The 136,438-nt window shown below is 41.6% G+C and overlaps 1 protein-coding gene across 5 annotated transcripts; it reads left to right on the top strand.

The window, feature by feature from the left end:
- The first annotated feature begins 26,726 nt into the window (after positions 1-26,726).
- MOB3B (MOB kinase activator 3B) lies at positions 26,727-130,947 on the top strand. Of its 5 annotated transcripts, none has more exons than XM_056325428.1 (6): positions 26,727-26,896; positions 29,905-29,992; positions 71,698-72,306; positions 109,115-109,317; positions 113,609-113,726; positions 129,711-130,947. In XM_056325428.1, the coding sequence occupies exons 3-5, from the start codon at positions 71,889-71,891 to the stop codon at positions 113,690-113,692; spliced, it is 705 nt and encodes a 234-aa protein (XP_056181403.1). In that variant the 5' UTR covers positions 26,727-26,896; positions 29,905-29,992; positions 71,698-71,888; the 3' UTR covers positions 113,693-113,726; positions 129,711-130,947. The 5 variants fall into 5 exon arrangements, with proteins under 5 accessions (XP_056181403.1, XP_056181406.1, XP_056181407.1 ...); XM_056325429.1 differs by lacking the exon at positions 26,727-26,896 and adding an exon at positions 27,244-27,370; XM_056325430.1 differs by lacking the exon at positions 26,727-26,896 and adding an exon at positions 27,657-27,882.
- The last annotated feature ends 5,491 nt before the right edge of the window (positions 130,948-136,438 follow it).

Here is a 136,438-nt window from a genome sequence, read left to right as displayed (position 1 = left end):
CCAGCTTCAGTTAAATATGACTAACAGTTGCCAGACTTTTGGTTTTCAGTAGAAGCAGCAACGTAAGAAATTATAGGTCAGGGAATACTGAAACAGTACTGCAGCCCATACATACAGTAATCCAATATTTCTGCCAAAATGTTCAGTACTGTAGCTGACCGATGAAGCTGCGTTCATCCACAGCGGTGCAAAGCAGTTTGTCCTTGCTGAGATTCCTGTTGGTCTCAGGCTGCCTCTTCACTGGAGATCAGTCCTGCACCGCTTTGTCTCCTGCTGACATTCCCTGCCCTGTCTCTGTGACAACAATATTTGGAAATAATTCCTAATATTCTAGATTCTGGAAGAAGCACCTTCTGGCATTTTAGGGGGGGGGTTTAGTAGCCAAGGGCAGCTGCACAGATAAACCGCGCAGAGCACAAAGGACCTGGACAATAAGTAATGACTAATTAACTTAATACCAGCTTTTGGCAGAGAACTGGGCACTTGCAGGCTGAGGAATGTTTTGGGTTCAGTCTGCTTCTTGCTTTGTTGCTGCCAAGGTCTGACATTTCTCCTTCGTGTTGGGAGACTCACGAAGCAGTTGATGCAAACTGATTAGCATGTTTGTTCATTAATGATCATACGAGAAGGAAATAGGTAGGACAGCAAAATTATCAGGGATTTAGACAATCAGATATACCAGCTTGTAATTAAACGACAATGCTGAGCATTAGGTTTGACTATGAAACTGTTAATTGTAGGTTTGAAGTCCAATGAAACATATAAACACATAATTGCAATCAAATTACAGTTCTGTTAGTGTGGAGGTGCAAATCAGTTTCCTTCCACACCAGATCTGAAGGACTCAGACCTGATGGCAGGTTGGCCAAGAATGGTCCCTCCTGCATCCCAGTGTCCTGAGGCACGCAGGTCAGCATCACTGCTGTCTGCAGGCATTCCTGCTCCTGCTGTTGAAGGATCCACCTTCCTTTTTTTTCTGCCTGATTAAATACCTTACTGCCTATTTTTCCTTATTTTAAGCTGACTTTTTTGCTACCTTGCATCTTCCTTCCCCCACAAAGCTCCTCTCAGCACCCCTGATTGTTTTTCCCCTTTTGTTCTCGTTTTGCTACATCACCCAAATTTGGTATTTCTGATACTGCCACTTAGGCAATATTGCGCACATGTGGCTTTACCAACAGTAAGGCTCAGCGTGAGTGGCTATGCACCCCAAAGTTTCCCTGCCGTTATTCACTTCAGCCTGGTTGGACTTGATTGATTCCTAGACATTATTATTCAGCCTCCATTCCCCTGCCTAGATCCTATTAAGCACAAGCAGGTTCTCTCTATAAGCACCAACTGTTTACATGCCAGGACAGCAGTAACTTGTTTTTCACACTTCTGCTCTGGGCTGTCACAGGTCCCCTGTAGGACCTTGGCTGCTGTGGGGCCACATGCCCCACCAGACCTCCAGTGTGCCAAGGCCAAGGGCGTTGTGAGCTCCGGAATGTGCAGAAAGCAAACTGAATGAAGCTGTGAGGCAACTTGCAGAGTCAGGACCTCCAGGATGGGGAAGGAGAGGCACAAGTCTCATTATAGGGTACAGAATCATGGGGTAGTGGCACAGCACCTCACAGAACAAGCTTGTGGTTATGGTTTGGGTATCCATGATGCAAGCATGTCTGGACAGCAGTGCTGTCATTGATGTTTGATTTCCTGTGACTCCATCAAATAAAGTTGTTATTTGATGCTCGTAGTTGCCATGGTGGCTCTGTAAAATGTAAACTGTAATTTAGATCCTTTCAGTGTCCCTCAAGTTCTCCACAGACAGGCAGCTATATTCCTGAATGTTTTTTTAGGATAGGCAACTATCCCACATGACTGTAGCGTCTGACTGAGCTGTATTTACAGCTATCTGTATATCACATAGATATGAAATATATACCAATAAATGTATACTATGAAGATGTGACAAAAATATAATAAAGCATTCCAGTCACCTTTCTGATAATCCATGTAAGAAAATGCGAACATGGAAAAGATTCATAGCCAATCTGCTCCATTAACTTTCAGAATGTCTCTTTCCAAACTAATCACTCCGTTTTCATTCCCATCTTTGCACATTGCAATAGATTTCTTTGTCCATTTGTGAATGAACCTACCACTCTGTCACATGTGAAAAGAAATACCTGTTTCACTGGTTATGGATGTGGTGACAATGTGAAGTCTTTAATTAGTTCCAGAGACATGCCAGCTTGTAAATGTGCTTATAACAAACAGAGTAGCCAAATCTATAGCTTTACACATTAGTGTCAGAGTGTTTCTAGTTTTTTAATTATTGAGTTGTGTTAATCAAGACTGTGTACACATAAAAAATTGTGCAGTGCTTAAGCAGATGGTTGTATTGGTGGAAGCTGCATTAAATGTTCTAGCATTTTATGTGGCTTTGTTATGCTTTCTTTGCTGGTAATTTTGAGAGTGCAAATTCACAAACTGGATACCAAAGGTGCCTTTGATTTTGCTAAAAACTTTTTTTAGTTCCCTAGTTTTTGTTAATTTCTGATGCATAATAATGACACATATTACAAAACCAGTCCATTGGGATAGATGCCAAAAGGTATATGTGTTGGATTAAGCAGGACCCTTCTACAAAGGATATTTGGAAGTGACAGCAATTTCGAAGCAAGCATTGGATAGCGAAGAGCTACCAGAGCGATGCTGAAGCCACAGGCTGCAATCAGAGGGAAACCTGACAGCAACAGTTTCAAAACAGAGCTTCAGCCCCTTTTCTGAAGGCTACAGGCTAGTCCCCATCTGTGCGAGGATATAGGTGGTCCTGGTGGTCTCAGCTGTGTGCTGAGCTTCCTACACCTGCTCTTGGTTCCAGACAAGACTATGAAATGAAATAAAAATAATAATAATAATAATAAAAAAAGATGCTGGAGCCTGGCACAGGGGAACAGAGATTAAGTTGTTTTGCAGGGGAGTGAAGAAAGAGTCCACAAGGCAACAGCTTGGTGCTCTGAGCCCCAGACCGCATGCAGCTTACCCAAGGGAGAGAAGCACAGTGGAACCCGGGTCATCTCCCACCAGCCCCTGTTATTCAAATTCTGCCTTTTACTCTATAGCTCAGTGAGGGACAGCAGAGCTTTCCTGTGGAGGCAGAAATGTCCCCATGGCCTTGCAACAGTTTAGATGGGGAAGAATTAAGTGTTTTTCACTTGAGGCCATTTGTGTGAAAACCAAAGAGCCTGATTGTGCAGACTGGAAAACATTGTTGCTTTTAAACTCAAACAGGGCTATTTCTTTTCTGAAACACAAGCCAGTGTTACCCTGCTGTGCAATGAAAGATCAGTTCTCTGGGCTGTAAAAAGGAGCCTTTTAGATAACTTGGGTGCCAGAGGTCACAAAGCCATCCTCTGCCCTGCTCAGCGCACAGAGACCTCCTGTCTATCTGTGGGCAGCTGCTGGAAACAGCTTTGCTGCAGCCATTTAGCCTGTGACCAAACAAATCGAGAAGAAGTCAGTGGGATTTCAAATGCTATGCATTTGCAAAGAGAATTCACAGATACTCTGAGGAAGAAGCTGGGGAGAACAGAGCAATGACACAGCAAAAGCAAACTGTGTGGTTATGGCTGTGCTGAAAAGGCAGCATTTACTCCAGTGCAAACAAAGGTTTTGGGTGGAAGGAAGATGACTTGGATTGGTAAGGCATTAAATTCTTCCCAAGTGGGAAAGTAAAAAAAAAAAAAAAAAAAAAATTATCCATGGAGGTCAGGGACACTGAGCCAAAGCCTATTGGAAGAGGAGGACAAGGAAAGAAAGGATGCTGGGGAGGGCAGAGCAGTGGGAGACCACCAGTAGTGTGCTGGGGGGTCAGGAGGTGCAAAGGGAGGCTAAGAATGTAAAAGCTGTGTGTGATAACCACAGGACTAAGATGAAAACCAGTGGGTGCATCCATGGGACACAGAACAGCCTTAGTGGGCGTGTGATTATTCAAACACATGCCTCTTGTTTTATTGCATCATGTTAGCACTTGGTGAAATGCTGTGGGAGTGCTTTCACAGAGCAAAACAATTGGTGCTGACCCGAAGTCTACACTGTATGTGCTTCAGCAGTTTAACTTCAGACAAGCTGAAGTCTCATCCCATAGCCTGACTGCTCACTAGCTGCTGGAGTGCCTGTTCCCATTCAGTTTAATGGAATGCAATGCATTTTATGCAATCCATTACGTTAGCCAAACCACCGTGAGGAAAGATGGACGATCAGATCAGGTGAATGATTTTGGGAGAGGATTCCTGGTGTGAACTGAAACACTGCTGCAGATGTACCCTCTGACCAGGAAGCTGATCACAAGTGATGGGTGCAAGTGTGTAAATGAAACTAAAAGGGAAGAAGGACAACAGAAAGGAGAAAATGGGAAAAGGAAATTGTTAATTATCCAGAAAGCTCTGAAAGGAGAAAAGAATACCAATAGGCCTTTATATTCAAAGGTAGCATGGCACGGGGCAAAACTTAAATTGAGATCTGTGCTTCTAGCTAGAAAAATGGTCTGTTTTTATTATAAATGCATTTGATTTTTTAGCATTAAAAAAAATAATAATCTGAAGGGCAAAACCCAAATAGATACAGGTACTAGAATGGCCGTATTTACATGCCTCTAGTTTTTTCTGCACAGCTAGTTTGGAGTACTGTATTTTTCTATTTAGTGGTAGAAGATTATTGAAATGTGTTTATCCAATTCCTTCTTCCCTTCTCCTCACTCTCAGCTAATCACTGAATGCAGACAACATTTTTGTTTCTAGCAGAAAATTAATGCAGCATGGATCGAGTAAAGCAGGCAGAAATATGCCTCAGCATATGTGCTTTATTATGAGAAGAATTTAAAAAATTATTGTAATATTCCTAAATGCTTGTAAATATGGCTTGATCAGAAGCTATTCAAGTGGACTAAAAACATCATCCATGGGACAAGCTCATGGAAAAACTTAGTATGTTTAAGTTTTTCACAATTTTTTAAAAACAGTCTACAGAAAGGAACTGATTACTCTGTTCCTTGCTGTAGGTTCCTATGTTTCCAATGCATCCTGATTTAATTCCACTTCCATGTAGTTTTACAGGGTTCCTCTCCAAGGGCTTTTTGTGCTGCAGCATCTCCAGTTCTCAGAAGTTTGGCTTCTCATTAGAAAACTTCTGCAGTACAGAAAAGCAAGCATCTTGGAGCCATCTCACACTTGCTTGTGGGCAGAATTGTGGAATGCTGCTGACTAGTCTCATGTCAAATCTTGCCAATGGCTGAAGAAAAATAAAACCCTTATTAAAACCAGCATTGTTATTTTTTTTCCAACAAAAGCAAGACCCATCTGGTTCTTATATTGTTTGAGACCATGTCTATAAGGTTAAGCAGTGCAGACTTTGCTGATTTAGGGACAGACTTCAGAATCAGGATATTTTTAGTGTTGCGTGTTTGAGATCTGCTTGGCTTGGGGCAGGGGGGAGGCTGTAGGTGAAGAGAAGAAAGAGAACCGAGGGCAAGATCTACGTGTTTCCATGATTCCTGAGTCAGGAGACAGCTAAATGCCATCTACCACAAGCTGGAAGGACATTGTTTACACTGTGATAGCATCTCAAGATTTCAGCTTGGTTCGCTGAGCGTATCTAAAAAACAGACTGTACAGTCATCTGGACAGTGTGGGTTATAGACAACTTTTTGATGCTTTGGGTTGTTAGCCTTACTTTTCATGTTAAGAGATTGCTCTGATGAGTACAAATGACTCTACAGGCAGGCAGCTGCAGAGATAAAAGGTGATAAGGTTTATACCTCATTAATCAATGTTAAGTGATTGCGGTGAGCCACTTGAAGACAGCTAAAGATGGTCCAGAACAAGAATTATTCATGGTCAGCTATGTTTTAATACTGGTTTGCTTTCATAAGTGATTTCTCTGAAGGAGACATTTTAGTTGCTGTTAAATTTTATTGGGAGTGTATTGTAACTGCTCCTAATCGTGTTCTGGTTAAAGGATGGCAGAAAAGGCTCTTGGAGATTGAAAATTTTAGTTAACAAAACAGCTCGTTTTGTCCCAAGTGCAGACCCATCCTAAAGTCAGTTTAAGCCAAGTCACTAAGAAAGCTAGGCTTTGCTCTGGAAGGCATATCTACAGCACAATATTTCATAATCTTCATGATGAAAACATGTAATTAATGATTAGCTAATGATAGGATTCTTCATTTGGACACCCAAAACCAGCAATGAAACCCTGTGGTGTTTGCTTAATGCAGATCTTTATCCAGTTAGTAGAGGCAAAAAAGACCAGCCGAAATCCTTCCCTGTCCTTGCCTCTCACAGCTAAGCCCCCCGGTTACGCAGAGCCTTACTGGCTGTGTAGCAAAAGTGCTCACACAGTTACTCTTGAATCCTTCTAATGTGAGGTGACATGTATATTTCTGATGTCCAGCTTCTGTGCTCCTTTTTTTAGTGGTTTTCAGGAGGAAGGGAAGGGGAAATGGAAGCAGAAGTAGAAGCAAAATAAAGGAGAAAGTAAATAAGGCTTTTACTGCCTACCTTCCTGGAAATTTGGCATATAACTAGTTTTCATTAAGAAACAGTGAGATGAGAACTATAACTCATTGTAATAGTTTTGTAAAAAAACTACCAGCCAAAAAACAAAAAAACCCCAAAAAATCAGCATGTGAACAAAAAGAAAACTAATACAACAGAATTCTGAGTCTTTTGAGTGATTCAGTTGCCTTTATATGCAACTAAACAAAACCAGAAAAACCAGTCTCTGCAGAGCAGGACCTGGGAGTGCAGGTGGACAGCAAGTTGCCCGTGGGCCAGCAGTGTGCCCTGGTGGCCAATAGAGCCAGTGGGATCCTGGGGGGCATTGGGAGGAACATGGCCAGCAGGTGGAGGGAGGTGATCCTCCCCTCTGCCCTGCCCTGGTGAGGCCCCATCTGGAGTGCTGTGCCCAGTGCTGGGCTCCCCAGTTCAGGAGAGACAGGGAACTGCTGGAGAGGGTCCAGTGGAGGGCTGCAAAGATGGTGAGGGGAGCAGAGCATCTCCCTTGTGAGGACAGGCTGAGAGAGCTGGGCCTGTTTAGCCTGGAGAAGAGAAGGCTGAGAGGGGATCTTGTCCATGCATACAAGTATCTAAAGGGCAGGTGTGAAGAGGATGGGGCCAGGGTTTTTTCAGTGGTGCCCAGTGACAGGACAAGGGGCAACAGGCACAAACTGCAGCACAGGGAGTTCCATCTGAGTATGAGGAAGGACATTTTTACTTTGAGGATGACAGAGCACTGGATGGAGTTCCATCTGACTATGAGGAAGAACTCTTTCACTTGGAGGGTGACAGAGCACTGGGACAGGCTGCCCAGAGAGCCTGTGGATTCTCCTTCTTTGGAGATACTTAAAACCCACCTGGACATCATCCTGTGCAACCTGCTGCAGGTGAACCTGCTTTAGCAGAGGGTTGGCCAAGATGATCTCCAGAGCTCCCTTCCAAGTCCAACCATTCTGTAATTCTGTGATTCTTTGTAAAAGCTGTTTCAGCTGAGATTACTTTGTTTGCCCCTCATTGTCAGCAAGTGCTAAACTGTGGAAGCTGTAGTGGAAATAGCTTCTCTTAAGCTTTTTCCTTTCATTTCAGAGCTTGTAAGGACATTTTTGACACTTTGTGGTATGTGTTTTTTACAAGGAACGTTAGGGCCTGTAGAAGTGGCAGTCTCACTTGATGAAGAGCCAAAGTGACAAATTGAAATGTCTTTGTTCTTTAATCTCAGAGATTCTGAATCTTTGCATGTTTCTGCATGCAGTTCACTATGCCCTTGGACCAGATACAGCAAGCACAGAACTAGTTGCACTCCAGCAGTCCTGATGGAACCATGTCACACTTCATGTAATCATGAAAGTTACTTGGTGAACATAAAATCAGAAACACCCCAGAGTGATACCACCAGGAAAAACACATCAAGAAAACTTAATCCCTGATACAATAAGAGAGAGAACTCCAACATTTTCAGAGTAGGATTCAGCTTTTCCTTTGGTTCCTTTTCTGTAGGAGGTGGAGTTGGGATTTAACAATCTGGATCCTGGTTTTTGAACGGACATCACTTTCAGGGTGTTTCAGGTACTTCATCTGTCTCTACTTTGCAAGTACCTATAAAGAATGTTTTGTCACGAATTAGGTCACCTCAAGATCTTCATTAGACAGTGAAGACCCCACTGAATTTGTGGTTTGATTGGGTTTAAAAGCCACATCTCTTTGGACCCAGCAGGTTCAGAGAGGCTCAGGGCACCCTGCATGAATCTGAAAATCATGATAGAAACTTGGTGAGCAAAACCAGTTCCATTCTGACCTCCTAGAAAATAAAACTGTGACACTGTAATCCATGATGACAGGAACAGAAACATCTTGCATCAGTTTAGTAAAAAAAGGCAATACAAGTATGTGTGATTAAAAATACATATGGAATTTATACATAAGGAGACTTTGGGACTGACACTGGTGGTTTTTCTCTTCAGTTTCAAGCCTTTTTTTTCTAAAATATGAAGTCTCTGACTCAGAGGCCACTGGGAATTTCCAGTACCAGAAAGAACCATCTTTTTTGTGTCATGTGCCTATGGATGGAAGGAATAAAAGCACTACCACATTCTCTACCTTACTGTGCATGTACTGCACTGTCAGCAAGGACAAAGCAGTGTGGATGGAGCTTTGTCAGTTAAAGTGCAAAAAGGCTCTCGGAACAGCAACTTGAGTTTTGTTGTTCACTTTCCTTTTATGTTTGAAGGATTTGAAGTCCTTCCCATTTGGCTGATGTAAAAAGCTGGCTGGCCATCTGGATACGGATAACCCGTGATTAGTTTATGTAGTCTGTGAATGCATTTACATAAACATTGGGAATTTTAGTCACCCTGGAACCAAATTAAAGTCTCTGGACAAGGCTTCATGCTCAGGTCTGTAGAATTCTGCTGGAGTTACATCAAGATTTCTGCAGGCAGGCAGGGCCCGTTTGCGCACATTTTATTTCATTTATTCAAACCTCTCTGCTTTTCCTTAGAGATTTATATTTCCTGGTCAAATTGTACCACTGCGGATAATCCACAGGGATGTCTAGACTAGCTCTGTATTTTTAAATGCATTCTCCACTCCCTTCCATTAGTCCTTTTCATCAGCTGGAATGCACAGTCTCATATTGTGATGGATTAGCCCACATTTCCATACCTCAGGGAGATGAAGAGGTCTGCTGCCACCTGCTCTTTAATGAATAAGTACATCATATTTTACCTGTGGTCATGAAATTGGTGCTCTGAGAGATGGGACTATTATTAAAGCTAGGAACTTAACTAAAAAAAGGAAGTCGTGTTTTAAGATGAGATTTTAGACCATGAATACTGCCTCTCTTATCAAGTGAATCCTTGTAGTTGTTTGAAGGAGACAGTCACCTTGGAAAACGTAAGGCTTGTGGTTTAATTGTGTTTTGGAGCTGTATTTACCCGATTCCTTTATTTTACAAGGGAGTATCTTGTGTACTTTTGAAGGCAGTACTGGGCCCTTGCCTTTCCTTCAGCTGTGGTGGTAGTGATGTAATTAAGATATAAAGAATCACTAACTGAGGCTGAAACTAAAGCAATGATTAACTCGACATATTGAATAAACTCACTAAAAATGTAGCAAGCTTTCTGAGACACCTGGGATATAGCAGTAGGCAAGAGAAGTGCAGTAACCAGAGCGTTGCATCAAAACCATATAGTACAGAGAGCAGACGAAGTTATGTAAAGAACCAAGTAGTGTGAGTGTTCCACAAGAAAGTTCAGCTGAAGTTCACCAACTTGTTGACGACTAGGGGTCTCAAGACACCCCAAGAAAGACCCCCCAGGAGTGAAGTGTGCATACACAAGTGCCTTATGCATATGTAAATAATTTTGGAGAAGTAGTTATAACAGGTATTAATTTTGGGAAATATGCTAAACATGTATATTTTGTTGTAATAAATTGAGGAATGCTGGTCAGATAGGTATGCATGATTTGACATGTTAATCTCCGTGCACTGCAATAAAAAATGCCTGCCTTCTAAACTTACAAAATGAAGTCTAGAGGGTTTTCTTTTTCCCGGTTTTTCAGTATCAGTAGGAATATCTTTGCAAAACTTCTGGGACCCAGGGGATACTGCTGTGTGTGCAATGAAGAGTTATTGTATTCTTCTGTATGTTCCTATAGATCCACTCAGTGAAACAGAGTGCAGAGAGAAAAAATTACTCTGCTCTCCTGGCCCAATGCATGTAAGGTTAGCCAACGCATCCCTGTGGAAAACTGAAATGCACAGAGGCTGTAGCCTTCAGGGTGAAAGAGAGAATCAGGTGACAGGTGAAGAATGAACTGAAACAGAACAAGGTCTTAAAAAAAAAAGATTAGTCAGAACGAGCTTGGTATAATGCTCTGGGTGATGCTCTGTTTGTGTTGAGGAAGGAATGTACTCTGAATAATCAGGAAAGGTTCCACTGAATGTGCTCTGAATAATTAGAAAAGATAAAGTGGGCACCTGAAGTAGATAAGGAGACCATCAAGTCAGGAAATCACTGAACAAAGAAAATTGAAAGGTCTGCTCCACCTAGATCCCACCTATTGTGAATGGACTGATTGGGTGTCAAAAGCAAATGAATATGTATATAAAGATGTTGTGTAACCTCTCATGGAAAAACTGTATAAAATACCTGACTTTTCACTGAAAACTTTCGAGGTAGTTTGTCCGGTGGGAATCGGCTAGCTCCCCAATGTTTCACGAAATAAATACCTTTGCTGCTTAAAGACAAAATTGGTCTCTGATCATTTGCTCTGTGCCGTTTTGGCATCAATTTGGCGAGCCAGGCAGGAGAACTCTCCACCGGTGCTGGAATCCAGGGGCCTGGGGACCATCGGAACCCCCGACTGGATCTTCTGTCGGTGAGACTCCCCTACCCCTCGGCTCCTCACACAGGTGGACAAGGACTTCTGCACAACATAAAAGGTATTTATATTTATTCTTTGGTTTGAATATTTGATTGTCTTAAGATTTGGGAAGCCGAAAACTTCCTTTAGGGTGTCTTCAGATTTGGTTTTACCCCATAAGACGAGAGACTGGAGGCTGTCTGGCAGGGCTGAGAAAAGGGACGCCTTCTGAAAAGGGTAATAGCCCTGTTCGATTGCCTTAAGAACTGGGAAGCTGAAAACTTCCTTTAGGGTGGCTTAAGATTTGGGGAATTCCTAGAATGTAGCAACTGAAATAGCGCTCCGTGTCTTGTTTGTTCCAGGTGTTGTCTTGTTACATGTCAAAATTGGAGTTATGAATGAGAAAATATTCTGGTAATTCTAGGCGAATAGTGTGAGAACTTAACACCCTGCTTAGGGCCAGAAAAAAATCAGAATCTGTTTTTTTGGCAGTTGTTCATTGAAATGCGTACTTTGTGTGATAACGCGAACTGTCAGCGTTCCTAGAGCTGTATGCAGGTGCACGGTACCGCGTAACGCACTGCCCATGCGGCTGAGGGCTGCCCGGAGAGTGCCCGGAGAGCGGGGTGCGTGTGAGACGCGGTGTCACTGCGAAGCGAGTGGGGAGTCCCGACCTGCGCGTCCGTGTTCCCCGCGAGGGGCCGGCCAGAGACGGACAGAGCGATTGAAAAATCAGTTTATGAAGTGGGGGAATGCATAATTAGAAATTAGAACGGGAAACTGTGGACAAAACCGTAGAACTAACATCATTTGGAAAAAACACGAACTAACCTCTATCTCCTCCCGAAAAACCAAACTCATTCAAACAAACAAGCAAAAAAACCCCAACAAAACCCACAAAAAACAGAGACCAAGAAATAAGGCTAAATAGAGGTCTTGTACTGTGGTGTATGTTCTCAGATAACTACGGTGCCTCCAGTAATTAATACATTGTAGACAAATATCAGACTTATTAGGAAGATGGGGGATGGACCAAGCAAATCAATAAACACCCCTGGGATGTATTTTGAAGCATTAAAAAGAATTTGGCAGAATTCCCAGTGGAAATTTGAACAAAAAGACATTTTAAAAATTTTGTCAGAATTGGTGGCCTCTGTATACATTACGTGATGGTGAAAGATGGCCACCCGAAGGAAGTCTTAATTACAACACAATTTTACAGCTTATGCTGTTTCTCCGTAGAGAACAAAAGTGGGATGAAGTAATGTGTGCAGATACATTTGTGTGGCAGAAGGAGTGTGGGATTAAACACCACTTGATCCTTTGATTATGGCTCTAGAAAAGGATGGGGGAAAACTGAGACCTAAATTAGAAAGATGTTCTTGTTGAAATTTTTGTTAAATATATGTTTGCTATATTTTGTAATTAAAGAGGTTGAGTTCCTCCTGTGGAGCAATCAGAATGAAGCACATTGTAAGATAAAAACTTGCACTAATATAGGACCTGAAACGGAGGGTTGGGAGTCAAGGACCCTATGAAAGTGTTAAAAGTACTGGAGTGACCCGCTGGAAGGTGCAGCTGAGTCCTGCTGGACCCATGGCAGGGTGTTTGTTGTTTGCCTGCAAAGGCATGATAGGTAAGAACACAGACTTAAAGCAACAAGTAGCGGATTTGCGTTCAGGGTAAGAAAGAGTTAAAGCAGAAGTGCTGTTGCAGAGGCAGGCTTGTGTAACCTGCCGAGCAGGAAGATCATCTCCTGCTCCAATCCTTCTGCTGGTGAGGAGGAGGGGGTTGCTGTTGCTGACAATTGAACAGAAGGACCTGACAATGTCACCCCAATTGCTGCAGCATTTGCAGTACAACAGGACCGGTAACGGCCCCTTCAGGGCAGGCAGTGGGTCTGAGGAGAATAAAGGTGAATCTTTGGTGGGGAAATTTAGATGCTTGGAATCTGGTTGTGAAAGACTTATCAGGATGATCTAATAGGACTAGATAAAGGTTCCAGTTGACTGTTACTTGGTAATGGTGATACAGAAAAGTTGACAGAAGGAAGAGGGAACATTGATAGAGAAGAACTGGGTGGTGCTAAACTGGCAGAGGAGGAATGTCAGGCAGAAGTGAGTGAATCCCTCTCCTGTGGGATCAGACAAGTATGCACATTGTAGGGAAAGTGGACACTGGAAGCGAGATTGCCCTAAGATAAAGAACCATCAAGGGGTTCTGGTGAACTAGGGACTAGAGAAAAAAAATGAGGTGGAATTTTTAGTGGATACAGAACCAATTTATTTGGTGTTAAACTTCAGTAAGAAAAGAATTTGTTAGGGGAGTTGTGGGAGCTGCTGGCCACCAGGAAATAAAAAAACCCAACATCCTGAAACCTTTAAAGTACAAATTAAGAAAACAAATAGGAATGCCAAATTCACCAAAATATTTGTTGGGATGAGATTTATTAGAACATCTAGACGTTTAAAGGAGGAGAAATTAAACTAAAAGTTAAATATGGTCAATTAATTGAAAATTGAGCTTCTCTTTAATTCAACAGAAAAGTGGAAAAGAGGACCTGCCTGAAGCAAAAGAAATTTTTAACCAGGTGTATCTGAAAATAAAATCCAGGAAAGGTGAAAAATGCTTTACCTGTTACAGTAAAAATGATAAGGGGGAGGCTTGCCCAGTTCATATAAAAACAATATCCCTTGGTCAGCAAGGCTGTGGGGATATTGGCAGAAAAAGTGAAATAAAATACACTCTGTAGTAGATCTACTACTGTAAATCTGTGTGTTTTGCCATGACAGTGACTTGTTATGGGATGTGCAGATGAAACTGCATTGACAACGAAGTACAAGGAATAAGGTTGGTCAGGTGCCTCCTACCACAGTCAAGGGCAACACTGGGTTGGCCTCTGTGTTTGCCACCAAGAAGAATCTTGAGCTCCGCTGTTGGCTGCAACCCAGTAGGCGTTGAGCAGTGGGAACATATGCCATGCCAGACCTTGGTGTGAGGAATGGCCCCCTCTGTTATAAGAGGGTCATCCAGGAATGAAGAACATAATAAGACCCATTGGGGCACTAACTCATGGTATAAATATTTAGTATAAATATTTAGACTGAGAAAATTGTAGGGAGAACATGAATCAAACTGGGACAATTGGAAAAGGAAATTGTCCAGGGCAACAGTGACAAACTGATTTCTCAGAACTCCCAAGAAAAGGGGGCTTTCGATACATGCTGGTCATGACAGATGTCTTTTCAGGGTGGCCTGAAGCACTCCCTTGCCCAACCAATAAAGCTAATGAAATAACCAAAGCACTATTTTAAGAAATAGTACCGAGATTTGGGGTTCCAACAGTAATCTCTTCAGACAGGGACTCACACTTTTGCACACAAATCGTACAAGCAATAAGTAAAACATTAAAAATCAATTGGCAACTGCATACACCCCACAGACCCCAAGCAAGTGGGCAAGGAGAAAAAATGAACCATCTTATTAAACAACAAATTGCCAAAATATGCCAAGAAACAAATTTATATTGGTATCGAGCTTTACCTATTGCTGTAATCAGACTGAGGGTTAAACCAAGATCAAAAGAGAAGCTGAGCCCATTTGAAATCTTGTATGGCAGACCCTATGTAATACAAGTTATAAATAGCGAAGCTCTAGATCAAATAGGTAGCCAGTACATAACTGTAGGAAAAAAAAAAAAGAATTAAATAACCTGACTATAAACTACATCTGTTTAGTCCTGGTGATTGGGTATATGTTAAGAATTTTTCAGGGAACCCTCGCAAGAAAATTGAGACGGACCCTTCCAGGTGTTACTGACTACATTCACAGCAGTATGGTCAAAAGAACAACCCAACTGGATTCACTGCTCTCGAGTCAAGAAAACTCCTGAGAAAACTCTGAGAAGCCATGGACTTCCGAATGAGGAGGAGCACCTGCTCTCAAGCCTTCTTGATGCTGATTCTTGGACTTTTGATAAGTATAACTTAATCTCAAGCTCCCATTTTAGAATGGCCATGGTCTGATGCACAAAGTATTGAATCACTTCCATGGGTTGGGACCACTCTCAGTGAGCCTAGAGCCTAACCCAGGTCTAGCCATTTGTTTTATCTAATAACAAATAATATACACAACAAGACTGGAATGAGACTTAGAATTCATTAAAAGAGCAAAAGCTACTATTGGATCCTACATATTCATTAATAGAAAGCATTCAGATAAATATCCAGACAAATATATCTTGTGTAGAACAGGACTGCCAACCCTACATACAACAAAGGCTTAAAGGACTAGGTCACACCACACTAGAACTCGGAGATATACTGGGATGGATTGGCACAGGATTAGGTGTGTTAAATACCATAGACCAAAAAGTACTAATCAACAAACCTGGGTGCTGTCACTTCTGACCTGGGAAAGCTTAAAGTTCCCTTGACATCATCTATGCTCACATTAGCAGAAACTCAATCCTTGGCAATCAGATTATTAACATTAGGAGCTAATCACACAGCTAAAGATCTCATGAAAATTATCGACTATACTGGGGGCACTAACAAAGGTTGCACTTGCCATCCAATATATCCAAACTCAGCAGTGGGTACAATCCGTAGCTGCAGGAATATTGAGGGAAGGAACATCAGGAATACTATCTCAAGAAATAAGGGAAATAATAGCCAAAACCAGCTTCACCACTCAGTTCGAAAAAGATCACCAGGCTTGATGGCAACTAGTAAACTTCACCTACAACCCACAAGATGAACAAATTGAAGCATATGTGCTCACAATTAGTGCAGCAAAAGAACAGACAATCTTTCCTGTATTGACACTAGGAGCCACACACCAAAAAGTCATCGTTAGACCCATGGACCATAATGTTTGGGCAAGTTGTGATCAGACCAAAGGCAAATGGCATTCAATTAGCATTGAGGCATTTATCCCCAGAGAACAACTGGGATACATCTGTGAAAATGCAGTAACAGAGAATGAAGATCTATGCCTAGATATTAAAAAGTACATGTACTTTTGAAATGTTTCCACATATTGAAGCCAAATCACAAGTGTTTTACATAGGAAATGGATGTGCATGTGTTAGAACTTCTTGTGTTAACATTACTATTCATACTTGTCATGAAAAAGCCAATGGTACTAATTTTTGTTTATGTAATTTTACTAGAATTGCAGGCTGTGACTTTGATAATGTTGTTCCTGTAACTACCCTGTATCATGATGTACCTGAATTACAGATAGGCATGAACATTAGTCTCTTTAAAAACAGTGCTCAGACACCCCAACATAGAAAAACTGGTCCAAGAAGTAAACAGAACAGCCCAGCGCATGCTTGGGAAGGTAAAACATGACTCTGAAAATATAAAATCCACCTTGGCCAATGCAGAACAAGTAGGAGAACATTATTGGTGGGACATCTTCGCAGGACATTCCCCTAAAGCGACACTAGTATTCCACTAATTAATACATCCCATACTAATCAAGTTGGGAGGAATGATCCTATTATCCCTCTTGAACATCTGTCCGGTATAAACTAAATACCATAGCTAAAAGAACGCAAATAATATGGACAATGATACATGTCTACCAAAGCTCTTTGTCTTTGAAACTTGATGAAAGAATTCGTAAGAAAAGGGGGGAATGAAACAGAACAAGGTCTTAAAATAAAAGATTAATCAGGATGAGTTTAGTACAATGCTCTGGGTGATGCTCTGTTTGTGTTGAGAAAGGAATATATCTGAATAATTAGGAAAGGTTCCATTGAATGTACTCTGGATAATTGGAAAAGATAAGGTGGGCACCTGAAGGAGATAAGGAGACCATCAAGTCAGGAAATCTTTGAACAAAGAAAATTGAAAGGTCTACTCCACCTAGATCCCACCTATTTGAATGGAAAGATTGGGTGTCAAAAGCAAATGAGTATGTATGTAAAGATGTTGTGTAACCTCTCATGAAAAAACTGTATGAATTAGACTTTGAAGAGGGTCCCCCCATGGAGAGTCGGCCAATTCACGACAATCACACCAATATGGCTATGTGCCGTGCTCACTTGATTAAACAAACAGGTCATATTTATAACTTACGCCAACCGCTCACCCAACTTTACACACAGGTGATTGGATGAAAGTCTGGCCACGCGGTGTCCGTGTACCTGATCGGTGAGCATGCTGCAGGCGCCTGATCAGAGTGTGCTGATGAGAGTGTGCTGATTCCGTGGTTCCCAGGGCTTGCTCTGCACCTGGCTTCTTGTTTGTGCATAGCTTGTTTTCTTTCTCACACTGCTTGTTCCAAGGACAATTTAAAGTTGCTCTGCAGCTTTAATTAACAGGCCTGGGTTGTCCAACCTGGACAATGGTAACATATGTCCTCAGTCCTTTAAAAATCCCTCTACAAGACTTTTCACTGAAAACTTTGGAGCTAGTTTGTCCGGTACGAATCGGCTAGCTCTCCAATGTTGCATGAAATACCTTTGCTGCTTAAAGACAAAATTGGTCTCTGAGCAGTTATTCTGTGCCGTTTTGGCATCAGAACTCCAATACTTCTTGCTCCCACTGCAGTATGCACGGGTCTGAGCCCTTGGGGGCATCAGCCAACTGGTCCTGGTGTCTGATGGTCAAGCAAATGCATCTATTTCACTAAGCCACCACTTGGTCCATGCTTTAGCTTGTAAGGCAACCAACCTTGCCATGGAACATGATAGTATTATCTTTAGATAAGAGAGTGAATTAAAGGTATAGTAAGTTTGGGCTTTTTTAAAGGCAAACACATGACAATCTGCTCCATGGTCTGTCTTGTTATAATAGTCAATTCAAATTCAAACGATTTAGTGTTCTGGATTTGTTGAGTCCTCGGAGAGTAAATTCCAAGAGTATATATTTTTAGGTATGTTTTACAAGACATAAACACCAGAAATGTCTTTCCAAGCTTTGAATAGTGTTCCTAATCTATAATAATGTTCAAAATAACAGCATTTCATCATCTAGGTTATTCTACCAGCTGACAACACTGCACTCAGCACCTAAAATAATTGTATGCTGCAAAGAACTTCTCCTAACCTTCCCTCTCCCAGTTGTCAGACTGGGAAATAGACTTTAGTAACATGGCTGGGAGATCAATGTGGGGAGAAACAGACCTGAATATGTATGTGCCCGTGCCACCTACTTCTCTTTTATATCAGGGCTTTTCAAAGTTGAATGCCTCTTCTGCTGATAAAATAACCCAGATCCAAAACAAAGCTTTGAAAGCTTTGAATTTTCCCTGGAGGCTTCCAGGGAGCCAGTGCAGCTGTCTGAGCAGGAGTGTAATGCTCTCTTGTCATAACGTCCCACTTATTAAGTGGGCTGCCAGACTCCAAATCAGCTTTGCTTATGAATGGTGTCATTAAATAGGAGTGATTAGGGCTAGACTGGGAATAGGCCAGCCTGAATCTGAAACAACATGAATTCACAGCCTTTCCAGTTGCATATACATCTTTCTGAAAAGTGCTGAAGTGCTATGTCAACACTCAACAGGTAAGATTTAAGTGCCAAGCAAAAATATTTATCATGTGTATGTTCATACTCAAACTGTTATGATGTGTCATTTCTAACACATGGTATCCAGAAGGTATCATGAACTTTTCTGTAACTAATATATGTTGTCAAGTTTTTAGTGACAAAGCATGGCAGACATTGGTTCATGGTGAGTCTCTCTTTGAAAGGTTGTTGACATATTCAAAAAGCAGTGAAATTTGGCACAATGTCAATGTTTTTTCTTCCTTTCCTAAGGCATTTGCCCCATAATGGCAGGCCATGCTAATACAACACAGACTTACTGGGTTTTGCATGAAACATAATTCAGAGTGTCTTCATAAAGGGGTATAACTTCTCTATTAAATGCTGGGATCACTGGCAAACTGGGCAAAGAGGGTGGTTTGCAGGCCTTTGCATATGGTCCTTTAATATGTTCTAAGCACGGGTGGCAGAGGGATCATGGTAGCTTTAAGCAGGAGCTGAGAAGTTCCACAGGGAACCTCTATCAATGGAGGGAAATAGATCAGTAGAAAACTTGGAGACAGATCTAGTAGCAGCCATACATAGGGGAAAATTTTAAGTAGCTCTTGTACACCAGGGTGGAGTCTGAATATGAGTAATGCTTCTCTTGCCTTTTTCCATAGCACTGTAGTTACATCTTTCTTCTGTCTCTTTGCCCTACGATGAACATGTCTCTTTCTCATTTCCTGCTGTGGCAAATGCTGGTGGGCCAGCTGGCCCTTAGTGGGGGCATAAGATTGCCTGATGGTTGATGTTACCTGGAGATCACCTTGCTTCCTCTCCTGTTGAAGGCTGTTGTGCATAACACTGCCAGAAAGGGCTGAAAGAGAGGGCTTCATTTTGCAGGGCTTGGGTCATTAGTTCAGCAGATGACCTGAGGTTAACCAGCATCCACCCCATCTTGTGTGGTGTGATAAAGGCTGTAATGGTTTTCACCTGTTGGAAAGATCACAGCTCTGTCCTTCAGCTATATGGGATCATTGGGGAAAGTCGGTTTTGGTTGTACCTTTTCTGTAATATGACTTCAGTTGTTGAAAACAAAATCCTGAATCAAATAGCTCTTAATAGAGCTAGAAACCGAACCAATCTGTGCTTTGTGGACTTGACAGACTGACTTCATGTTACATTAATGTTACAGCAGTCCCAGGAGGAGATACAATTTTGCCACTAGTTCTAGGAAAGCATTCTTTCTGCTGTTTACAGGGGAGAGGAACAAAGGATTAATAACAACAACAGCAAAGGAGGAGACTTGTGTCTTGTCAAAATGCAGTAAGATTAAAGTACTTTCTGAACCACACATTTTTGGAAAATAAATCCTAAATTTATGTCACAATTATAAGAGCAGACTTAAGTTCAGAGAGCAGCTTGAATACAACTATTGTTCTGAGAGAAGCCTTGAGCTGTATCTGAGTCAGATGAAACAGTAACTGGATTTTGCTGTTTACTTTTTGCTGGGTAGGAACGGCAAACAATAACCTCGAAGGGACAAAAGGCAGCGCGTTCCACTCTTGGTGGAACCTTTGTATGAGTGCATAACCTTTTCATTGCTAGAAGTGGAAGATTATCTTGGTTTATGCTCCTAGGATTGGGTAAAATTTGTTTCCATGTACTTCAAGATAAAATCTAGAAGGCATTACATAATGCCAGCAGGAAGGTTACATTTTGCATTGGAGAGTTCTAGAAAAGTTTTCTTAATGCAGAAGCAAGGCTAATAATTTGGTCACATGCTGCCTTTTCGCTCTAGGTACCAAGTTTCCTCTTTAATTTTAGCATCACTCACACTACTTGGTGAACACCAAAGAGATTGCATTACTGTAGAAGTACAGAAGTCCCTGCCTCTCCCCATCAGCTGTCAGCCACTGAAACCTGTGAGAATATCCCACAGGTGAACAGAAACAGGCAAGCAGCAGAGGTAACCAAGACGATTCTTGCAGGTCTCTTGGCCTCAGCAGTGTTTCTCTTTCACTCCTGAAACCACTAGCAAATTTATTCCACTGGTGTTCAGCTGCTCTCCAAACCAAACAGGACTCCTTCTGTGAGACAGTGCTGTGGGTTTTGACAGCAGTAACTGTATCTGAGTACCCTTCCCATGGGTTATTGCTGGCATCGGACCTCAGTTAAACATGGTTATTCTCTTCCCCCCTCCCCCTGCACCACCCCCCCCCACCACCCCACCACCCCCCCCCAAATTTTCAGCCCAGACACCATGCTTTTGAGGCAATTATGGCAGAGCTGGAGTAAAGACAGACAATCAATGGCACCTATGCACCAACATGTGCTCAGGCCTCTGGCACCACAAGGCGGCCACCAAATGTTTGTACTGATGCCATTCAGTTGCTGGAAATGAATTGTTCTATGGCCAACTATAAGTATCAGGACAATCAACAGAGAGAATAGCTGTCTTTCTGAATCACTGAACCAGAAAATAGGCTTTTGACAGGATCATCAAAATCCCTGGCCAACATCAACAGAAAAGGATTCCGGCCCTAATGAAGCTGTTGGGGGGCCATTCAATGCCTTTATTCAGAACTCTTGCACCTGCCCTTCTCCTGTTCGGCTCTTGGCAAAGCTGGGAACTGTGAACTCTGGTTGCAGGAGTTAGTGGTGGATGTTCTGTGAGCCACCTGTAAGAATGGCAAAGCTAGTCTTACAGTGCTTCTTATATCACTATATTCTCTGCTGCTGCTGCTTGCCACCATACTGCATATGCTGGAACATCTCCAAACTGCAGAAAGCCATCTTAAGTATAAAAAACCAACAAACCCAACCTTGAAAATAAGCCAATATAGGATTACCTGTCCATTTGTGATAACAGGGACACTTGAAAAACCCCCTTGTCAAACCATGTTCTTTTACCAGGCATATCAGTGGGAGTTTTCCAGGGTGTGTTGCTTCAGAATAAGTGAAAAATCAGGCCTGATGGCATGGTTCCTAAACATAACAGATTTACTGCTGTAATCTTTCAGCTTAATGCCAATAACTTCAATGTATCTTCACCATATTTAAAGAAACCCAACAAAGTAACATGTGAGTCTAGGGACTTTGGAGTACAGTATTTAGACCTATTAAGGATATTTACAGCACCTGGAAGCTTATTAGATGCATTGCCAAATAAAATATTTTTTTTAAAAAAGAAAATAAATTCTACATCTTGTGTTTTATGGGAATGAAACAGTGTCTTTTCTATTTGTAATCACGGGTGCATGTGTATGGTGGGGAGGTGTCTGTCCCACATGGGAGGGGGGTGGAGAACACACTTTTGGGTCTGAGTTGTTATGGCCATGTAAAGCAGGTGGATACGGAGTAGAAATAAATCTAGGAATGAAGGCATGGAAGAGACACATTTGTTTGCAGCAGCAGGTGCAAGCGATATAGAATCACATTTGTGGTACCTGCTCCTGAGAGAGCAGTTCTGGCCTTGCTGCATTTCAGACTCTCCCTCAGCAGTAGCAGCATCACCTTCCTTTCAGCAGGTTTCAAGACATCTCAGCAGTGCAGCCACAGCTGTTTGCAGTCTAAGCCACTGCAGACCAACCTCCTGACTGTTGTGTCCTTGCCTAGGTTGGTGAACACTCTTTATGTTACCAGCACTATTTGAGAAACAGCTACACTAGATCTGTACCATATATAGGAATTTCAAGATGTGAGAGAGGATTACTGTGTCGAATTTGTCTTCATGGCAGCAGGCCTTTGTAGTCGACAGGCTCGATATTAGATCAGACATGTGTATATATGTGGTTAATAGAAGGTCAGTCTGTTGAAATTTAGACAACATATGTAAACATCTATAATGAAAAACAAGAAAGAATTGGAAAAACAGAGGATGTTACAAACAGTTAGCAAAACATGACCCCGGGAGAAAGAATAGACAATATAAATATGTCCAGCTGGGGTATAACAAAGCTCAAGGAGAACCAAATGGTTAATGAGACCAAACAGGAAATCACTTGAACTATGTGTGTGTGAACTATCCTAACTAGCATACCAGAAAAGCCACCTCCGAATAAAGAAAGCCCCCTACTAACAAAGCCCCCTCACCACAGAATATGCACAGTTGAAAAAAAAGAGTACTGTCCCTTTAAATGGAGAAGAGGCTATTAAGAGCCAACTAGAATTAAGTGTGACTAAACATAATTGTAAGTAATTGGTCAAAGTGTACAAAATGTTTTGCCGTGCATTAAGCTTTGTGGATTTACCACCTAGCACCCATCTCTGCGCAGACATGCAATAAAAAGAAAAAATCTTGGCTCTGTGTGTGAGATTGGCTCTTCGCAAACTGAATAATGAACTCCATTTGTGAGAGAACACTTTTACTGTGCAGTAATTTGGGGTTAAGTCAGAATTTAATGCTTGGTACTGTGTAGAGCACAGTTATACTGTGAACAATGCTGTTAAAATCATGAGCTAGTCATAATGGGTACCCTACAAGGCTACCAGCTGAAAGAAGTTCAGGGAGATAAAATCCTGTAAGAAAGTATATTTAATTTTGAATGCATTGTGGCTTTAACCTATTCAGAATTTTATTGACTGAATATCTGTATATATTGACTTTTTTGTTTTCTATTTTTTTTCAGTTTTTTTTGCACAGGGGAACCAAATCATGCTGGGTATAAAAAAGAGGAAAACTCCTTTAAAGGTGACCATAGAGGAAGATCTCCCCTACAGATATGAATGCTACCCATAGTGTTCCTTCTTTCAAGATATTCTGCTGCATAGGTATGTCCAAATCAGTGAGCCAGGCATATTCTATTATGGTACTATGTGCTAAACTCCTTCCTTCCTCACATCACACACAAGGCTCGATTACCTTTGGTATTGATTTTAATAGCTGGGAAAAATAATATTCTTTTTTAAAAAAGTGTTTTTTATTTAACTTGTAAGAGAACTCTAAAACACACACCTATGATAGCAGCTTAGTTACCTGTCACTGGCTGTATGCTGAAAGTGGACTGTGCATAGTGCTGTGGTTTCAACAAAGCTCTGTAACTTAGTAGTAAGGCGAGCTCTAATATACACAGAACTGGGTGCTGGTAAACACAGAGACATCTACTTCTAAAAATGACTGAGCTGTTTAAGTCACATTTCCAAGGTTTTTTTTTAGTTGCACGATTATGAAGCTTCATAAGCTTACAGCCCATGACATGAGAGCCTGCTATAAACTACTTTGGTGCAAAATCAGCTGGTCTGATCACCACTAATGATGGTGGCTGAGCTAAATGAAGGTGCCTTTTTTTTCAGTAAAATGGATGCAGTTTTGCAGGTGTTAATCATCATTAAATGGGAGCCAATAAGCATCTGTGGACAGTAACTTTTTTAAATACCCCAACTGATTCCACCAGGCAGTATTTAGCAATGGCCTCCTTTAGCTTGGTTTAAGTTAATTCAGGGCCTTGACATAAAACTAAGTAAGAAAGTTTGATGCAGAATAGAGTAAAAATTATCTCCAAGTTTAAACTGGGTTTAACAAAGCCACAGCTTTTCTTGTAGACTCAAATCAAAGCCGTAAGTTGGCCACTTGAAAAAGGAAAGAGGATGAAACAGGTTACATGTTTCTGTTCTTCCCACTGTCCCCAGATGAAATTTGATTTTGCTAGCCAGTTTTGTAAAACTGATTGAGGGATACAAATCTCAAAGATGATCTGCTAAAGAGGCAATGTGAATTTAGTCATATCAGGTACAAATAACCCAAAACATAAAAAAACCCCAACTAAACCAGACAGAAAAGAGCCATGGGAAAATAACCCTTGTAAGCTCCACTTGCAAGATCTTGGCTCTTTCAGAGCATCCAGGCACACTGAGCACCAAAGAGAGCAACATCATAACAGGTTGTTCCTGCTAGTTTGTTTGTGCTGCTATGATCTGCCCCATCTGTGTCCTCTCCATTCTGGATTCCCAACAGTGGAAGATACTCAGCGGTCCTCAAACATTTGGTGCTGAATTAATTTGCCTTTCAGTTTGCCCGTACTGACAACAATTAATATGAAGACCTGCCTTTTTTTTTTTTTTTCTTTGTCTTTGTTTTATTGAGCTATGTATTTGTGTGGTAGGAGAAGACCCTTGACTTCAGTATCTTTGCTGTTTATGCTTAGAAAAATCAGGCAAACATGACTGAATCAATACTGGTTAAATTCTGCTGAAGTAAATCAACTGATTGGCTCCCAGTCCTGGTCTCCAGCTTCTCTCCCAGCAGCAAAGGAGCAACTTTCATCAAGTGTATGGTGAATGTGGCTGTAGTTCATCCTTTATGAGGGCTAGTCTGTCAGCAAAAATAAATTCTTCCAAGGCAAAGCTGGGGTTCTTGGTATACTTTAATGAATATGAATCACAGAGAAGAGAATGCTGTCCTCAATGACACTGTCTGTCCTTGTTTGAGTGTAAGTAACAAAATGGATCTTGTCAACCACACCTATTGCATTTTTAAAATGTCTTTCTGTGCAGCATTTAGAGGGATGCAAACATCAAACTTTTGGGGACACTGGGAAGACTATTGTTTATATAGGTTGTTCAGTTGTTTTTAATAGGGAACTTGTCTGAAAATTGTTTTACTGTGTTACTGGGTTTTGATCTGGCATTTGTCTCAATAGTATGTTTAAGTCTTTCCAAACACTTTAGGAACTTTTGAGTGTGGCATTTTATCTTTCTTACCTACTCCTTCTTAGGGGTCTGATCCCACAAACTCTCTGTATACATATTTTACTGTTTTAAATTTCCTGCATAGGAATATGGGATATAGTAATGACAATGCCAAACCAGGCTGCAGCTCAGGAAAAAAAGACTGATTCACTGCCTGAAACCAAGGAATTGGTAATGACATAAAAAGCAGTTCCACCAGTGACAAAAACCTGCTCATTCTGCTATCAGAAAGATTATTTCTACTGCTATTTGCTCACATAGCTCTGTGAGAAACACCTCATGGCTGCCAAGCTAAAACTAAAAGTTTGTTTGAAAAATCTTCACTTCTCAGGCTGTTCTTGCTGTGTTTATGAAGGTAGAAAGGTCACTTCTACTATCTTTATTTGCAAATGTTTGGAAAGAACAGTTAATCAGTCACAATACGGTATTTCCCCCAAGCAACTCAAGTCTCCCTCCCAGTCACAAACTGCCAGCACATTCTTTGTTACCCACTCACCTTTCCTTCTCTGGTTTGGCAGCCAATATTTCCTAAGCCCAGCTCTCACCTGAGATGCCATGGATTCAGCTTTTCCTTCAGTCCAGTTAAGGTTCTGCTTTGCCTCTGCCACATGGGAGCTGCTGCTGCACTCCATCTCCAGCTTGAAAAGAGACAGAAGCTGGGGTCTTCTGTGAGGGCAGTGTTGGAGTCCATAGTAGGGAAAAAGAGGACGCCTTCCTTTGCCTTTCACAGTGGGAAGGGAGGCAATGCCAATCTTCAACAAACCTTGTTGATTTGTTGCAATCTTCTGCAAACCTTTGAAGTGGGCAGCCCTCTTCCCCATGCCCTCTGAGATAGAGTTCCTTCAGAGGAGAGAGCCTGACCACTCACCAGGGTCATTTGTCGGTGCTTGCCATGCTGTTCTGTTCTCAGAAGAACACTTTCAGTTTTGCATGGTCCTTTGTCTTGCATCTGTGTTAGGCTGTATGTTTCCACATGGGTTTCTGCTGCTTGAGAAGAGGGGAGGCTGGTTTGTGTTCATTCAGTCTTCGTGAAAACATTTCCCGAACTCGGTCAGCATTGATGTTCAGTTTGAAATTTTTCCTCTTAAGAATAGTTTGGCATATAGCCATTTTATTTTGAGTTCGGTGGCACTGAAACGGGTCTCTGCTGTTACTGTGTCATGTGTCATGTCCTGTCCCCTTTTTTGCCAGTGGAAAAGGTAGGTCGAATGGGAAGGTGTAAGACCCTGAAGTCTATGTTGACAGGAAAAAGAAAGAGCTTTATGTCCAAGCTATGTATATATACACTCAGCTGGGAGAATGTGTTTTGCTGAGTATTTTTCTTCCCTACCAAAACAACTAGATCAATGTAAATACAAAGATGGATTTCGCTATACAAACAGTTGTGTGTCAGCCTACTACCATGGACCCATGTATTAGACCAGGGGTCCTCAAACTGTTTAACCAGGGGCCGGCGCGGATGCAGCGGCAGGCAGCCATCTGCGGCTGCTTGGTTTCCCCCCCACAACTCCCGGCAGGGGGGCCTGTAAATACCGGGGACCAGATTGAGGACCCCTGGATTAGATAAACCAAAGATCCCTTTAGCTGGTAAGACATTTACGAGTACAATTATGTATCTTATCCTCCAGCCCTGAGGGAAAAGCCCACGGTCTTTGACCTATGCTAACGTGGCAAACCCGTACTGTTTTGGAGGGCAAACTCCTCTGGAGCGCTGTGTAGACGCGGAGCCCTGTTGGGAAGGTCGTGGGGGCTGAGGTTTTCCTGCTGCTCGTTGCAGGCTCCCCGACAGCTCGGCGTTCCGCGTCTGTTGCCTACACTGAGGTAAGTTTTCCACCAAGCTCTGCTAAATGCGGTGTAGGGTCAGGCCTCTCCCCGGTGGCCGAGGGCAAGCAGGCTGCGCCTCGGACGGGGCGGCAGGGGAGGGGGCTGCCGTGGCGTGCGCTGGGAGGCCTCGGGGCGCCCGGGTGCTGAGGGAGCCGCTGCCGGGTGCGCGCCCCCCGCCCCGCTCCAGCCAGGCGGGGTGTTCCCCTGCGGGTGGGCACCGCCATTTCGGCCGCTGCCGCCGCTGCCCGCTCCGCGCCCGCCAGGGGGCGGCCTCCGCCCAGGGCCGCACGGCGCGTGGGGCCGCGCGGCGGGAGCCCGGAGCCGGCGGCGGGGGCGGGCCGGGCCGGGCAGCGCCTTGCCGCCGCCGGGGCTCCTGGTGGGCGGCGGAGCCGCGCCGGGCCGTCGCGTCCTTTCCCTGGCCGCCCGGCGAGGAAGGCACCTGGGCGGGCGGCGGCCCTCGGAGGGGCGGAGGTAAGGCGGGAGCGGCGGGTCGGGTCGCTGCGCGTGGGGGGAGAGGCCGGTCCCGCCGCGCCACAAACTTGCGGCTGGGACGCGCTCCGGCCGCCCGCCCGTTCCCCGTCCCGCTCAGCCCGGATGGAAGCGCCCCCGCCGGCAGCCCCAGCTCCGCCCAGCGCGGCGGGGGGGGCCACCCACACCTGCCGAACGGGGGGGCTCGGCCGATGCCTGCCCTCGCCGGGGGGGGGTCCCGCTCCCCCGCAGCCATCGCGCTTCCCCGGCCCGGGGCCTGCGCCTTGCGGGGGGTGGCGGGGGCGGCCGGAACCCCGCTCCCTGTCCCGGTCGAAACGGCAGGTGGGCACCGTGTGAGGGGATGGGGCAGGGCGGGCCGTGCCGGGGGCACTTGGCTCCCCTTGGCGCTGCGTAGGTACAGCAGCCGGCTGGCCCGGAGCCCGCGGAAAGGTGCATTTTCTTAACGGCTTTTCAAACGCACACACACAAACAGACCCCCGCTTCCCCCCCAAAAGGTAGGTCGCTGCGTGCTTTCCTCAGAGCTCCAGGGGTCTGCTCGGTCTTGCTGAGGGAGCTGCGGGCTCCGGCGACCAGCCGCGGCGCGGTGGGTGCGGAGCAGCCGGCAGGAGCGGGGCCGTGCGGCTTAGAGAGGAGGGGGCGACCAGTCGTCAGCCTCGCGTTTGGGTTGGCTCCCCCCACCCCATTTATTTAAACCCAGTATGGTGAACCCTTCCCAGCCCGCTTCTCCTGCCTTTCTGCACCGTACTCCGACGCGGGGAGGTGAGATCAGAGCCCAGCCTGTTGGTCGTGTTGTACTTGTGTTGAGCAAAGGGATGGGAACCTCGGCACCCCGGCTGGGAGTTTGTCTTTGGCATGACAAAAGCTGAGGACACAGCCTGTTAAAAACAGCAGTCTGGCTATAGTTATCTTAATGTTGGAGATGAAGTTAGTGTTTCCAGAAACCTGCCATGCAGCTGCTCTGCCAGGTCTTTCAGTTGTGCAGAGACAGGTTCAGGATGCTAGATTTTGCTTTTAGTTTGCAAGGTTGCTCAGTGAAAAATGGTTTGAGTTAGACAACTTGTTCACTAGTGAAACACAAACACAGGATTTGAAATCTCTGCAAGTCTTTGCAGCATCGTGATGTGACAACATGATAGCTGGTCTCACAGAGGCTGACACAGGGCTTGTTATGGAGAAATGAGTAATTGCCAGTGCAAGGATCAGCAAACCCTAGAGGTATCTACTGTTGGCTTAAAAGAGAACAGCTACAATGCAAGCACTGAGTGGTCCTCATTGGCAAAGGCTCCTGGAGGCTCCTGCTTGCACCTGATTGACCCTGCAGATCATCTGTCTCTTCTGACAAGACTGTTGTCAACTGTCATTTGAAGATGTAGAGGCCTTCCTGCTCCCCCTTGATGGTCATGAACTGTTCTGGGGCTGGTTGTGGGCAGTTCTTGTAAACAAACTGTTCTGATTGATGCAGGGGTGTGTCCTAAACCAAGTTAGAGCAAGAACAGTTTACCTGTATGATTATCAGGTGGATAAAGGATGGTTGAGAGTCCTTCCAACCCCTGCTTAGATTGCAGTGATTTCTTATGTAGACAACAGGATTATTTCTATTCTCCAAGCCATTTAACTGTGTTTTTACACACAGATAATATTCATATATAATGAGGGATAGTCGTGAGAAAATCTTCCAGATATTCTTCTCAGACTGAAGAGTTTATGGGCCAGATACTCTGCAGTAGGTAGATGGAGAGCCTGTTTCCCCATCTTACACCATAGCAAAGCATGTTATTCAAGATTTGCAGACTTTTCTGAGTGGACCAACTTTTGTGACAGTTTTGCTTCTCCACTCTGTGGGGTAAAGAGCTTCCCTGGCACAAAAAAAACCCCAACCAAACAAAAAACCCAAACCAAAACAAAACAAAAAAACCAAGGAGGAAACTGCTTTTTTTTGTAACAGAGAGTATGCACCTCTCAAAGAGGGGTTAGGGTAGAAAGAAGAGGAACACCAGGTACACAGGGTACAATCAAGCAATTCTGAGTTCCAGAAAGTGCTAAAGAGCAGAAGGAGATGGATGCAGAATAATGGGATGTTGTTTGGCATCAAGCAGCTTGGAATGATGATTTAATGCTGTTTGCTGCAGTGTTGGTGTAGTAGCTGGTGCTATTTAGAGCTCATTAGTGAGTGATGTGAAACTTGGGACTGGACCAAATCACTTCAGCTCCTCTGCTGATATTTTTGTCACGATAAATTGTTGTCAACTGCCAGCAAAGTACTCAGCATTGTTTGAGATCCCTGAGGAAGGTACTTACTTACTGGAACAGAAACTAAGAGAAGCAGGGAGGCGCATGTGCCCTGGGAACATGGATCACAGAGTCATTTGGAATAGCAATTGTTTACAAATGTTACTGGGAAAATGGGGTACTGTTCTTTGTTTAGTATTCAGTCTTTATCATCAGGTAAACTGAGATCTCAGATGGAATAGTTTATAGGCAAAGCACAATGTTATTTTCATTTTTGTGTTTTACAGTATTATCTTAGGATTAGATGCTTCAGTAGTACCTTTGACGGATGAGTCTTCTGAGCGTCTTCTGAGCCAAGGACTTAAGCCTGTGCAGGTAAGATGGAGACAGAAAGCTAAAATGAGTAAGATATAACAGGAATTTTAAAGCTAACTACTGTACAATTAAATTTACTTCCAGAGAAATTGCCAGTTTACTACTGCATTAAGCTCTTTTGGTGGCAGGTAATTATCACATTAGTATGCTGAAGGAAAAAGGATTATGAATGAACTGCGGGTATAGCTGAAGATCTAATAGTCAGTTGTACATGAAGTAACTGAGAGGCTCCTCTAAAGGAGTTTGGACCAAATAATAGTAACAGAATGGGAGGTTTTGCTCACTGTTCTCCTGCGATTGTTATGCAGTCTTGCTGTGACGCTCGCCTTTCTCTGTTGTGCTGGTTTTCATATGCAGTGGGTGTTCTTCCCTGCTTTATTTTAAATCTTTACCTTGAGACAGAAGTATGGATTTTGTTTTTTTGTTTTGTTTGGATAATTTTCTGTTGGTCTAGTGACCTCAGGAAAAGGTTCAAGAAGTGTTAGAGCAGGACAAGAATGTGAGATTGAAAAGTGGGAAAGGGAGGAAGAGAGGGTATAGAACTGGGTCACCCTGTCTTGTGAACTGTAACTTTAGTTTGATTTACCCCAAAAAGATAAAAAGGCTCTTAGGCTAATCAAATAGTTTCATGGGAACACATTAAGAGCAGGGGATTCTTCAGTCAAGACTTCACAAGTTCTGTTTGATTTAGGAAATCTGTGTTCAGATTTACTTCAAAGTATCTGCTGCTTTTGCTGTTGTGGGTGCTTCCTTACCACACAAGTACAATCAGAAAAAAAAATAAAAATTCTACTTTTGTGTGAAGATTGAACATATCCTCATGTTACCGAAAGATGCAGGTTTTTAATCCAGGACTGTAGTAAATTCTGTGGCTAGTAACGTGCAGTATATTTAGGTATGTGGTAGCAGAGAACCTCTCCCCTCTCAAAAGCAAGTCTTTCCCCCCTGTGGTGTATACATTGTTTTGGGATGTTTGTTTTTGTTATTTTACACTTATTCCCATTTTGGGTGTACAAAAAATAATTATAATTATGCAGCTTTGAAGTTTTAAAACAAATACTAGCAGACAGATGAGTGCAGTGGGGGCTGCTGAGCAGTGGGGAGAGCCCAGGTGAGCTCAGAGACCTCCGGCACCAGGCACCTGTATCGGGGCGGCTGACGAGGCGTGTGTGGGGCAGGGGGGCAGGGGGGCGCAGCGCTGAGGGAGGGGCATCACGCTGGCCTGGCAGAGTGGCTTGAAGTGCATGTCGTCCGACAGCCAGGAGCTGCTTTCTGGCTGCGGTGCAGGCCAGGGACCTCGTCCTGCCTGACCCTCGTGGCAGAATGGTGGGCGCACTGAGAGCCAAGGCTGCAGCTTCAGCTGGGGGTCTGCACCATATGCCTCTACCTACATGGAGCTGCTGAAGGGAGAGGCCACAGTGCAGACCTTCAGGCTTCAGGGCGTGTGTAGACCTTTCTCCTGAGGCAGGGACAGGCAGCAGGCCAGCCTGCAGAAGGTATGCCCAGGTGGAGGAGCTCCTGCAGCAGGTGGCTGAGTTGCAGGAGACGGTGAGAAGGCTGCATAGCATCAGGGAGGCCGAGAAAAAGTTAGATAGCTGCTTCTGAGCGCAGCCTGCAGTGGACCTGCAGCCACAGAGCCAAAAAGTCCCCCACCAGCGCACCAGGGGTGAGGGGTGGGAGCAATAATGCAGAAGAGTGGAAGATAGTAACAGCAAGGACCTGCAGGAGAAAGACACTGCCTCTGAAGCCTGAGGAGCCCCTGCAGAGCTGCTTTGCTGCTCTGCCAACTGAAAAGGAGAAAACTTCAGAAAACATGCTGGAGCTGAGTAAGGCACCCCAGTCTGCCTGTTGTATAACAACCAGCGCAATTAAGAAAAAATGACAGGTGACAGCAGTAGGTGATTCTTTTGAGAGGTACGGAGGAACCTATTTGCTGATCTGATGCACTGTTTAGCAAGGTGTGCTGCTGACCAGGGGCTTGTATCAGGGATGTTATGAGAGACTAACAAACTTCATACAGCCCACTGACGATTATCCAGTTGTTGTTTCACATGGGCACCAATGATGCAGTCAGGAACAGTCTGAGGAGCATCAAGAAGGGTTACAAAGCCTTGGGAGTGGCAGTAAGAGACTCTGGAGCACAGATTGTTTTTTCATCTGTCCTCCTACTCAAAGGGAAAAGGCTTGAAAGGGCCAGCCGAATCTGGCAAATCAACAATTGGCTGTGGGACTGGTGCCACAGCCAGGAGTTTGTCTGCTTAGACCATGGAACTGTCTTTGAGAAATCTGGTCTTCTGGGGGCTGATGGGGTTCATCTGACAGAGAAAGGGAAGAACATCTTTGGTCAAAGGCTTGCCAAGCTGGTGAAAGGGCTTTAACTACAGTTGCAGAAGGAGAACCTCAATCCATCCCACTCCTATCAGTTTAGTGCCAATGCCAGCAAGAGTTGCCTAGAGCCTGGAGAGGGATCAGAGGGCATCAGGAGAGTACCTGCAGAGCAGCACAAGGGATTCCAGCTGCTCCAGCCAGTAAGTCATTGTTCATTGAGGGCCAAACTTAAATGTCTGTATGCAAACACACATAGCATGAGGAATAAATGAGAGGCACTAGAGACATGTGCACGGCTGCAGAGCTACAATCTGACGGGCATCACAGAGACATGGTGGGATGACTCTTATGACTGGAATGTTGGGATGGAAGGTTACAAGCTCTCTAGGAAGGATGGGCAGGGGAAGAGAGGAGGGGGTGTCATCCTCTATGTAAGCAACCAGCTGGACTGCATGGAGCTCTGCCTGAGGATGGATGGGGAGCCAACTGAGAGTTTATGGGTCAGGTTTAAAAGGAGGACAGGGACAGGTGACATAGTGGAGGTCTGCTGCAGGCCACTTGACCAGGAAGATGGAACAGATGAAGCCCCCTGTAGGCAGATAGGAGCTGCCTCATGTTCACAAGCCCTGGTCTTCATGGGGGAGTTCAGCCACCCCAAGATCTGTTGGAGGGACAACGCAGCAGGGCATAGGTAATCCAGAAGGTTCTTGGAATGCATTGATGATAACTTCCTTTTCCAAGTGACAGAGGAGTCAATGAGGAGAGGTGCTGTGCTGGACCTTGTTCTCACCAACAAGGAAGGGACTGACGGGGAGTGTGAAGCTTAAGGGCAGCCTTGGTTGCAGTGACCACAAAATGGTGGAGCTGAAGATCCTTAGGACAGTGAGGATGACAGCAAGATTGCTGCCCTGGACTTCATGGTGTCTGCTTGGTAAAGTACTGTGGGATTGAGCCCTGGAGGGAAGATGTGCCCAAGAAAGCTGGTTAATGTTCAAGGATCACCTCCTTCAAGCTCAGGAGCAGTGAGTCTGACAAAGAAGAAGTTGGGCAAAAACTCTGGGGGACCTGCATGGTTGAACAAAGAGCTCTTGGACAATAAAACATAAAAAGGAAGCCTTCAGGGGGTGAAAGCAAGGACAGGTAGCCTGGGAAGAATACAGAGAAACCATCTGAGCAGCCAGGGAACAGGTTAGGAAAGCTAAAGCCCTGACAGACTTAAATCTGGCCAGGGACATCAAGGGCAACAAGAAAAGTCTCTATAGGTACATCAGTGATAAGAGGAAGACTAGAGAAAATGTGGGCTGTCTCTGGAAGGAAATGGGAGACCTGGTTACCTGGTACATGGAGAAGGCTGAGGTACTCAAATGACTTTTTTTGCCTTGGTGTTTGCCTGCAAATGCTCCAGCCACACTGCCTGAATCACAAAAGGCAAAGGCAGGGAGTGGGAGAGTGAAGAACCCACTGCAGGAGAAAATGAGGTTCAAGACCATCTGAGGAACATGGAGTTGCACAAGTCCGTGGGACCTAATGAGATAGGTCCGCAAGTCCTGATGGAACTGGTGGATGAAGCGGCTAAGCCACTATCCATTGTATTTGGGAAGTTGTGTCAGTCTAGTAAAGTTCCCATGGACTGGAAAAGGGGAAACATAACCCTCATTTTTAAAAAGGGAAATAAGGAAGATCTGGGGAAACTAGAGGCCAGTTAGTCTCACCTCTGAGTCCAGCAAGAAAATGGAGGAGATCCTTCTGGAAACAATGTTAAGGCACATGGAAAATAAGGAGGTGACTCGTGACAGCTCACACAGCTTCACTAAGGGCAAACTGGGCCTGACAAATCTGGTGGCCTTCTATGACAGGTTACAGTGTTGACAGATGAGGGAAGAGAGACTGATGTCATCTACCTGGACTTGTGCGAAGCTTTTGGTACTGTTCTGCACAACATCCCTGTCTATAAAGTGGAGAGACATGGATTTGATAGGTGGACCACTTGATAAATAAGGAATAGGCTGGATGGTTGCACTCAAAAGAGATGTCCAAGTGGAGACTGGTGATGAGTGGCCTTCCTCAGGTGTCCATATTGGGACCAGTGCTGTTCAGCATCTTTGTTGGTGACACGGACATTGGGATCGAGTGCACCCTTGTTTGCCGGTGACAGCAAGCTGAGTGGTGTGGTTAACATGCTGTAAGGGAAAGGATGCCATCCAGAGGGGCCTTGACAGGCCTGGCAAAGAGCCCTGTGTGAACTTCATGAAGTTCAGCAAGGCCAAGTGCAAGGTCCTGCACCTGGGCTGGGGCAGCCCCCAGAATCGATACAGGCTGGGCAGAGAATGAATTGAGAGCAGCCCTGAGGAGAAGGACTTGCGGGTGCTGGTGGACAAAAAGCTCAATATGGCCCAACAATGTACACTTGCAGCCCAGAAAGTCAACCAGATCCTGGGCTGCATCAACATAAGCGTGGCCAGCAAGTAGGTTGAGGGAGGTGATTCTCCCCCTCTACTTGGCTTTTGTGAGACCCCACCTGGAATACTGTGTGCAGCTCTGGAGACGCCAACATAAGAAGGACATGGACCTGTTGGAGCAAGTCCAGAGGAGGTCAGTGAAGATGGTCCGAGGGCTGGAGCACCTCCTGTGAGGACAGGCTGAGAGAGCTGGGATTGTTCAGCCTGGGAAAGTGAAAGCTCTGGGGAGACCTTATAGCAGCCTCCCAGTACCTAAAGGGGGCCTGCAAGAAAGCTGGAGAGGGACTTTTTACTAGGGCCTGTAGTGACGGGGTGAGGGGTAACGGTTCTAAACTAGACGACAGTAGATTTAATTAGGTATTAGGAAGAAACTCTTTACTGTGAGAGTGGTGAGGCGCTGGCACTGGTTGCCCAGAGCAGCTGTGGATGCCCCATCCCTGGCAGTGTTCAAGGCCAGGCTGGATGGGGCTCTGAGCAACCTGGTCTAGTGGAAGGTGTCCCTGCCCATGGCAGGGGCGTTGGAACTAGGTGATCTTTAAAGGTCCCTTCCAACCCAAACTATTCTATGGTTCTATGCTCCTTATTAGGAGTTAACACTGAATTCCAGACAGGAAATGTGAAAGTAATGTCTACAATAACTTCTTTTTTCTTTTATAAGATATAATTAACTTGTAAAAGCAAAGATTTTTTTGCAGAAAGCTAACATAGGCAGTTTTTAAACACCTGTTCCCTATAAAGGCTTAGCTGACACCAGTTATCAATTAAGTTCACTTGGGTACCCCAAATTATCACCTAATGAGTGTATGGCTTTACAACCCCTCTTGTTTCTCCCTTTCAGAAAAAAACACTGTATCTTGAAATGTGAGTCACAATTGATAATAAAGCATGTATGAGTTAATAGTCATTCATGAAAGTACCTCCCCAGAAGAGCAGATGAAGGAAGTGAATATTTCCACACTGTGTGGAAATGGGCTTTTGCTCATGGTGCTGTCATTATCTAACCAAAATATGCTGTGATCCCGTGAAGAATTGATATAATCTAGTAGGATCTGTAAGGCTGTGTCCAGTCATATCTGCTGAAGTCTGTGCTGACTCTTGGCTTTTCAGAAACTGAAATCCAAGTGCAGATTTTAGCAAAGAGAAGTACATCCACTGTAGGTATAGGTACGTAGATACAACCTGACATCATCTTGCATTATGCACAGGGAAACCTCAAGTTCATGGGCTTCAGCTCAGCAACTTCCTTAAGCTGGGTATGCAAAATTGGGCTATATTAATTCCCCACAGTAACTATATATTAAAAGCAGCAAATAAAAAAAAAAAAATAATTTCAGAATGAAATATGCTTGAACGTATTTTGCAGCCATCAAACATCCCAATGATGTCAATGTAGTTGCAAAGTGTTTAACAAAACAGATTGATTAATGAGGTTGTTGGGAATTTAACATAGACTATGTATGAAATTGATCTTATGTTCCCTATACAAACCAGATAAAAAGCTGAACTTTTACGCTGGTGATTGAAAGTAGACTTACATTCAGGATTCAGAAATCCATTCTTTCCTCCTCATTTCTGTAAGATAGGAGCACATGAGAGTAAAGTAGGTGGGCCTGATCTCTTTAGCTTGAAGTCTAATTTAGATGCTTAAAACTAGGCAGTTGTAAGTATCTTGGTTTTGTCAATAATAATACCATTCCATTAGGATCACAAGATGCAGAATTCATTTTTGTCGTTGTGCCCCGTCCCATCCCCCCCCTTGTATCCCCCCCAAAGTGGGAAAGAATTTTGAGATATGTATTCCATTTAAACAAAGGAAAGACGTGGGACTGAGGTGGCTGTCCAGCCCTCAAACTTCTCAGGGGAGATGTTGAGATTCTTTTATCAGGTAATGGTAGCAGCATATCGAATTTTTCCTCTTTAGAATATTCCCTTTTTCTTCCCCAGTCCTGTATAGGCACGGGAATATTTTAACTCTTTTCCTTTTACATTCCAGTTCCAGACTTTCCATTTATGATAAACATATTTTAGGAATCAGATATGCTTAGAAATCTGTGGTGGGAAAAAATCTGTGTCAGAACTCGTCCAGTCCTCTAACACATAGGGAGCAGTATGAGATCGAAGGTATTCAAGGTCACTTGGGTAGCAGTGAAACTGAGGAAGGTGATGACTTGAAGCACTGCTTGGTCACCTGTATAAGAGAGAGGAAGGTGGGAGGGGAGTAGAAGAAATTGTTAACATCTATGTCCATATGGTAAATATTTTCCAATTAATGTTATCTGCTTATGAATTTAAAGCAGATAGAACTGATACATATTGTGAACCAACAATATCCAACTGAAATCCATATTGCAGTTATTGAATATGCTGCAGTTATTAAATACACTATACAGAAAAATGGGGTTTGTGTCCCCAGATATAGATGTAAGTGTACTTGCAAAATAACAATCAAGGCTGGGAATTTACTTTCTAGCTCAGAAGGTCTACCCATCATTATTTTTAAGTTTAAAGAGGTCCAAGTCATGTTAAATTCTTGTCTGTTTTGTAAATTAAATCTTTGTAGTATATAAAACTCTAGGAAGGTCCATCTTCCTTATGCATGCCTGTACCTTCTACTTTTTTCTGCATTAGTGAAGTAATGCAAAAGTAAAATCTATGCATTATCCAAATGCAAGAATTTCAGGTCATAAAACAATTGGCATATTCCATGGAAAGACCAAAAAATGTTTTTATATAGTGCAAAGAGAGAATACAGAGGAGCAATATCCACTTGTTTCTGAAAGAGCTTACATTCTATAGAAGCAGTGAAACCAAGTGCCCCCTTCACTTGAGCTCTACATGTTTAACTTAGAGCACTGAATGCTTTTTAAAACAAGCCCCAGTTACCAATTTGAATATTATTGAAATGTGGAAATTAAAAACCTATCAAAAAGGAGAAAATTATCAGACTCCTACAAAGAATCAAAAAATAGAAGATGTTACCTATTTATGATGTGTGATTTTTCATAAGACTGTCAAAAATTATAAGGCTTGTTCTCAGTTCCATTTGGACTGCTTCCCAGGAACAGTGGCTGTATTGCTTATCTTTTAGGAAATTGGTGATTCTTTGGAAATACTTTTTCACACTGAAGGTAGTGCTTTTTAGGATCCATGTTTGAAAGGTGTTTCTTGCTTTTGATTGCTCTTCTGATAAGCATATCTCTAATTCTTCAATTTGCTGATGAATTCCATTTTGGAATATCTCAGTCTTGCTTATATTCCAAGCACCAACAGGAAGATTTTTGCTAAATAGTTGGAAGATCTGTTGGAGGAACTCATAGATGATCATTTTGACATTCTTCTGTGTGATATTGGTAATCTCCATGGGGAATCTGAACTCAGTTGTTTCGCTGAGGCATTGCTGAGAAAAACAGCCACCCATTTTGCACAAAAAGTTAATGTTGTGGTAATTCATTTTGAATCCCTGGAAAAGGCAAACTGGATGCGAGATTTGAATGTACAATGCCAATGTAACACAAACTTGTAGCAAACTTCTCTGAACCAAGATGGTCATACTGATGAAGTAGTCAGCACTACTTGCCTTGCTTTGTTGCGGATCTGTAAACTTGCAGTTTCTTGATTGTCTTCTCTGTGTTCACATGCTTCTTCATGTCTGAATTTATTTCCTCTGTATGACATGCTATGTATTACTCATTTTGTAGGAATTGCATTTTTATCAACTGCCAACGTTTGTTTATTTCAAACAGTTGCAAAGGTTTCTTATTTCTGCTTTGACTGTATTTAATTGAAAGAAGTGTGAGTGAGTCAATCTGATCAGTCAGAGGACATGGACAGAATAGCAGGTTAGAATCTGGTAAGGACATTCCATCTTCTCATATTCTTACTGGAACAGGCAGTCTTGAGATTTTATTTATATGCTTAGGTTGACAAAGACTCTGAAAAGAATCACATCCTCAGCTAACAGGTATGCACTTTAAGTAAGATGTAATTTTATTGATATAAAAACAAATGTCTTTTTCAGTAGGATGGATTGTTTTGTTTGTGGAGTGGCTTAAATTTTATTAGCAAAATAACCCTGTTGTTGACACAAGCATTGACTCACTAGGGGCATACATTGCTATCACTGTTGGCAAAAAAGGGAGTATATACAATTCTTAAGACACATGCCTTGTCTCCAAAATCTATGATAGTTTGCCACTCAGAGAGGCTTTCTTTTACTTCATCACTTGATGAATCAGCCTAAATTTTTAGAACTGTAAAGGAAAGCTTGCTTTTATGTAACAAAGAGGAATTCCTTACAGTTCAGAGTAAGTAAACTTGTGTTCTGAAGCTTCCTCCTGTGTGAAGGCAAGCTCTCAAGGAGACTGAGTTACTTGTGTTGGTAGCAAAATGTCCTGTCTTTAGGACCACCCTGATCAGTGTAATGCCAGAACATGTCTCCCAGTATCTGGCCAGTGGACTCTGAATATCACGTCTTTGGGGTAGCTTGTAGTAGGACTGCAGGTAGCTACCAGCATGTTAATTATAAGTGCCCAAAACAGTCGCAGCCTTTTGTGATGACAGTTCTGAGGTAGTGCTACATAAGCACTGTGGCTTGAAATTAGTGTGCTTGGTTGGCTCCTGAATATACATAACAAAGTGCCATGTTTCTGGGTACTGCTGGCTTCTCAGCCCTTTCAACTGGTTCCTGTAGTCACAATATGAGAACTGACTGGTGATTGAAGGCTGGGTTACAAGGCGTTCTTTTCTTGTGGGAATGTTCAAAGATTGCTAAATCTATATGTGAACAAAAGTGATTTGGTCACTGAAGTGTACAGCTTAGAAAACCAGGGGACATGCCCTTAATGTAATTCAGCCCTCATGATTACAGGGATATTTGAAAAAGAATATGGAAGATGTTGAAGCTCAGGAATGTTCGATGTAAGCAGCAAAGGAACTCTTGGATGCTCTTAAGATTAGAAACTATTTTGTTTTTAAAAAAATTCCTATTGATGCTTGGGAAGACCTGTTATAATGTGACAGACTGAAAGATTGCTATGGATAAGCAGTTTCTTTAGCAAGCAATGGGATGACTTCAGCAGTTATACAGCAGGACGTTACTAATATATTAATGCTCCTGTGATTATTATTCTTGTTTTGCTACTGCTGATGCTAATGCTATAGTAATATTGTGGTATTGTCATGGATGATCTACACACAGAGATCTTCAGAGAAGTTAATTTATGAATGAAATTGCTGGGAGAATGGTTTAATGTTTGAAAGACTGGACTGAGAATCAAGAGGTCTGTGTTAGATTTAATGCATGGATTTGCCACATATATCTTTTGGCGAGGCATTGAATTACTTCCTCTTTCAGTTCTTAGGTTTTTTTAAAGGCAGGATTATTAGGTTTCCCTGGCTTTTTGTTTGCTATATCTGTTTGTATTCCTTAACACATGTAAGTTATGTATGACTTGTAGTGTGTAAGGGGTCTAAACTTAGTTGGAGGTGTTGCCTTTGTTGTATATTTTTTATTTTTTAAAAAAAATCTGTGCTTATATCAAAATGATTTAAACTAAACTGTTATTAGCATGTAGTGTTAACATGTAGCGTTAAGAAGATCAGAATAGCTAGTTGAAATTTAGTGTAATAAAAGGTTACTGGAGCCTGTAGAAGAAGGATAACTATGAGTTCTTCTGAAGTTAAGTTTGTTACAAAAGTTCCCAGGGCATACAATGCATTTACTAGTGATTACACACAGTTTGAAGCAGCAGCAAATACATTTCTCAGACATTTTTTATATTGATACAAAGTTAGTGTTAAAAAAAGCAGTAGAACGTTTCTTTTTTAACTCAGGAGGCTGTAGTGTCATGAAATTCTGGTTTTAATAGATTAGATTGAGCAGAATAAAAATAAGTAGCAGACTGAATCAGACCCTGATGCATGGCTGGAGTGCATAGTGAGAAATTAGCAGAAATGGGTGCATTCAAGGCATCATATGAGAATGAATCACATCAGCTTCATGTCTAGGTTACAGCTAGGTAATTGCATTAATAATGTGGGTTTTTTATCAGAGAGATCAGAGTCTGTTCCAAAAGCTTCACCATTGGGAACATGGTTTTAATGTCTGGCCACGGTTCTGATAGTTTAGTCCAGAATTAAATGCTAATTTACCTCACCTTTAACTTGGCTCACTTTGCAGTAAAGATCTCAGGACAAAATTTCAATTTGGTGTACATATGCATGGTTCTGTTGCATTAAATGGAAAAACATTGATTCAAAGCAGGCGAGGACCTGTCCTTTCGTCTACTAAAGTGACATGAACAGCTTAGTGGTGCATGGCAAAGCTGGATATGATTCACTATTAAACAGTTTTATTCTGTTTGTACGCTGGAGAGCAGAGTCACATCCCCAGTCATTCCTTGTTTTCCTTCCATTATGATTTCATAAGTGATCCATGACCTATTTGGATGATGAGAAAAAATACTAAAATTTCAAGGGGAGATTAAGCAATAATTAAGAATCATTTAGCTGCTGTTGGAGAAATGGAAGAATTTTTCTTTTCTCAAAAAAAGGGAGAAAAAAAAAAGAAAAGTCAGTAAGGGAAAGGCTGCTCACAGTCACTTCTAGGTGGGATGATTGTATGTGGTGAAGGAGACAGCATCTTCATTGTGGAAGAACCTTTTGCATGATTAGGAATCAAAAGACCTGTTGGCTTTGTGCTGCTTATCTAGGGACAAGTAAGGATGATTGCTTCCCTGGGAAGCCGAGTTGTCTCTGCACAATACTGTAACTCCCCTGCTTTGAGGACATCTGCTTTACCCGAATGAAGAGTACTATCTTCTAAGTTAAAACTGTCCTTCCTTGAAAACACAGAGAGGAAGAATAGATATACATGTTCTACCTTCTGCTGCAAACCATCTTCCCTGAGACCAATCTCCTCACACTGACCCTTTCTTAATGCATTACTGACTGTTCCTGCAAAAATGGAAATACTTTCCCTGTGGGAATGAGAAGAATGGTTTGAATCAGCAGGAGGTATGAATCTATACTTTTGATTCAGTGCTTCATGTTTTTCTAAGCTTTGCATTGCATTCTTTCCTCTTTAACACCTCCTTGGAGTTTGTTCAAGGGACCTAGAATCACTGAAGAACCATTTTTTCTCTGGTGAGGTAGAATTATTTTGTTTTAAAATAATAATAATTAAAAATATAATTCCATTACAGATGTTGTCTGTAACAACAGTGAGAAGTTGTTGAAGTGAGAGCTTCAAAATATCTTCTTGTTGTACTCACACTGGCTGTTGTGCTTCAGTGAAGGCTGAAGAACGTTTCTTGGACTGTGGATCCCATTTTGTGCCAAAGCAGCTGAGGGCATGAAAATTTTGTGGCTCAGGTGGGACCCGAAAACAGAATTCTGAGGTTAAATCTGAAGCAACAGCTCTAGTACAAAGGTCTAAGAGTCAACTGGATGGAACTGAGATCCCGGATCTGAATTCACCTAGGAGATATGGGGGCTCAGTGTCTTTTCATTTTCCTGTATTTTAACTACATCATTACAAGACAGAAATACTGTTACAACGTGCCTTGGAAGTGTTACAAAGCTTTACCCAGGCTCTGTGTCAAGGTTGTCTAGTGGAAGTATTGTGACACGACTGAGGCCTGATAAATGCAAAGCAGTTCTGAATCCAGATGATCTCAGAATCTTAGATTTCTGAGAGAGACACTACTTCTGGATTGTCTTTGTTTCACTCAGTATTGCCCAGTTTGCTTGCTTAAAAAGTGATGGTGACAAAATCTGTTGGTTTAAATGATAAAATATGGTGTGCACCCCACAATGTAATGCAGAGAAACACTGGCAGGTGGGGGAGCCTGAAAAACACTAACCACAGCTGCTTCCATCACAGGTCATAGCCCAACAAACCCCCACCTCCATAAACCCAGAGGAGTGCAGGGGCACAGTGGCAAGCAGGACCCCAAATTAAAGACTAAGAGGAAGGCCCCCTTCCAGGATTGTCCTGGGGGAGCCTCACTGCCATGGCTTGGGAGAGAAACATCAAGATGAGTCAGTGCTGGACCACCTTACAAACTTCCTTGGGGTTTGTCCTGATTTCAGCAGGGATAGAGTTAATTTTCTTCTTGAGTAGCTGGTGCAGTGCTGGGTTTTGGATGTGGTGTGAGAACAGTGTTAATAACACACTGATGTCTTTAGTTGTTGCTGGGGGATGTTTATACTAAGTCAAGGACTTTTCACTTTCTCAGGCCCTGCCAGTGAGAGGGCTGGAGGGGGTACAGGAAACTGGGAGGGGACACAGCCAGGGCGGGTGACCTGAGCTGGCCAAGAGGTGTTCCATACCATGGGACATCACGCTCAGTATATAAACTGGGGGGGGGGGGCTGGCCAGGTCCTGGGATCGCTGCTGGGGGCCTGGCAGGGCATGGATCAGTGGGTGGTGAGCAGTTGGGTTGTGCATCACTTGGGCTTTATGTCTCCCTTCCCTTTGGATTTTATTCCTTTCCCTTCTTCCTTGTCATTATAATTGTTGTTGTTGTTATTATTATTATTATTTATTTTATTTTAGTTCAATTATGAAATTATTCTTACCTTAACCCTCGAGTTTTACATTCCTGTGTGATTTTCCTACCCATCTTTCTGGGGATGGGGGAGTGGGTGAGCAGCTGTGTGGTACTTAGGTACTGTCTGCAGTTAAAACACAACAGGGTTGCTGCCTAGAGGTAGGGGACACATTATGGGATGCACAGGAAAAGCATTTCAGGATTTTGTAGGACCTGTTATGGGGTGCTTAGGGGAAGAACCAAAGGCAGAGAAAAGGATGGATCTGGGCGTTTTGGGAAGGAACAAGCATCTGAAAATAGACCAATGAAGGGATAAAAAGGTCTGGTCATGTATAAACAGCAGCTGTTTATATTTCTCTGGTCTACATTTCTTTGGTCATGTCCTGTGCCTGAACATCAGTATGTCCTGTGTTCTTAATAAACTCCACTTCTAAGTATTTTCCTTGGTGAGGGACTGTATTCTGTAGAGGTGTGTGAGTATGGGGTCTAAGTATTAGCATCTAGAGTCACACCACAGGTTGGAAGACCCATGTGTCTTTGGTACCAGCAACAGGAGGGACCAGAATAAGTGAATTTAAGTGCCAGCAGCTGGACTGGGATGAGGGGTCTGAGAACTGTGTGTCTGCTGTGTCAGTGACTGCAGCAAGTGAGGGTATGTGATAGAGCATGTGAGTGCTGGAGAGTGTCAATCTAGACTATCCAGTGAGTGGATAGTGTGATCTGAGGGCCATGTCCGTCTCTGCCTCTGAGGATGACACCACAGAACGGTCTGGATATTTGGGGGAACCAAGGCAGACTTGGTCATCTGCTGTGGAGATGTTTGTGTGTGTGTGTGCACACATGTGCGAGGGGGTCTGTTCCAGCAAGTGAAGTGGTGCTGAAGACCTGGTGGCCCATAAGTCCAGGTGTCAGGATCCAGAGACAGCTACAGGGCAGATGTGTCTGAGCCCAGCTGCTGGAGGGATTCACTTTGTACATGTGTACACATATGTATCCCCACCAGCAGACCTTGCCCTGCTCAGCAAGAGAGGGTAACAGGAGGAAGCTGTTGGTATTCATGTGACTGTTCTGTGTGTCTGCCTGTGTCAATCTGGCTACGTGTGTGTGTATATACGTGCCACACGTATTTGTGTGTAGGCCTATTGGGAATGCATGCTCAGCCTCACTTCTGGCTGGAGCCGGGGGCGTGGAACTGCAGCGTTGCCTCTGCTGTGCTGCTGGATTCTGCCTACCCTAACAAATTATGGTCGTTTTCTCTCAGCCAGGGACCAGCAATCCCAGTAGGAAATCCAGAGTCTCATCTAAGTGCTTATAAAGTACCCATCTTGCCTCATTCATGTTATTGAGGGCTGTACAAGTAAAGGAGCACTTGCAGGGTTAAGAAGAAAAGATTGATCTTTACTGAGTGTCTTGCTATGGGGAGAGTGTAGAGGACAGTCTATCAGAAAAACAGGTGAAATATCCTAGAAAGGCTGTTTAGCTTTTCAAGGGAATTTCCATCTGGCTGCATTGTCAGCCTGTGTTAGATTTTTTTGACTCTAGTGTTCTCATCGGCTTGCAATCAATTGTAATAAAGTTAGACTAGCATTATTGTTCATCCATCTGTAAAAAGGTCATCTTGGCAGCCAATAAAACAGCAGTCATGAAAGCATCTCCATAGTGACAGGAGATACAAGGTTCCTGATGTTTTCTCATTTGTACTGGTCAGTGCTGGTCTTGTTAAAATTGTGTGTAGTAAAGTGAGAAACCAAAATGCCAGACTAGATTCCAGGAGAGGGACTCACTTGGGTTTCCTGCTGAGCAGCATTTCTTTCTGGAAAGAGAGCAAACATCACTACATTTCTTCTCTCAGTTGTGAAGAACCCTTAAGCCTGAATCACATAATCCAATAACCATGATAGGGAAAGCTCCACCCAGCCAACTTGTTTACTCCCAACTGCAGAGGAAATACTTCATGCGGCTTGTGTTTTTAGAGATCCTTGTCAGTCAAATTACTCTTGGGGTCAAGCCTCTAATAGGGCACAGATGATGTCAAACTTAGGGTGAAGTTCTACCAGACACATCCAAATCGATATAATAGTTAGCTCCTACCCAAAGAGCTCGTTCTGTTTCTCTCCTGTTTGGCCTTAGGACTGTTTCAGCTTGGGAAACTAATGTGATGGAAAAGCCAATCCCCTTCCCTTTGTCTAGGGAAGAACATGGCTATTAGCATGGGAACGGGACCTGCTTTCATCAGCAGGCAGCCTTCAGATCCACCTGAGAGGTATGTTTAGGCTTGGAAGATCTGATCTTGCTGATTTCCCATGGTAAGGCCTCTGAGGAAAAATAAAATTCTCAGCCTTTAGAGCTAAGATGTTGATGATTTGGATCAGATCTCTTTGCTTTCAGACCTTTTAAAAAGCAGATGTGTCACTATGAGGCTGGAAACCTGGTGTTTTAAGTTTAGGAGCCTGTGCTCTGTAGAAGGCAACCTGAAGTAGTTGTGTGGTCTTATCTTGAGATCCACAGAGGCAACTATTAGCTATATGGCAAAGTGTCTCAGCTCCTCATTTCTAGTGCTTGGCCTGTGATTGACTGCAGAATGTAGAACAGAGCAAAACCATTTGAAGCAAAACTAATAAAAAGCTAAGAACCTTATCAATTTAACCTGAGATTTCCAACTGCTGTATGTGTGCTACAGACCTCTCTCTTACAGAGTTGATGCCAGAATCAAATCAATGTGTTGTATGTTAGCCTGTATTAGAGGCTATAAACCTGGATTCATATTATTCCCTCTTACAATATATGCATACAGTGATTCTGTAGACTATCCTTTATCAGCCTCATAATAACAGATAACAGGATTTCTGGTCACTTACATCGGGTGGAGGGCAACTACTGTTCTGCTGTAATGAAAACTTCTTTGTGTTGCTGACATATCCTTTTTATTTCAGCATGGCAGTTTGCTTGTGAGAAATGTCTTGAAAAATGAATGCAGCATAACTGTAGGAAGACTGCTAACTCAGTAGTGATGCAGAATGGTCCAGATACATTGAGTAAAAGATTTAGCTATATGTGCCGGGTGTGTTTATAATTTTTAAAATTTTATTTCATGAACTAATGAAGCCTAGTTTCTGACCTTTCACTCAATTCTCTGGCTCCAGCTCATGTTCTGTCAAAGCTTTCAAAAGGTAAGTCAGAGAACATAGTGCAAGTAATTTTCAATTTCACGTTGTGCTGAGTGATTAGGTTTTTCCTTAGTGAGGTCAGTAGGCTTGTTTTCGTCCTTGTCCAGATGCTAATTTTATGAACTCTGGAGGATAGTATTTAGTCTGAGGTTTGAACTGCTTTCTCAAACATCATTGAAGCTGGATGATGATTTGGAAAGTTATTGTGGGAAGCCAAACAGACAGCTGGACTATGTAGCATCATGTTTCTAGGAAATCAGTTGAGAAGTGTGAGAGAGAGATAATTACATCTTTTCCCTTAAAAAGTTGTTAAAAGTTAATACTACATTGATAGCATATCTTTAGAATTAAGCATTATTGTCAAGTATAGTTGCAGTGGACTTGTTGTGAACATGTGAAATAAGGTAAAGACAGAGAGTGCTGACGTCAACTTGGTTTGGCAACAGGAATAATAACCGTGCCAGCTTCTGCTTGTTCTGCTTGTTGTTTTGTTTGTGTTTTGTTGTGCCCCCCCCCAAATGTTAGTGTTTCAGATTAGCTTTGTTTCCTCTGGGTAGATGGTTACATCCTGAAAATGGTCATTAGCAGCAATTCTAAGAGCTTGCCTTGTTAATGATCTTATGTTAATGTCACAGGGACACTTGTCTCTATAGCTGAAGGATTATCAACTAACAAAGTTGTTGAAGGCTCTCACAAGCCTTGGGAGGAATGTGTGGTTACATAGGCTCCTGCAGTGGGGCAGATTCCAACTTGGGAACAGTTTGTATCTCTCCATGAAAATATGACTGTATCTGTTACCTGTCTGCCATGTGCATAGGGGTGTTTGGGGTACATCCATTCTCAACTGCATAAGAAATAGTTCAGACTTCCTGCTTGAAGACTCCACATGAACAGTGACATTAAATTAATTTGTTGTGTAGATGCTGACTCCAGAGTTAAGAACTATTTGTACTGTGTGTTTTGCAACTTAGGATTTTACCAAAGTCTGTGAAAGAGCTAAGTAAGTTTCCTAAGTCCTTTCTCAGTCTTTGCTCAATAAAAGATTGTTTGGACTAAATGGGAGGAGATTGCTTCTGGAATTAGTTAGTGAACTGGCACATGTGCCTTTTAATGCAGTGCAGTTAATAAGTGGTATAGGCTTTTAGTGCCAATGCTTTTTTTTGAAATTGCTCAGCACACACAACAGGCAACTGAGCAGGCTAGCACGTGACAGATCAGTGTTTTGGGCAGCATCTCAACACAGGAACCTTTGATGTGCCAAAACTACGAACCAGTTCACCGTAATACTTATTTCAAAGTCTGTAGGAATGACAGCTTTAGAACCCTTAATAGGACGAAGAGTATAGGTTGCTGCATTTCTGTCTGGGCACTAGCATGTTAGGCAAAGAGAGGTACTATTGCAAATGGCCACAACAGGCTTCAGTGCTATAAACTTACTCATCCCAGTTCCAGTGGTTGACACTGACCAAACAGCTACATCCTCACGCCAGAGGCCTAGTAGTCACCTTCTGTGAATGTTAATTCAGATTTGCTGTATGGATTTGGGTCAGTGTTTTATTGGAGTAAAATGTTGAATGCTGCAAGCAGAAAGCAGCTATGGGCCCCAAACTCCCACCTATTTCTAACAGTGAGGTTAGCAAGTTTCTGGAGAGATTGATGATTTCCTGGAAAAACTAAAAATGGGCTCAGGGAATGAGTCCACTTTTAGTCCAGTACTCCTGTTGACTGGAAAAAATCGCCTGACCTGGAGACCCTGAGAGCTGCAAGCTTTCCTAAAGCTTCTTTCCTAAATGCCACTGTTGCCTCTGTAGAGATTTATAGCAGAATCTTAGCACTAATGGGAGGAATTCAAACCAATAACAGTATTTTGTTGTCCGATGTCAAATTAAAGGGGCTAAAAGTTTTTTATTATGAGCACACCCTTGGGCTGCTGTTTATGTAGCAGGATTTATCTGCTGTGCAACACCTCTATACTGGAAGTATGAAGCAACTGAATTATTTTTTTTGCAAGTCCCAAACCACAACGTTAAAAGGCAAACCTGTGAGATACACAACTCTTTTGGCAGGTGTGTCAGTTTTGATTACCTGTGATGGTACATCAAGTTAAAAAAATAAACTAGAAATGTCCTGTAAGAAAAGCTCTTGCAGCAGTGGCATTATAGTTTATACCATGATAGCCTAAGGACAAGGGAAGAAATTAGTTTCATTCAGCAGATAGTTGAGAAAGTCACAGACAGGCTTTCAGATAGAGAAGAACAGAAGGATCCCACACAACACTCCTTTGCTTAAAATGTAAAAATGATCCTGGTTATCCTGCATTTTTTAACTGAAACAGACTCTTCTGAAAGCCTCTTTTTGAAATAAGAGTCTTCTCTGCTACTGTGCAGTCAGTACCACACCTATTTTTTCGTTCACAATTTGGCCATTAGAAGAAGAGATGAAATGGGCTATCATTAAATTTATGAAATGGAAATTTTAACCCTTTTAATACCTGTCTGAGTTCAAAACAGGTTTCACTTTAACCTAGTACTGTATATAGCACTCTTCAAGACTGCTGAAGTGTTTTTATAACAACAGTGGAGTATAATCTTTTTTCAGACTGGATTAACCCTGGTGTAAACAGAGGAAGGTTCTGGTTTGCACTGCAGACAGGTGGTTTGGTAGGATAGCATTTGTGTAGGTCTGTAATTTAGCCACAGTCCAAAGTCCTCTTTCTTAACTCTTAGGAACGAAACTGAATAGGACCAATTTTTAAAAGACGGTTTCCACTTAAACAGTGCTATTCTGTTAGTGATGATAGGTAAGAGGACAGACCAGTAAGTACATCATCTGAGAGGGATGAGAGGTGAGAGCAGTATTTGTAGTTACCTCTCTTCTCCTTTATTTATTTCTTCCTCTGCTGTGACAGCTAAAAAGTTGCCTTTATTTTTTACCAACATTTATGTCCCAGGCAACTAGGACAGCTGTAGGCCAGACTGGCTGGTTTTGGAACTTCTGTTAAAAAAATCCTTGACTTATCAGCTTGGCCCTCCACACTCCACATCAAAGGAAAGCAAGTACTTGCATGATTCTCGTTACTAACAACACGTTTTCTGTCTACAAGCTACTTGTCTTGGCAAGGTGATGAAGAGAAGTAGCTTCCAGATAACCTGCATCAAATTTCTGTGGTGCTAAAGGAGTAAGGTTTTCCTTGGGCTATTTCCCATTTTTTTAAAATTAAACAGAATTTTGAGAAGTGAAGGGAGAGTGCTGTTCTGGCTTTATGGCTTTTTCTACCCATCTCATCTCCTTGTTTTGGGCCACCTTTACTTTGTAGAGGTGTTATTTCATCCCTAGAGTCCAGTTGTTAACTTGGTTAGAGGTTTGTGGTTTGTTTCTGTTTGTCTCCTGTAGCTTATGCAGGAGCTTCATTTAAAATGTTTCACAGGAAGGGTGTTGACAACTGTTGTGTACCAAGCAACTGATAATTATATGGTGCAGCTGTTCTCCCCAGCATGGGGTAAGAAGGAAGAGGAACTCCCAGTACTGAGTGCTTAGCACTGACATTCTTTTTTCTGAATAGAATTTGGGCTGAAGGATTAAAACTTTGCATCTCTGTAAAGAGAGCTGGGATGGATACTCACATAGACATTTGGATCTTGAGCAGAAGAGATCAATGGTAAGCTGTTTTTACAGGGTTTAATTTCTTGTAAGGAATGTCCTTGGGAGTAAATATATATAATAAATATATTTAATATATAATAATAAATATATTATATATAATAAATAAATATAATGCGTAACATTTCTAATGAAGTCTTGAACAAAGCAATTGCCTGAATTAAAGTTGGGGGGGGGGTTTCCTTAATTTTATTGTGGTTGTCAGCACCAAAACTGTTATTAGCAAGTGGAAGTCTGATTTCTTCCTTTAACATGATAGTGATAGTTCAGCTTGGAGGAGATGCATTCTGTTCCCCTGTTCCAAAGGACTCAGTTCCAGTAAACCATTCACTGTGGTAGAGTCCAAACCTACACACAGGTTGAAGGTGTATGGAAACCACTTGGGTAAGGTCAGACATACAGAGGCCTTTACTCTAGATGCCCCAAGGTAAATGAGTAACTGTTCTCTGTTAATCACAGACTGATGGACAGATGTGCTATGTTGGAAAGAGGGACAGGAATGGGAGAGAAGATGCTGAGCCTTGGAATCTTAAGGCGTTTGCATTTTCTCTCATCAAAAAAATGTGCACCTTGATACCATTTTTATTTTTCCTCCTCAGAACTTACTGTTTTCAGACAGCGACCTTAGGCAACACTGTATAAATCTCTTCAGTTTAAAACATTGCTGTTCCTTTGGAAAGTGATACAGTTTCCAGAGCTAAGAAACAAGGTAGTGAAGAAGAGGTGATTATCAAGCATGATAGGATGAAGGACTAGAGTACGTGCAGGAGACAAAAGTAAACTCATAAAGTAAATCAAATTCATCCTCTGATTTTCCATCTGTTCCCAGAAAATCTAATGAGTCATGTCCATACTTCTTCCAATAACTTGAGCTGGCTCCTTCCACTTCTACTATTTTCTGCACTGCTTGCATGTTGAACATGATAGTTTAATAATTATGACCATGCCTATTCTAGTTTAATGATGCTGAGACTTTCAAGAGCACTGCAATTTCTTAGCAGGTCACAGAAAAAACTTCCTGAGAGATAAGATGCCAAGTTTGTGTTGTCTGTGTTTCTGACAGTCACATTCTAAAGTCCACATTTGTTTCATTTCCATTGTGAAGCTATTCGACCTGGAGGACTCTGTTATCCAGTGGAAGTTGGGACATATGTTGTTTCATTGAGCAGGTTCAAGCTGAGTTAAACAAAGGTGCCAAAGTCTGCTTCAAGAGCGTGTTTAGAGTCTGGATTCATGAACAGATGGCAACTCTGAATGAGGCAACTGTGGTTTTCTTCCTTGGTCTGCTATTGGCCTGCTGTGTGACCTTGGACAAATGACTTGCTCTTACCTTTCTTGCTTTTACCTGATGTTCCCAAAGCAGCCAAGGAGACAAATATTTTACACAAGAGACAGTGGGATTTGTTTTGGTAAGAATTTTGTGGCTATATCGTACAGCAGAGAGAAGGGCCATTTGAAAATCAGGTCTTTCACTGTTATAATAAAGTAGCCTTTATAATTGGATTTCTTTTTGGTATATTAGACTGATAAAGACACCAAACATAATTTAATTACTTTAATGCCCTTTAAAGTATTATAAAGAAGGAAAATTCTTCTTAGGTTGTACAGCTCATTATCCTTGCAGGTGTAAGCTTCTTACCTCATAGCTTTTTCTAGTGCTTTGAGCTAGCAATTTACCGGTTTCTGCAGTGTCACCAAATGTGGCTGATTTCAGGGGCAGTGTGCTTCCATTGTGTATGCAGGAGTCGAAGGAGTCCTAACATGTAATGTAAAGCATGTAGAATACTGATGACATTCCACTGTAATCCCTAAAGAAAATCTTGATTTGACACTATCTTTAAGGTACCTTGTCTTGCAACAAAAATGCTTAGGCTGACAAGCTCTCTGCTAAAACATCTTGTCCCTTGTGATGGAGGAAAAGAATAGAATGAGCTGCTAAGGAACACAGTGGATCTCTGTAGTACACACCACAAGGGATGCATGTTTTAACTGCTTTAGTGTCCTGAGAGCAGAAGAATTTAGGAAAACCAAATTTATACTTGCAGAATCCTTGGAAATTTTGCATTCCATCCTGACTGCATATCTAGGCAGCTTTTCTCTCTTCTGTGAGGGATTTGGAGGAGGCAGAGCTTTGCTTCTGCTTTTTGCTTTAGACAATCTTGGGTCCTGCTGTGTGCTGCTTTACAAGATAAAATCATCCAAATGCAAGTGCCAGGTCACTTTCTTAGGCAGAATTGCAGATAAAGTTATTAATAATCCATCTTTTACCAGTAAAACTGGAGCATGAGCTGGGAAAAGCCCATGTAATCCAGCCCTCCCATTCAAACAGATAGGTTTGCTGTGGAGCCAGTCTTCAAAATTCTCATGGCTGGCTGCTTTCCATCAAGACACTCTGCAGAATCCGCGTGGGATGATGGATGAGAGTCTGCTACGATGACCTCATTAACTGATGCCCACTTTTCCAGATACTGTCTTCTGCATCATACTGTAAACTAACATGGTAACAAAACAGAATTTACTGTATAAAAAAAAGCCTGGAGAGGGAGCTGTGCCAGTCATCACTAATATAGTTTCTGCTTTTCAAAATCTGGCATAATGCTGTTCTCATCTAGGAACTACTTAGGATTAAAAATGGACCATAGCTTGAGATCTTTTAAGAGAAATTGAGGTGGGTATAAGGAGTTCATTTGTGCTGCAGTAGAAAGCTTCACAGGGTAATAGGGAGTAGATATGATTTATTAGATAGAGTTTAGCCTTGAGAATCTGAATTGAACTGGTTACAGCCTTTTAATGTAAAGCCTAGTGCCTCATGGCAAGCTATTCAATGCAATGAAAATAAAATATGGTGACTGGAAGGACACTGTATGTGTAAGGGTGTGGGGTGGAGGCCATGTAAGGCCATTTGAATTTATCTGTCATTTGCCTTGGATAGGTAAGATCAAGAATAGCTTCTGGGAAACTAGCAAGGAGGAATGGGAAAGACACGGTAATTTCTGGTGGTTTTCAGCAGGGCCCATTGTTTGATACATTGTAACAGCATTGTGTAAAAATTGTTTCGCATTCTAACCAGCATGTTTGTACTCAATGTTGAGTTTCAGGTGCTACATACTGTCACGGTCCACACAGTGGACTCGTGATGGTTCGTTAACTATGATCTCGAAGTGCAAAAATCAAGGTGACCACGCCAAGGGGGTTATGCTTCAATTAAACAGCACAATTTTATTGTTTGCCCGTAAAGCGGCTTGCAACAGGTAGAAAGACAGAAAGTGAGTAAAAGGTAAAGTAAAAAAGGAGAAGGAAAGAGTATTACAGCTACCACCATGGGTCCAAGGAATCCCTATGGTCCCAGGTCCAGGCAGCGTCCCACTGGTCCTTCCAATCATCATGATCCTTGGTGGGGAAGATCTCCAAAGTTCAGTCACTAAGGAGCCATCTCTTATGCCAAGCAACACACCTCGCTCCTCCTCTGGCCCATGGATTGTTGCCAGTCTTGGCCTTCTCGAGCCAGGTTACCAGCATGTCCAAAGAGGAGCGAGTGCCTGAGGTGTGGTTTGCCTTAGAGGCGGGTGGCTTCAGACCAGGAGGTGTGGTTTTGTATTATAATGATATTAGAGTGAAGAAAGTTCACCTGAAGTTCAAGTTTTCTGGTTCGTTGCTATGACAGTGGTTGTGATCCATCTTCTGGACAGCGGTTATGCGGCCTTATCGTATTGTTCCTTTTGGTCCCAGGTAGCAGGGAGCGGCATAGTACTCCTCGTACCGTGCAGTTCTCCTTCGCAGGGTCTTTGTGTCTTGTGTCCATGAGGACCACATTCCATCTCCAGGTCTCTGTTGGCAATGTTGAGACAATATCGTTCTCTTTGGACCAACTCTTACACATACTTAATGAAGGCCAGGAGGGCTTTCTCTCTGCCATGTTTGTGGCTAACCCACTTGCATTTCTGAACTGTTAGTTATATCTTTGTGTACTCAGTCAATGTCAATGGAATTGCCTTGTGTTTAAGAGGAGTGAGTCTGAAAAGAATAACTTTGAAGTTTCAGTGTGTGTGTATGAGGACACCAGTGGCTGCATTAAAACCATAAGGCCCCTACTGGGATTTGATAGAAAGTGTCAGGGTTTGGGTTTTTTTTTGTTTGTTCTGTAGAATTTAAGTCATGGGTGTTTAAGAATCTTAGGTCTCATAATCTGTTGCAGCAATATCACCTGCCATGGGAGGCACTTCTATACTATTGTATTAAAATTCAGTAGGCAAGTATTACTCTGTCTTTTTCATGAAGACCAATACAATATTTACATAATTATTCATTTCTGAAAACATCTTGCATCAGAGAGTCACACAACATTTTCCTTAGATGTATTAATGAAACCCTGTGTAACATAGAAGCATTACTTTGCTTCTGTTGAGACAGTAGAAGAAAAATGGGCAAAGGAGCATGCCCATTATCTAATGAAGTGCTAGTGATGCGAGTGTGAAGGGATGTTAAGGATGGGATCTGTAGCTTCTAGCTGTAAGACTTGCACATCTGGACACATTACCTTAGGCTACATTTATTTTCAGAAGAGATAGATCAACATCTATAAGTTTGATGCGTCTGATATATTTCTGATATATGTCTAGGATGAGGTGAGTCATGTCATAGAAATATGTTTCTCTTCATTAACTATAATGGGAGTCTAGACAAGAGCCAAATGTGTCAAAATCTACAACAGAAATACTTACATTTGAACAAATGATTCCCTTCACAAAGATTTTAGTTGTAACCCCTCTGTATCTTGCCACTGTCCTACATCTCATACCAGAAGAAAAATACTCCCTGAGTTTATGTACTTTGCTTTGACAATAGCCCCCACAGCTTATCTGAAGGCTTTAACTTTTGCCATGTTCTCAGTCATGGCAGAGGCAGCTGCCCTTTCTTCTGCTGGATTACTGTATGTATCTGCACTGGAGACACCAGTGTTCTGCATTATGGGAACATTGATTAGCTTGAGCTGGACCAGCATGCTGGCCAGTTTTCATGCTCTGAGGAATATAGTGTAGTAACACTTTGAGGACTGGTCTGGTCTGGTAACCACAAAGCCAGCACACTTCTGTGTTCTGAGTGTTCAGGGATGAAACATTGATGCTGGCTAGGTCAGGTGGCTTAGGTGATCAGACTGTGTTAAGAAGTATGAAATTGTCTTTCTGGCTGAAATTGTGTTGTCCCTGTAAATCATACAGGCAAAATTTGTTCAGTCCTCAGCCCTTTCCGAATTTAGCCCATTTTAGGCAATGTCAGTCCAGAGGTATAGTTGCCTTAGTCTCCCTTTTCCAGGTTTCCTACCCAGTAAGCTACTGATACATAACTCAGAGTTGCTGGTGTTGCTTCTTACGAACTTTGTTCATGCATTTATTTGATTTAATATGTGTGAGTGCTTATTATGCCATATAATCTGACATTTGGACCAGAAAGGTGGAGTTGCTGATTTGTGATTCGCAATTATTAGATTTCTAAGGCAGGGCCATTAATTGCTCTTAATACAGGCTTGTGCTCAGCAATGCGTTAAATTAAGCTGATAGATATAGCATTATTGTGTTGTTAATTTTGCCCTGTCACTTGTAGATTGTAGATTGTGGGGTTTAAATATGTCCTGATCACTCTGTTTATATTGCTGCAGTAACACTGTCATGCATTATTATTAAATTTAGCATAATCTGTTTTAGTTTAAATGATCAATGCTAAGCTTCTTTTTAGACAGGTCGATCTTGTTCTATTGGTTAAACTAAAGGAATGAATATACAATAGTCCAGTATATTTATTCTGATGTGAAAGCTGTTTTTCAAGCATGTCTGGGACTCTTAAATTTCAGGATTTATTTTCAAAAGCGCTTGATGGGAAGTATGCACAAAAAATCATATCCACTAAAAGAGTATTTTTGCTGTGATTTTTCATGTCAAGAGGCCAAATCTTTGTTGGCCCCCTAAACTACTCTTTTACCACTTGGGTAGAAGGGGACAGAATTACCATTAGTGGGCCCGTTTAGTACAGTATTATAGAAAGGAGCCAATTGTGAGCCCATTTTCTGAAATGTTAGATCATAGAATGGTTTGGGTTGGAAGGGACTAAATCCTCATGAAGAATTGGCTCTTAAAGCTTCATAATTAGGAGATCCATAACATTGCGCTGCATCTCGTGCTTGACAGGTATAGTATTTCCAGAGGTGGTTTCTTCCTTAAACAAAAATAGTTAAAAGGGACTGTTACTACTTATCTTCCGTAGGGTCATCATAGTTTTCCTCTGGAACTGATGTACTGCACTATTAGCAGATATTTGTTTCAGATCTTTAAATATCAGTGAGTGTGTGTGTGTAGGATAGCAAAGAAGGACTGACAGTCTGCCAAAACTGTCATGGAAACTGGATTTCAAATTTGAACTCAAGTGGGAACATGTTTACCCACAAAAAGATTGGTGCTTTACTTTAAGAAGGTGTTAATCACAGAATGGTTTGGGTTGGAAGGGACCTTAAAGATTATCTAGTTCCATCCCCAGCTGTTGTGGGGGTAGAATTGAATTGTTGGGTGAGTTTAACTCTTTACAGAATAGTTTTTTTGCTGTTCAGTGCTTCATTTTACCTCCATCTTGAGGAAGCAAAACATGCCTCCATTCTTATTCTCTGCTTCGAGCAACTATAACTGAAATGAGAATTTGTCTTTATACTGAAGGCTTATTTCTTCTTAAGTTCTTTTTATGTGCATGCCAGTGTTTCAGCTCAAAACAGACAGTAGGCTAGCAGGAGGGTTGTTTCGGTTTTCAGGGATACTGAAGCCTGAAACAATGAGTTGATTCCTTATATTCCCCATAGATGTCCCCTTTCCTCAGTCCTGCACAAAAAAAGAAAGTGCAGCTGAATCAACTCACTTGTTTGGATTGCTGCCTGCACTCTTGGAATCTGTTTCAGCAAAGTCTTATCTTTTAATGCTCATGTTAACAGTAGTACAGCAGCACATATCTGTACCCTAGACTAATTGTATTTGTCTGATAATGTCTTAGAAACTGAAACATTGTGAAGTCTTAACCAGACAAGGAGCATAATGCTTGACATAATGTTTCCTGCATTTTTTCAGTGAATCGATTCTGTAACATCTGCCTGATACTGGAATAAACTGTGCCATTAATCTAACAGTCCTTATGACAAAGGGATGTGACAGATCAGAAGTGAGCATATAAGGTTACCCCTTACCTTTTAGTAACCATATGTTGAAATCTCTTCTGTTCAAGGCACAGTTCAGGTACAGAGTATGCAGTTTCACAGTCTGGATACAGCGTCTCTGTGACACAGAAGAATTACAAGTCAGTATATCCAAAGACCACTGTCAACAAGCAAAAATTTTATGTGTCCAGGCTACTACAGATGATAACTGTTCTGTGAAGTTTTGCAGGGTATTATGTCATTTGGCTTAAGGGGTGTGGATAGGTACCTGTGTATTGGAAATTAAAGGTTATATTCTGCCTCCATGGGTGTGTGTCTTGGAAAACTGGAAGTGACATTAAATGTAGAAGCTTTGGAGGAAATCTACAGAATGTGAAGGGAAACTGTTGTATCTCTGCAGGCCAGAACAGCTATATTCTACATCTAGGTAACTCTCTGTAGATGTGATCTGCTTCACTAAATTACATTGGACTTTGAATATTACAGTTTGCATGGGGCCTATGCAATTTCAGAAGCACCCTTACATTTTTATGATATTCTCAAGACTTATCAATATGTTTATAATAAAGTAAATTTCAGTTAGGCCTTTAGAGAGATCTGGAGGGACTTCTGAAAGTTAACCATTATCTTGTGTTAAATTGGCATGACCATTTTACTGCTGTAAATTTAATGTAACTCCTGTTTAACTCCTGTTGAAATATATTTGAATCTGAATGTATTCTTGCATTGCAAGCTCTTTATTTTTCCATATTTGGAACATTTCAGCTTTGTCTGTTGTTTTGACTAGTTTGTTTTTTATTTTTAGTAAGTAGAGGAAATATAGCACCAGTGTTCATATTTGTTCTAAAATAAAGAGTTGGTAGCTGAAGAAAAAAATAGTAATCAAAATAGTGATGATGGTTAGCAGAACTTGGAAAATCCTGGTTTCCTGGCAGTAGTAAATTGTTCCATTGTAATTATACACACTTTTCATGCTAGTTTAAGCAGATGTATTGAAGAATGAATCACAGAATAGTGGATTTTATCTTGAATTCCTGAGTGTGCTAAATCAGTGTGGCTTTGACCTAAATGGAGCTAATCTTGTTTTATTTTAGAGCAGGCAGGTGCATAATTGGGTGATAGGCTGTGGTCTTACAGGCTGTACAGCTTTCAGTGAGTTGATCTTAACAGGAAGTGCACAAGAAGACTACTCCTCTAATTGCATGTGCTCCCACACATGCAATAATTTAATAATTGTATGTGTCTGCACGTGATGATATAAAAAGCAGGAAATGTAGAAGGTTTACACTATCTTTGTGTATTTGGCTGATTGTTTTCCACACTTGAACTTAGGGTTGGAAACTCAGTAGATGCAAAATGGGATGTAGCCAGCAGCCTTTGCTTTAAGTGCCTGATGTTGGCCTTCTAAATTGCTGTTTAGCTGACACTTTTAACCAAAGCCTCTTGCAGTTCCTGGACATGACTGTAAGAAATATTAAGTAGAAGAGTGAAGAAGGGGAGAAAGAAAAAAAAAGTGCAAGGAAAATTAAGATGATATTTTGGAACAAAGAGAGGACTAAGAGGGATAGAAATTCCATCTAGGGAAAAAACAAGAAGGGAAAATATTTCTGAATCTGTATCTGATTTTATAGCATTGCTGAGACGTGTGTTTTCAGTCTGTGAAACAGTATGGGATACTCCATCTATTAACTACCATCCAGTTTGTTGTAATTATAGTATCTACCAGATACACTGCCAGTGACTTGCACCTTGGTACTTCTTGGGTATTATTGGCCATTCCTAAAGAAATATCTATAGTCTTAAGTTTCAAGTCTTGCTGGAGCCAGAACAGTGGTCAGCAAGCCAGTGACTCCCTCAAAAAAACTGCTTGCTTAGAAACTCAGTTGTGTGGCTTGCTATCATGAGTTCTCACTCATTTTCCTAAAGGAAACTTGGACTTCTGTCCCTGCTGTATTAGGATAGGATTTCAGTTTTCTCAGTTAGTTGCATGGGTGGCATGCTTTTCAGAGAGCAGATGTATTATTATTTAGGAGTACTCTTGGGATCTGTGGTGACTGCTGCCTCAAAAATTATGATGGCATCTGCCTCTCTAATATCAGCTATTATGTGTGATACAGCTGGGTATACTCAAATAAATTGAGACGGGATCAAAAGCATAATGTATGGAATGCATGGGTGGCAAAAGATGTGACTGTAATGGGATAAAGAATAGCAAGGTATCAATGGAATTTCCTAACCATTTATTCATGTAGCAACAAGATAAAAGCATCATAAGGGGCAGTAGGTCTAAGGCTGTTTTGGCTTAATGCCAGTTTAGGAATAAATTGCAAGTGCTAAAATTTGTGTAAACATAATCAGCATTCTCGGTACTGTTAAAGATTCTGTAACATTGTAATGGATAAACTAAAATGTTAAAATAAATACAATAAAGCTGTGTAGTAGAAGTGCTAAATATGTAGTGAAAAAAAATACCTCAACATCATTATCTTCTGGATGTGTTTCTGATAGGAAGCAGAAGAAGGAAAGAGATACAGAACATGGGCATGGAGACACTCAATGACATAACAGATAGGTTTGTGTTGATTATGATGTGAGCCAGGGTATGGCATCTTGGCTATGGTCTGAATGAAAAGCATGTTGCTGATCCAGGTGCTTCCCATTGCAATTGGCTTTTAGTGAGAACTAAACTGTGCAGTGCCAGGATGTGGGGAACCACAACCACCCTAGTTCAAAGCAGTCTTTCAAATAACACCTTCCAGAGATTGTCAGCTGAGCTTTCCCTGTTTGCTGGCAAGAGGTAACCACTTGAGCTCTATCCTTGAATGTGCTGCAGGATATGTGAAGAGTTTTCAGCTGTCGTCCTGGTGAGCACAGTGCTCAGGTAATGGGGCTAATAGTTTGGAATTGGAGAGTAGGGAAGCCAAGCAGCTGGGGTCACTTTCTAAAGAAGGGAGCATTAACAAGGCAATTGGAAAAGGAATGCAAGCCTTCAGCCTCTGGAGGTGACTCCTGTCAAATGTTAAGGAAAGGTATCTCTACAAGGAGGATATTACATGTTGCCCAGGCAAGTGAACTGCAGTAGAGAAATATATCTGGTACTTGAGGGAATTGGCCATGAAAGAAATGGGTTGTTATGACCAGGACAATCCACCATCACCCACAGATCCTGATGAAGTCTTATGCACAGGACCCACGTGGCAGAAATTGGTACAGAGCGCACCATCATCGTATGCGAACTCATTGGCAACAATGGGTTGGAATTCCATTATTGGAATCCCACCCAGCAGTGAATGAAGTGGTTTGCCATGTCGAGGATATAAAGGTAGTGCCTCTACCTCCATCATCTCAGCTGTGGAGAGGCTGGTCCAACAACTTGATGAATATATATACCACTCTCCACCTGTATGGACCCACATCTCAGCTATCAGTTGTAGAGGCCCTTCTGTTGGGGAGGGAGAATATAAGAGATACCGTAGGATACCCTGTAATTTTACCTGTGGGACCACGGAGAGGATGTGAGGAGATGGGTTGGAAAACCTACCTCAACTCTGGAGGCATGGGTGTGTGAATGACAAGGAAAAACAATCACAAATAAGGAGTCTTCCAGGAAGGTTGCTACTCCAGTCTCCAGAGGGCAATTTTCCAAACAGAGTGATAGGTCTGACTTTACTCTCAATCCTGTGAAAAGGAATTCTAGTCCATTCTGGTAAGACATAAGTGAGCATCCACTTCACACCACTTGCCATCCTGTTGGGGAATCCTGCAACCAGGATTAGAGGGACCCTACCTCCAGCCAGATGGAGGACAGGGATGACCAGGCTTACTGGCCTGTGCAGATCCAATGGCCTGGCACATCAGACCCACAGGAGTATAAAGCTCTAGTAGATACAGGTGCACAGTGTACTCTAATGCCAACAAGCTGTGAAGGGGCAGAACCAATTAGTATTTCTGGAGTGACAGGGGGATCGCAACAGCTAACTGTATTGGCTGCTGAAACAAGCTTGACTGGGAATGAGTGGCAAAAACATCCCATTGTGACTGGCCCAGAGGCTCCGTGCATCCTTGGCACCCCCTATACATAACAGCAGGTCATTTCGACAAAATTATAAGGTTGAACTTGATAAAGCTGCAGGGTAGTGATGAAAATAGTTCTCCAGAGAAAAATCTCTTCCATCATCAAGTCAGTTTAGTCCTGGAAGTTAAGAACAACTTATAAATCAGCACAGCAAATGATTTATTTCTCTGAATTTTGAAAGCGCATATCATACAAGTAGACACATAAGACTGCACCATCAGCTGCAGAGGCAATGCCTTGTGACTGCATGCTGCTGAAGCACATTATGCTGTGCCAAGTTGCAGGCTACAAGTACACCAGACCATTGACCTACAAAATCATCATCTCTCTGTTCTGTGAAATCTTTTGTATTCTTCAAACGACACACATACAAATACCTTGACTATAATTATGGCTCCTCGGTACGAGTTTGAAAACATTCATAATCAACTGTAGTTGCTGCCACTCTCCCTATCTGCCATATTGAGCATTTAGATCAAAACAAAAGGAAACAAAGATTTCTTCTGTTGTTACATACGCTTAGCTTTTCTGATAACCATGCAGAGCAGTGGTTTGAAGTAAATTGATTGGGTCCTACAGCTGCTGGAACTCCATTTCAGGACAAGGTTTTAGATTTGTGATATAAATAATTGAAAGATATTTGCAGTTAAATTATCACCTTTTTTTTTCATATTCCTCTATTTGTAAAGAACTATGTGTTTTGCCTTGTCTTGATGAGCTCTACTTTATAAAAACAAGTGAATCCTGTCTCCCCTCTGTTAATAGTGGAGCTACCTTCACTGTTCTGCTGGAGTGTTTAGTACCTATAGCAGTCCTGCTCAGTTTTGAATTATTAACTGAGGGGCTGCATAGGTCAAGCTCAATTACTGACTCCCACATGATTTTAGGCAAGTTTTTGTCTCAGCAACATTGAGTTAAGGGTAATTTTTTGTAGCTGAGAATCACAATGCACATGTTGAGAGTTATCAGTGTTTGTTAGAAAGGGAGCAACACACCAGTTTGAAGATGCCATAGCCTTCTTGCAGATCCTTGCTTTGGAAAACATACCTGAAATCCTGAACTTCTTAGGACAGTTGCTGAGGCACTGTGTCAGCAACCTGTTTCTGCCCTATCCACTCTCTACAGATGAACTTAAGCTTTGGTAGGAGAAGCCAGACTAAGGCTAAAGGGTCTGAATAGATGTCAGCTGACCTTCTTAGATCTCATTTTTAGCAGCTATGCTTGCAGGAAGTCCTGTTTTCTCCGTGGGGTGTTGGTTATTTGTTCCTGCCAGCATAGTGTATGTAACATGACTCTGTATCTCTGTTCATTTGCATGCTTTCCCTGGACAAGAAAATGTGTGGTTTTAATTGAAGTGTCACTGAGATGGAACATATCATTTAGACTTTTTTCTTAAAGCAGAACACATACATGGTTTCCTAAAGCTAAGATTTAGACCAAAAATAACACTGAGTTTGACCACTGCATGCAGAGTAGGGCGTTTGAAGTTCTAGGGGATAAACTGCTGGCTTCTAGCAGATAAGGCATTATATTGCTTTGTACAGAAATACCTGCCCTCTGGTTGATTTGTACACAAAGCAGAAGAGTAAGGCCCTGACACGTGCTTTGAGACCACATTTTTGTGTGCATATTTCGCTGTTCCCTCACATGACCTGACTGGCATTTTTTCAACAGACTTCAGTGGACTTAATTTTAGGCTTGTGGATGTCCTGAGAGTACAGGAGTGAGCAAGAAATCATATTTTAACTCTCTCACAGTCTACACAATTCTGCCAGTACTTTTAAAAACCACAATGTAGATTTACAAGTGAATTAAGTTGAACAGAACAATGAGACTTGTGAAGTTCAACCACGGTTTAACAAGGAGCTCTTACTGTCTTACCAGGACAGTGTTTGGAGTGTAAAAGTAAAATTATAGCTCTGTTGAAGCATAGTCAAAATTTCATCTTTGAAACAGGTTGGAGTCAGAAATGAAACAAAATGGAAGAAATGTGTGTTATAGGGAGTCACCACGTAATTTAATTTCTATGTCCTCCTCTTCTTTAAGGCCATTAAAATTTTCTTACCCCTTTCATCTGTCCTCTGTATATTGCTTTTAAAGGAATGAAAGATAACAGTTCTGTTGCAGCAAATTCTACAATAAGCATGCTACAAAAGTGTAAGAACCATACATTTATGGAGAGGATTCCATCCACAGAGACAAAGATTTTGGCAGAGGCAGGGTTAGTGAGTTGGTTCTGTCTACTTCTACCCCAGTAAGCAGACTGATCGAACCACCCAATCCACCAGTATGGCAACAGTTTACAAGAATGGTAATTTTAACAGCAGCTGGCAAAACAAGGCACAGGGACTCATAAAGGCTTTGGTTTATTAGTGGTGGAAGGATGTAGCAGGTCACAAGGGATAGGTAACTGAAAGCAGAGGCTGTCTGTGTACTTGCAGAGAATGTGTTAGTGACTGTGTTTGCACGTATGTTAGCTACAGCTCAGACCAGTAAAAGCCTGTGAACCAGGGAGAGAACTGGAAGAACCTGGGTGTGCAACAAAAAAACAGCATTCAAAGGGACTGTCAGAACTGCATGCTTCACTGTCACCTGTCAATCCGGCAAGCTTTAGCCTTGGTAGTTGCCTGAACTAAAGGGAGTTCCCCACCTGCTTTAAAAGTTTGGGAAGCTTGAAATGCTTGTGGCAAACACTGCGATTCACTGAAGTGGCTGTGCCTGAAAAGGCATTGCCATGGGTTTCGTTTGTATTCCATCTATCTCATCCTCTGCCTTCCACACAGACCTTTCCTTATGCTGTGCTCTTTTTCCCCTGTGCTGTGTGGCCAAGCAGGGGGTCAAAGAAATTGATTGGGATGAAAAATTGGTGGTTTGTTTAATTATTGTAGTTTACATCTTGGTCTTGTACAGCTCCCTGCAGGGGGATGTATAAACCTGGGGCAGGTATCATAGGGCAGATGGCAAGAAGGCATGAACATGAAAGGGGAGGAGGTGAGGCAAGACTGACTTTTCAGAAAAAAAATCATAGGTATGCATACATACCCCTGTATCACTGTCAGTCTGTAGAGGGTCAAGACCTGAAGTTCCTGGATGATGGAAGAACAGAGGCTGAACTTCAGTGTAATCTAAACCATGCATTTTTTACAGTTTCTTTACTGTAGGTCTGAGAGATACCCATTTCAGTTCACCTTAAACTGTGTGCTACAGTAAGGCCACGTTCCCATCCAATCCATCCTAGATTGCCATGGATGCTGTCACATTATAAACTTACAGTGAAGAAATAAGAGCCAGGGTATGCTCAGGATCTTCAAGGTAGTCAGTGTACCTTCCCAGAACTTCAGATGAGGAGAGGCGAGTCCTTTGTTTAAACACAAACTATTATCCACATGTTGAAAAGCGTGCTTCGTTTGGGTTAATAAACAGCATTTACACCTAAGATTTGAGCAATCATATCTGATTCTGCTGCTGTCAAACAGCTGATATAGTTCATCATAGAAATGACTGCTGGTTTAAGTTGACTTCTAATTGTTTTGTATAAACAATCTTCCTAAAAGGAAGGAGGGACTTCTCCTTTTTGTAGACTGTGTAGAAGAGAATGTTGAAAGAAGTGGAATTAAATCGTTGTAGATAAATCATAGGGGAACAACTATAACAATATCATTAATGGCATTTGTCTAAAAAGGACTGCAAGTACCATGTTTTATCCCCTGACGCCCCCCAAGCCTTTGTTATGCAGTCACAACAAAGGGATCAATGCTGTTCTTCAGCCCTTTGTTATTTTTCAGTTTTATTTCTATGAAAAGCTATGTATTTTGGCAGAATCATAAAACATCTTTTTATTCCCTTTGTCAAATGCTGCTATAATATTAACATAGCTTAGAGATTTTCAGGCAGAAGTTGGTCCAATTAGTTACTGTTTGTCACATGTGACTCACCAATGTTCATTTTTATAGCACACGGTTTTATGGACAATTACCTGTTGTATTTTGCTTTCCCTTTTCAATCTTTTACCTTAGAAATGGGGTAGAGTTGTTATCAGTCTAAATAAGGAAAGTATCAAAGGTAATTTATATTTACTCCAATGAGCCTTGACCTTTTGATTATGAAAATAGTATTTATGCTGTTTTCTTTTACAGATTTATGTGATCTTTTACAGTTGTGGCTTTTATTCATTTCATGAAATCACTTGCTGCCATACATTTTTTTCCCCATACATGGACAAAACAAAGGCTAGTTATTGCATGTCAAAATAATGGATGTTGCTGTATGTGGGAAGTTTCTAACTATGAGAAGGATTCTTCCCAGTCAGCACTTTCTACCCGAGTACCTTGAGGCTGCAGTGCTGTTATTGTGGATATCAACAGGTTAGCTTAAGGTAAACCTAGTGGCTTTAGAGGAAAGGAAAGAACTTGGAGAAAGGAATCTTGCCTTGGGGAGGACTTTAATTCAAATTCTGATCTTTTTCCTAAAGCTTCTGGGACTTCTGCCACAATAAACAAAAGCAAATTCTTGTCTTGAGCATCAGTAAGCTTCCTTTCACTGGATGCTTTCATTTACTGTTGTTATTTTGTGTATTAATTGGCATGCTCTAGCTTTCATCCAAGTAACACAGAAACCATGGACAGATGCTGCAGCAGGACATTGTTGTCCTTAATAGTGATGGTTCTACCTGAAAGCTTTCACTGTAGAAGCTATGGAGAAGTTATCCAAGCCAGCACCTGGGAAACTGAGACTTTGTGTACACATATCTGTGCATACTTCTTCTAAGTTTCAGAGTAATAGTCAGACATCCTTATTCTGGGAGCTTAGTCCTTATGGAACTGGAAGATTGTGGAGGTTAGGATGGAATGTAGAAAAAGATGCACTGACCTTCAGAACCTTGTTCCTATGTTCCTGTATGCTGCTTTTAAGAGACATTTTCTCAGTAACCTAAATTTGCTTTGATCCTTTTTCCTTCCCTTTCAGTTCTGGCACAACCATAAGGCAAATCTTAATCTCCTTGTTTACATTATACGTTAGTAAGAGGAGGGGGTTTTGCCCCTGAAGAATGTCTTCTCATATAAAGAAGTTTTCACTATGGATACAAATCTTTTTTTCCTTGTGATTTCAGGTAAAACTTAGCTGAGCTGCACAAATTTAAGTATGTAAATAAGATACATGGAATATTATTGTTCCTATTTACTGATTTTTAGTTTGTAAATAGGAAAGATGCTTTCAGATTTCAGGACAGACCTTTCATTACCGAATAATTCTTCATACTTTAGTTGTACAGAGAACCTGTTCGTTGTATAGTATAATGCTGGCGTTCAAACAAGAGCCTGGAAGTAGAAAAAGTGCTCAATCGGAAAGGAGTATGGTATGTGTCTATGCCTCCATATAATGTGTTTCCTGCCCCAGTTGTCTGATGTAGCCATAGTAAAATGGCCTCTTGCATGGATAGTGAAGCATGAAGCCAAACATGAGAAGTCTACAAAATGTTGGACCTTAAAGGGATTTGAATCTAATGTGTGCTTTCCTACAGGCTTCTGGGTTTGGATCAGACTACGCAAGTGCTCAAAATGGAGGTTTGTATTTTGGAAGGAAAAATGTAAAAAATCAGTTGATGCAGGAGTTGGTTTTCAGACAGTGTCTCGCTGGATAGACATCTTACTGTATGATTGATGCTTGAAAAGTCATGTTGCTTCACTTTTTTGATTAATAAAATGGGAATTACACCACCTACCTTCCAAGCAGACCTCTAAAGCTTGCGTAATGCTCACTAGAGTGCTGTGATGAAAGGTATGTGTTTATAAATTGTGTCATTTAACATTCTTACTACCTGTGTTTTAATAAAAATATATATGATGAAATGATACAGTATGTTTTTAACTCAGCAGTGACGCAGACATGATGGTGGTCACAGTGTGTGGTTTGTTGAGGGTGGGTTTTTTTAGTGGTATCTGCATGGCTAGGACTGTGTTATTATTTCCTTATGTTGATTTAGTATACCTCATATTTAGACTTGAGTTGCTGTCTCTGTATGTCCATGTTTCTACCTAAGGCTAGGGACAGCATTGCCTACTGTGGTACTGATGCCGTGGATTAACTCTGTGAGGGTCTGGTTCTCTATTCTGAGATCATCTCCAAATCTGCAGTTACTGTCCTCAGCCATGGCTCTGCCAGCAAGGAAATTCACCCAAGTGCATTACTCATGCCGTGGAATAGCATGGAAATAGCAGTAAAACTGTTGGTGACTGTCACACATCTTCAGAAATATATTGCTATGAAAAGGAAGAAGAGAAGCTGAGTCGTTGGAAGGAGTTATCTGAGCTGCCATATCAGGACAGACATATATTAAGTATCTAGTTCAGAAGATCATCCAGATTATCCAAAACACTGGCTTTGTATACCATCAAACCAAACACCATGAGCCACAATGACATTCTTTATGCCTCATTGTATGGTTAGGACCTGTCATGAAAGATCAGAAGCCAGCTTCTATTGCCTTTGGTACAGGTATAAGTCAGGATCAGTTCCGCTGGCATTACTGTGACAGGAGAGGAGACTGCAAAATATCTGTTGGCAATAGTTAAAATTAATTTTACATAGAAGGAGGATGGGTGCTACTGTACCACAGATTTCAAGGTGTTATGATCCAGTCTAACCAATACCACAACATTATTCACTATGTTTCATCTCTGAAATAACTCTTCCACCACCAACTGAGATAATGAAACTGGGACCATTTCTCATTCTTATCAGATGAAAATTGTCGCGGAAGTGAAAGCGGTGGCTGGCAAGCCAAGTTACATTCTCAATGCTTTAAAAATCAGGAGGTTTTGCTCACCGTTTTTTGTTGAGGCTGTCTGATGAATTTTCCTTTCATTAGTGCTATCTGATTTTGAAGCATCGGCTTTGCTTTCCACATCCAACACTACAAAGTTTTAATTGACAGTATGTGATGTGGGATGGAATGACAAACCTCTCATCACTGATTGTTGATTCAAACACAGTGCAGCAACCTGGTGGAAATCTAATGGTGCCTAAGTTCCTGGAGTGGCTTAGTGATTCATTCCAAAGCAGGGGAGTGGCCATCCTACTATTAACTACCACCACTTTATTGCCTAAGCAGTAAAGATGCTTTTAGAGCCCACAGACTTTGGCTAGAGCTTTCCCATTAGCTTCAGTCTCTGAAGGATCCGCACCTAAAGTGTGTTTAATCTCTGCTGAAAATCAGGTGAGCCTGTTCTTTTGTCTCTTGTGAGTAAAGTCAAAGCTTCTTTATTCCAGGGAAGTAATTCTGATGTTGTTTGTAACTGTTTAGAAGAGCCTAACCAAGCTGTTGCTTGAGTTGGGGCAGCTTGAGTAAAGGGCAGCTCTGTAACCTGCAGGAAAGCAATCTGTTTCAGAAGTGAGGGGGTAAGTCTCAAAATTATTGTTTATTTCTTTGTTCAGTTCTGTTAGCTTTTGAGTGAAGACAAGGGTTAATTAGACAGCAAATACCCTCAGGAAGCAGGATGCCAAAAAATATTTGAGAGGGATGATTAATTATAGTATTTCTGTGAAAATCAGGTCACACTTCTATTTTGCGTTCTTGTACATGAAAATGCATGAGAAAGCAAGTCTATGCATCCCCTGGCTTTGCACAGTCTTCAGTCCCATTTTAAGAGAGAAAAATACCAGCTCTTAGCACAGCTAAGTCTCTAAGAGAAGTTAAACAGTGAGTTTGACTTCTACAGTCCTGCTTTGCAAAGATAGTATGTAGTTTTGTGTTGTGTAAAGTATGGAAAGATGAAAGGGAAGAGCCTGGGCTTTTATTGCAAGGTGTGGAACAGAAGACTCTCCGGACAGGAAATGTACAGGAAGTATTTGTTTATTCTGATTCTGCTTTGGTGGATTAAAGAACAGTTTCATCTGACCTCATAATAGAGTAATCTTCTGGATTAATCTTTGGGTTGAATTTGACTCTGATGTATGTGTGCTTCCACAGTCACCACATGACTCCTGGTACACAGAAGACTTGAGATGATGAGTTCTTTGCTGGATATTTTGGTTGCTTTTTCTCTCATTAATTGGTTTTTGCAGATTTACTGAATGTATGGAGAAAAAGTGGGAGAGAGTATGTATTTTGTTTGCATATTTAGTAGAAAATAGCATATAAAATACTGTGTCTTCTGTTTTACTTAGAAAGTATTTAACATCAGTGAGTACTGTGCTTCAAAATATGTCTTTTAAAGATGTTTTGTTTGGTGCTAAGCATGTTGCTTTAAATAAGAACTTCTTGCATTTTCTGGTGAATATTTACAGGTGAGGAAGGCAGTCAAAGGAGCCACATAAGAGTGCCAGGTATATTAAAGTGGGAAAAAAGTAGTTACCTCAGCTGTAAAACTCTGAAGTTAACATCGTTATTATTGCAAACTGGGACATTGGCTCCATGCCATCTCTGAGTGTGTCAATCACAAAAGCCTGTGCAGCATACTCACCTGTTCTTTGAAAGGCTTTGAAATAAACAGCTGACTTCCACAGAGCATTTGAGAGTAGAGGTTATGGGTCTTAGCAGCAAACAATAAACTAGGACAAAGCTGTCTCTTTAATGATTTCCTGTGGCAATGACACTTAAGTAAATTGTTCCAAGGTTAGTTTTGTTTAAAGTCTTCTTTCCGCAACCTTTATCAGGTTTCAGGATCTCTGTATTTGAACATTACTCCAAGGGACATGTCAGATACAGTAGTCTCCCTAGAATTCATTGTTGAACTTCTTCTATTTTGCTGCCACAGAAAGAATAACTGTTTATAAACTCATGACTGGAGTATCCCTCCATCATGCCATCAGCAAAAGGAAAAACAAACCCTTCTCTGCTGGTTTTGTTTAGCTGCTGCTTGCTGGCAAATTGGTTGGATGCTAATCTTTCAGCTGTTTGGGAGAGGATTTTTTTATGGCACATTCTATTGTGTGGGAGCAGGGTCTAGCACACCTGACTTCTCTTTTCTTAGGTATGTGTTGCTTTCTGGTGGGGCTTAAGAAAAAAGAAACATGTTTTCCTCTTCCTTTCTGCGCCTCAGCAAAGCTTTACCAACTGCCTTCAGAAGAATTCAGCGCTTTCCAGAAACAGCCTAGTAAAATTTTCATGGACATGATTTCTGTTAAGGGAAGCCATGGAGCACACATAATTCCATGATGCGAATTTATCAGCCACTGTTAGGGTAGGATTTTTGTAGTACTGTGCAAATTTAAAACATGTTGTGTTACTTATTTGAAATAACTCACAGCATGAAATATTTGTTCCCTGTCTTTAATCATAAAAACTTCAGTACTAAACCAAAGTCTAATTGAGACAGCCCCTATCTACCATATCACCTACTAATTGCCTACATTTACTGATGGTAATACTCTTCTGCACGTTCTTGTATATAAAAATAAACAAGGCTTTATTGCAGTAATTTATTTTTTTTCTCTCAAACTGGCTGTTAAAACCATTCATTGTTAACAGCGTCGTTTAGAAGAAACAATGTATGCTTTTCCTTCTGTAAGAAGGTATGCCAAGTATCCCCCTGTAGAGATGAATAGAGCTGTAAAGAAAGTGGCAGTTTCACCACTACTTTCTAATCATTCTACACAATCCAACAGAAAATTAGGACCACTACTGAATTCCTGAAAGTGGGTCAAGAAAAGTAGAGATCTCTGTGCAGTTCTGTGGGAACCAGGAATTAGTCGTGTGCAATACTGTAGTTTTCACTCTAACTAGTTTCTATGAGGTTTGCAAAATCAAATAGCTCATTAATTAAAAAAAGATAACAAATACAGAAAAGTCTTGCACAGAGATTTTTTTTTCCAATAGAAAAGAGCACTGAAGCTATGGTGAATGCTTAGAGTCACTTAAGAGCAGTTAGATAAGACTTCTAAATTGTCATATTTTGTGTACTATATTTATTTATACATTATGTATGGTATGCAACCACTGTAAAAATGCAGCAAAATGAAAAGGTTGATTTTAAAAATGATCTAACAATGGGAAGATCATACAAGATTTATTGAATTCCTGTCTTTATGATAACTTAAGAGCCTCTATTTGGGTAGATGATTAAAAAGGACACTTAAGTTAATTCCTTAATACTTTAAAAAATTAGGCACTTTTTTTTGTTTTAAATGTTCATCACGTTAGGGGTTGACCAATTTTTAAGGCTAGCTATTTGCTTTTCAGCTCACAATTAGTGGAAAATGATGGTAAAATAGTAATAAAACTGACAGGGCCAGACTAGAGTTCACCACTAACGTGTATTGTTTCCATATCCTTAGGGACATGAAGCCTTTTGGGAAGGCTTTCAAGAGGAAGAGTTAGTACACTGCTCTGAAGTTGATACGAGCTTCTCTGAGGAAAACATCAGGGCCTGAAGGATCTGTGATAGGGAGCAGTTGTTTTCAGATACCTGCATTAAATCTCAGCCTTGCTTTTCTGCCACCTGCTGCAGAACAGAAGATTAGCAGACATGTCCATAGCACTCAAGCAAGTCTTTAATAAGGATAAGACTTTCCGCCCAAAACGCAAGTTTGAACCTGGAACCCAGAGGTTTGAACTTCACAAACGAGCGCAGGCCTCTCTGAACTCAGGGGTGGACTTGAAAGCGGCCGTGCAGTTGCCCAGTGGAGAAGACCAAAATGACTGGGTGGCTGTCCATGTTGTTGACTTCTTCAATAGGATCAACCTCATTTATGGAACTGTCTGTGAGTTCTGCACAGAGAGGACCTGCCCAGTGATGTCTGGAGGCCCTAAGTATGAGTACCGATGGCAGGATGACATGAAGTACAAGAAGCCCACAGCATTGTCAGCACCCCAATATATGAATCTTCTCATGGACTGGATCGAGGTGCAGATCAACAATGAAGATATATTTCCTACCAGTGTAGGTAAGTGCAAGGAAGAAGTCCTAAAGCATAAGCTGCCTTCGATTCTGTGTACTAAGAATGGTCTTTTCCTACCATCATTTTTAGAGATTATGAAGTTTGAGCCTTTGAACAGGAGCTGGGGGAGAGGACAGTGTCTTTCAGGAATAGCCTGAAATGTATGAATTGTTAGCTGTGGCTGCTAGATGTTGTGCTTTTTGTTAGCCTAAAATGTTTTCATTCTAGCCATTTGCCCCTGGTAAACCTCTCACGTTGATCATGTCAGCATTGCATTAGTAGCTTGTTGAAAGCTAATCAAGTTTGTGTTGCTGTGCTGTTTGCCCAGCCACTTAGGCAGATACAGAATGGATGGAAAGCAAAGCCTAATTACATTGGTATCATCCTCTCAATATGTGTACATCTGTGTGCAGTGCAAGGCAGTAGAGACGAACTTAGTGAATTTTGCCCTCCCTGCCTCTTGATTTCCCATTCAAAACTGATGAATTGGGAAGTGAATTATTCTCCAAGTTTCTGTTTCTAAGACTGTATATAACTAACAAGCTTTGCTATGGTTTAACCAGACAGCCCAAATGAGAGAGCTGTTAAGTGCAGCACAATATTCCTTTTATAATACTACCAGCTTTCCTGAAGAGTGGGGCAAGTAAGTGAAATTATCTTTGCTGGTATAGTTTCTTCTGGGTAAGGACAACTTTGCAAGAGTGCATTGTGTAGTGTAGACAGCCTAAATCTTTATCTGTGGCTGCAGGTAATAAAAAAAAAAGACAGGATGTTATATCTCTGGAGATGTCAGTGTAATTATGTAATTTTTAGCAATCTTAGTTAAGGATTCCTGGTTTGATTCTTCTAGGGGGGAAGGCTGGGAGCTTGCTGGAAGAAATCTGAGGTATTATGTATAAATACTTGGTCCAGATGAGTAACAAATAAGAAGAATGCTCATACGTTACAATTACTTCAGCCCCATATTTTGCATTTTATATGCAGCTAGGGCTGGCTGATAATTAGTAGATACATCAAGAGGCTGTGTCTATCAATATTTCCTGACATTTGAAATATCTTATTCTTGGCCTTGGCAGTTATTTGTCAGGACAAACTTGTGGAGTTTTTTCCCCAGTTCCTATCAATTTCTTTTCTACTCTAACAGCTAGAAAGAAGGCATTAACCATATCTTTTAATCTGGACTTTGCCAGCACAGCAAGAAGAAGGAGAATTTCAAAGGAAGCAGTACCATGTATTTTGCGTAGTGAAAAATGGGTTTGATTTCTCAAGCTCCTGTTCTTTTATGTTTCTTCAGGGTGAATGATTTTTGGAATTGAAGGTGCAGTGAAATATGTGGGTTTTCTTCCATTGGTATGCCTGCGAGCTTTTGTTACATCAGGTTTCCGTCTTGGAGTATACCAGTATTGTTACTCTGCTCTTGCATATGCAGAAAATGTGTTCTGTCTATGAGCATGGGGAGCAGGTAACACACTGGCATGCTGATGGGCTTTACTGAACCAACAATCTGTAACACACAAGCTTTCAGCTCTAGGTATTCCCCCCTTATGTTTGTATTAAGGTATATCTGGAGGAACTTTTATCCTGAAGGCTTACCTATTGTCATCCTAAAAACGGAATCAGTAAATGCCCTCGGTCTACCAGTTTTCTCCTCCCAGCAGCTCCTGCTGTTGTACATCAAATCAAATCTGAAGAAGCTGAGGAACAGGAAAGACCTGTGATCTCTAGAATGGGGCTGGACTCTGATACAAGTCAGAACAGGAATGCTTAATGTCTGTGAAAAATCTTTCACTCTGAATTGACTTAGAGGAGGGGGAAGAGTCTGCGTGAGCCTTTATGGAGTGCTGGACTGCACGATGGTTGTATTACAGACTGGGATGTCTGGGCAGTCCTGCAGAGAGATTTTATAGATACCTTTCGGGGCATTATTCCATAGAGCAGCACTTGCATCTATATTCTGCTCTCCCCTCATCTTGAGCCTTTGTTGCAGATACGATAGTGTGCACCTGCACACTTTTCGTTATCTTCTTTTCTCACCCATTTGTGGTATGAAACTGTTAGTAAAATTGTTTGAATGGCCTTAGATTTTACAATTCAGAAACAGATGTGTACTGTGTTGGATTTGGCGTGCTGGGTACCTCTTCTTTCAGCAAGTCCTTGATTAGGCACCCAGAATGATCAAAGGGAAGTTTGTGTCTATTCTTGGGTAAGTTAGTTTTCTTTCAAGGGAATCTTTCTGATTTATTTGCACACCAATTCTCTATCCATAAAATGGAAATGATACTGCCTGCCAGCCTGTCTGAGTATTGCTCTTAAAGATGTTGAATGAAATGCAGTTACTCAGCATGTGTATTGTTACATGTTTTGCTTTTCACAGTTGATCAGAGAATCTTTGTTATTGTGTTGGGTACTGTTTGTTCTTATCTGTCTGCAGCAGCCTTTGGTTAGATGCACCATTAGTATTAATGCAAACCTCTATTTTCATTTAGAGAAATTAATGACAGTGAAAATGATGATTGTTCATTCTTCAGAGAAGTTGGAATCAGTCTTGGAAGATGATATACTCAGATGTGAAACAAAACAGACTTAGGGACGTCCTTACTAATAGTGCAAGAGTTTTGGAGCACTGAGTGGCTGTAACGTAAAGAGGATAATTTGTTGCTTTGAGTCTGTGTAGGATGTGATCTCAGAGAATTGTTCTGGAAAAAATGTATGTCCAGTGCATGGGGATTGAGGCTGACCCTTCCATTAGCAAACGCGTTTGGTGAAAAGACTGAAGACATTCCAGAGTGGGATTCATAGGCGCTGTCCACAGAAATTTGAACATTTTTCTCAGCTTAATCCTATGAAACTTGCTTTATTTCGTTTGACATATCTCATGTGAACTGTCTGAAAAGGGATTTCAAGAGCTGTGATTAAGCACAGCTTTCATTGAGAAGCTACTTTCAAGGAAAATCATTTCAGAATAGGGATAGCCAGGCTTGGTGGGCTTTTCTTGTGTGTGGTATTGTTGTTCCTCTGTGGTGTAAAAAAACCATAAATTCAATAGAGTTATAAATTGTTATGAATGTTGCATTTAACCCTCTCAATGTTTACATTGGCATGATGACCTCTGGCCACTTACCAGTGCTATCTCCTCTATGATCTACTCCAGTTATTCTGGTCTATTCATTTGCTGGTAGAGATCTCTTTTCTTCCAGCCAGTCTCCTACTAATACTGAACTGGCTGGCAGAAGAAAAGGGAGTTGATATGGGAACAGAAGAGCTGTCAAGGATTGTCTACAGGTGACAGAAAGAGGTGCTGAATACTTAGAAGCATGTCTTTGTATACCAAAGCTTTAAGGACTGCCTCTGTAAAATGGCCTCACAGCCTGCAGAGGATTTTAGACATGATGTGTCTTTGTCCTTATTTCCATTATTCTGAATTTCCTTTATCCATTTTAGTGGATTTAAGGAATGTAAGAGTCTGACAGCTCTGGAGACAAGTTCTGTATGTAACCACAGAAATACTGTGACCTGTCTCAGCCCTGACTAAGTGGGAATGCAGGAACAGAACAGAAGAGAGTTCACTCCGTTTGCCTGCTCAGGCCACTGTGGTGAAGCTATTCATATTAGCTCCCAGCATGAATTTCTGTAGTGTGCTGGAGTTTTATTTAGCTTTAGGGTAAATTCTTTTTCCTCAGTAAATAGTAGTTGCTGTTCTAGGCACCTAGTGGTCTCACTATTTAAACAGCTTTCAAGGGATGTATCTCCCAGGCTCATATGGACAACATAAATACTCCGTAGTCTCACAAGTACCTTTTCTTCCTTTTCTTTCCCTCCCCTACTTTTTTTTTTTTTTTTATCTCTCTGCTTTTTGGTAAACAGACTGAAGAAATCATGTGGAACAGGAAGCAGTGGGTCCTTGGGACAGCTGCAATTTTTGGTGAACTCCACTTGTCAGCTTTCACAGTATGTGTTTGGGTAGTGTCAAAAAAGGAGCTAAGAAAGCAAGCAGCTGTCCGCTACTGTGTTCCCTTCAGACCCTGATTCTCAAACGACAGATTCAGTTGGTTTAGGTTTTTTCTCCTCATTGCAGCTTCAAACAGGGTGTAATTCTGTCTTGTTTGGATTTTCAGTGAATTGAATGTTTTGTTCTGTTGTAAGTGTTACTGAGAAAGATATATAGATATCTAAAGGCACAGGGGATTATTTCATTTATTCTAATCTGACCTCCAGTGTAACACAGGCCAGAGAACATCACCACGTGATTTCTTCATCAGGTCCATAGTTCGAAATAAGAAGACATTTATAAGACAGAGTTCTGCTGAAATAAACTAGAACATGAACTTCCTTTCTGACTTGATGTAATGAAAAAATTTTCCCAGTAAGTTCAATAAAGCAGTTGAGAGAGGGCCCAGAGAGGTTGTGCTGTCTCCATCCTTTGGGATTTTCAAGACCAGGCTGGAAAAAGCCCTGAGCAACCTGGTCTGATGTGATAGAAGGCTGGAATGCAGGCCTCCCAAAATCTGTGCCAGCCTGAATTTTTTATCCTGTGATTCTTAATTGTAATTTCAGCACTGACAGGCTGCTTCAGGAGCAACAGCTAAATTGATTAGAAACTGCTTAAGCAGTTTAAGAAGCTACAATTCAGCATTTAATGGAAGTACAAAATCACTTCTAAGCTAACTCTTCTAACGTCTGACTAGTTACTTCTAACTTCTAATTAGAGTCTTTATAGAGGAGAATTTCAAAGGTTATTAAGTTACTGTAATCAAATAGCCTAGATATGGCCAATGAAAATGAAAACATACTTTTGAAGTGTTTAAAGCCTAGGACTTTGGCTGACACAATAATGCATATTTAGAAATACACTGCCTGGTCCATGCTTAACCAGTAAATTTTGGTAGCTGATAGCTTCAGAGTTTTTGCACAAAGCATGTGTGTGACACTACTTCCAAAGAGGAGCCCAGTATGTCACCATAATGCATCCAAAAAAGCAGACCAAGACTCTGGAGGGCTCTTGTGGATATGATTCAAAACAACCACTAAATAAATAACTACACTTTTTCAATTGTTTCTTCATAATATTGTGGCAGAATTTTTCTGGGTCTCTAGCCAGTAATAAAAGTTACCACTTGGGGCACTTTTCTGCAGGAGCAGGGGAGTAGCTGGCTGGTGGGTGTGAATAGAGACTCAACTACTTTTGCTGAGCAAAGGTCTCTTCCTGTAGAAATGCAGGAAGGATGTTTGACATCATTGACTTTGTCTTACAACTTTCCCTGTCTTATTGCTCTTCCAAAGTGTGGGGTCCATGGTGTGGGCCTCATATACTTTTTATTCACTCCTTGCAGCCATTGCAACTGTATCGTCTAGGACGCACCATTACTTCATGCACACACACCCTTCAATAAAAGTGTTAATCTCTACATCTGGTTAATTTCTTTCATTTTAAGACAAAGCTTTGCCGGGAGCTGAAGGTGGGGCTCAGATTTCTGCATGTTAACTGATCATTCAATCAGCCAGTGGTAGATGCATTTAGCTGTAGGCAACCAACTGAAAACTGTTGTAAATTCCAAACAATCCTTTCAGCTTGATCTTTACACCTGTCACACCAGTGCTGGATCTGGGCTAAAGAAGAATTTTGTTTTGTAAAGCTTATGTTCTTTTCACTGTTGCTGCCCTTCCTTGGTCCCTCTCTTCAGTATGGATGTACTTGCCAAGAGCTTTAATCTCTTGTGCAGTGAAATAGAAAGACTTTTGTATTCCTCTATTTCCACATTAAAATTTTAATTCTGTATGTACATATATATATGTTACAACAAAGTTATAGCAGCAGCACAGCTATCCTCTTCGAAAATTTGGTGTCTTTAAATATGTGTGCTTGGAAAATATCGGATAGATATTTTCAACTAGATTACAGGTCAGAGCTTCTTCCTCCTCTCCCCTTTTTCCTGTTCCTTTGGTTCAGGATCTAAACAGATGCTTCTACGTAAACTAAGCTGGCAGATGAGTTAACCCACAAACCTAGTACACTTCAAGAGTACCATCCAAGAAGATTGAAAAAAACTGTGCTGGCCCCATCTGTGTGGTGAGTGATACAGTTTACTAGATTAACTATATATCTGGCCTTTTTAGCGTTAACTTTCTTGCTGACTGATTATACTTTGGAGCAATTTGATTCCCTATTTTTGCATGGTATCTGAAATGCCTTGATTAGTCCAGACATTCTCCTTTTACAAGAATAGGGACAGAAGCTTAGGAGTTGTCTAGACAATCCTCAAGCACAATCATTGTTAACTGACAGGTGACTGCTCCCAAAGCTGTCTTCCCCAGTGCACACTCTTGATCTGATGCTAGATGTGCCATTCAAGGAATATATAGGTCTGCTTCCAGCTCAGACGTATAAATTATCCCATTCTTCACTCTAGTTCTGATAATAATAGAAAATATGTGTGATAGAAAGTAAGTGCAAATTCTTTAGTAAGTGTGAATTCTTTAGCAAATTCTTTAGTAAGTGCAATTTTTTTTGTGAGAAAGATTTGGCAGTGCTGAAGGAATGCTGGAGAATGCATATGAGAAGGCTGATGCCTGATATGCCAGGTTTTCCTTATTATGGCAATCACTGAGGGCTAAAAAGCATTTCTACAAACATGTAGAAAAGCAGGTCTCAGCTGCTTTCTTCCATTCTCCACACTACAGAAAAAAACCCAAAGAATAAGAACTTAAGCGGTAGCATTAATGGTGGAGGGAAAGCTCATGGGGAGAGGGATGTGTTAGCTGGCTCTGCAAAGGCTGAAAGGTTTCAGGATCTTTGTTCACCCTAATACCGCTTTGGGAGGAAGAAAGAAGCATGGAACACCTGCAAGAAGTGGAGTCCCAGGTGGGAACTGGAGTGGTCTATCTTGTAGCTGCTAGGTCCATTGTTCTCAAGGAATGTAGTACTCCAGCACATTGTAATGGCATAAACTGTGGGGCATAAATTAGTCTGTCAGAGAATCTACAACTCCACAATCACAGCTTCTACCCTAATTGAACTGGTGAGCTGGTTTTTTTAGCTACCATGACTGGTGTCTGTAGCTTGTTAAGTCTATGGAATACTGGGGCTGAGCTTGTGCCCAACTCAAGTGTCTGGGAAATTCAGTACCTTGAGCATGCTCTGCCATGTGAAGTGGGTTTGTGTGAACTGAGTAGTCTGCATTCCACAGTGTTGCATACATTCCTTTCCCTGATGAAAAGTAGAATAGCTCCTTTTTTGAAACCTTATAAAACAGACTTTGTCCGATATGCTGCAAGTAGAATATATGTAGGAGAAGCATTTACCGATTATAGTGACTTTGCTGGTTCATGTTTTGGAACTCAAGCGAAATAAGATACACAAGTATCAGCTTTCTTAGCGGCTACTTTTTTGCCTACGTTTATTGTATCCAATTGAAGTTTTTATTTCAGCTCAGAAATACTGTAGAAAATTTATGATAGTCCATACTCCCTTAAAGTATTTCCACCTTTAAGGTCAACCTTTTGAGGATGACAGTGGTAGTTTCAGGGCATGTGTTATGCAGAACCTACCCATGGGAAAAGACATAGGTCAATGGGGTCTTCAGCTGCTCCAGACCTTGGTGACAATCATCAGAATAAATCAGAATAAAGTGTGGTCATAGAGATATGAAAATAAGATAATTTAGTACAATCTCTGTTTAACTTCACTGTGGAATGGCTGGAGTGCTATAGTGGTATGGTTCTAAGGGAAGTTCTTGAAAGCCTAAAGCAAGGACAAGGTCTTTGCTTCAGCCAGACTTATATGCACCACCACTGTCTTTAAGTTTGGCCACCACCTGCTTTCAAATAGAATGTTTGCCTTCTAGATCCACATACTGTATGTAAACAGAGCAAACTTAGAAACCTTCACAGCGGAAATGCCTTCTATGCTTCACTGCCAAGGCCAGCCCTCTGGTTTCCCAGACCCTGGAGGCAAGAGAGGAAGTCTGGAGAAAGGAAGACTTACCCTTGATCAAGGACGATCATGTTAGAGATCACTGAAGCAAACCTGACACCCATGGATCCATGGGCCCTGATGGGAAGCACTCCCAAGGGCTGAGGGAGCTGGCAGATGTTATTGCCAAGCCACTCTCCATCATCTTTGAAAGGTCAGTGAGAACCTGAGAGGTGCCTGAGGACAGGAGGAAAGTCAATGTCACTCCACACTTCACAAAGTTCAAGAAGGACCCAGGAAACTATAGGCCAGTCAGCCTCGTCTCCATCCATGGAAAGGTGATTTAACAGCTCAGCCTGGAGGTCATCTCCAAGCATGGGGAGGAAAAGAAGGTTGTCAGGAACAGTCACATGGATTCACCAAGGGGAAGTCATGCCTGACCAGACTAATAGCCTTCTGTGGGAATGACTGGCTGGGTAGATGAGGGGAGGATGATGTCTACCTTGACCTCAGCAAACCTTTTGATGCTGTGTCCCACAACATCCTCATAGGCAAGCTCAGGCAGTGTGAGTTAGATGAGGGGACAGTGAGGTCTGAACTGAGAACTGGCTGAATGGCAGAGCTCAGAGGGTTGTGACCAGCAGCACAGAGTCTGGCTGGAGGCCAGTAGCTTGCCGTGTTCCCCAGGGGTCAGTGCTGGGTCCGGTCTTGTTCAACTTATTCATGCATGACCTGGATGAAGGGACAGAGCGCACCCCCAGCAAGTTGCTGATGATACAAAGCTGGGAGGAGTGGCTGACCGACCAGAAGGCTGCGCTGCCATCCAGCGAGACCTGGACAGGCTGGGGAGTTGGCAGAGAGGAACCTAATGAAGTTCAGGAAAGGCAAGTGTAGGGTCGTGCACGTTGGGAGGAACAACCACAATAAGCTAGTACAGAGCAACAGTATAGGCTAGGGGTTGACCTGCTGGAAGGCAGCTCTGTGGAGCAGGACCTGGGAGTGCAGGTGGACAGTGAGGTGCCCATGGGCCAGCAGTGTGCCCTGGTGGCCAATAGAGCCAGTGGGATCCCGGGGGACGTTGGGAGGAGCATGGCCAGCAGGTGGAGGGAGGTGATCCTCCCCTCTGCTCTGCCCTGGTGAGGCCCCATCTGGAGTGCTGTGCCCAGTGCTGGGCTCCCCAGTTCAGGAGGGACAGGGAACTGGTGGAGAGGGTTCAGTGGAGGGCTGCAAAGATGATGAGGGGACCGGAACATCTCCCTTAAGAGGACAGGCTGAGAGAGCTGGGCCTGTTTAGCCTGGAGAAGGGAAGGCTGAGAGGGGATCTTATCCATACATACAAATATCTAAAGGGCAGGTGTCAAGAGCTGCACCTCAAATCCTGCGTTCAGGTTTGGGCCCCTCTCTGCAAGAGGGACGTAGAGGGGCTGCAGCGTGTCCAGAGATGGGCAGCGGGGATGGGGAAGGGGCTGGGGCACAGGTCTTGTGAGCAGCGGCTGAGGGAGCTGGGGGTGTTTAGTCTGGAGAAAAGGAGTCTTGAGTAGGCCTTATACCTGGAAGGAGGTTGTAGCAAGGTGAGTGTTTGTCTATTCTCCCAAGTAGCCACAGGAGAAGAGGAAATGTCTTCAGATTGCACTATAGGAGGTTTAGATTGGGAAACAGGAAAAAAATTTACTTTTTAACAGTTATCAAGCACTAGAACAGGCTGCCCAGGGAAGTGGTTGTGTCACCATCCTTGGTGTGTCCTAGTGGTTTACTTGGCAGTGCTAGGTTAATGGTTGGAGTCTGACCTTAAGGGTCTTTTCCAACCTAAATTAGTCTATTATTCTTTATTTTTTAAATGCAAACCCAACAATTTCACATAATTTGAAACATCTCTAAGCACAGCATTCACCCTGACAATGTTGCAGAGAAACCCATCAAACTTTCTCATCACCATTATCTGTCAAGTGTGATTAAGTCACTTGTGTGCTTCCATTAAAGACAACTGTAGTAGCATATTGCTTGGAGAAAAAAAATTCAGCAGGAGATTATGGGAGGAAAATTTATTCCCAGAGAAAAGCTGTTTAACGTGGCTCCTGATAGGATTCATTTTTCTGCACCAAATTAGTTTGAGCACTGTCTTCAGCTGAACACTCACTGGTAGTGCTGCACATGACATGACTAGCTCTTGTCAACTTGGCTGCATCTTATATTTTATCTTTTCTTCATAAGTGGTTTTGCATGTGTTTACATTGGAAAAAGCCATACTAAAAAAGTGAAAGCTGGGACAATGATGGTTCCGAAGGGAGTTTATTTCAGAGTCTCAGAGTGCCTCCACTTTAACTTTGTGGTTGTTGGGTTCACCATTTCTGTGGTATGTGGGACACTCTGGTCCCTCACTCAGGGGACTGTCAATACTTGATGCCTTAGCTATTCAGTACCTTGAAGAAAACAGCTTGAAAACTTGACTGATGATCTGGAATAAGGTAGCTGTATCCCTTCTACTGTATTGATTCTTAAGATGGTAAGAGGCCTGGTACCTTGACAGGGAACAGGCATAAAGTTTTTTTGGGGTTGGTTTTTTTGGGGTTTTTTGGGTTTTTTTTTTTTGAAAATGTAAGTTGGTGCAACCTAGAACAGAAGCATATAAGGTTGTTTAGGAGGCAGAGAACAAAAAAGCGTAAGTCAGTCTTTGCATTATTCAGGAAAACATGCATTTTGTTAGAACAACTTTTCTACAATCTACTCAAACCTCCTGCTTTTTCACCAACCCTTTGTCATCACAGACTGGACCAAGGCTTATAGTTTCTTTTCCACAAAACTGTTAAGAGCCATTCAGCCATTCATTAAAATGGAACACATACAAGCCTGATTATGTTCTACATTCAAGAAAAGCTGAATTACTCTTGAAAGCGGGTTCAAGTCATCATTGGCTCAGTAATGGAGAAGAGTTTGCTAGTATCTTTTGTCATAGCTACCAAGCCACCATTGCCACATAGGATTCACAACTGGTGGTCTCTGTTCAACTGAAGCAAGCCTAGCATTAGCCTAGCAGAAAGAATGGAGATTAGTAAGGTGGGGATTGGGTCTAAAGTTGACCCTTAAATCATATGATCCTAACTTTTTTTTTTTTTTTAAACACTGGAGTGTTTTTTTTTAAAAACACCTGCAAAGACTTTGGGTTTATGTACAACTCACTAATTATTTATTAGGTATCATAATTCAGCCAGTTTGCATGCAGTGGCCTTAAAAGTAATTGATCAAACCCTGTTCTATTACATATATTACATTATACATAGGTGTGAATCTAGTATGATACGAATCAGTATGAACACCAGTTATCAGAATTCCTTCATGTTCAAGCCAATACACTTATTTTGCTTAATAGTCATGCTTAGTAGTAACATAAAGCATCCTTCTTACTTTTACTGATACTTGTGTACTGAGGGTCATAAAGGATCTTTGCTAAGAACATGTATAACAAGAGTAGACCTTACTTTACGTTGTCTCACCATCATGTAGTATACCTCATTGCTTTTCATCTAGTTAAATCAGGCATGTCCTGCTAATGCCAGCTAGCATCCAACAGTGTTAAAGCAAGAAATACTCCATTAAATGGTTTGGGAGGGTACGCTAATATTAGTTAGTGATACTGTTGTAAAACATTTTTTTTTTCATTTTGTGTTTCTGTAATGAGGAAGGCATTTTTAAATAGATAATTGTTTTCCTGTCCAAAATGGGGGGTGAGTGCAGAATTGTTCATATTAGCCAGTTGTGCTGTAATACCCCCAAAACATGTTTTCTGTACTATCCTGGCTAATGGAAGCTTCAAAAAGTAAGCAGCACAAAAGAAGTTTATGAAGTGTCTTTTTGTGTGTATAGATGCACACTGAGTGGTAGAAAATAAAGTAACCAAAAACACTTGAACAACAGGACAGAAACGGATACTGGTCAGCTTATGGCCCATGCTCCGATGGAGTGTATGTGTCCTCTAATTCTAAAAATTTAGAAGCTTTGGTAGGTCGTTCCTTTCTGTGCTTCTATGGGTGTACCCAAGCAGGGGTAAAATACTCTCTTGCACCTTTGTTAATGTCCTGGAGAATTCCAAGCAAAAGTTGTTAAGTACTTGCTGTTGACCTTCCACAGCTGCAATGCAAACAGATAAATATGTCCAACACAAGGCATGCCTGTAGCTGGTGAGTGAAGGATTTTTTTCCTTGATAATTCTAAGCTGTGTTTTTCAGTCCACTGGTGTGTGCAAGCTTGTCTTTTTATGTGACTTGCTTGCTTGCCCTAAAACAACTGTCCTGTGGCTGTACTTGTGTCATGTAAAATTTCACATGTTCATGGTTTTTAAGCACTGCAGAACTCCATCAAGTCTCCCATCTGCCCTCAAGATATCTCTATGCAGCATTGTTACCCCTGCAAAATTCTACTTAATATATGAGTTTTGGAACTGCACAGATATACAACAGAAGCTGGAATTTCATTGACGTTCTCTTTCATTATCCTCTTAACATATGTAGCCACTGGCATAATTTTTTGTCTTTTTATTCCCCATAAACTGGACAGTTTTGACTGGAACCCATCAGCCAACAAAGTCCAAGAAATGCTTGCAGTGAAACAGGAAACAAAATATGCATCCTGCATATGCCTTTTGGCATTCGAAGCCAAAAGCTGAAGGCCAGTCTTATTAGTGTAGCTGTGGCAGGACAAGCTCTTGTCCTGCAAAGAGATCTGATGAGTCACAGAAGTAATGTGAAATAGTTAAGATAACTATTAGCTACTAGTCGTGTGGACAGAACTGGATAAGCAGTCTTAATTAAAGCAACAAACTTCCCTTCTCTGCCATTGATGGTTAATGTAGCTTCCATGTACCTAAGCAGTGTACTGTGAGATGCCAGACAGCTCTTGTTGTGCTGTAACTCACATTAACAACAGGGTCCCCAGAGGAAGGCTCTGCAGCCTGACAGTCATTCTTGTGCTGAGTTGTAAGCCCTGTGTCATGAGGATGAACCACTCATACAGTAAAAATTATTTGGTTATAGTAGACCATGTGCCAAAGAACTTATAGGTGCAGCATATGGACTGTGGAAATATCAGACAACTTTCTGATACTGTTTGTGTGAGACCCAAAGTCTTGTGGTTTCACAAGGTCTAAATTGTTCCATTTTCCATGAAGACTGACTCAAGACGCTCTCCAGCAGATGATGCACCACTGTAGTTTGTGCCTCCACACGCAAATAGATACAGGAATTTCCTAAAACACAGATCTTGGTAGTGTTTCATGAGTCTCCCTTTTCAAAAATTTCACTTGGAAAATCCTCTGAGCCATGCCTTAGAGTCCTTGGAATAGGGGGTAAATGCAGGTTGTGGTACTGGGTGGGTGACTGTTTTGTATGACTGAGCAGAAAACCCCACTTACAGCAAAGTAAATTATTAGAAAAGACCTGACAAATGCTTAGAGCATCTCAGCAACACAGTATGGAGTGAAACAGGCTTTACTGACAGTGCTAACACAGAGGATTTTTTTCTTCTTTCCACCTCACAGTGAGTCACATTTGAGGAACACCACGGGGGCTGTGCCTTTTCATATGCTCGAAAATATACAGTGGAAACTTGTATTTCCTTCTCATAACATGAATCATTAGCACTTTGACTCATGAGAAACAAAAGGAAGGTTGCCGAGACATCTGGAATCAGAGATGATCAAGAAGGGAATAATCAAAGTCTGTTAATAGTTGGAAGGGGAAAGGGAGGACAAGGAACAGCTGTCTTTGAAAGACAGAACTCTCATCTGGATATGAAAAGAAATACCTTTTCTTTTAAGGAGCAGATGTTTCAGCTGCGAAACATTGTAGTTTACTAATAAATGTATACTGTCAACATTCGCATGGTGAAATAATGGGTACTGTTTGTACAGCGTCAACTCTAACCATCCTTAATAGAAAGAATTCAGCCATCTAATAGACGAATCCCTAAAGCTTGAAGCTGTAGTACTCAACAATGGGGACACTTCCAAATCACATGCTGAATGACATCAGACCTTTTAAAAAAGTGCCAGTGAATATTTGCGCATTAAAAAAATACATCTGTTTAGAATTTATGTGCTCTAAAATTAGTTGCATACCATGGCTGCCTTTCCCGTAGAGTTGTAGGGCTTGGTTTTGGTTTTTGGTTTTGGGGGGTTTTTTAAGATCTAATTGTTGACGAACCTTATAAAGTAATATTAATGAATTTTAATATTTCATTTGTCAAATAAGACACCAAAGCTCAGGTAATCGAAGTAGTCTACATAATATATGAGTACTTATTCAGATAGGAAATTGTGAGTAGAAGTGATTTTTCCTGGATTACGCAGTGGTTCATTGGTGCATCCAGAAACAGGTGATGCCAGTGATTCCGAAAACACTCTTGATCTGTTCCCAAACCCCTAGAGTTGTGTATGCATGTGGAGTGAACAAAATGAAAACTGAAAGGCTTTAGAAAGACTCCAATCCCATGCACTTCTTGCCCTCTAAGAGAATGCTTGACAGAGTTTCTGGAGGAATTCAATTGTAGATCAAACAGAGAAAGAGTTTGCCTAGTGTTTATTCAGGACCCACAAGATTACAGTCTTTTGAATATTTGATTCCAGATCCATGGCTTTTGAGCATATGATTTGCAGAAGAAAGACTGTGAAGTTCAAAGCAAGGATTCATTCAGCCCAATAGAGGATGTCTATGGGAGAAGACTGTAAGAAAAGGGGAAGGTGCTATTTCCCACCTTCCAGCAATCCACATGGTGGATATTGTCTCAGAGGTGGCAGAACATTTTTTGATCCGGGGGATTCTGGCAAGAGTGAGTATCTCACAAATGGCAGTCCCACTGTTTTATCTTCATGGTGACTCCACATTCTGCTCATTTCAGTTTCTACTGGTTTGGGCTGCATTGAGAATTTCTGCCTATAAATTTTCCCTGTGAAGAAAAGAGCAGTTGGAAAATTTGAGCTAAAAATACATCCTTCTGTTCTCTTTTGAACTGAAAATCAAGGATCTAAAACTTTATGCCCATTTTATCATTTATCGTTTACACCTGCGGTACCTTTAAATACTTTATAAATTGTCTTTGGACAGCCATATTTTAAAATCTTTATGTCACACTAGCTGTCACATGCAGACTCCAAATTTCTGAATAAAAGTCAGTTCTCATTTTAGTATTCAGGTTGTGTTATAACTTGAACTAGCTGATTACCAGTTAACTATACAGTACGTATTTTTGCTGCAGAGATTACACAAACATTTGTAACTCTCCCAAGGCACAGCAACAGATGTCAAGAAAAAAAACAACACAAACCCAACAGTAATTTCATTGCCTTCTGAGATATCAACAGCGGCAAAGGAGGGGAAGGGGGGAACCCCAGAACTGAAGCTTGTTAACACAAAGAAATTGGGGTTATTCACTCATGTGGACTTTGCCACTGGGACTGTGATAAAATTTCAGTTTTGCATAGTCCATTCCCACTGCCGACAATTGGGTTGCAGGACACTGAGGACTTAAGTTTGAACTGCAGCTGCTTGCACATGAGCTGAGAAGCTGTACAGTAAAGCAAGTGATGATGTAAATATTCAAGATGAAAAAATTGTCACATGGACAATTTAGCCTTCAGCTAAAATGAAGGATTTCCTTATTATCTCTCCTGTCATCTGCCCAAGCTTATCCTAGCATGTCTCCTATTATGAGGGCTCAGCTGTTAAGGCACACAAAACTTCTTTTTATTCTATTGAACATCTTAAGTTCTCCTTTAAATGACATCTAGAAGTCTTTGCATTCTCAGGGTAAATGCTGGTGACAATGCGACCTTCCTTGATTTTTTTGAGCAGGCTTTTCTTTATAGGAATTTTATAGGGCTACTTTACAAAAGTTATGTTTGTTGTATCAGGATCTTGTTTTGTTGGTAATGCAATTTCCCTGACATTTTTTATCATCAGGTTGGGTTTTGTAAATATGGTGGGAACAGACAAATGTCATTGACTTCCAGTCAGTTTTCTGAATCTAAAATCTGAATCTTTTATAAAGTCTTTCTAAGACAAACTGATTCTATATGGCATAGCTGGGAACATTAAGCTAATGATTTTTTGTCATTGGAAGTAGTTCAAAGTATGTAGGCCAAAACAGAGGAATAGAGAGAAAACCCCCGTTCTTCCCAGCAGCTGCAGTCTGTATTCACTGCTTAGACAAAGCTGCCCTAAAGCTCTGGGAAAGTTTCTTCAGCAGGTGGGATCCTCAGGCATGCACCACTACCACTGTAGTGCACCAGTCCCAGTTAAGGGAGGGTATAGCATGGGACAACAAAACTGAACTTTGGCTTTGAAAAAGAGGTCTGTGTCAGGCAGCTGCAGAGACCCTGCAAAAAATTAGAGCCAGCTTTGAAAGCCATTTCATCTCTTGCTTTACCCTGCAATCCAGCCCACAAAAGTCACCTAAAACAGCAACAGCTAATGAACTGTACCTGCCTTTCAGCATCATGGGGATGTGGAGCTATGGAGGCCACCCATGAAATCAGAGGTCTCATTAAAGCACTGTTCCTTCAGAATTCAGAGTGCCCATTTTTTCTAATAGTTTGACTTTTGGAGTCTTATATTTTCAAACTGAGCAACTCCTTTTCAGTCTTATTACAAGTTGCTTATTGTGATAATGTAAACTGTCACCTGCTAAGTTTCTGGCCTTAAACTACTAAATAGACAGTTACAAACTTTTCCACTGATAACTTTCACTCTTCTAGCAATGAAAAAACACTGTTCAGTGTCAGTCATATTCTGCCTTCATCAAGGTACACAAAAACCTTGCTAAGCATGTACTGAAGTTATCTGCACCCCTGAATCTGCTACCAGTCTCCAGGCTGTGCTGATGGTCTGAAGTGGAAGTGAACGTGCATTCCTTTCTTGCTGTTGGGGAAGGACTTGGTCTCTGAACCTGTCAAGATGCCAATATTCTGTTACGGTGTGACCTAGGTCTGGTACTGTAAGCTAGTCTGTCAAAGTACTTCTGCAGCAGTTGTAACTCCTCCAAGTGGGAGTTGTACAGTACAGCTCGAGGCTGGCAGATGGGAACAGGCCTCTTCACCTCCTAATGTGGTCACGTTTAAGTAGTTCCCCTAGCAGCTCCAGTGTAAAGGGGTTCCTTAAGGGCTGTGAGTGCAGCATGGTAAGACAGCGAGCACTCTGGCCTTCATCCCGGCACTTGGAGCTGTACTGGACAGAATTACAGAATCACAGAGTAATTTAGGCTGGAAGAGACTTCTTGAGATCATCTAATCCAACATCCCTGCTCAATGAAGAATCATGTAGAGCAGGTTGTCCAGTCCATGGATGGAGACTCTGCAACCTTTCTGGGCAACCTGTTGCAGTGTTTGACCACCCTTGCAGCAAAAAAGTGTTTTCTTTGGGTCAGGCAGTATTTTATGTCTTTTTATTTTGTGTCTGTTTCCTCTTGTCCTGTCAACGGACACTATGGAGAAGAATCTGCCCTCTCATCTCCACTCCCTCCCATAAGGTATGTATACACCTTCTTGTATAGTCTTCTCCATAGTGAAGAGTCCTACCTCTCAACCATTCCTCATATGAGAGATGTTCCAGTTTCTTCGTCACTTTTGTGACACTGCACTGGACTCAGTTCTGTTAAGTCTATGCCTTTATTCTACTGGGGAGCCCAGAACTGGACCTAGCACCCTAGCTGTGGCCTCACCAGGGCTAAGCAGGGGATGAATCACCTCTTTTGACCCGTTGCCAATGCTTTTCCTAATGTAGTCCCAGATACCGTTGCCCTTTTTTGCTGTTAGGGTGTATTGCTGACTTGCAGTCAGCTTGGTCTGCCAGAACCCAAAGGTCCTTCTCCGCAGAGCTGCTTTCCAGACACTCAGCCCCTGGAGTGTACTGGTGCCTGGGCTGTTCCTCCTCGGGGGCAGGACTGTTCATTTACCCTTGTTGAACTTGGTGGGATTTCTCTCTGCCTGTTTTTCCAGCCTGTAGGTTTCTCTGAACACTGGCACACACATCTGGTGTACCAGCCCCTCCTCCCAGACTTGTATGGTCTGCAAACTTCCTGAGGGTGCACTCTGACCCGCCATCCAGATCATTAATGAAAATACTGAACAGTGTTTGCCCTGGTATTGAGCCCTGAGTCATAAGTCACAGCTAGTGACTTGCTTCTGACTGGACTTTGTGCCACTGGTAACAACCCTCTGGGCCCACTAGTTCAGCCTGTTTTCAGTTCACATTATTGTCCATTTGTCTAACCCATACTTTCTCATCTTGTCTATGATGACGTTAGAAGGTATGGTGACCTCGCTGGAGTGAAGGTAAAGAACATCAGCTGCTCTCCCCATTGTCTGCCTAGCTGTTGACCTCATTATAAAGGCCATCAAGTTGGACAAGTGTCGTTTTCCTCTTGTAAATTCGTGCTGACTACTCCCAATCAGCTTCTTGTCCTTCATCTATTTGGAAATGCTGTCCAGGCAGATTTTCTCCCAGCACTTTCCCAGAACTGAGGTGAGGCAGACTGGCCTAGCGATCTCCACATCTTTCCACTTGCCCTTCATCAAAATAGGAGTGACATTTGCTTTCTCCCAGTTTCCAGGAATGTCCCCCAGTCACCATAACCTTTCAAAGGTAATCAAGAGTGGCCTTGCAGTGACAGTTCCCTCAGCATTTGTGGGTGCATCCCTTCTTTTTTTTTTTTATTTCCCTCCCCCTGCCATACTTACCCTCTTGTCTCAGGGGCCTTGAATTTCTGAAGGCCAATCTTATTAGCAAAGACTGAGCCCAGGAAGGCATTCAGTACCCTGTCCTTTTTTATATTGTTTATCACCAGTTCCTGAGCCCCATCCAGCAGCAGACCCATATGTTCCTTAGTTTTCCTTTTGCTGTTTATGTACTTGTAAAATCCTTTATTGTTGCTGTTCACATGCCTTCCCAGGTTCAACTCTAGTAAGGAGCAACTTCCTCATCCATGCAGGCCTCCTGCAACATTTGCTTGATTTCCTACTTGTCAGGTCAGACCTTTCTTGAGCTCAGAGACGGTGATCCTTGATTACCAGCCAGCCCTACTGGACCCTTCTACCCAGTCTCTGAAGAAGCTGAAATGTGCTTTTGTGTAATCTAAGGCTGTCATCTTGATTTTTGCCTGCCTATCTCTTCTTAGGATCCTGACCTCCACCACCTGATGGTCACTCCAGCCAAGGCTGCCTCTGGCTTTCACGTCCCCCACTAGTTCTTCCTCCTTCATTAACTATGAAGTCTGGCAGAGGACCTTTCCTTGCTGGCTCCTCTACTACATGTGCCAGGAGGCTGCAGTGCACTCAAGAAGTCTCCTGGATTGCTTGAGCCCTGCTGGACTGTTCTTCCAGCAGGTATTAGAGGGGTTAAAGTTCCTCTTCGGGACCAGAAGGCCTTATGTACTTTTTCCTGAGCAGGCAGTCTATAGCAGTGATGTGGTTTAACTGCAGCCAGCAACTAAGTGCCATGCAACCATGCGAACCACGTGCTCACTCCACCCCCCACCTACCCCCTCTGGTGGGATGGGGAGGAGAATTGGAAAAAGAAAAAAACAGTAGGTTGAGATAAGAATAGTTTAATACCTGAAATAAAGTAAAATATACTAATACTAATAATGATAATGATAATTATAATGAGATGGGAGATAGCAAAAAGAGAAAGAAAAAGATAAGTCAAGAAAAAAAACCAAACCTGAAGTGATACACAATACAATTGCTCAGCACCTGCTGACCAATACCCAGCCAGTCCATGAGCAGTGATCCCACCCCTCCCCTGGCCAAGTCCCCCCTGTTTATATGCTGAGCATGATGTCTGTGGTATGGAGTATCCCTTTGGCCAGTTTGGGTCAGCTGTCCTGGCTGTGTCCCCTCCCAGCTTCTTGTGCCCCTCCAGTCTTCTCACTGGCATAGCAACATGAGAAGCTGGAAAGTCCTTGACTTAGTATAAAGACTACTTAGCAACAGCCAAAAACAGTGTGTTAACACTATTCTCATACTAAATACAAAACACAGCACTGTACCAGCTACTAGGAAGAAAAAGAAACTGTCTCAGCTGAAACCAGGACAAGCAGATACCCTCCACAACAGTGCCCATGTTGGTCTGCCCCCAAATCTTGACACAGAAGCTCTTGAATGACTCCTGACCTGTCCCAAGACAGAACTCTCTGCATTCCCAGTGCTCTCACAAAGTGTGTCACTCCCCTCCTCACCTCCAGTTGTATCCACCAATGTCTATAACGTGGTCACTTAGAACAAGTATTACTGTTTCTAGTGTGTCTTTTAGATTAAGTTTTGTGGTATAATGATAGATGGCAAACTAGCCTGAAATAGACCCTGCCAAAATGTTCCTTGCTGTAACTGGTGGATGGCAGCCCAACTCTTTCAAAGCCCCTTGGGATAGCAGATGGCATAGCTGACAGATTCAGAAGTGCCTGGACCAGTGCTGGGGGACACAGGCAGGTGACTTTCTGGTGAGGGATAACAGAAGGTGTAGGAAACAAAATCAGTTTCCATAAAAACTCCCAAGAGTTATGCACTTGTTCACAAAATGTTTCTTGAATGATAAACCAGTGTCTTGTAGGCAAAGAGAAAAAGATGGGATGGAAACGTAGACTATGAATCAAGGCTGATTACAAAAAGTCTAGGATATTGAAGATCAGGCTTACTAGTTACAGATTATAATGAAAATTCATATAAAACTGTATTCTGATTTTCATAATATTTGTCTCTTCTTGAATAAAATGAACAGTATCTGTCTTGTTTGTATTTTGGCACAGTTTGGCTGCTGCATATCCCCAGCATTTTCCTCTGTAACATCTGTATTCATCTGGTCTAGATTTAATCACCCATGCAGGAGTTAAAAACTGTTAACTTCCACCATCAATCCTGTTCCCCTGGGACTGAAGTTTTGACTTATAACCTATTTGTCAGAATATGATCCCAAAAAGGCAAGTAGTTTGTCTTCTCATGTGAACTTCCAGTATCCTTTGCTGAGCAAAGTGGACACTGCTTTTTTTTTTTTTAACTTTCTATTGTTAATTCCCGGTGACTGAGACAGACAAAGAAATGAGCATGACAACTCTCAGCTGCAGGCTCCAGCTGCTAATTCAACCAACCAGCATCTGCTGGCTTTGGCAGATGGTTCTTTCTTAGCACTACATCTTTAATGGCCCACTTCCCCTTGTTGGCCAGGGACAAGCTGTAAAATTACCTAATGGTACTTAAAGACACCTATTAAACTTTCCATCTGCGTACTGCATTTGAATTCCACACACTGCCTTGTTACTAACATGTTTTTCCCAGGGGAGACATACACAGAGCTTCCGATTTATATTTCAGTTGGGTTTAAACATCATCTGCCTTTTGAATTTATTTTTTTTTTTAAGCAGAAGCGCAAAACTCTCTGAGTGTTTACTTCTAGCTTTGATGGTCTCAAAGGAAAAAGAAGAGCTTGGAGTAGATTTTTAAATCTCAGAAGTTAATGGTTGGAGCATGTCAGTTTGTGCATGCCAGAAATGACAGATTCTTTGAAGAAAAATTGCTTTCTGGATGCTTGGAATGTATAAAAGGCAGCACACAAATCAGGGCAATGGACAGTCTCTGGGTATAAGGCTATACTTAGCATTAGCTTCCAGCAGTGTGGTAAAACTTTACTGCCTGAAAGGATAAAGGGTAGTAGGAAAGCTGTAAGTTTTCTGCAATCTGGAAAGTGGGAGTAGCTGTTCCAAAAGCTTTTTACACCGAGAGCACAGATTAGTTCTCAGTGATGCAATACACCTGTGCACTAAGTTGAAATAGCAGAAGATGGTTGAACTGCCACGGTTGACTGAGTGTGAATAACTGCCAAAGGAAATCAAGCAGGCCAAGGGATTATTAATGGGTGAGCTAACAGAATAAGGAGCAACAAGCCAGAGACAGTAAGATGTACTCCAGCTTCAATGGCAACTGAAATTGGTCTTTTCTTCACAGAAAGATCTAACCATTCCTGTTAATGAGGTGTTGCTGCATGGAATGGAACAATTAACTTTCCTACTATTGCTTTACTTTAGGAATTAGGTATTCAGTGTTATCCTATGGATCTGTCTTGCTGGTGTTTTGTTTTGTCCCTTGAATCAATTAACCCAAACTTTAGTTTTTTATTGGTGAAATCCATCTCCTTCATTACTTTTCATGTCTGTATTCATCTCCCTCTCCTCACACCCTGTATTTTTTCATGTGAGCCTTTCCCAGCTGTATTATTACATTTGGACAATGATTTGGGTGACTGGTTATGATAACGTTGGTACGTTGCTGTAGCCAACAGAAAGTTTCAAAAAACAATGCCTACTTTCAGGTGACCCATCATCACACAGTCATTTTCTTTTGTACATTAGTTTATCTTCTCTGGAAAATTTGTTTCAGGGTGACTTGATTTTCTTTGACTCATTTTTGGTGCCTTGTCATATAAATTATCTCAATTCACCTCCTGTGTAGAGGTTTTTTTCTGTTTGTTTTGTTTTGTTTTTTATGAACCAACGTAATTGAAGAACACTGTATATGAAGGGTTTTCCCTGACTAGTCCTTGTTCTTTATCATTTTTTATGATTCCCTGTGAAAAAAGTGGTCTCTTGGTCATGATACAATTATGATACTTGCATACTAAAAGATACTTTGCAATGTTGAGACTGCAAGTGATAAATGAATAAAATATTGGCTAGAAAAGGAAGCAAAGGGTGAGAGCAAGTAGTCAAATTCTTCCCCTGTGGAACTGAAGAAAGTCAACAGCGGAGTTCTGCAGCCTAACATGCTGGAACTTTGATTGCTTAATATATTCATAGGTAAGCTGGAAAAAAGCATGAGCAATGAAGTGATAACATTTGCTGATCTTCTGAAGCTATTCAAGGTAGCAGGACAGGGACTGACTGAAGACTGCAGAAGGCAGTGCTGTGAGACAATAACTGAGCAATAAAAAAGCAGATACAGCTCGGTATAGAAAAGTAAGAAGTGATGCATGTGGGAAAACTGTTCGGGTTGCTGTGAAGAATTATCACCTTTGAGGAGACTGTTACCATGCGGATTAAGAAAGAGTTCAATGCCAATCAAATGTTAAAAATTACTAGGAAATAAATTGGAAGCAAAACAAAACCCATAATTATGCAATTATGTAAATCCGTGTTTCTCCCGCACCTTTTTGCAGTTCTCATTACAGAGAATATGATGTTAAAACTCTAAAAGTTTCAGAGAGGGCAACAAGGATGAGCAAAGGTACAGAAATACCTCTGCATTAGGAACAGAGGAGCTGACTTATTAGACATGTCTCCATGGAAAAGAGGTGAGGTGATGAGTAGAATATGGGGCAGATGTGGCAGACAAGGTTTGCCTGTTGACCGCGTCTTCCAACCCAAGAACTCACCAGGGAGAGTAAGGCATACAAGAAACACGGTGTTGGGCAGACTGCAGAGCACCTTGCCAAAGAAAGCTGTAACTGGAAAAACAGATGGAGTTAAGGGGTATCTGGAGAGGCAGTTTGAAGAGAGATCCTTTGCAGGCTACTGAATAGACAAGCTGCAGTAGGCACAGCAAATCACTTGAGCAGAAAGTGATCAAAGGCAAGGAGGGCATTAGGAGAAAGCACCATATATAGAATACTAGCCTGAACCAGAACAATAGTTTTCATGTTAGTTTTGAAGTAAATTGCTGAGCTTTCATTAAGTCCTTTGGACGTAATGTATTTGCCTCTGCATCTAATTTGGTTTGGACAAACACCTAGAAACGAATGGAAGGAACATACTCCAAGCAGCTGCTGTTCTGAGTGGTCCATTGTGCCCTTCTGACAGACAGTGCCTTCCCTTGCATCCTGCTAATGATCCAGTACCCCAACTGCTACACTTCTAAGCACGTTACAGTAAATCAACTCTGATTTGACTTTTAGAAGTAGATCAGACATATGTATCATAATAATAGCAAAGTATGTGGACGGAATGGCGTGACAGGTTATAATGGTAACAGCCAATTAATTTGCTTTGCCCTATTGTCTGTCTGCCTGAGCTGTAAGTTTCAGAGAAGACAGACACATTTGTGGATGTTAAGCTGAAAGTCTCCATTGACTTTTGCATTTGGCAGTGCAGTGGATCTTTTGAGTTATTGATGTAGTGCTACACTGAGCAGTGAGTGCAACAGGCTTTTTTCCCCTCCCTTCTTAGCTTTGTTTACTAATAATCAGGTTTTCAAAGAGGCTAATAGAAAAATATGAAAGTGTGTAACACTGCAGGGAGGATTCTTTGTTATATTAGGGCTTCTCATATAACTTGTACTTGTCACCTCATGTTGTGCACTGAATTATTTTAAGAAGCTTTACCACTTTCCAAAGGTGCATGTTTATCAGCTGTCATGTAGTGTAGCACCTCTTCTAGTTTTTCAGGAACAAAGCAACCAACTTGTAAGAGGTTTTTTGACTTCTTGAAGTACACCTTCCTCCTTTGAAGTATTCAATCAGGCAATACATTTTCATAGAATCATTTAGGTTGGAAAAGACCTTTGAGGTCATCAAGTCTGACTGTTAACCCAGCACTGCCAAGTCCAACACTAAATTGTGACACTAAGCACCACGTCTACATGTTTTTTAAACATCTCCAAGGATGGTGACTCAACCACCTCCCTGAGCAGCCTGTTCCAAAGCCTCGTTACCCTTTCAGTGATTTTTTTTTTTCCTAATATGCAATCTAAACCTCGCCTGGCGTAACTTGGGGCTGATTCTTCTTGCCCTGTGGCTAGTTACCTGGGAGAAGAGTCCAACCTCCACCTGCCTACAACCTCTTTTCAGGTAGCTGCAGAAAGCAATAAGGTCCCCCAAGTCTCCTTTTCTCCAGACTAAACACCCCCAGTTCCCTCAGCGGCTCCCCACAAGACCTGTGCCCCAGCCCCTTCCCCATCCCCGCTGCCCGTCTCTGGACACGCTGCAGCCCCTCTACGTCCCTCTTGCAGAGAGGGGCCCAGACCTGAACACAGGGTTCGAGGGGCGGCCTCAGCAGTGCCCAGTGCAGGGGGACGGTCACTGCCCTGGTCCTGCTGGCCACACTGCTGGGGACACCAGCCAGGGTGCTGCTGGCCGCCTGGGCCCCCTGGGCACACTGCTGGCTCCTGCCCAGCCGGCCGTCACCCAGCACCCCCAGGCCCTTTCCCACCAGGCCCTTTCCAGCCGCTCTGCCCCAGCCTGTAGCGCTGCGTGGGGCTGGTGTGACCCAAGGGCAGGACCCGGCACTGAGCCCTGCTGAACCTCACACGACTGGCCTGGGCCCATCGCTCCAGCCTGCCCAGGTCCCTCTGCAGAGCCTCCTGCCCTCAGGCAGATCAACACTCATGTCCATCTTGGTGTCATCTGCAAACTGACTGAGGGTGCACTTGAACCCCTCATCCAGATCATCAATAAAGATATTAAACAGAACTGACTCCAGTATTGAGCCCTGGGGAACACCACTTGTGACCAGCCACCAGGTGGATGTAACTCCACTTAGGACCACCCTTTGGCTTCAGCCACACATCCAGCTTCTAGAAGAGCACACCTGTCCAAGTCCTGAGCAGGCAGTGTCACCAGGAGAATTCCATGGGAGGCGGTGTCAAAAGTTTTACCAAGGTCCTGGTAGACAACATCCACAGCCTTTCCCTCATCCACTAGGTGGGCCATCTTGTCATAGAAGGAGATCAGGTTTGTCAAGCAGGACCTGCCTTTCATAAACCCTTTGCCACTATAAAGGGCCAGCAATAATAACCACAAGATTTTTTTTTAGTGTGTGTGCGTGTGTGTGTGTCTGTGTGTGTGTGTGTGTCTGTGTCTGTGTGTCTGTGTCTGTGTGTCTGTGTGTCTGTGTGTCTGTGTGTCTGTGTGTCTGTGTGTGTCTGTGTGTCTGTGTGTCTGTGTGTCTGTGTGTGTCTGTGTGTGTGTCTGTGTGTGTGTCTGTGTGTGTGTGTGTCCCAGGAACCACAGGGAGTTCTGGCCATAGTTTTCCTGGGCTTCCAGGCATACTAATTTTGTTCTTGCAGTAGAAAGAAGTGTCCTTAGGCATTTTATGCAATATCCAAAAGCGTGTCTTTGTAAATCTTTATGCAGTTAGTCTCAATGCAGAATAATTGTTCCATTTCTTTCTGGGGCTTGTATTTTTGTGGGGTACTATAGCTGTTCTTTTTTCAAATACTGGGATGGAGTGATCTTGTTTTCCTTCCCAGTTCTGAGCAGTGTGCATTTATCTATATGGACCACCCAGAAATTAAAACCCATTCATTTTCAGTATATTGTCATGGCAGTTTCAATAGGCACTGCTTACTTTTGTCTCATTGTAGGGGTTAGAAGGGTAAGAATAACCTCATGAAATTAGTTACAGTTTTGCTGATCTTCACATTCAAGTATGTTGACCAGACCCTAAAGTGTTGAAGAAAAAATACTGTTTGTTATGGAGTTTTTCTGTTGGTTGTTTTTGTTTTTGTTTTTTTTTCAGAATAAGATGTTCAGGGTTTTCTCATCATACAACAGAATAATACAAGTTGTAGGCACACAAAAATGCTAAATAAATTTACAGCTGTGAGAAAATCCACAAAAATAATCAAGTTAATGAAGAAACTTGGTAAGGCATCAAACCCAAATCAGATCGTTAGAAGAATAATTTGACCCTAGAAAGTTTTCTTTTATACAAGACAAGAACGAGAAGGGCCAGCCTTAGAGACTGGCGGAGTTAAAGAGAGCTTTGCAATCCACCAATTGCATGGAGCAATATTTTGGTGGTGGGGTTTTTTTGGTATTTGGTATATTTGAGAAAAATATAAAGGAGGTAGAGCAAAAGACAGAATGGAAAAGGAAAGAAACCACAAAGCAGGTGGGTTGTAACTGTGATTCCATAAAGCCCTACCTTATATATTTAATAAGCCTGTGCTTCATGTAATCACCCAAGAGCAAAGACGTAAAACAGGCAATGATGGTATTAGGGAATCTTGCCATCAGCTGTCCTTACATGTTTTTTATTTTTACTGACACACACCACCCCCTGAGCTTTCTGTCAACAGGTATGTAATGCTTTAATGGAATTGCATACTTAAAGGATAGTTTAGGGAAGTTACCTTCAGAGGTTGTGTTATATCCTCTTTCCCCCCAAAACTGTGGAGTTTCCAAAATGATTACAAATCAGAATGGCAGAAATTGTCCTTTGTCATGCAGCAGTTTTGTCAGAAACATTAAAGAGAAAGTTTTAATTCTATGTTCTCAGTTGAGACAGCTTAAATTTAACTGAAAACAGTATTTTAAAGGTAAGCGGATCTGGAAGGTTGATCTGTATGCCACTTCTATCTAGATTTCTACCCTCAATATAGCATGTTTGTTGCAAGAGTGTTTTGAAGACAGTCTGTAATCACTTTTCTTTGAATGTCACTGTATTTTCCAGAACAGATTCATGCTGAATCTAAGTGGTGGACCACAGAGCCTCCTCAATACTTTCTCTTTTCCTCAGTCATGTTAATTCTAAAATGTAATAGATGAACCTGCTGGATCTTAGGATGTGCACATATAACAGCTTGCCTAAAGAATACATAGTTTAAGTTCAATATTATTTGGTTAGAGTTTGTAGAAATCTACTTTTAAGGTTCAGCGAGCAGATGAAGGCACTGTGTTGCAACTGTAAACATGCAACAGCACATTGCTAGATCCCTTCCCATGGTTCCACTTCTCATGCAGTGGCCTTTTGTGGTGCACCAACATTGCATACTCTGCTGTTGTTATAAATTAAATGTTTTGCTCAGTGTTTTGCTCTTGTCCTGAAGTAACTATGTGCTCCAAGCAGAGAAAATCAAGTACTTGGTCTTTGCCAACCATCACTTTTGTTTCATTACAATTACTAGCAATGAACTCCTTGCTGTGAAAATGTATAAGTTTATTGCTATTGCTCTTTGAACACTTCCATGGCCATGCTCAGCTGTTGCTGTCAGCAGAATCACAACTGCCACTGTGTTTATCTCTGAGATAGGAGGAAAGAAAAAGGCACAATGTGTTGAACATGTGAACTCTAGAGCCTCTCTGTATCTTCTGTCACAGGTAGAGTTCTCCAGTATACCCTTAACAAATTGCACCCCATTAGACATTAGTTCCGTAACATTCAGCTTCCTGGAACATCACTAAAGGGTAAGTTGGCATGAAGCCTATTCACTCTCATGAAGATCTAATGTTTTAAGACACGCTGGACTGGAAATCCTGAAGGTGAGAGGAGTATTTAGGAGACTAGTATTAACACCATCCTCAGGATTTTAGAAATCAAAAATATAAACAGGTCTTTTGTGAGTAAGCAGGAGGAAATAAGAAATACATTTTCTCTGTGATTTACTGTTTTTTGTTCCATAGAAGAGCCAGCTTGAGCCCAGCACCTACAGATATTTTTGAAAAATGCAAAAGTGAAACCCTTTTTGAAAGTTTGTCCTTGCCTGCCAACACGCTGACCTGTCAGAAGCTGGCTAGTGACTGTGTATCAGAGAAACAGGTCTGTAGTAGTTTGAAGCTCTCCATCCAGTGTTTTGGTAGTCTTTTTTTCAGTAATGCACAGCTGAGTTCACTCCAGGTGCTAGTTGTCTTTGGCAGCACTGTCTGAGGTGTAGGTGCCTTGCATCTTACACAGTTCATCGGTGCTCAGAGGCTAAACACACAGACTCAAAGCCTGCAAGCACAGAAGAGGTGGAAACTAGCTAGCACCTGTGCTGCTGTGTGCCTTCTCTTTAAGGCTGCTTAAGGATAATTGCTGTGCCAAAACCACATCCACACATCCTCCTGCTTTACAGAGAGGAAATGTTAAGTGTCCAGATAAATAAAGCTGCCAGCTCTCAGTCAGGTTTTACACACAAGTTCTATCTGCTCTTCAGTGTCTTAGCTTTCAGGCTTTGTTAGTTACAGTGAGACCATATACATGCCTGTAAACTTAAAAGATGATTGATGTTATACACCAGTTTTTAAGACCCAAAGAAGAGTTTGTGCAGTTGAAACTGTTACAATGTAGAAATATTCTTTATATAATATTTAAAAGGTCTGTTGATAAGATGGTGTTGCTCAAGAATAGTGGGGCCTCAGGTGTTTCTTCTAAAGGTGGTGTTTGAGGCTGTCAAAAATCATTGATATTCCAAGATTTGGTGGGTGGGAATTGGGTGATAGATGCTAAGTTATGGAATGATCTAGAGTACATTAAACCTGTAAAAGATCTGTTAAAGAAAAAAATTTACTTAAGTGAAATCAGGGAGGCGCCCTGATTCTCAGGCAAGTTTGATAATACAGCAAATTGACTTACCTTTGGCTAGTTATATTTTAAAATACTCCTTTCATTTGTTCTGTTTGAAAACTTTTAATCCTGTAGTGCATTTGATTTTTATTGACTTATTTTCTTTCAAAATTTTTATTAGTAGATGAATCTTGCAAAAGTAGTTGGTTAAGGTCAAATTAATGCAACTTTTGAAAGTGTTTCTGTAATTGTCCTTGCTAGTGACATTAAAATAATATGTTGCCTATCTTCCTGATGCTTTAAAATAAAAGGATACTCTTGCTCATTGATTTCCCAGACTCATTTTAAATGAAATTATTGGTGAAGCTTTCTTTGATTTCCAGGTACCTAATGCAGCCCTAGGCATCTGAAGAGACAGATCTTACCTATTCATGACATATTGGAAGGAGTGTTTAAAAGATAGTAGCTCGTTTGCATGGGTAATCATAGGTTTTGAGTGCCGTGTAAATCCAGGCTTTGTTGGCGTGTACTTTAATAGTAAAGGTAGTCTTACAGGGGCATATGCAGCCAATACAAATCCACTTTATGTGACATTAGTTCATGTTTTGGAATTACACAGGATCCAAAACCTGTCAGTCAATGATAGCTTTTAAAAAGTGTGAGCATGTGTGGGTGTGTTTGCATGAGTGGATCTGTGTGGGTATGTCTGCATGCTTGCTGACATAACCTGAAATCCCTTGGAGCTCCTGCCATCTGTGAGCCTGATGTCCTGTGCACACTGCATCTTATTCCAGAAGGATTTGAAATAGGTTTCCTTTTATAAGATGAATATGCTACTGCAAGATGCAGGAGCACTTCCAGGAGCAGGACTTTACTCACTGGGCTACAGTCATGCTATGTCTTTTGCTGCTTTCTGACATTGCAAGTCTCTTTCTTTCAGCACAGTGGCCTCAAGATGGCATGAAGAGTGCAGTTGCCTGGATTCATAATTTTTCTGTTGATAAACATACTTTCCCGCAAAACAGGAGGAAGAGATTTGAGTGTCCTTAGCTCTGGAAATACCACCAAAAAAAATGAGTGATATATAAAAGACAAACAACGTTACCTTGTCTGGCTCTGCTCTGAAATGAAATCAGTCACTGCTGCCTTTGGTATTGAACCTGACTGCAACCAGTGTGTACCAGGCATGTGCTGAGCACTCCCCAGAGGAAAGCTGGATATCCTATCTAGTGTTTGAACATCACTTAGTGTTTACATGGTAGGGAGAGACCGACCTCTTCCAGTAAGGCAGTTCTGAGAAAACAAGGCAAGCAAAACTTCAGGTATCAGGGGAAGTCCACAGTTGTGCAAGGGCATGAATTGGCAGTTCAGGTTGCAATTATTGAAGAGTCAATCTGGCTTAGCTCTCTGATATTTGAGAGTACTTAAATGTGCTGGGAGGGTGTTGCTTGGCTTTTTGTCTTCAGCTGGTGGGTTCATTCAATTCTCAACCCTTTAACAGTTATAAAAACAGAACAGTGAAAAGCATCCGTTGTGTTACCCCCAGACCCAATGTTATAAAAGCAAAAACAATCTAACAGGTAAAAGCAGATTTGAAAGCCCTGACTTATCTTGCTTGTCAGCGTGCAGAATTCTCTCCCAGGACACTGAACTTTATTCCAGTCTGTGTGGGTTTAAATCAGGATTAATTCAGGCGAAGTCAGAGACCAGGGTTTTGTTCTTGGGTATTTTCATTCTTAGTTTTCTGGATCAGAACTTCAGGTTTTCCACTAAATTTCCCTTGCATACTACTACATAATTGTCTTTCCCTATCTCATTAAAAAGCTACATTTTATTGGAGGGAAAAATAACTTATTTAAAACTTATTAATCCCCTCTTGAAGGAACTATCAATATGCACTGGAGGTACTCTCATACACATAAAATATTCCTAAGTCAGCACAGATATCAAAGGGTCAGAAAATGACTTGCATTAGGAGACACACGGGCTGTAATCTGAGGTGTTAGAACTGCCTGAATGTTTCTTCTAGGCTCACTGAAAATGAATTTAGCACAGTAATCCTCTGAAGAACAAGTATTTCTTTTGTGCTATTAACCTTTAAACTGTAGTTGCTTGTTAATGTCATGCCATGAGTTTTGGTAGATGTAAGGCCTCTGTTTTTCAGTTAACTGCTGGAACGTTTGTTTCTTGGGGACAGTAGGCTGTTTTGTCGGGTTCTGAGTGCATCTCCAAGACCATGCTGCTTGCTGCTTCAGATAATGTTTCATACTGCTGCATCCTGCTGCATCAGCAAGCCCAAGAGGGGCCTTTAGAACACCTTTTTTTCTTCCAGTGTCTCTGTGAAATTAATGGGGAACCAGAATGTTTGTTTCCTGAAGATGTCAGATGTTAGTAACAAAAATAAAAGCCATGCTGGTCAGTGATGCACTTAGCCCAGAAAGCTGAAACCATGTCAGTATGCAGAAATTGTCAGGCCACAGTAAGTATTGTAGGAATAAAACTATTAACATACCTCTGCCAAGTGGGGAGGAAAGTTTTTCCATTGATATCTTGACCAGGCTTCAGTGTTCTTACATTCACTCATTGGATTAATAAACTCTCTTTTGCCATCCTGAGCTGTTATACGGCCAAATGGCTGCTATACTTTCCGTCCTAGGAAAGGCTGCATTTTTTTCATCTGTAGTATAGTTTCTGGTAAGGCAAGGAGAACTTTAGATTATTCTAGTGGATCTCAAGCCTATTTTAGACTATATATATATTAATGCTGTATAAAGTTTTCAAAATGCAATGCTCCAATAAATCTCATTTTGTTACTATAGTGAAGATGCATGCTTCAGGGCAGATGAGTTACACGGTCACACAACGATGACTCTACAGCTTTTTATGGCATTCAGTGTTCTCATCGCCTTGAAGACCTACGGATCTATTCTAATGGGTTCATCAGCCTGATCATTGTCTGGCGTGAAATTAGCCTTGCTTGGTATAGGCAGCTAGAGTGTTCTGCTCTCTGGCCTTGCTGTGTTTCTCTTCTGTTCATCTGCAGCAGCAGATGCAGAAGTAATAAATTGACAGGGTGGAGATCAGATTGTAGTCAGGAAAAGCCATTGTAAATTTGCTTAAAATCCAAGGGATCTGGCTTATGTAGTGTAAGGGTTTAGGTCCCTCTGTCTGATTTCAGGGACAGTCATTTCAGGTGCTTTGCATGCTTAGTTGTTTTACAGTATTTGCATTATAAGACACCTCTTCTGGCAGTGAAATTGCTAATTAAAGGGCATAATTTAGTGCCATCACCCATTTCATGATATACAGCAGCAGGGAGAGCTGTTGTGGATGTTCAAGTAGCAGAAAGCCTCAAACAGTTTTCTGATTTGCACCCTGTTCCATTTAGAGTTCTCTTCAGGACAGCATATGAGTACCTTTGTTGAAGCTCTGACAGTACACCTGCCTGCTGATTTATTTACCAAGAGTAACACTGTTAGAGGCAGTCCTGCTTAAAAAGAGAAAAGGACACCATTTTGCTTAGAAAGCCATATAGTCTCAACAGTGTTTTCCTTTCTTCTGCTGTCCCTGAGGTATAGGTACATGGAGGATATAGATACCTGGTAGTCTAGTTTATCCCTAATATTTTGCAGCTGTCTATTTATGTGAGGAACAAAGTCAGCAAAACTGACATTGTTTTCATTGGCTTTTGAGACAGACACTTCCTTGACTAACACACAGATAACATTTAACATCTGCTTGGATCGGAATAGGTGTTTTTGCAGCAAAGCTTCCAGGAATAGCTAAGGGCACCTTTTGCAAATTTTTGTACTTGGAGCAGGCATAGGAGAAGGAAAATACAGAAAGAGGAGAGAAGGAGGGTTTGGTTCAGGTGCCTTCTCCAAATTGTTTCTGGTCATACTGTTCTCTTGCTCTTTATTATAAAACTGGGAAAAAAATCTTAACTTTACCATGTTGGCATGGTTTTAATCTGTGTTTGCAATAGTATAGTGTCAATCCTTTTGCCAATGGAGAAGGGAGTCTCTTTTTTTCCCTACATGTCTATTTTTTAAAAAAGAATGCATTATAACTGTGGCCTGTAAAAGGATTTTCAAACATACAGCAAAATTTCTGTGCATGATTGCAAAGGGCTTACCATCTTCCCTTGAGTAAAGTGAGACTTTACACAAATACAGAAAGTCAAAAACGCTCATGTCTGGCATCACAGAAGATTTAACTGTGCAGTAATTTTCATTGCATGTTACAAGTGGGAATGTGAGCCAGTCCGGAACCCCATGTAACATTACAGGCAAAATGTCTGGGTTGTTCATTCTCATTCCTCAGCATAGACTTTCTGGGACCATATACTTTTTGACTTTTGCCTAGAAATAATGAATCAGGCAACAGAGACAAACTGTATCATGACTTTTCTTTTGTTTCCTCTCTAATCTGTGCAATTGACCTACTTCAGGGGAGGTAATGATACGTATGGAATAAAGAAGATTCAAGATTGTCATATATCAAATGAGACAGACTTTTGCCTCTTGTGTTTATCTCAGACCTTTAGTTACCCTCCTTCATCCCCACCTAATGTAGTTTCTTTAACTTTTGGTCTCTCTGTATTATCTTTTCAGCAAGCAAGTAGCAAGTAGCAGCTAACTCAAAAATTTCAGAGTCATCCTTGTATTTATTTGCCTTTCAATAACCATAACACAGCAATTTAATTTGGTGTTTAAAACAGTCATCTTTCTTCCTGGAATTTTTTTTCACTGTTAAAATAATCTGAAGTTTAAATAAATACTTGGATTGTTGGTGGGTTTATTTTTTGGGTTTGTTTTTGGGTTTTTTTCTTTCTCTTCCTCTCCATTTTTAACTACAGAGTTCCAGGAAAGGAATTATTAAACCTGGACTCTATGTTAAATGAAGGCTTGGATGGGGAGAGGGCAGAGGCTACTGTGGCTGAGCTGAAGGACAGAGGAACAGACTCTTTTAACAAGTTAGGGATCTAAATGTAAGCTAACCCATTTCCAAGAGCTACTCATAATGATTATGTCCTGTGGTTGATTTATTTATAACTATAGCAGTTGCTGTGGGAACAAAACATTAGGCCAAATTCTGACCTCAGAATATAAATCTAGAATGGTTTCACTCTGATTTTTTTATATTTTGATGGCATTACTTTGGATTCATTCTACTGTAACTGAGATCAAAATCTGTCCTGTTGTGTTAGGGTTTTTTTTTCCTTCGAGACTGCATTTCTACAGTCCTTTTCATCTAATTTTGAAGACAAAGAGCAGCAGAGTGTATGTTTAAACTAGTGCTGTGGCCACCTTGTATGCTCATGTGTATCTTGAGGTAGATCAGACTTTGAGTCTGGTGACCCTGTGTACTCCAGGGACAGACCGGCTGGCAGGCTCCCCATGGCTGAGGAGTCTAGCTCCCTGTACAGCTACCAGTTGCTTTCAGTGGTACAAGGAGGCACTTTTTAACTATTTAGGACACTGTGTCAGTTTGTAAACCAATTTTGCAGGAAGGGGAGAGAAGTCAGAGAGCCATTACGGATTCTGTTATACCCAGGTGATAAACCTGTGATAGTATCAATGTTTCACTGGTATATAAGAGTAAATGAAACAGAGAGACCTCTGCAAAATTGGAGTTCTGCAACAGCATACGAAGCTACACAGCCTGTCTGAAAATGTAATGCATGTGAGGAACAGTGTGAACACTACAAGTTTGTTATGCACCTTAGGCTGTTCACCAGCTCCTCCCCCCCACCCCACCCCACCCCTTCTTCCGTGTTTTATTTACGTGCCCTCAAATTGACTGCCTAACACAACTGAAAAGCTGTCAGATGAAAGTCCTCACAGCAGAAACAGTGCTCTACAGCCTTTAAACTTACTGCCTGTAACTGTTAATTGGGAATAGGGGCTGCAGAGAAGTTAAAAGGATTTGTTGGCCTGGTTTATTCAGATTGTTTTAGTCAGTTAATACAGAAGTATCAGTTTCTTCATTACAGTAACTTTCTTCAGTAACAATCATATGTCAGCCCATGGAAGATGAAACTAATTATTCTCCATTTTGAGACATGCCTGTTGTGGATAAGAAGATATAGTGCCTCCAAGAATTCATCTCTCAGTTCAGTGAAACAGCTTGCAGTGACAAGTGCCAGCTATTCCCCTTCCCCTTTTTTTAAGACTTAACATTTTCTTGGGTATATTTTTAAAATTCTGATTTGGGTAGCTTTATGAAAAGATAAAGCAGGCTGCTGCTGTAATCATTCCTGAATTTAGCCATGCTCTGATGGCTGAAATGTGATCCCCCTGGTTAATAAAAAACTGTCTGGGGTTTCTGTTACGTTTTTTTTGATTGGTCATATTTATTTTGCCCTTGGAAATGACAGCAATGTTTTTTTTATAATCTAGGTGTTTGTCTAATTGCATGGAGTTTTGATTCAAATATTGCCAAGACATCTGTATGTATTATCATTTCCATAGTTTAGCAATGTCTTAATTCATGGCTTGAGCATTTAGACCCCGTCTCTGTGACCTCAGAAATTAGCTTTAGCGTTGAGATGAATGGATGTGACAACCAAAAGCAAACATTTCTTAAGGAGATGAAGTAGTTGTGCTCTGATAGATGTGGCTGTTTCTCTGGTCCCTGGTTTATGTGTCAGGAGGAAGAGGGGTTGCACCACATCTTTAAACTGTTTGAAATTATATCAAAAGGATTTGCTTCCAGTGGACCCAGTACAGGCCAAAAAAACCAAAGACACTTTCCCACATTATCTGCACCTCAGCAATGGCAAATGTAGAGGCAATTCAGGACACTTCTGCAGCTGAGGTACTTCCTCGTTGCCATGCTAACAGACACCATGTTCGCATCTGCGATGGATATACCCTGGTACCTCCTTGGCCAGGGAGTCCATGTCATCATGTCAGAGGCCTGTTCACAGAAGGAGATGAACCTTCAGCTTTTTGGAGCAGCTCAGTGGTATGCAATGCTGTGCAAGACCAATCTTCAATGAAGGGGAACTGGTGCCCCAATGTGGATGCCTGGCTGTTTACTTGCAAATGTTGCTTTTGCTGCTGCTTTGGAGTCTCCAGCTGTGAAGTGGTGTAACTTCTAAGGATTTTGGAAGAGCTGTTTTCATGTGTGTTTGAAAATTTTTCTCTTAAAAGAGCAATCATATTGGTGCACATAACTGGGAAGAAGGTGAAAGCAAAGCTGTCTGTCCATCAGTCAGTTATTTAAAATTCATTATGAAATTTGGTGCTGTGAAATTGCACTGTTGAATAAGATGAGTAATGAGAGTGTCACTTCCAGGACAAGCTCTGTATGTATCAGTATGGGGAACAGCCATCTCAGGTTGTAAAGCCATTGATGTTAATGGTACAGCATGCACTGCAGTGAAAATCACATTTCTGAACATTACAATACTGGATGTTCCTCTTAAATTGTTCAGTAAAAAAGGACCAGTACCTGTCAGTCTTGATCCATTAAAGTTATTGCTCAAGTATTTGGTTATCTTTGGCACTAGTGGTCAGATAAATGTATGCATTAAGTGATCTTCTGAATTGGAAAGAGGCCTAAGAAGTTATAACTTGGTTTGCAGTTATAAACTCACACTTTGCTCCAAAGCTGTAGTCTTGGAGGATGACAGGATAGTTATGACAACCCTGCCTTCTCTATTCACAGGTGTTCCCTTTCCAAAGAACTTTCTTCAGATCTGCAAGAAGATACTCTGCCGGCTTTTTCGAGTGTTTGTTCACGTATACATCCATCACTTTGACCGTATCATCCTCATGGGAGCAGAGGCTCACGTCAATACCTGTTACAAGCATTTTTATTACTTTGTGACAGAGCTGAACCTCATAGACCGCAAAGAACTAGAGCCTTTGGTAAGTGTGGGGTCTAAGGGAAATCTCTAGGAAATTTTCGTCCTCTCATCACTGAGCCTTTCCCACATGTGTTGCAGTGGGTTTCATCTAGGAATAACATTCACGGTTGAACGAAGGCAATTTAAAGGGGTGAACCCTTGCCTCTGTCCATAGACCCATTCCATCTGCTGCAGTATTTGTGACATGTTCAGAAGGCTCAGTAGAAAAAGAAAAGTGCAGTGTATTTTTTATAAAAAAAAAAAAAAAAAGGTGGGAAATACTGCCATTTGAAAACAAGTTCATTTATCTTCTGCTTCTTCCTGTACTATATATTTTATGTATAGTTTTATTCTGGTTTTTATTGGTCAGTAACAGCGCGGTACTCATAGCAGTCACATGAATGCATGTGAAGGGAACAGTGGTCTACATAAAAGTGAATTTTTATGTTTTTTAATCTTTAAGTGGGTGTTTGCAAAGGTATTGAGTGTGTTAGACCCAGAGCACACTCTGGGTTTAAGTGAGACAGATGAGGTGAGACAGAGGTTCGGACAATTAACAGTGTAACAAAACCAGACACTTCCTTTCCGACTGCAATAGATCAAAATTATATTGTTTCCAAAAGTAAGGCTCCAGAAATGGAAACACTTTTGCTGTTGCTTGCAAATGCAAGTGAAAGTGTAAGCAAAGAAGGAAAAGTAAAGCACAATTCAGAAGGCAGTTTATGTACAGTCCTCCCCTGTGGGCATTTAGCCAACTTTAAAAGGGATCAGAGCGACATTCCTCCATGGGTCAGAGTTTGGAAAGCATTGCTGTACGGCTTGTTGATGAAGTGTTAGAACCACTGGGATTTTTTTTGTCTCCACAGAATTACAGAACAGCTGAGGCTGGCTGGCACCTATGGATATCGTGTAGGCCAAACCTCTGCTCAAAGCAGTGTCACCTAGAGAGGGCTGCCCAGGACCGTGTCAAGTTTTCAGTTGTTCCACATAAAGGCACATTGCAAGGAAGTGTGTAGCACAGTTGGTAGAAACACTTCTGAAAGCATGGCAAAATGTTGTTTGCCTGTATTTCTGTAGGAATGGGAGCTGTTGCTCATGTGCACGTATGTGCACATACTTCATGTACACGTATACGCTTATGTTAATTGAAGGAGAGCCTGTAAGGCAAGTCAAAAGTGAATGGTCTTGTTTCAAGCAGTTCCAGGCCTGCTGAAAGACACTGCGTATGGCACGTATTGATAACTTGCTATGTATCTATGATTTGTTTCAAAATAGGAGAACTTAATATAACATCTAAATGTGTTCTAAGGGATAGAAGGAGGCCCTGCAAAAAAGAACTGCCAGACTAGTGATCCTAGGTTAGCTGTAGCTGTTAAATGCTGAAGATGTGTGACAAGCAAGGTACAAGGCAGGACATCTCAGAGGTAAGAAGAGAGGCGATCTTAAGGCCATTACGAGATCTTGCTTGCTTTGGAACACAGAGAGCACAAAAATTATTTAATGCTGCAGTTTGTGGTTAGCAGTATTCCTGCACTAAGCAGACAGATGAAGGATTGGGGCCAGAGTGGTGCAAGAGGTGGCTGAAGTCCAGCAGCAGAGCAAACTAGGAGTGTGCTCCAACTGGTGTGTGCTTTCCCCTTGCATTCCAGCATTCTCTCCCTTCACAAAATTATCCTTAGGATCATCATGTGATGCAGTATTATTAACTTTGCTGGTATACAGAGTCTCCTCTGTATTTCACCTGCACTGGGAAGACATCATGTGAGCAAACTGACAAAGCTCTACCTGCTTCCATCATCCTGCCCCTGACTTGAGTGGGTATCAGCAGTATGGAAATGCAGAAAGAAAATATCTGTCTGTGTTTTTGTCTTCAGCTGGGCAGAGAGAAGGAAAGGAGTTGCCAAACAAAAGCAGACATTACAAATAATCTTGAATTTTAATGTGTTAGTTGAGAACAATCTGTGCCCTGCCAGGTTCACCATGGCAGAAAATGAACCCACATTATCTCCCATAATTAGAAAATGGGCCAAGAGCTGATTAAATAAACAGACTGCTTTAATAAACAGGAAGGCAACTGATTTATCAATATAACTTCAAGAAAGGAATTGAGTCAGGCAGTAGGTGTAGTAATATTAGCCTGCAGGACTTATGCTTTTTGTTTATAATAGCTTTTGTCAGCCTTTTGCAACCCAGCACAGCAGTAACAAAATCAAATGAAGCGAATGAGTCAAACAGGGTTCCCCCTCCCTTCTGGGAGTTGCATAACTTGTCCTTTCTGCAACCAAAGGGGGAGCTATAGTTTAAGATGCTGCGTATCTTTTTCCCATCTCCATCACTGTTAGCTTGACAGATCCCTCAGTCTTTCATAGATCTGTTTTATATGGGGACAGAAAAGGAAGCTGGCACAGTCACTAACACTGCAGGTGGTCCTGAGGGGAAAAAACCCACATGTCCAATTGGTTAATTTGAGGGAAAAGAAGTCTGAAAGCATATCTCCCCTTTCCTGCAGCTAACAGACAGACAAGGCAGTCTGCACCATAAGAGCTTTCAGAAGACCATTAAGGCACACCTCCATGCAGAGGCTATCAGAAAATAAACTAAGGTTTGAATTTTAAGATGTGGAATCTGCTTTGTACTGTCTCCCTGTATGACCAGCTTTATTTTCCACTGGCAGTAGTTCACCTTAATTCACTTCTTAGTCTCTTTCCATAGCCAAAACTGTCTAGTGCAGTGGTGCCTATCCCACCCTCAGCCTATGTAGGTGTCCACTTGTGTAGCATGCTTTAAGCACTTCATCTAAATGTGCTTTTTAGTAAGAATCTTAATGCAGATGCCTCAGCACATTAACTTAGTGTTCAAACAGCAGCCCAGCTACAGCGAGTAATGCCCCTCTGCTTCCTTTCTGTGATACCTTTTCTCTAACAACAGATTTTATAGTATGTAGGTCTGAAGAAATATGCTAGAGTGCTTTACAAGCACATCATAAGCAAAATAGTCTTGCTTTGGGGAGTTTTACTTGATTTATCACCATTTAACAAAACTTCTACAGATCTGGTTATTGAGGAAAATGAGATAAAAAAAACACTTGATGAAGAAACACCTTTCTTCCCTAGGCTCTAATTCAGTAAAAAAGTTCTCTTCCCTCCTCCCAGGTCTCAACTCACCTTGGTTCTGCTACATGTTACATTCAGCTATTCCTAATCCCTTTGTTGAGGTGAGGGCCAATGAAGGAGACCAGGGATGTGTCTACTGCTTCTTGCTCTTACTTGTTTTCCTCCACTCCAGCATGGGTTTACTGTGGGATACAGTCTTTCATGGTGTCCCTGCTCTGGTGAGGGTTGCCCATGACCCGCAGTCCCTTCAGGAGTGTGCCTGCGCTGGCACAGGGCACTTCCTTCTGAGAGTACATCTCTAACCACATCCCCAGCAGTGCCACCAGCCATGTGTCCTCTCCTCTAAGTGGTTGCTGCTTTCTTAAATATCTGTGAGCAGAGGCACCGTGTGCTTCTCTAGCTGAAGTTTTAGCACATGGTAAGTTATTTGCAGTGTTTCAGTGGCGGCTGGAAGTAGCTGTGACTGGCACAGGGAATTCATGCTCTCCTGCCACAATGTCACCCCATACCCACTGCTACCAAAACCTGCCAGTTACACCCAGTCCAAAACATCCTCTGCAAAGTAAGTCATATGCAATCTGTTGGTTGAAGCCTTGCTTTCTGTTTCCAGTTTTGTTATGGGTTTCTTGCCTCTCTCTGGTAGTAGCTTTCTGCATGACTCTTCCCATGTGGAATATAAGAATATTTAGCATCTCACAGAAGTATTGTGAGCCTGAATTTAACAGTTTTTGCAAACTACTCTGATGCCATGAAATAAGAGTTGTAATAAGAGTAGAGCTTGCTCCTGGTTCAATTTCCTACCTTCAGCAGCAAGCTGAATCCTTGACACACACAAAAGGAGTGGGAAGACCACAACTTCCTGTGTTCCATAACTCAGTGTTCACTTTTTTGCTTTGCTGTTGTTTAGGAGTTGCACTGCTGAAAATGGGAAATGTGCAAGCACCATGCTGTCATGCTTCCTAGCTCTGTAGACTTCACTTGAATCTAGCAGTCTGTTCGTCTGGGCTCCAAACTACAGATCCAGACCCTTGTTCCCCTTTTTTTCCAGAGTAGATTGACTGTCTTCAGAACTGCTTCATAGAACTCTCTGTTAACCCACTTGTGAAAGGTGTAACTCTTCGTGGTTAAGATGTAACTTGAAAGCTGGTTTTCATATATTTTGCTGGGACAGGTCACTCACCAGCTTTTTCTGCTTTTAAGGAATGCAACCTGCTGTATGCAAGGCAACACAATCTCTTCCAAATAGCTGATTTCTTTAGCTCAACACAGCATAAATCATCATAAATGTGATTTGAAGATTTAAAGTACTCAAAGAAAGGTGAGTACTTTCTCTGATATGTATCACATTCCATTACTCCCATCTTAGAAAAAAAAAGGCTAACTAGCAGTAATAAAATACTGCTACATATAGAGCAAGTGCTCCCTAAAGGAATCTATCATTTGAAAGTGTCTTCTAGCAGTATGGCAGCATCAGGTCACAGAAGTTTCTCTGGCATAAATAACAGTTTCAAAGAGCATTCCTCACTGTGAGGGCATGGGGTGTCTTTTTTAGCAGTAGCTGGTGACCACCTTCAGATGCTTGGTTTGGCTTGATGATTGCAGAGCCTGTTTACTGCTACAGTCAAAGTTTGGCTGGAACAGGCACAGGTCCTGTCATGAAACCTGAGGATCAGGGCAGCTACAACAACATGACCTCTAGTAAGGGTGGGAAGAAGAATAAAAAAAACCAGAAAAACCCCCAACTTTCTGAAAAGCCAGAAAGGTAATGCAAGAGGCATTAAACCACATGTTTTTGTTATATACCCACCCACCCATGCCCCGTGCCCCCAGCGAGAAGGTGCCTGTCAGAAAGATAAACACAAAGAATCCAGCAGCTAGCTACACTTCTCCTTCAGTCATGTAAGAGCCTTCTGATTCAGAGGCCATAGACATTTGTGACTAAATCTCAGTGCAGGGCATTTTGTCAGATAGCAGTTAGTTTGTGATGCAGCTAAGTCTGCTCCCAGCTTCTCAGCATTGACCTGTGTGTATTGCAGTATCTTGTTTTGATTTCCAAATCTGTGCTTTTTAATTTGCCTGATATTTCACTGTGCCTTGTGTTTGTCAGAGTTAAGTAAAAAAATAAAAACACCCCCCCCCCCCCAAAAAAAACCAACCTTAATCTAAAAATGTGGTGAGATTTTAGTGTTAAGTTTGGAGGTCTGAGCATGGTGCAGTTCACCTGAAGGAACAAGATTCCCAAGATGCATTTTTTTTTTTTTAAAGTTGTGGGAGGTGTGGACCTGGCTCTTTTTCTTACTGTTGAGCATTACATATTAATGTAACCTTAAATTGTGTCTCCAAAGAGGAGAGACAGGGGAAGAAAAAAAAAAAAAGACACTTGGTCTTTTTGCTGTGCAAATCTTTGCAAGGTCACAGAGGGCCCGAGAATGTGTGCAGGGCTTGTATATTCAATGTGTACTCTGAAACTCATGTTACAATAAAAAATCTAGGTGGCAAACTCAAGCATATTTCATCTTTCCATGGCTACCAAGTTGCAGAACTGTGGGCAGGTCAAGCACTCAAATCATGCCAATGAGCACTGGGAAGTAATGTGCCAGGATGACACTGCCAAATAGGAAGGAATGATACGTGTGGTTTGAGTACATTTGCTTCTCTCACAGTTATTAAGGAGTGTCAAATGCATGAATCTGTTTGCCAGAGATACCTGTATATGCCATTTTTTAATGGTGGGGTTTTTTTGGTTTTTTGGGGGTTTTTTTTTGTTTAATCAGTGTAGTGTCCTAGGTACCAAATGTAGTTACCAAAAAGTAACTTTTGTGCTCTTTCAGAAGTATCCAAAAATATATTGCAAACCAGCCAGATTCCCAGAAGATAACTTTGCAAACTGTTGATGGCATTAAAATTTCCCTCTGAGGACAGGGGTGAAAGACAGCAGAATATGACCATCAGCTTTGCTCATTCTCCAGAAATCTTTCTTTTTATAAGTCACATCCTGTGAGAACTTTGACCTTTTTCTCAGAAGTCATTTTTTATAAACATTTGTTTATGCGAACAAAAAGAATAATTACAGTTGAATGAAGAAAATAGAGAAGGATATTATTCACTGTACTGTTCTAGTAACTGTTAAAATGCTGATTTCATTTAGATGTAGTGACATTTGGTCATGGTAGCAAGTGGACAGCAAAGTGGTGGCAGTCAGTGTAGCTGAGCGCATAAAAAAGGTGATGCTGGTAACTGCCTCCATGAGGATGGAGATCGTCTGCAGGCTACGCAAAGGCAGCAAGGTTTTCTTGCTTTATTCTCCATGATTCTCAGTGTAAATGGTTCCATTGGCTTTATGGCATGATTGGTTTCTGATAACATTTTCATGCAATATGTGGAGCTGCTTAGAAGTAACCATCTATGTTGTTAGATTTGTCTTTCTGAAGTGAACTTTTAGTGCTTGTCCAGGCAGTCTACAAAGTAAGGAGGTGCATGCTTAATACATTAACCTAATCATTAAACTTTGTTCAGTTTGGAGGTTTTTTTCTTTTTCCCTGCTCTTTTTCCCCCTAGGAAGCAGTATTATATGTTATTTGCAAAAACCTGCTATGGTCTGGGTGACAGAAGATTTCAAAGTTAAGCACGTTCAGGAAATTACACATTGAGGTTAGTGTAATGACCATAACTCTGCCATCCTATATTTTAAGATTCAGAGCTACATTAATGCCCTGATGACACTTACATGAATCTGAGACACTTTCTTTTCAGTCAGTGAAATTACTCCAGATCTTTTCATAAAATTCAGAGAGCAATCTAGCCCCACAGTCACAGGTGGCATGTTCATGTGCTGTTTTTCCACCAACATTATTGTTACGCAATACGCTGCTTTGTGAGCTGCTGCAGAATGCTTTGTACCCAATGGTTATATTAACTGACAGGTTTGTAGGCACATTTAGCAGAACAATCAAAACTACAAGGGGAAGAGTTATTTTTGTACTTACAGCCAGGTTGTCAGCAGTGCTGACATATGTGTGACGTTGTTTGTCAAAAGATAATGTTTCCATCTCTAGGCTTTTCAGCCAGGATCTTCCATAACCTATTAAAAAAAAAAATCACTTAAGATATAGTTCCACAATCATTTTAAGCCAAGAAGAACGCAGACTGAAACAGGAAATGATGATCCTGCCCTTCCTATAACTACTAACTGGATAATCCTTTCCTCCTTCCTTGTGTTGGAGCTAGCCTTTATGTTACCATAGTCAGATCCAGGGATGGATCAGCTGAGCACCAGTTCAGCCAAAACTGATGAGTTTCATGTAATCATAGAATCATAAAATGGTTTGTGTTGGAGGAGGCTGTCTACTAAACAGCACTGGTCCCAGTACAGACCCCTGAGGGACACCGCCCATCACTGATCTCCACCTGGACATTGAGCTGTTGACTACTACCCTGTAGATACAACCATCCAGCCAATTCCTTATCCACTGAACAGTCCAGCCATCAAATCCATCTTTCCAATTTTGAGAGAAGGATATTGTGGGTGATCATGTCAAAGGCCTTACGAAAGTCCAGATGGATGACATCTGTAGCTCTTCCCTTGACTATTAATGCAGTCACTCCATCATAGAAGGCCACCGGGTTGGTTAGGCAGCACTTGCCGGTGGTGGAGCCATGTTGGCTGTCTCGAATCACCCCCGTGTGCCTTAGCATGGCTTCTAGGAGAATCTGTTCCATGACCTTCCCAGGCACAGAGGTGAAGCTGACAGGCCAGTAGTTCCCTGGGTCATCCTTTTTACCCTTTTTAAAAATCTGTGCAACATTTCTCTTTTTCCAGTCACTGTGGACTTCGCCTGACCACCACAACTTTTCAAATATCATGGAGAGTGGCTTTTTTGGGAGAGCCATTTCTCTCGGGACTCTGGCATTCCTCTCATCAGGTCCCATCGACTTATGTATGTTCAGGCTCCTCAGGTGATTTTGAACCTGATCTTCTCTTACAGTGGAAGAGACCCTGCCTTTGGCCCCCCCATCCCTGCCTGGAGGTCCATTCACTCGAGAGGTGATTACCAGTGAAGTGTGAGGCAAAAAAGTTGTTGAGTACCTCTGTCAGGGGGAGTATGCTTTCTTTGACCTTCCTTTTCTGCCTGACATACCTATAGAAGCCCTTCTTATTCTTCACACCCGTTGCCAAGTTCAGCTCCATCCACACCTTGGCCTTCCTGACCCCATCCCAACACAACTGAGCGATGCTTCTGTACTATTCCCCAGGATACCTATCCCTGCTTCCACTGCCTGTGCATTTCCTTCTTACCCTTTAGTTTGACCAGCAGGTCTTGACTCAGCTATGCCCGTCTTTTGCCATCCTTCCCTAGCTTCTTATACCTGGGGATTGAGACATCCTGTGCTCTATGGAAAGCACCCTTAAAGATCTGCCACCTCTGTTCTGCTCCCTTGTCCCCAAAGGCAGTTTCCCAGGGGGCCCTATTGACTAACTCCTTGAACAGCTGGAATTTTTGCCAGGACACTTTCCTGAGCAGTTACACAGAGCCTAACACAAGCCAGGTAGTGGAAACACAGAGTTGGGGGAATTGTGATGGTGTGACTGCTGGTTTTGTGGCAGCCTGCTCTTCTGACGGCACACACACAGACAAAAGTGTAGTCCTGTGTACTGGAAGGAGTGTGCCCCTACATGCATGTGAGGGTTTGGGCTTGCAGCAGCTGCTGGTGCTAGTCCTGTTAGGTGTTCAGAAGTCGGAATACCAAATCAAAAAGTGTCCATTTTCATGTGAGTTTCTCCAAGCACCCTGTCTGTTTCAGGATGAGCTAATTAAAAGTACCATAGGCAGATTGTGCTCAGGTGAACACTTCAGAGTTCCTCTTCTATGCTTCTTGCTTTCCCAGGGCTACAGTAAGGCATAAATATCAGTCCTACAGCTCTGTCACTGCTGTACATGAGGCCCAAGTAGCTGCTGTTGGACATCTGATTTACCACAAACAATGCATCTTTCCACGAAGTATTTAGCAGCTTTGCTGCATCCTTGTTGATACCAGAAAAGATGTGTATGTATCAGGCAATTCTTTGCCAGAAATGCCACAGACATAGTAGAAGTACCATCAACATAGCCTGTCTGGCACTAGACAAAACCAGTGCTCACATTGGAAAAATCAGCAGTAGCAGACTTAATAAAACATGGCAAAGTGTCAGCATTGTGACAAGGGTACACTCAGATGAAACACAGCTCAGTTAAACATGATTACATAAGACTTCTTCTGCAGACAGATTTTTCAAGCATGTATTTTAAAATAAAAGTATACCTTAATTAATTCACTTGATTTTTTTCCAAATTATTGTTTGGTCTGCTTAACTAATTTTTTATGTTTATGGTGAAAATTAGAATTTTCTCCATTTTTCCATTTACAGTCTTTATGAAAGCAGTGATGGTACTCATAAATCAATAGACTGTGTAATATAAATTATTTGGCAGTCAGCAGAGGACAGTCTGAGCTCAAAAGTAGAGGAAAACTAATTTCATTAAAGTCACTGTGTTCTCTTTATCATTATCCTTCATAGCTACCCAATTCTACTTTTGTATTGCTGCTCATTGACATCAAAGTACAGCACTTCAGATCTTTCTGAAGTGTCCTGTATTATAGCACTTATAGCCAGACAACAAGGCAACACTGGAACAGGCTGCCCAGAGCAACTGTGGATGCCCCATCCCTGGCAGTGCTCAAGGCCAGGTTGGATGGGGCTCTGAGCAACCTGGTCTAGTGGAAGGTGTCCCTGCCCATGGCAGGGGGTTGGAACTGGATGATCTTTCAGGTCCCTTCCAACCCAAAGCATTCTATGATTCTGTGAATCTTAATGCATTGTTTTAAAGATATCTCCAACTTTTTATCCTTCTAAAATTCCTAGCGAGTTCTGTGTGCTGTCTGGATAGCTGAAACTTTAGGCAAAGAACATTTAAGGTTTAATCTTGTTCAGAGTCATAGATACTGCTGATGCTCCAGAAGAATAACTGATCTTTAACAGATTCTGACAAAAAAAAAACCCTCTAAGTGAAGCTTCTGTATGAAAAACTTTTCTTTCTGCTTCCTCTTGCATTGATATTGGGGCATTCAGAGGGAGAGCTGCCAGCCCCCTGCCACTCTGGTAAGAACAGGCAGGCCCAACGCAAATAGCTTCTTCTGGAGAAGTTGGCACCTAGCTTCCCCATCCTTTCTCTGATTTGCTTTTGTCCATCCTCCCACAAAACTGCACACCATGCCCTCTATTAGATAGAATTGACTATCGGCCTTTCTTATAGCAAAATTCACTTGCTAAATATTTACTGCGTGCCTTGTAGAAAACAAAAAACCCAACGGTTACATGTGCCAGTAGATGCGGAACTAATAACCAAAGTGGGAGGTGGGGGTGAGGTGGGGGTGGGGTGGGGGTGGGGGGTTGCGGGGAGCAGGAACGCAGACATGGACGGACATATCACTGGCTCTCTTTAAGCATGTGATGTAGATATTTGTGTGTTCTCAAGCACAATTCACAATATGAATTTAGTTTTCATACATGCTTGTTGCTTGTAGTTGCTTCAAATTCTGTTACTCATCCCAAAGTGGTGTAGTGACTTACTACTTGTTTGGGTATTACCAAAAATGAAACACTTGTAGAGCCAACATTAAAGTAGGTATAATTTTCTTTTTTTCTTTTCCTTTTGGTCATCACTTTAGTAAAAGTCCCCATTCAGACAAAGCTTGTCACTGCTGCCAACTAGTCAGCAGTATTTTTGCTTTGGAAAAAAAAAAAAAAAGAAGAAGAAGAAACCAAGCATTCCTTGCCCTCAGTCCAATTTTTCCATTTCAACAAGAGATATGGTGATAATATCCAAAAGAATTTCTTTTACATTGCACAAATGATGAGAATGTCTCAGTTAATAGATGTGACCACCAGCTGAACAAGAAACTAGTGGTAGCTAAGTAAATGTCATCTTTTCCATCTCCTCCATTTCCTGCAAGAAGTCAGGGTGGGAAATGAGAACACTAGGACTTAACATTGCTGAAAACCAGGATTCTCCAACTCTTAAAGAGTTGTAAGATGCACTGCAGTGTCAGTTTTTCTCAGTAAATAATTTCTGGCATGCATGTTTTTAATCATTATTTTCATCACATTCACTGTTTTCCTTGCACTGAACCCAAGCATGCTCTGCTTGGAACAGGAGGACAGTCAGTCTTCCCTACTGACAATTTTCTGTGTGTAATCAACTAATCAGAGGTTTTGGGATGGTACTGTCTGGTGCTCTGGATTAACCACTCTGCGCTTTTGTGCTCTGACATGATTATCTGTTTTTGTGGTGAGAAGTACACCACCGAAGTCCTGTTTTAAAGTTTTAACATCAATTCAAGTTATAGGCTTCTCCTATATAAAGGGGCTTCTCCACAACACATTTGTTCTTCAAAGATATTATTAATACAAGATAAAAACAATTATAGTTAACTGTTTGGAATAAAGTGAGAACATGAACATTTTGAAGAAACTTATTCCTCCAAATATCTTCAATTTTGAAAAACATTAAAAGAGCAGAAACTAACTGCAAAATAACATCCATCTGATACTTTTGCACTTCTTTATTTTCTTTTTTTTTTTTTACAATCAACTCCAATGAGATTGATGTAACAGAAAAGACACGACACACAAAAAATATTTTCATAAATATTTAATTAATTTTGAGTTTCTGATGAGTTAATGTGAATCCTGCCTAGTCAATAGGTGGCTGCTCTGTGCTAGCTTAGTATGTGTGGGGAGTAGCTGGCTTGCTTACAGCAACAAGGAGGAAAAGCAGAGCAGTAAAAGGAAATTGTGGTTGTAAAACCACAAAAAAATGACAGGGGCATTCCAGGTCAGCTGTTATATGAAACAAGAATTTCAAATTATTTGCTTTATAATGGATACGTGTTTCCTCCACACTACTCACATGAGATTCCTGCTCATGGGCTTGCCCTCGTGTTTAAATTCTAAGCTGAACCAGAGCCAAAATTGCTCCTTAGTGACCACAACGTGATACCTTACTCTGCCTGTCCTAGTAACTTGTAGCTGATGTGAATCAGAGTTGCAGTTTGTGCTCCACCAAGGAAAAACCCTAAAGAATACGTTGTCTAGGTAGAATCAGAAACAGGCAAAACTGTTAAGCGTTTAATTGAATCTATAATGTGTATGGGTCTATTTACACTAGTTCTTAAACCTATTAGCAAAAGGGGTCCTTACTGTTTGTGCTTTGTGTGGAAGGCACATTAACTGCAAGCAGGGACTGGAAAAAGCTTTTTCACCACCACTGCAAAAAGTGTGGTGGGAACCCTCCCACAATGGTTCCTGTAACGCTTTTAGATAGTTTTTGTCCTATCTGCATTAGCATCTCAACTGGGTTTTATTACTATGGAGAGAACTACTGATGCCCATCCTCTTTGACGAAATATTGTCTTCCCAATTTAGGTATATCCTGTGCTTCTCTGAATGATGCAGATCAGTTGCCCCTTCTAGACTGAAACAAGGAGGCAACACTGACTGAGTGTTGTCAATCTTCACAAATGAAAGACTGCTTTAAAAAAAACCAGCAGCAATACCTGAGATCTCCTAGAACTCAAAATGTTACCGAAAATCATAACCTGGAAAACTCTCAAAACCAAATGATAGTTTAGAAAGCCAACATTGGTTTATTGCAGCCTGGGTGCATGGGGGATCCTTCCTCCTAACGTGCACATAACATACCCCAGGGTACACACTGTATACAGTACAGTATTTGCATAGAACATCACATATCCATGTCATTCACACACAGAATTGGTTACAAGCTTCTTACTTATAGTGCAAATTGGTGATTGCAACACCTTGTCTCCTCTTGCAGCCAGAACTTTTTTCATGTGGTGACTTCTTCCTGCATAATTTACATAACAGTGTTCTTATCATTATCTGTTATTTCCCCAAACTGACTCCCTTGATCAGAAGTCCTTTCAGTCATCAGTTTTGATGACTTGAGATGGTGGGTACTTGAGCATTAATGACTTGAGAGAGTGGGTCAGCCTGACCTAAACTTTGTGCACATTCTGGTTTAATTAAATCAGAGTTTGGTAGTTGGCGAGTTCAGGCAACAAAACCAACTTGAAATTTCAGATAACTGCTCAAGAAATATCTGTAATTTCCTTTCTGTAACACTTAATGGCTTAACCCACTAATCTAACTGGCATCAGAAGTTTCAGGAAAGCTATTCCACCTAACTAAACAGATGTGTTTTCATAATTTAACAGTACTTCTTGAGTGACTCAGTTTTATTGAGTGTTCGATTTGGCTGTTAGTCATTCTAAACCCACATGAATTAGAAAACTGAGAAACATGAAGTCCAGTTTTTCAAATTGCCAGAAGAAAAAAACTGCCACCTCATAAACTTGGCAGTTTTGTAAAAAAAAAAAAAAAAAGAAAGAAGAAAAAAAGAAATATGTATTTACTATTTTTACCATTTAAATAAATCTGTTAGTGTATATAATTATTTATGAAAAATAACTACTATATGCAACAAAATTGCACTTCACAGTAGAGAACTAACATGTCTCCTGGTAAATTTTCTGCAAAATTTTATACTAGAGTTAGTGTTACCATTTGCTCATTCACTCTGCGTGACCTCAGTGCCAAAAGCAGCACATCTCAAGTCCATTTAATAGGGTAAGATACACTAAAACCAACCAGAGAAGGATTTTTACTTTATTATTACAGGAGACAAAAACATACAGAAGGTGGAAGTACCTCTTTGCAATACAATGCCTTGAAGCAAGTCAGTCATCTAAATGCTGTTCTGTATATCTACCTGGATCTAACCCTATTAACAGGTGCATTTCACACTGTAATTTACTGCTTCTGCTCCTGCTTACAGTCAGTTGATAAAATGTCTGTGTATTCAATGAGAAGGGATTACATTTGCAGGGGTTTGCCTGTGTCCTGCAAACATAACCATACAAATTCAGGAATAAGCAACTAAGATTATTATCAGGCCATACTTAGCCTCAAAATAACTACCTTGAAGCCAAACTGATTGTAGGAGAGATTAATTTAGTCCATCATGGTAATTGAGACTCATTCATTGAAGACATCCTGAAACCTAACAAAGGAAATACCGAAATGATCAATATGCCCGTTGGGTAGCAATTACCAGTCTCTCTTTTTTTAGGTCAGTGTACAGAGATAGGGGCAACTAAAGAAGCAGAGAATTTTTTTTTTTTTTTTGGTAACTTTGGAAAACACAGTTTCTAAATGAAGATTCAGGGCATGGCTCTAACTAAAAATTCCAGAGAAAAAAAGGTTGGGTTTTTTTGTTTTGTTTTACAGTTTATATTACTGTTACAAATGTGGCTTCAGCTTTCCTATCCTGGTTAATTAGCTATGAATATAGCTGAATATAGATAGCTATGCAGCACAGGATCTTAGACCATAATTTATTCCATAGGAAACAGTGTCTTTTTGACCAGGATACGAAGAGCTTTGTCCACATGATGATTATTTATCAATTGTTGAAATCTTTGTAAATAAAAAGAGTCACAGAAGTCGTAGCCATTTGTGCTTTGAAGAACCGCATGGAAAATGTTCTTCTAAACCTTTTGCTTCTTCATCCACTTATTCAGTGGTTCTGAGCTGAACAACGAAAAGACTGAACTGGCTCCACAGGTACATCACTGAGCCTCTCGGTGTATATAGGGTATTCCCCTTGGGTTTGGAAAGGTATGTCCTGGTGATGTGTGTGTCTGCTCCAGTGCAGCCTTCTAATCAGATCAGAAGGGTTGTTTGTGTGGTGCCTTCCTGCTCAACGTTGTGTATTTATTCACAAGGATTAAGGATTGTTACACAGATATTAAATTTCTTAACTGTAAAAATATGGCTAAGGCTGGGCAGTGCTTTGGTTTTTTGGGTGCAGTGTTTGAAGACATGAGTACACGATAGGCTACATAGAGGGCTGAATTCTGTAAGTCCATAAGTTGGGACAAGTGAATTGCGCATGGTGTCCTTTCCTGGCATCTCCTTGCTGTCAGCTAGTTGGTCAGGTTTTCCAGGCTGCTGGGTACCTCTGGGCAGGGTGCCTCTACCCACCAGGAGGTAATACATTTCTTCTAACCACTTCTCTGCTGAGACACTTATATCAACATCCTAAACCTTCACCATGTTTAAAACCACATCAAAGAGCTAAAAGAAGCTGTTGTCACATCATCCTTAAGCTTGCCAGCTGGCAGTAAGAGGAGGTGAGGAGGGGAAATGGCAAGCCCTGCTCGGCTGCAGTTTGGGGAATAAGAAGTAAGGGTCAGACACAGGCACTGAACAAGGATTTTAATCTTTAAAGAAGCCCTGGTTCTAGTGAAGGTTATTATTGCATTTTTTTCTGGTGTTCTTTTAGAATACTCTGATTTATGCTATTTATTCATGTCACTTCACCAGCTTTCCTGTCAGCTTTTGCATAAGGTAGACTGCAGACACCTTGCTTCCATTAAATGCTAGTCCAAAGGTGATTGTTTTTTATGCCGTATATTTTGGCAAGTCCATGTTTGATTCACACAAGCATAGAAATACTATTTTCTTAGTAGAATGTGATTCTTTGCTGAGGAGCTCATTCTTTATAACACATTCAGATTTCATCAGCATCTGCCCATAGGTAGGTTTGTCCTGTTGAAAAGAGGCTTCTTCCGTTACTAGTGCATGCTTGTAAGGTGTTGGATTTTTTTCATTCTTTTCTTAATAAATATTTATTACCTTTTTAAGACTGTGTGTGTTGCTTTTTTCCCTTTTTCTGGGAAACTATGTTGGTACTCCCTGTAAAATGTTAAGGGATGCAACCTTCCCTGAAATCACAAATACCAACAGAATAGACAGATTTCTGGTGCTTAGAAAGTGGCTTGTTAGCATTAACTCCAGCAAGTGAGAAAGTACTTTAAGGATCTGACAAAGAATAGCAAATGTTTCTCTTTAAGTTACTTAGAATAGTCCTGTGTTAAATTTTCCTTAGTGGCTGCTCTGTGAGTATTCAGCACACAATCAGGTCCAGATTTTATTTTCTGTTTTGTATTTTGGCTTTGAAAACCAACATTTATTTCTAAATAATCCAAATTCACAAGTAGTCAAAAATTGAGAGCAGGAACAAGTCTCAACACAGCAGTATGGAACAATGATGGAACAATGTTCTGAAATTTCTTGCAATTTGTTTTAAAGAAGAAGCACACCTGGTATCTAAAGCTCTGGTATGGAGAGTTTCTGTTAACAAATTTTTGGGTGTTTAGTCAGCATGGAAGGACTTTGGAAGTTTTAAAGACCTTTAAAAATGCTTGTGTATGCCTGCCTGTGTCTCTGTGTCTGCTTTTCTAACTTGTCTGTCTAGCCTGTGTATTTCATTTAGTATCCAGCTGGGGCTGGGTATTGTAGTACCATAAGCCAAAAAGTCAGCATTTCCATCTTCCTGCCATCTCAGAAGAGTCAAGTCAACAGCTAGTTGTCATTTCCCATGTTTGGTAGTACACTTGTGTGCTTTTAATTGATAATTATTAGCCAAGAACATACCTTTGCACCTTTTCCAAATTAAAACGAACATTAAAGTTTCAGAGAAGCACAAAACTAGGAAGACTTAATAAACACTGAAGACGACTCGGCTTTGAGTTTGTGTTAAAGCCAGTACTCACCTAATGGCTGTGCACTACCAGAATAACTAAGAGCCAGATCTCTGAGGGGGACTTCTCCACTAAGTTAAATGGAATGGGGCAATGTGCTAAGTTCCCTGGTGCCCATCAGAATCAGTGAGAGATTTTGCAGGAGGCTCTGTGAAGAGCAGGGGATTAGTTCTTAAAGGTAAGTATTTCAGAGGGAGTGTCTGGCAGGTAGGAGCAGTCTGGTCTGTAAAAGGCTCAGCAGTGGGCTCTGCAGCACACAGCATGCCTCATGCTGCTGCCTGGCCAAGGTTACACACTGTGGGTACGACTTTTCCTCTCATTCTCACCAGCATTTTGAGTGAAGCTAACTTTTTTCTTTACCAGCTTCATAGTTATATCAATGTCTTTCAGAAACCATTTTCTGTTTGGTTTTGTTCTCTATTGTAAATTCCTCTAAGAAAAAGTCAACTAGAGCTACGTCACTCTCACAAAGCATGTACCAGTTCACTGTTGTAAGGATCAGGGTGGTTTGTTCTTTGATTTTTTTTTTTTTTGTTTGGGGTTTGTTTGTGTTTTTTTTTAAAGGATGTCTAGTTCATTGTCATTGGCTGAAATCAGTAAAGCCTTAGGCACTTATATGCAGGAGTGCAGTGTGAACATAGTCTGTACTTCTGTGTCCTTCATTTACCAATAACAATATAGGTCAATACAGAAGAAGTTTCTGTGCATCAGAGGTGATGATGGTTTGTTAAGTTTTATAACATTTTTTTCACTACAACTTTGGTGAGCGTTTCCAAAACCAAAGCCAAGCAGGTGTTGGAATGGAAGGCCTGTTCAGTAGAAGCAGGGAGAAAACTGCAAAGCCATTTGCAGCAGCATTCTCCTGACAGGGTGGGGGGAATATAATTTAGGTGGAAGGCAGTGGATGTAAGGGATCATGAGTATAACTTCATAACCAAACAAACTTCCGGAAATCAAAGGAGGGAGAGGCTTGGGTAGAATTTATATTACTATACAATAATAAACTCTGCCTCTACAGAAGAGTTAGGAATGGCACGGTAGGTTCGCGTTTCATGACTATTGAGCAGTGAAACACTCAACAGCTGCACATAGCTGAAGCTCACATGGCAAACGCGTTTAAAGCCCTCTAGTTTATACCTCATGAATCGATTGTCCAAGGCTCCTACTCGTTCCCTTGCCTGGACACATTTATCCATGTTCAAACTCCTGCCTCTGAAGCGATTTTTTCTTTAAGGTAGGAACGGAGATGCATTTTACAGGCTGAACATGTCGCTTATGATGTTTTATTATTCTGTCGGGAGGCAGTTTGCCTCACAGTGCTCCTGGAGGAGGGTGGTCAAGTTTACAATGACTCCAATAGTGTCCACATTGCCCTGTTTACTGCTTTTCTAACAGGGTAAGATGCTACTATCTGACTAGAAATAGCTGTTCAGCAGCAGTTGCAGAAAGAACTGTGGTGGTGGTGGTTTAGGTCCCAGATCTGTCAGCTGAGATTATTGGCAGTACAGTATGGAGGACTCACAGACACTGATGATGTGTAAATTTAAGCATCTGCAAAGATTAACACTGCCTCAATCATTAGCACCTAATTAATCTCCATTAAGCATTAGCACCAAATTAATCTTCAGACAAGGGAAATAAAAGAGTAATTTAAAATCTGGGAAGAAAACAAAGGCTTTCGCAATGACTACTCCCTTGCTGAGTGTCTTTTAGCTCCTTTCTACTTGTGGCAGATTTTGCTGAGGAAGGTGCTAATCAGTCTCCGCAAGGTGTGTGCCTCCTCTGCCTGTAGCAAAAAGCCTGGCACCACAAGCCAGGCATCACACTGTGGAGGCAGCTTGGCCAGGGCAGCACCTGGCATCCTCGGTGGGGAAAACCAGATTTGGAAACGGGGTTAGGCCCTGTCAGTAAAAATTCTGCGTGGTGTCTAAACCACATCACAACTCATGTCCCCTGCCCTGCCCTGCCCTGCCCTCCCTCTCTGGGAAGAGCTTCCTGAGGGCTTCCAACCAAACTGAGCGTTGCTGGATTTTATCAGCTTCTAGATGCCTACTTTGGTCAGAGCTAGTTACCATGGTGTTGATGTAGTAGTAAGTTATATATGTTCCGCATTCGGTACTTGCATAGATGCTTTTTCTGATCTCTCGGAGAAAGAAGAAAGAGAGGCATTTTGTATCTACTTATGTATAAAAAAGTAGGAAGCTGTCCAAGAGTGCACTGATTTATATTAAATTCTGCATTTGGTGTTTGTTGCTTTGAAGGAATAAGCCTAATTCCAGCTGTTTAAAAGAAAAACAAAACAATGCCAAAAAAAAAACCCCAACAAACAAACAAACCTACCACAAAACATTTAACGAGAAAAGGGACAGGTTTTTCCATGAACATTCATTTTTGTCACCTTTAACAAATTAGAAGAGAAGCAACCACTAGTTCAGGTTACTGTATGGATCACTGTGGAGATCACACATTACTGTATACATTACTGTACTAATTACCATTGTCTTTATAACAGCTGTGAATTACAATATTCCATTCTGTTATGTGCATGACAGCAAAATAACAAGTGATGCAGTTAGTTAGAAATGAAAACTGAATAAAGCTCTGGAAAGGGTAAAAAGTGCTACAATTCTGCATAGGATTCTAGGTGGAGAAAGGATCTGTTAAGCAAGGGTAAGATACAGTTACAAGACTGTCAGCAAGGTGTTTACATTAGATAATAATGATCTTGTAACAAACTATGCAAACAAGCTAAGACTTCCAGAAACTTCTGGTAACTTGGTAAATCTGAACAGATTTTCCAAGGGAAATGCTGTACAGTCTGGAGATGCTATGAAACAGGACCTAAAGGAACAACCTGTACAACTGTAGAGACCCTTAGATGCATCAGCCCTTTAGCCTTGACAGCAATCGACACACATTTATGACTTGCATGTGAATGGATGTTGGACAGGCCATCTGATACATCTTTCCAGAAAATCTGCTGGCAAATATAAAGAGTTCTCCAGAATGGGGCAGCCAGCTACCAGAAAGTTTGTATCAAAGTGCCTGTAAATCAGATAGGATAAATCCTATATGGAGGTTTATATGGAGAACAGATACGAAAAATTCCTAATGGAGCCTGTGAATGCTCCAACACCCCATCCTAGAGACAAATGCCACAGCTTTGGTCAAGTCTTCAGAGAAGATTTGTGTCCATGTTCCCTTTGTGTCCATGTGTGGCAGAAATAACTAGGCAAAGGATGTATTTTCTTGGCTGTACTATTATCGTATCTTGGCAAAGGATGTTTCCTCTTGGCTGCAGGTGCAATGACAATGATTGGAGTCCTATTTCTTACATTATATTAGAAGGTTTCTTGCTTTTGTAGGTGATTTATTTCTTTTTTGTGGGATGCAGCACCATTTAGCTGACACGGTTAGGGAATTAGAAAGGGTATTAATCTGTCAAAAATGAAAAAATGCTGCATGCTAATTGCAGTTAGGTTATTTGTCCTTGAAATGATGGAGAGGAGCAGAACCATGGTGGCATATAAAATCACATGAATTTGCAGAGATGCAGAAATGTTAATGGGGAAGGCATGTGCACGCACTTTACAACAAATGTCATTTGCTTTTTAATCTCCCTTTCTTTTTTTTACAGAAAGAGATGACAACCAGGATGTGTCACTAGAAAGCTACCCACTAAAGAGATGCAAACTTCAATTTCCTTCTTACTGCAGAGTGCAAGAATGTGACAGCCCTCATGGATTGAACCTGCTTTTTAATCCATGAAAGCAGGAAAGTTGGGAACCACAGTTACTTTCACAAACACTTCCTGCCACTGTCAGGGTTCTTAACCCTGAATATGCTGCTAGGAACCTCATCTGAGTGACATGGATTATTAAGAAAAAGAAGAATCAATTTCATATTAGTTCTAGCTGCTTCATCAGGGACAAGAACATCTTCAGCCATGAAGGATGACAGACTGTGCTCCTGCTGCTAAAGCTTTATTGAAATTCAAGTCCCTTGGCTGGCCTCCAGATTAGTTATTTTGAAACAAAACTGTATTGTTAGTTGCAACGTTGTGGGTTTTTTTCTTTTGTTTCTTGGTATGTGCTTTGTTTCCTAAGTGCCACAGAATATTGATGATCTGGAATCGCAAAGGCTTTTAGCCTTTAATAGTCTCCACCCTTCACCAGGGCACCCAAGCTTGGTCACCAGTCCCAAATGCCATGGAGCCCTGTGTTTCCAGGAACACAGCCACATCCTTCAGCTGATCAGGCAGTTTGTTCTTCATTGTGACTCATAACCGGTGACAATGGGACAGTTTCTGATCTCAATTACATGAGTAGGAATCCAGACATAGCTCTGCAGTGTGAAGTCTTTTCTTTGAATTCATACTGTGACTGACAGTGAATCTGCTCAATATCTCTACATTACATAAAAAAACCCAACTATAGTCAGCATTTTCCTGAAGTACCCTATGAAGTACACCAATCTATCATGCAATTTGATATCCTTCTGTCCTCTTAGAAAAAGGATCCCTCATTCGCCTTAAAGTTTCATCTTTTCAGGGAAAAAGAAATTTAATTTTAGTAACTGGGAGGAAAACACAGTAAAGGTGAGTAGTATAATGGCTAGAGCAGAAGGACCTAAGTGAAGGTCTCTGTTGCATCTAAATGGTGTCCAGCAGTGCAGCTTGCTTTCCACAATGGACTAACACAAAATTTTTTTCCCAGTACTCGGTCCAGCTTAACTAACACATGTCTGAACAGGATGGAAGGATCCATTACAGTAAATCAAGTCTTCTATGACGAATATGTCCTTATAAGAGGCTTTGTCTAAAAAAAAATTATAATAATAAAAAAGAATAAATAAAGCAATATTTAACTGAGAGATCACAAGGGAGATACAGCTGAATAAATGGAAATCAAGTGGACACACCTATGTGTTCTGTGCCTTCTAATGAATTTTGCACACGTGTTATTGTGAAAGATAACTCCTTCCTGAGTTAAGTGCTGAAGCCTGTTGCTGCCTTCTCAAGTGACTTAAGTATGTTTACATCTTCTGAAACAGTATCAGAAGCAAATCTGGTGGAGTATCCAGTGACTGGAACATTTGAAATACAGTGGTAGCAGACAGTAAAGAATAACAGCAAACCTTTCCTAGCTCATATTGTGGTACATTCAGATTGGCTTGCCTGCTTGCTTAAAATAGGGCTTCTAAATGGTAATAATCGCATCCTCGCTGGAACAAAGGGCTTTTTTGACTGTGAACATTCAGTGTAGCTATGGTGGAGGCTTTTCTGCATCTTTAGAATTATGCAAGCAGCAGCATCCTTTTCTTTCAAGGGGATAGACTTAAGTGTTCCTACCTCCTTTAGTGGTCTTTGCAATGAAATTAATTCTTTGGGGACTGGAATGCACACACAGATAAATTCTGGCCTGCTGGCCCTTTTCCAGGATATATCTAGCTTGTGGAATTCATTGACACAGCTATTGCTGAGCTTAGTTGCCTCATTTTAAAGAAGATGAAAAATGTTAAATCTTTGGAAGAAGGTACATGATACATGTGGGTGACAACTGCCTGGAATTACAATATGAATTGCATAAGAAAGGGTTTCTTGTACTACTCTAAAGTGCCTGGGCTGTTGCACTGTTGGAGATGGAACTGTGGCTGATACAATGCTCTTGAATTTCACTGTGCTCAGTTGCCATCTGGTGTTCTCATGACTGGGCAGTACTGCAGTGCTATATTTTAAAGTTTCACGTGAAGATGCAAATGAGTGAAATTTTGTGCATAAAGATCAGTCACTACACACATTGAAAAACATGGCATTTTATGCATTAAAATAATATATTCTTCACTTTATTATGCTACTTACCGTATGCTTGAGTCTATTCACTGTAACTCAGTCTGAAGATGAAGCAGAATTTGTTCCCAGTTACTCTGAATTATTTTTCAATAACATTTTTGTGAATGCAAAATTTATCTGTTGGAGTGGTTTCCTTTTTTGTAAAACTGTTTTTCAGAAACTCTTACGCTTCCTTTTCTAGTACAGCATACTGTCTGAGGTAAAGGAGGGAAATGCAGAATTGTATGCTAGAGGATTTGTCTTTGACATTGCCAAAATTCCTGTAATGGGAAAGGCCCATTACAACCCAGGAGCTGAACCAGCTACAACAAAGTGCAAAATACACTCGTTTTGGTTGCTTATTCTGCTGGGAAGAACATGGAATTTGCTAAATGAATAAATGTCCTCCAAATGGCAGGGTTTGGCCTTTGGCTAAATGCATCCCAACAGGTACTTTTGCTTCCACTGCACAGGTGTTCAGCCATGGCCAGGCCATCTCATGCCATTTCTCCTTTTCCTGTGCCTGGTGTGTGATATCCCAATAAAAGCAATGTCTGGAATGTGGCATCACTACATAAAAGTATCATATTAACCCTGCTCATAGAGGAGAGAGGGGCAGAATCCTGTTAGATCTCATACTCAAGGATTCCAGCTTCATCAGTAATTTCTAGGGACCACATCTGGACAGAACTGCGCTTTGGTTCTTTATTGCAAGTCCCGATTTGTGTGACTCCTCAGGATATGTAACAAGTACTGAGTTTAAATGTGATTGTATGCAGAAGCATCCATTTCATAATGAGAAAAACTTTCTAACTGATCTTACCACTTATATCGTTCCTAATAATTCCAGCATTTCATATGGTTCTGGGATTTTGGGGGGAGAAGGGGTTGTTTGGGCTTGTTGTTTTGTTTTGGCATTTTTTTAATGACCTTTCTAATCAAGTTTAGTTTTTCTTGCCTAAAAAGGATTTTAATTTTTTTTTAATCTGGTACTTTAGAGATGCTGTTAGTGTTAAGCTTCAAGGCACTGTAAGAGGGATCACTTTAGCTGACTGAGACCACAGTCCACTTCAGAAAGTGAAAGGTTCCTGTGATACCAAAATTGCCTTCAGTGATTAAAGACTTAATAGCTTTCAATGATTGTCTCTGTAATAAGGGATTTTTAATGGACTTCTACTTTGTGTGAACATAGATTAGTGTCACTGTAGTGACAAATGTAACATGAAACAAATCTTTATGTGACCTCTCTTAGGTTTTATGAAAGATGGAGACCCAGGATCTATCAAAGGGATTATTTTTTTTCAACTGATAAGCAGCAGTTGTCCTTCCCCAAGGACAATGCTGTCAACAAAAAGTAGCTTTCTCACTTCTCTGTGCCTCCAGAAAGGACGCCTCTCATCTATGCCCTCAGAAGAGAGACCACCAAAGGTTGGTTTTGCATTATCTGTTCGAAAGAGCAGAGGCAAGAGAGCCGGAGGTACCTGCAAGCACTGCAAAACAGGATGCACTATGTATAGAACAGGAATATGCTTGCTATTATATAATATGCTTTGAACTGTTTTTGAAAGGGGATAACACTGGGGGACCCAGTATAGACAAGTAGTCAGTGTTTAGGCATTTTTTCCTATATATTAGAAGAAATTAAGACATTTTTAATAGTTATGAACACTATACCAAGGGCAAGGCAAGCCAAATGAGTAAGAAGAACCTGTGGTATACATTTACATATACATAGTGGTATACATTTAAATCTAAAATGATTAAACATGATTTTTCATGTATTTCACGCTAAATATAAAGGCAGTGTTTTTCAAGGTTTAGCCAAATAAGTTGGCGCTATTAAAGCAGTTGTTTATTTTCTGTTTTAATAAGTTTTCCTGTTTCAAAGACAGACGTAATATAATAAAGTGTTGTAATAATATTCTCCTGGAGAAAAAAAAAAATAACTTGCCCAGCCTAATACATGTGTGTCGATGCATGTGTGTGTGCCCATATATATATATGTATGTATGTATGTTTGGGTGAGGGTATGGATGTGGAAGTATCAGTGTGGGCATACATACACTCCCTGCCCTTCCCCACAGAATAATTTTTTTTAATTTTGGTAATGTTTCTGGGGGGTGCATCTTTCTAATAAGTGGTTGATTCCTTTTCCTTCTCCATGCATCAGCGCTGTTTGGTATGTTCATTTTTTTCAGTGGTGTCAGTTGTGTCTTAAGCTCTTTGAGTTCTGTTTGTTATTTAGTAGTGGTTCAGCTGTATGGGAAGAGGGACCGACACTAACTGTTGTAGTCATTAAAAGAATGGCACCAATTTAAAATCCTAGTGGATGAAGCGATGAAATCCAAATCTGAATAAAAGAAACATAACCTTGCAGAAGTATTGTGAAGTTATTTGGGATCTAAGTCTTCAGCAAGAAAAATGCATGTGATTTTCATACTGTGGGGTGGAATTTAGAAGTGAGTGAGATCCATCACTGCCAATGCACCAGCTTCCTCACAGCCCTCCTGGCACCAATGCAACATCAAGAAAAATTGACTAAAAGTCTTACTAATGAAAACTGGCCAGCCTCTCACCAACAGAGCCTTTCTTTAGTTAAGCTGGCCTGCTAGTACCTGACAGTTCGTTGAGCTTGGGTAACTCATAGGTTTCATCATGTTCTTCAGCTGGTTTCTGATGGGACAATCCAAGACAGAAGGTACAAGTAAATAGGATGAAGCCAGTTCAAAGCAAAGTTTAATCTCCTAAAGACAGGACTAAAGAGCCTTGGTTAGAATTTGGCTGCCCAAGAAGGAAATAGAGGTCTAATAGGGTGACAGAAACTAACTCCAGCATATGGACTTACAGCTTGTTGGACTGTTCTTTTTGTCCTTTGTCCTGATTCCTAAAGGATATATAACTATATATACACATTATTATATATAAAGCTACAGTATACTGAATGTGTCAGTTACAGAGCTTGAGGGGAACAGCATAGGGGTTAAGAATGGCTGCTGGCTGTGTAGCGACAGCGCCCGGGAGAAGAGCTGCTGCTGGACTTTGGCTGTCTCTGATGGTGGGAAATAGCTAAAGATTAGAGATGCCGGGACTGGTGGAGTAACTGGAAAACAACTGCTGCAGGAATTTGAGGAAATCTGGCAGAGCTGAAAGAAGTCCAATGGCAAGGGTAGCGGGAAGGTTCTTAGGGTAGCATGTGCATATCAGTAACACCAGAGGGCTGCGCCACCACTCAGAGGGCCCTCAACAGGTTGGAGAAAAAGGCTAATGGCAACCTCATGTTGTTCAATAAAGGGAAATGCAAAGTCCTGCACTTGGGGAGGAACAGCCCCAGGCATCAGCATGTGCAGGGGGTCACCCAGCTGGAAAGCAGCTTGGCAGGGAAGGGCTTGGGGGGCCTGGTGGACACAAAGCAATGACCATGACCCAGCAATCCACCCTCATGGCAAACCTGGGCTGCATAGAGAGGAGTGTTAGCAGCAGGTCAAGGGCTGATTCTTCTCCGGTGCTCAGCTCTGGTGAGACACACCTGGAGTGCTGGGTCCAGTTCTGGGCTCACCAGTACAAGAGACAGTACAGACTGGAGCAAGTGCAGAAAAGGGTCATGGGGATAATGAATGGACTGGAGCATCTCTCACACAATAAGAGGCCAAAATAGATAGGTCTGTTTAGCCTGGAGATGGTCCATGGGGGATGTTTTCCACATGTATGTCTATTTCATGAGGTGAGCGAAGAAGACAACCGGATTCTTCTCAGTGATATCCACTGACAGAAGCAATGGGCACAAACTGAAGTACAGGAAGCTCCTGTTAAATGTAAGGAAAACTATTTTCTTTGTGAGGATGAGCAAACACTGGAGCAGTTTGCCCAGAGGGGCTGTGGGATCTCCACCCTTGCAGCTATTAAAAAACCCCAACTGGACACAACCCTGAGTGACCTGCTCAGAGTGACCCTGCTCTGAGCATGGGGTGGGACTAGCAGCCTACAGCAGTGCCTCCAATCTGCTGATGTGATGACCCTGTGGTTACAGCAGTGTATACAGGTTCTACAGCAGTGGTCTTTAGTCTGTCTAGGCCAGAGGAGACCTATACTGTCAGAGGAAAAAGCTGTAGCAAACTCCTCTCTCTCCAGCTTTGCTGCGTGCCTCCCTCTTTTTCCCTAGCTTGACTCCATAAAGCAATGAAAGCTGAACAGCAAGCGGAAGGCGCCTCCTTGGTCAGCCAAGGAGCGAAGCAGAAGGGGAGAAGTGAAACTGGCAATTACATCCCACGCAACCTGATACATGGGAGAAGTCTCAGCGGTGTCATTGCCACTGGAAGCAGGATGGTGGTTGTCTGCTGCTGCACAATATGACCATTGAATTATAGAATCATAGAATGATTTGGGGTGGAAGTAACCCAGAAGATCATCCAGTTTCAACACCCTGCCACAGGCAGGGACACTTTCCACTAGACCAGGTTGCTCAGAGCCCCATCCAGCCTGGCCTTGAGCACTGCCAGGGATGGGGCATCCACAGCTGCTCTGGGCAACCAGTGCCA

The sequence above is a fragment of the Falco biarmicus genome, chromosome Z, assembly GCF_023638135.1.
Source record: "Falco biarmicus isolate bFalBia1 chromosome Z, bFalBia1.pri, whole genome shotgun sequence".
Lineage (NCBI taxonomy): Eukaryota > Metazoa > Chordata > Aves > Falconiformes > Falconidae > Falco > Falco biarmicus.
Note: the sequence above shows the minus strand (reverse complement) of the source record. Positions and strands in the feature narration are given on the sequence as shown.

Coding starts and splice junctions, on each gene's coding strand:
- MOB3B (XM_056325431.1), top strand. CDS start 71,889: ATGTCCATAGCACTCAAGCAAGTCTTTAATAAGGATAAGACTTTCCGC. Junction 72,307..109,114: donor TATATTTCCTACCAGTGTAG/GTAAGTGCAAGG, acceptor CTCTATTCACAG/GTGTTCCCTTTCCAAAGAAC. Junction 109,318..113,608: donor GCAAAGAACTAGAGCCTTTG/GTAAGTGTGGGG, acceptor TCTGCTTTTAAG/GAATGCAACCTGCTGTATGC.